The sequence below is a fragment of the Raphanus sativus genome, chromosome 8 (genome assembly GCF_000801105.2).
Source record: "Raphanus sativus cultivar WK10039 chromosome 8, ASM80110v3, whole genome shotgun sequence".
NCBI lineage: Eukaryota > Viridiplantae > Streptophyta > Magnoliopsida > Brassicales > Brassicaceae > Raphanus > Raphanus sativus.
In genome coordinates, this window is record NC_079518.1 from 18,504,016 (window position 1) to 18,648,194 (window position 144,179).

General features: G+C 36.7%; 6 protein-coding genes, 1 long non-coding RNA gene, 1 other non-coding gene and 2 pseudogenes across 11 annotated transcripts; 6 read left to right on the forward strand and 4 right to left on the reverse strand.

Moving 5' to 3' along the window:
* The first annotated feature begins 971 nt into the window (after window positions 1-971).
* On the forward strand, window positions 972-2,040 carry LOC108820412 (B3 domain-containing protein REM9-like; annotated as a pseudogene).
* A 24,026-nt stretch (window positions 2,041-26,066) lies between these two features.
* Window positions 26,067-79,819, forward strand: LOC108823150 (alkaline/neutral invertase CINV1). 3 transcript variants are annotated; one of them, XM_056992408.1, is made up of 6 exons: window positions 26,067-26,192; window positions 77,287-77,694; window positions 77,928-78,359; window positions 78,465-78,655; window positions 78,730-79,097; window positions 79,328-79,819. In XM_056992408.1, the coding sequence occupies exons 1-6, from the start codon at window positions 26,160-26,162 to the stop codon at window positions 79,624-79,626; spliced, it is 1,731 nt and encodes a 576-aa protein (XP_056848388.1). In that variant the 5' UTR covers window positions 26,067-26,159; the 3' UTR covers window positions 79,627-79,819. The 3 variants fall into 3 exon arrangements, with proteins under 3 accessions (XP_056848388.1, XP_056848389.1, XP_018451925.1); XM_056992409.1 differs by lacking the exon at window positions 26,067-26,192 and adding an exon at window positions 67,496-67,519; XM_018596423.2 differs by lacking the exon at window positions 26,067-26,192 and adding an exon at window positions 76,612-76,764.
* On the forward strand, window positions 55,117-56,452 carry LOC108832901 (uncharacterized). Its single transcript, XR_008937713.1, has 4 exons — window positions 55,117-55,342; window positions 55,527-55,602; window positions 55,791-55,871; window positions 56,152-56,452. It is a non-coding gene; the product is annotated as an uncharacterized LOC108832901 (long non-coding RNA).
* Window positions 62,207-63,533, reverse strand: LOC130498799 (uncharacterized). 2 transcript variants are annotated; one of them, XM_056992411.1, is made up of 3 exons: window positions 63,257-63,533; window positions 62,848-63,161; window positions 62,207-62,459 (listed from the first exon to the last, which is right to left on the reverse strand). In XM_056992411.1, the coding sequence occupies exons 2-3, from the start codon at window positions 63,141-63,143 to the stop codon at window positions 62,342-62,344; spliced, it is 414 nt and encodes a 137-aa protein (XP_056848391.1). In that variant the 5' UTR covers window positions 63,144-63,161; window positions 63,257-63,533; the 3' UTR covers window positions 62,207-62,341. The 2 variants fall into 2 exon arrangements, with proteins under 2 accessions (XP_056848391.1, XP_056848390.1); XM_056992410.1 differs by having other exon boundaries at window positions 62,839-63,161; window positions 63,257-63,532.
* A 4,690-nt stretch (window positions 79,820-84,509) lies between the features above and the next one.
* LOC108820839 (glycine-rich protein 2-like) lies at window positions 84,510-85,193 on the reverse strand. Its single transcript, XM_018593857.2, has one exon. The coding sequence runs from the start codon at window positions 85,191-85,193 to the stop codon at window positions 84,510-84,512; it is 684 nt and encodes a 227-aa protein (XP_018449359.2).
* Window positions 85,194-88,048: 2,855 nt separating this feature from the next.
* On the forward strand, window positions 88,049-88,528 carry LOC108820005 (uncharacterized). The gene has a single exon (XM_018593004.1). The coding sequence runs from the start codon at window positions 88,049-88,051 to the stop codon at window positions 88,526-88,528; it is 480 nt and encodes a 159-aa protein (XP_018448506.1).
* An 8,260-nt stretch (window positions 88,529-96,788) lies between these two features.
* Window positions 96,789-99,550, reverse strand: LOC108820004 (la protein 1-like). Its single transcript, XM_056992917.1, has 6 exons — window positions 99,544-99,550; window positions 97,904-98,049; window positions 97,669-97,817; window positions 97,471-97,593; window positions 97,090-97,393; window positions 96,789-96,949 (listed from the first exon to the last, which is right to left on the reverse strand). Exons 1-6 carry the CDS (start codon window positions 99,548-99,550, stop codon window positions 96,890-96,892), a joined length of 789 nt encoding a protein of 262 aa, XP_056848897.1. The 3' UTR covers window positions 96,789-96,889.
* A 24,897-nt stretch (window positions 99,551-124,447) lies between these two features.
* The window catches only part of LOC130499028 (uncharacterized), a 127,445-nt pseudogene continuing 107,713 nt past the window's right edge, over window positions 124,448-144,179 (reverse strand).
* On the forward strand, window positions 128,075-128,181 carry LOC130499260 (small nucleolar RNA R71). Its single transcript, XR_008938141.1, has one exon. It is a non-coding gene; the product is annotated as a small nucleolar RNA R71 (small nucleolar RNA).
* Window positions 137,411-139,913, forward strand: LOC130498917 (uncharacterized). The gene is made up of 2 exons (XM_056992753.1): window positions 137,411-137,864; window positions 139,073-139,913. Exon 2 carries the CDS (start codon window positions 139,073-139,075, stop codon window positions 139,748-139,750), a length of 678 nt encoding a protein of 225 aa, XP_056848733.1. The 5' UTR covers window positions 137,411-137,864; the 3' UTR covers window positions 139,751-139,913.

Genomic DNA, 144,179 nt, shown 5'->3' on the forward strand with positions numbered 1-144,179 from the left:
ATATAATAATAATTGTTTGTTTAATAAAGCGAAGGATTGGTCTGTAAATAGCAGGTTTAAGGACTTGATCCTTAGAGTACGTGGCTGCATCTGAGTGGTGGTGTTTGGTTTGTGTCGTATGGGTTAAAACATTTCGGTCATTCTCAACCGAAGCAGAAAAAAAAACCTCTGGAGGCGAAAGGTGATTCTCTCGACGACTCCACGGTGATTTATCTCCCTCGGATGAACAAGGTAAATCGAAGGCTTCTCTTGTAGATTAATCGATTTAGAATAGTTCTCATCTTGATTTCCTCTCAAACTAGGGTTCGGTGTTGTTTTTGTGTCGATTTGGGGATATTTTCGTTTGAATTAGGGTCTGAAAACGAGTTGGGTATAAAACGATTTGGGGCTTTTTCTCGTTTGTTCTTATACTCAATTGTTCTCGCTTGTTTGAAAACAAAACTGGTTAGACTCGATTTGGGCTTCTTCTATTCTGTTTATATACTCGATTGTTCTTACACTCGATTGTTCTCGTTTGTTCTTATACTCGAGTGGTAGGTTCTTCTCGTTTGTTCTGGTTGTACTCGATTAACGGTTGCAAAATCCATTTTGGTTCCATTAGATTTACGTTATCTGATCATAGATAGCTGTTGTGATAGAATCCTTACTGGTTGTCTTCTTCTATTGATACTTGTCGGATAGCTAGTTTATTGGAACTTTATGCTTAAAGAAGACAAGTTTGATGATTGTTGAGTCCCTTTCATAGTTGTTGAGGCTTATATAGATACATTGCTGTAGTGTGACCTTGTCTTGAAATTTGTTCGATTTAGTTTGCTCGGAAACTCATTCGTTTCTTATTTGCAGATGGCGAATCCGCATGAACCTCATTTCTTGAAGCCTCTGCTTCCTGGTTTCCACAGTGGCGTCATAAACACACTCTCTCTATTTGTTTACATTCGTATGTTATTTACAATTGTTTATTGTTTGCTTAACTTTGCCTTTTCTTGCAGACAATACTACTTGGCTTCTTCTCAAAGCACATAGAAGGGAAGACGAACCAGAAAACATGGAAACTAAGATCGGACGCTTCAGATCAAACTTGGGAAGTTATACAAGAAGGCAGGACACTCACCGGAGGTTGGAAAGATTTCACCACAGCACATGACCTTACAATCGGTGACATTGTCATCTTCAAACACGAAGGAGACATGGTGTTTCATGCCACTCCTTTTGGTCCTAGCTGTCGGGAGATTCAGTATACACATCCTCACATCATCAAGGAAGAAGCCGAGGTGGATGATGCTGCGATGATACATGGTCAATGTCTTCTTTCTCCTATAACTACTGTTTCTTGGCTGAGGTCACTGCTTCAAATCTAAAAGAAGACAAACTTGTGAGTCAATTTTCATACATATTTATTAGTCAAATATATGGTTTGATCTTTATGTTATGTGTTTGCAGTATCTTCCTGTGGGAGCTACGAGCTCTACTGCTTTGAACAAACAATGCCAAGAGATGATACTAGTGAACAAAGAGGGAAATTCATGGACTGTAAGTTTTCGATTTAGCGAGTCAGGCGGCAAGTATTACATCACAAGAGGCTGGAAAAAGTTCTGTGTTGATAACAGAAGCGACATAGGAGACTTATTTGTGTTCAATCTGGTTGGAGATGGGAAAACTACTCCATTGTTGTGTGTATGTCCGGAAAGTAAAGAGTGTGCTGAACTACTGAGCAAACACTTGAGCAGAAAGCGTGGTGAGTCTTCTCCATTGCTTGTTCTTTCTTTGCTTCTGGTTTAACTTGCTTGTTTTGTTTTGTTCTGCAGGTGACACTGCTTCTGGCTCACGGGTGAATTAGGAGAATGGTCAAGTAGTCTTGCGTCTCTTTAGCTATGTATCTCGGAGTTGTTTAACTTGTATCCTCTTCTATCCTCTTGTTTCCTTGCTACAATGTACTGGTATGATCAGTTCAGCTTAGACTCGAGTTCGTGTGTATGTTCCTTGCTACAATGTATGCTTTTATTTGCTTCAATAGCTCGTGTGTATATTGCTTTGATCAAAGATTAAACCTTTAGCTCCATCTATATGCTTTGATTTTTGAAATGACACTGCTTTTGCATTCATGTTATATTCGATTCACTTGTTGCAGAAATATTAACAACTGTATCTCTGAAATATTAACAAAGTGAGGCTCACCATTGTACATACCATTTCGTTTAGGGTCCTTAACTATTCAGAAAAATTTTTTTTTTTTAAAATAGTATTATAAGGCTACGGATTCCATGGTGAACCTCACCACTGCAGATGCTCTTATATGTTCTAAGTGTTAGATGATAATGATTATTCATATGTTTACATCTGTAAAATTAGTGTCCTTCTCATCAGACATGTGTCTGTTTGTCCTTAAGATATAGAAAATATCTAATATGTAAGCCGACTTTACTCCCCTATATAAAGGGCACGAGACTAAGAGATGAATCAATAAGACAACTTCATATTTCTCTTCTCTTAATGTTTGAAAACAACATACATATATATATTTAATCCATCATCACCTTTATATATTATATTATTCACAATACGTTATCAGTACGACGAGCTCTCTTATACCGATCGTTCTTAGACTAAACAAGCGAGTTGATGTTTAAATTTATGTCTTTCAATATATTAATTTGTTTAAATTTTATTTATTATTCTGGAGTGAGAGACTAGGCTTTCTCCGTTTATTTTCCGGGATGATAGGCGTCGCTTTTTCCGACTGATCGTTATGGTAGGCTAGGCCTTCATGATCAGAGAAACACGTGGTATGTTTACCTCCGTGAATAAAAAAATGTCAAAAATAGTAGGCTAGGTCTCCTAGACGTTGAAATAAAAAAAAGATCAAAATGGTAGGTTAGACCTCCTGGATCTTGAAAATAAAGTAAACATGGTAGGCTTGGCCTCCTCTGATTTGAAAAATGATCGCTATGGTAGTCCATGACTCCTCAGATCATATGGTGGGCTGGGCCCCCAATTTTGTTTATGCTATTTAAATTTTTGCAATTTAAGTTTACACAATTTAAATTCTTGCCTTTATTTTTTGCCTTTAATTTCTGCATTTAAATTATGCATTTAAATTCCCGTCTATATTTATATTATTATTTTATGAATACAGTAATCATGTCGAATTTGACAAAGCTCAAAAATTATGCCCTAGCTATTACGAAAAATAATTATATGATCTGGGCACTGGGTGCAAATATGCACTTGAGAGAAAATGAGTTTTGAGAAATCATCGATAAATTAATCAGATGAGAAAAGAAAAGCCATGATATCTTACACCAATTTGATGATGGTTTATAAGATGAGGTGTATCATGAGAAAAGATCTATAAGATCTTTGAGTAACTAAATCCTTGAAAGAAAGAATTCATTGGAGTTAATGTAAATCCTCCATGAAAACTGAAAAGTTAGAAATCATGATACTAAACCATCAAGTCGGTCCTACTAGAAAAGGACCAAGATGTAGATGCGGTTGAACCGCTATCGTGGACGTGGAAGAGGCGAGGAAGAATATACCGTCCCAATGAAATAATAAGAACTTCCACGTAAATGAAAATGGTCGGGTGATAAAAGGCAAACAGAAAAGGTTTGCTACAGATATGGCAAGAAAGAACGTTGGGTACGTATTTGTTGTACGCCAAAATATTAGCCTATCTGAATTGATAGTCAAAAAAAGAAAAGAGAAAGGAAGTGAAATAAACTTCATCTCTTATGGACTCGGACCATCCTTTCATGGTTTAAATTAGGCCTGGACATTTTACCTGGATCCGAAGATCCGACCTGGAACCGACCCGAAAATACCCGAACCTGGAACTGACCCGAAAGTTTATAAGTACCTGTTGGGTCCAAGAAATTTCTACCCGAATAGACCCGGACCTAAAAAGAACCGACCCGAATAGACCCGGACCCGAAAAGAACCAACCCGAATAGATCCGATCCGACAAGAACCGATTGATACCCGACTTAAAAACATGAATATCCAAAATTAGGTTTTATTATGTTCTATTTTCTATATTTTATTTTATGATTTAATTGAATTATTTTTTGTTAACAATCTTTGTTATTATTTTTAAAGTAATATGAAGTTTTAAATATACAATTTAGAATTCAAAATTTTGTTTTTTTTTTATTTTTAATAGTTTATTTTAAGTTATTTTGAAAAAAAATAGATATACATGATATATTTGACTAATTTGATGAAATTTGTGTAGTTATTTTGTCTTTTTAGATCCTAAATACCGAACCCGACCCGGACCCGATACGGACCCGAAAAATTATGGGTATTTAACAAGTATTTTAATTATAGACCCGAACCAACCTGGACCCGAGAAGACCCGAACCTGGACCCGGACCGAAAATTTAAAAGTACCTGTTGTGTCCAAATATTTAGGACCCGAAAGAACGTGGACCTGAAAGGAACCGACCTGAACCCGACCCGAAGACCCGAACGCCCAGGCCTAGTTTAAATGATGATACTCATCTCGATGTATCAGACTTTCTGGTTGAACCAGAGAATATCGATGAATGAAATAATATCGATGTGACATGAAAATTATTTTTCTGAACAATATTTTTAGATTCAGGATGGAGATAGATATGCTTGGCAGATATTAGATCATCATACATGGCTATTATAGGTAACAAATATCTATCATCTCTCAAAATAAATTAGTATAGTATCTAGTAATATAAAAATTACTATTGGCTCTATAAGAGCTTATGATGAAAAAAACATGCATAAGAGAAAGATGGCAAAAAAAAAAATTATAAATGAGTAGTAAACCTGAAGTTTACTGATATATAGCCATCCTCAATAATGTTATCGACATTATTGTGAAATGTTGAAAATTATAGGTTTTTCACATATAGCATGTCTTAAGAAAACAAAGAAACCATCATGGGTGTTGAATCATCAAACAAGTTCAATAGATGTGATTTCTTTAAACAGTCCCAGATCAGGATCTCACTCTACAGGATTTGAAACATAATTCATCCCAAATGGGAAATCTGAATATGTTATTGGTTCTAGAGTGGGATTCAGTACGAGATTTTAGACATGGAGTGTCATCATCTCGAGGGGGAGAGTTAAAGAATCCTATTGAGTGGAACAATGAGAATATTATGTTCACTCAAAAAATAACTTGATAAAATATATTCAAGTAAGATGATTCCCATTATCGGGTTTAAACATGCAGTTGTGCATGTAATAGAGTCATATAGAATCCAAAAGGGATAAAGTATATGGACTAATCAGAAATATGCTCGAAAGGTTGATGGAAGCATATAAGCAGCTGATGGAATGAGATATGAGTAATGGATTATCATGAACATTATATAGGACAATCCATTTATAAAATGCCTGCCAGACATTTTGATAAAATAATGATTTCATATTCCAGCTGAAAAGGCGCCAATAAAAAAATGTGTCCTAAAAGGACGATATATGAGTCTATGGCACGCTAGAGACGTGATAGACCACTTTGGTTCCAAAGAGTCCTCGAAATGGAGCAAATATATGAATAGAGGACGAATCTCTTAAAAAGACCGTTGATATGGGTTAATGTGTAGTCAAGTACCTGAGTAAATCATCGATGATGATAAAGAGATCTCGATTAACCATATCAGTACGGGTAAAAAGATGGAACCAAAGAGAAAATAGATTGTCGACAATAAATAAATAAATAAATGAAAAAGCGCTATATAAATGAGGATCCTGAATCTACCTCTATATATGAGGATAAAGTAAATTGATTAGCCAAAGAGTGAATAAGGCAATCAAATTGATATAAAGCTCGTTAGAAAAAACGAGAAGGCTTTGGACTAGAAGTCCAAGCATATTTCTCCAGAGAATGAAAAGAAAGATAACCTGAGGAATGAAAAACGGCTTGTTCCAAAGTCACTGGAGAAAATTTAAAATAGATACAGTATATTAATATGTCTGGCAGGATATAAACGACTTAAGTTGCATCTTGATATTTATTGCCGGCGCTACGCGCCGATTTTCTGATATTATTTGATTACTTTGATACATAATTTATGTAGTTTTATAAATTTTAGAAAACTTAAATATTTTTACATAGTATTCCCTGGAGAATTAAAGATATTCTCGGGAACAAAAAAACTCTGAAAGAGTTAGAACAAGCCGTAAATAAGATATCTGGAACTAGTAGCTGGTGATATGTTAACGGCACGGTTTGTTGATTGCCATTTTAATTAAGAATGAATTCCAGCGTTAGAGGGATGAATTAGAGGAATTCGTAAAAGAGATTACATGGTGTACATAGTTGTTGTTACACCTTGATCCCCCTACAAATTAAAGAAAACTGGTAGTTCAGAAAATTGTGCATTTGCATAATTTTGCAAACCAGTTACCAGATGCTTTCACAGATACGAAAAGGGTGATGAAATCATATATACCCTTTGAAATTGTTTCCATCAAGAGTGGTTGTTCCTGGGGAACAAACTGATGGAAACAAAATGAATGAACCTAGGGTTCAGTTAAAGAGAGGGAGACCAGCTGGTTTCGAATATAAAAATTTCCGAAAATGTCTGAAAGAAAACATAAATAGAAAGGTTCCAGAAGAATTTGTATCGAAAGATATATTGTTTAAAAGATCCTGGTAAGATCTTATATAAATAAGTACTTTGGAGATGCTAATGGTAATAAAGCATATGTGAGCTTATATATCTTGCGAATTGTATTTGATTAAATTTACTTTTAGACACTAATGTCTTTGCAAGATATAGCTCGTTTTCTATTAAAACGGCGTCGAGAACAAATATGTTCTCTCCAAGGTACGTATCGATTTAGGGTTAATGTATTTTAGAAAACCCGAGTTTGGTATGGTTGGTTTTGGAGATGCAGGATTCTTATCAGATCCTCATAAGGCTCGATCGCAAACCGGGTATTTTTTTACAATTGATGGAACTGCGATCTCTTGGTGGTCCTAGAAACAAACTCTGGTTGCAACTTATTCAAACCATGCAGAGATTATTGCGCTTCACGAAGCATGTCGAGAATGTGTGTGGCTAAGGTCAATAAGTCACCACATACAAAATTCAAGTGGAATAGTTAACAAGAAAGAGTCGACGAAAGTTTTTGAAGATAACTCGGCTTGCGTCGCTCAACTCAAAGAAGGCTATATTAAGAGCGATAGAACAAAGCACATCCCTCCGAGATTTTTCTCGTATATTCGAGAACTCGAGAAAAATAAAGAAGTGGACATCGAATATGTACGGTCATACGACAATCCGGTCGATTTGTTCACCAAAGCTCTTCCGACTACAATATTCCGAAAACACGTCAATGATATCGGGATGCGGCGTTTGCTGACTTATGAAGAAAGAGCTATGTCCATTATTCTCAGGGAAGATTACGTTAGTGTACTCTTTTTCCTTTATCATAGTTTTTATCCCATTAAGTTTTTTTTACGATTAGGTTTTTAACGAAAGACTACGTAATACATAATGAATAATCAAGAGGAGTGTTAGATGATAATGATTATTCATATGTTTGCATCTGTAAAATTAGTGTCCTTCTCATCAGACATGTGTCTATTTGTCCTTAAGATATAGAAAATATCTAATATGTAAGCCGACTTTACTCCCCTATATAAAGGGCACGAGACTAAGAGATGAATTAATAAGACAACTTCATATTTCTCTTCTCTTTACGTTTGCAAACAACATTCATATATATATTTAATCCATCATCACTTTTATATATTATATTATTCACAACACTAAGAATTTATTTTACTGAATAACATAAGAGTTATTTATCATGGTTGTACTACAAATAAAAACTGTTTATTTATGGATATGAGTTTTATCGTCAAAGTAATATTCGTCAATATTTTCATTACAATAACATATACTGAAAGTTATTAAATTCAACAGATTGATTGTCATTTATAATAAAATTAAACTAAAGTACTTTAATAGTGATGTAAAAATAACAAAAAAGAACCATTTGATTATTAGAAATTAAGGTCGTACTGGAAGGAAATTTTTATTCGGAAGCACAAATTCATCTGTGCGCATGCATTTTTAAAACAAACTAGATTTTTACCCGTGTTAAAACCCGTCTATGACTTATAATTGTTTTATATTACAAAATAATAAATAAAATTATTTTAAATTTAAAAATATGAGATTAGATGTTCAGTTTGTTTGGATTTGTGGTACTGCTATGGGTGATTTTATCTGTTATTAAAACCATATTTTATCTATAGATTAACGTTTATTTAGCTATATAAGTAAATTTCCATTTTGGAGGTAACTAAAATATGAAATCCATTCTATAAATTTAGGTTTTAAAACCTTTTATAAATATGCTTGTACACAATATTCGATACAAACTTTTGTATTTTAAAAATGAATTACTAAGTACTCAATATTTAAAATATAGTAGATTAATATTGATTTAAAATTATTGTAATATCTAAGAAATTCATTATTTTTTATAGGCAATTTATGTGTGGAATGTTAATATTCAAATTTTAAGAATATCACTTATTGTTATTGACTATAACAGCTAGATTTAAAATCACACACTTTTCATTGTTCAAGTGTTTATGTTTTTAAAAACCAAATTTTGAAGTGGAGGACTAAATACAAATTATAGGGAAAAACATTTTCGAAGTTTTATAATAAATATTGTAAAAATCATTAAAAGTTCTTGTTTTGAATCTATACTATTAAAGCATGATCCTATTCTAAAAAATTTAGGATTCTGCCCCTGCATTTAAATATATTTATATTGACATTTAATTTAAACTAAAAATAGAATATTTTCTATAATTATGGTAACTAATACTTTCCATATTTTGTGAATGATAATAATTTTAATTTTTATGTAGTATATACTTTCCATTTAATTTGAATATCATTTTTTCATCTATAATATTATTTAAAGATCATATATAAATATATACATGCAAATTAAAAAATACTATCATGCCATTTTTTACATAATAATGATATGCCAATTTTAAATGTTTAATGCTTTTCAAACTTATCTTAAAATTAAGTTTTAGATCTAAATATAAATAAAAATACAAACTTATCATAGTAACCAAAAAATAAAAATAATATTTTATATCAATAATAAAGTTTCCTATTACCACTGTTTCATTTTCTTCAAATGACATAAAACAAATCTCATTAAAGTGTAAATAATTACTTTTCAGTTTTATATAATATTAAGAAAGATGAATTATTTAATAAACATTTCAAAAATATTATTATTTTTTTTGGTTTTCAGCGGGTCATCCCGGATCTTAAGTTAATTGCAGATTTTTAGTTTTTTACAGGTTTTATAAGATTATAATTACAATTCTTTTTATTAAATTGAATTGAATTATACACATATCAGTGAATTTATCGGTTCAATCATAAGTTTGAGTTGGATATGAAAACACCGTTTGAAAATAAATTATTATAATAGAACAATTTTTTTGAAAACACAAATAAAAAACTTTAAAATTATTTATTTTCTAATCAAAATTACAAATTCAATTAAATTTTATTAAAATAAAAATATATCTGCGCTTTTAAAGTGCGGATCAAAATCTAATATATTGTTAAGATCTGGAAATCCAAACAGCTAGATTAATAGGTATTGAATATCTAATTATGAATAACATGTACGTGTCATGTGCAATACATTTTCTATAGGTATAATACATTAATTTATGAAAACCTGTTTTATTGCAGAATGGTTTGTAAAATTATTTTTGTGTTAATATTTCTTTTATGGTTTACAGTTGATGTGTTAACAGTAAATTGATTATATTATTTGTATAATGAGCCGGTTTGTAAGTGTTGATTAATTTTTTTATTGTTGATTAATATAGTTTTCAAACGATGAGTTATGCGAGTGTAAACATATTCATTGTATACTGTAATCAAAAACTATGAAAATACTCAATTATATATGTTTCTGTGTCTGTATTGTTCTTCTTGATCCTCTGTTCTGCCACGGGTCATGTTTGTGTGTTCGTTTAGTTCTTTTGATTCTCTGGTTATTCTTCTTGATCTGTTTCTGTCTTTTAGTTATTCTTTATCATCCTAAAAGTCAAAATTGATCTCACTGATTAGAAGTAATTTATGTATGAAAATGCCAAAACCCAAAATTATTTACAGCTTTTGAAAATGTTACATGTGATACTAATCATAACTAACAGTCCATGTTCTTTATCTTCTTTTTATTACTCTGGGTTAAAAGGAACATTAAAAAGCTCTCTACGATCACTATACACTAAAATTCCTAGGGAAGTTTTGTTTGTGTAAGGTCTATTTACTATAGGTTCAGTTTGAAATTCAAACAAAACTTAAGTCTAAATATTGTTAGAATATTTAGTATGATAAATGATGGACAAATATGAATTGATTTGATTATTGTATGTTGCAGGTGAAGTTTCGTAAACTAAAGATGAACAAATATGAGGTGTATATTAATCTGATGTCCGAACAATACTTAGGTTCACCCCTAGGGTGAACTTATAAATTCACTTCTTTCCTTATTTCAATCAAATTGCCATAAACATTAATATCACATTATAAATAAATTATAAATTATAAAAAAGTAAATTTTAAATCATAAACTCTAAATTCAAATTTTAAATCCAAATTTTAAATTTTAAATTTTAAACCAAACCCTAAACCCTAAATCCAAACCTATACCCTAAACCCAAACTATATACCCTAAATCATAAATCTAAATTTAAATCCTAGACCCTAAACCCAAACCATAAACCTTAAACCCAAACTCTAAACTCTAAACCCAAACTCTAAACCCTAAATCCTAAACCTTAAACCCAAACTGTAAACCATAAACCCGAACTCTATACACTAAAATGTATTTGAAAATACATTTGATGATCATTAACCCAAAAGTATTTGAAAAATTTGGGTTTATGATTTACGTATTTGAGTTTAAGGTTTATGATTTAGCGTTTAGAGTTTGGGTTTAGGGTTTAGAGTTTGAGTTTAGGGTTTATGGTTTGAGTTTAGGGTTTATGATTTAAATTTAGATTTAAGATTTAGGGTATAGGTTTGGATTTAGGGTATAGGTTTGGGTTTAGAGTATGATTTAAAATTAAAAATCTAAGATTTGGGTTTAGGGTTCGAATTTAGAGTTTGTGATTTAAAGTTTACTTCTTTTGTAATTTATAATTTATTTATTTATGTGACATTAATATTTATGGCAATATAATTGAAATAAGGAAAGAGGTGAATTCATAAGTTCACCTCAGGGGTGAACCCAAGTATTGTTCCTCATGTCCACTTTCAGATTTGTTTGTGAAAGGACGGTCTGCTATTGGTTCGGTTAAAAATATATATTGTTAATGTATCAGTAGATAACCGAAGTCTGGTTTGTCTAATATCGGTTCAAATTAAGTGAGTCAGATATGAGGAATATTTTGTATGGTGAGCGTCAATAATAAAATGTAGAATCTAGAATAGGTCCAAAAGTTAATGACAATATTTTAAAGTAGATAAAAAATAGGACTCTATTTTAATAGATTAGACTAGAGTTTGATCCGCCCTTTCAAAGGACGGATAAGATTTTTTTTTGTCATCATCCTATGTATTGATCTTCTTCATTAGTTAAATGTTTGAGATTGGTTTAGTCAATAAATTTATTAACCCAACTTTTTATTCATCAATATGTTTAAATATAATGTTTGGTTTTTGATTTTGGTTTTAGGTTGTTTTTCTTTTTGAATTTCGGTTTTAGTTTGATTATAATTTTTTTCTTTTTTGGTTCAACAGATATATAAACCGTTCAGTTATTTATGAAAATAACTTAATATAATTATACTTGTGTTTACCAGACCCGGATCTATGGGCTTAGTTTTTTTCCCAAAAATTTATTTACTGAAAATTAGAAATTTCATACATGTATTTTTATTTAAATTTTTTTTATAGATACATAAATTAAAATTAATAAATAGAATTTGTTTAAAATAAGATAAATCATTTATAAACCCTGTCATTATTATTTTTACTTATATTTAAAACTGTAAATTATAGTAAAAATATTTTTAATTTTTATATTTGTAAAAAATTATTTTATTATTATATACATAAAATATACTTCATTCAACCTGTATCATACTTTATCGAATTATTTTTTAATACTCAAATTTAAATATGTAATTATTTCTTATTTTATATATCTTACTTTAATATTTTATTTTAATACATTGAAGTATGTGGTAAACTTCATGAATGTGTGTTATTCTTTAATTTTATGATTTATAAAAAATTTAATAAATTAATTAAGTTACTTTATATTTATCAGTTTATGTATTAATTTAATTATGAATATAAACGGGACTATTATTTTTATTCTATAATGAAAGAATTAATAATTGTTTATAATTTATTTAATATTAATTACGATTTTTTATTATTTAAAAATAAATATTAAAAAGAAATTTTGTTTAATATAACGCATATGCTTTTTAGTTGTATGACTTTTTATTTTTTTATGAAATAAGACTATACAATCTTGTGGATTATGAAACTATTAACAAAGTTAATTGTTGTGATTTGGCATTATTTTATTTTGTTATCAATTATCTATTATAATATTTATGTTTTATATTTAGATTATTTAGATTTAAAATTTAATTTTCTTATTCACATTAGACATTAATAATAATACTTAAAGATTTTCAGTTTAGGATATAACTCGTAACTAAAATTTTATACTGCTAGATTTTGATTCGCGCTTTCAAAGCGCATGATTATTTTCGAAACATTTCAAAGTTTATTTTATATAAATATGTATTCTTATACATTTAGATTTATAAATGAAACTTTATATTTTAAAATCCGACCCGACCGGCAGTTAAATAGACAAATTGTGTGGTCTCATATGTAGTTTGGTTTAGTTTTTAAAAAATATTATTTAAAAATCCTATAAACCCGTAAAAACAACTAAAACCGGGGATCTGGCTACCGGTTGAACTGATAGATGATCCAATATCAAATTCGGTTTGACTTAAATTATTATAGTCAAATTAAATTTTCATTTTGTTGTAAGGGTAATAGATCAATATTCGAGAGGATGCATACTAAAAATGAAATATATGTGAGCATCAATAATTTGTATATATTTTTATTATAATTTAATGATTTATTTTAGTAAATATAATTTTCATTTATTTAATTAGTTTACTTTTATTATTCACATGTTATTAGATTTGTTTTTATCTTTTGTTTATGACTTATTTTAATTTAAATTTAATTTCATTATTCGAATTAGAAATGTAAATATTTAGTAATTTTAATCTTTATATATATTTTTTATTATATATATATATATAATTATGTTTTACAGCTAATTAAACCATTGATCCACACTCTCTTGCATCAATTTATGTTAATGTTATGTTTTATGATATAATTGTGTTAATATATTTTTTGAATTAGTTAATATTTAATAAATATATTTTTTGTGTTTGAATAACCCGTAAAAATATATTCATAAAAATATCAAGTAACATGTTTCATCTTGTTTTAAATATTAATAGTATCGAACTATTAATATTTTTATCATATATATATATATATAGGATTATGTATATGTATATCAAATTTAATAAGAATTATATTTTTATGTATTTAGTGAGTGTTTTGAAGAAATTTTTTTTTGTTTGCACTTGGATTAATATATAGTTGTATATATACGAATTAATAGACATATATAATTATTTATTACATTAATAAATAAGAAAAATGATTGCTGGCTATGTGAAGTATTAGCCATCACATGGCTAACCATGCAGAGTACAGTAATGTATACCTAGCTACACGAAGTATATGTTATGCATGACTACATCCCTCAACTTAATGATGTTATGTAATTAACATCACGAGTTTAAATTCATTAATTCAAAGAGTTATATAGATGTCAGAAACCGTTTAAATCTACCGTTTCATCAATTAAAATATGGTGTAATTGATGGTAATTGAACAAAATATAATTTATAAAATCAATATGTTTTATAAAATTTTGATAAGTAGTGTTTTGACATTTTTTATTTTAGTGTATTTGAAAACTATACTAATTATATCATTTTATTTATATTAAATATGAAAGTTATATAAGTTATTATTTAGTTTTGTTTTTAATTAGTTTAGTCTGTTTTGTTATTAAATTTCAATAAACAGATTTAATTCTTTTGATTAATTGTGTGATATATATATATATATATATATATATATATATATATATATATATATATATATATATGATCTATTTTTATTATAATAATTATTTGATGTCGATTTACTAACTCTAATATCTTATTTGTTTAATATAAAAATAATTAACTTAGTTAAATTAATGAATTACTTTATTTATATTTTCATAAGAAATTGCATTCATTAACTTACTAAACCATATTATATTCTTATATTATTTTATTCTTAAAATTCAATAATTAATAATTACACAATATCTTATATTACTTTCATATCTAATATAAATAAAATATTATAAATATATAGTTTCAAATACACTAAAATAAAAATGTTAAAACACTACATATCAGAAGTGTTAAAACATATTAAACTTTTTATATTGGATATGTATAAAATAATTCTTACGCTTTTAATACATTGGGTTAAAATCTAATTTTAGTTAAATTATTGTCGGATTGGTCATATTTTAATTAATGAAACGAAATATTTAAATGGTCTCTGACATCTACATTTGTTTTTCGATGAATAAAATTAAACTTGTGATGTTAGGTACATAGTATCATTAAGTTGAGGGATGTTGTCATGCATAACATATACTTCGTGTAGGTAGATATACATTGGTATACTTTGCATGGTTAGCCATGTGATAGCCAATACTTCAAGTAGCCAACAATTATTTTTCCTAATAAATATAATATAATTTATTTTTATTGAAATTTCGTATCTACATAAATTAAATTCATTAATTTAAAAAAATAATAGATTAGTTAGTTAGTTCCTTAATTTTAGGCATGGTGTATATTTAATTTGAATTAAATTAGATATATGAATATAAGAATAGAAATAATATGAAAGATAATTAAATTATATATATAAATATATAAAAAGAAATAATAGGACCAACCTAGACTTTTTTAATAGTCCAAAAAGTAGTCGATAAATATTGTTTCTGTTTTAATAGTATTGATATGAAACCTCCACCAAATCTTAACTTACAAATAAAAAAAAAAGGAATAGTAACTTCCCACAGTTAGTCCGATCTAGTAAAGTCACGAGAGAATATGGAAGGCATGAAACATTGGAGTGGGGAGCTCACTTTATAAAGTGAAAGTCCATAACTTTATGTTCAATATATGGTATTGGGACAATGTAGTAGATTATTTATTCCATATTTCCAATTTTCCCATAACTTTTAGATCATTTTCAAAAAAATTAAAGTTTGTAAGAATTTATATTGAAAATTTAAAAATGTTTTCTCAAAAATAAAATTTCAAAATTATTCTGGAAATATTTATATTTAACAATATGGTCCTCATATTTTTCATAATGAATTTAAACACATAAATTTTCAAAATAGCTAACACATATATAAAAATACTACATCAATATTAATTGATCAAATGTTACACTAAAGTATAGAATTTACGTAGAAATACATAATTAAATATTAGATTACGAGTAAAATCCCCTATATATTATTTGGAAATCTTTTAAAAAATATGAACCTCAATTTTGTAAGAATTATAAAATGACCCCATCCTATGTGGCGATTTTTTAAGAGGGGTGTATTCAACCGAGAGTTTTAGTCTTTGAGGTGATTTGTATTAAAATGACAAATCCACTGTTATTGAAACATAAATTTTAAAAACTCATTTAAAATCCACTGTTATTGAACTTAACATTTTGTAAAGTACTCTGAAATCCACTGTTATTGAAAATATTGTAAGTTGTGGAATTTTAAAGTTTTCAGGTGATTCTAGGGTGTTTGGGTGGAGATTCTTAATTAAAAAAATAAAACTCAAAATCCCATGGTTTTATGTGATATTCTCGAGTAGTTTAACAAAAATCACATAAATCTCTGCAACTTATTAAAATCATCTAAAACTTTATTAAAAACAAATCACATCAAATGTTAAATTGGATACACCCCCAAGAGTTCAAAAATCCTACGTGGCAGCCTTAGAGAAGATTTAAGCTAACCATAGTGTAAAAAAAATAATTATAATCGAATATATTATATGTGTCGCATATGATCACATGGTTAACGCTATGGTTTGAAATCATAAGTTAATTACTTCTATATTGCTTGCTTCACTTGGCATAATTAAACGAAACTTTTAAATTGTTCTGTCTAAATTGCAATGTCATTTACAAGTAATCACGTGTACTGGTATCAAACACAACATCTTTGTATTTGAATTGATTACGCTTAGCTTCTTCCATTTAGAAACAGTTTTTTTTTTGTGAACTTTATGAACAAAATAAAATTCTGGTTATTTGTGAGAGATGTATGTGTTGTAAAGATGTTAATAAATTATTTAATCATTGTTAAACCGGACCAGGTCATTAAATACTTTGGCCGGTTTTCTTGGTACCAAATACCAACTCAGTTAGTAGTTAGCTTCGTACGAAAGTTTATGTGAAGTAACAAAATAATATACGTGATATACAAGTTCTTAAAAATAAATATTTGACGATATTCAATTCATTTATGTTCAATGACAAATATCTTACTTTGATATTTCATCCCCAAGTATATATGATTTGTTTTATATACCGTCATAAATCCATCCTAAAATTTAGGGGATGTCGATATCCTTTTACCAAATATGCAAAAGATGACAAGACGTTGTAGCCCAATGGTTAGGACGGGTCCCCGCCTGCATCCAGGTAGGGGGTTCGATCCACGCCGGAGGGAACTACCTTGCAACGCTCTTGTCACCCACACGGATATGGGCCATGCTTTCGGCCCATTTGAAAAACTGGGAGGGGCGTCTATCCGTGGGCATTCCTTCCCCTTGGGGATTAGTCTGGGCCTTCTGGGCCTGGGATACCCCCAGGTTAAACAAAAAAAAAAAAAATATGCAAAAGATTTGTTAGTGGATATTATTTTTTGAAAGAAACAATATACTGTATAGTGTATTTAATATGACATGCTAATATGTATAATTTTTTTTTTTTTGAAACTGGCCTTCATATATATTAAAATGCAAAGAAGAGAAACTGTTTTACAAAAGCATAATAGCTCTAGTTAGAGAGCAAAGCCCAATTGAAACTCATAATTTAGAACCCAAGCCCATAATAGTGATATAGCCCATAGTTGAAGCCCATAGTTGAAACGTTTGATTGAGAGAGATGGAGAAACTGCGTGACGGAGTAGTCGATAGAGAGGGGAGATGGGAGACGAACAGATGATCAAGAGGTGAATCAGCGAGGATCGATCTGCTGTTGAGTTGGGTTGATGGCGGTGTAGTAGTTCAGCGAACCCATAGTTGCATCATCTCTGAGGATCGCCTAGGGTTAGTTTCTCTGAAACTCTGTAATTTATTCCTAACCTGATGATCAATCAGTGAGAAAAGAGTATCTGCTGATCGAAATCGGTTGGAATGCAGGCGGGTATTCCTTTCGTTCCAGATCCAATAGGTGGTGGCTTGCCATCCTAGGAGAGTCAGACTTCGTGCACTCGCTGGAGGAGGTAAAGTAGACATCTGTGTGATCGAGTTCTCCCAGTTACGAATAGGGTTGGTTCTGCATCTAGAGGCCACTAAAACCCACAAGTCATAGGAGTAGTTGCATTCCCAGTAGAGATGGTCCCTTGATTCAGCAGCAGCGTTACAAAGGAGACATAGTGGAGGGACCTGCAGCCCCCAATGGAGGAGACGGTCCCGCGTGGGAAGTCTGTTTTGCGCCACCAACCACGCATGGAAACTCTGTCTTGGAATCATCCGAGAGTTCCATATCGCCTTTGTCCACGGTTGAATTGCCATGTCTCCTCTTAGGTACTGATAAACCTCCCCCGTTGAGTATCTTTTCGAAATCTTACCCAGGATCTGCCATTCATAGTAATCCAAGTCATCAGTGAAAATGATTGTAGTGATAAAAGAGAGGACCTGAAGTTGTTGTTCTGTTCTAGCAGAAGGCAGGCTCCAGGATCCATTGCAGTGCAGCGAGGCCACTGTGGCGTTCTTTGCAATCCCCAATCGGGACCTTTCCCCATCCAAGTAGTCCTGAAGCTTCCCGAAAGGGCTCCAGTTATCGATCCAAAATCTGCAGCCTTCTCCATTCTGAATGCGCATCTTGATCAGCGGGTAAGCCACATCCTTCAGTTTCAGTATTTTGTTTGTCATCCATGAAAAGCTTTGCGAAGGTTTTGTAGTCCAGTAGTTAGAAAGAGATCCTTTGAGAATGACTTCTTTGAACCAGGAAACCCACACCGAGTCAGGTCTGAAGAAGAGTAACCAGACCAATCGCAAGCAGCAGGCTTTGTTCCATAGCAAGAGATCCTTGACTCCTAGTCCTCCTTCTTCCTGTGTCCTCGTTATCTTGTCCCAGGCTACCCTAGCAGTGTTAGAGGCTTCAATATTCCCTCTCCATAGAAATACACTACAGAGCGAGTTTATCTTAGCCACACATGCCTTCGGGAGCACAAACGAGGAACACCAAAAGTTAGTAATGCCCGATATCACTGTTTTTATGAGTAATAACCGGCCTGAGAATGAAAGTGTCTTTGTTGTCCAGGAGGAGAACCGAGCCTTTATCTGATGCAGGAGAGGTTCACAGCTTGCAAGCGACAGCTTCCTTGAATTCATAGGCACTCCAAGATATCTAAACGGTAAGCTTCCACACGCCATTCCCGTAGACACTTGAATTCTGTTGATCTCATCATCCGTTAAACCTGAAGCAAAAAAACTTGTCTTCTGCATGCTTACAGCTAATCCCGACCGCGCCTCAAACTCCTTCAGTACCTGGAGCACACACTGCACTGATTCTATATTTCCTTCTGTGAAGATTAGCAAGTCATCCGCAAAAGAAAGGTGCGTCAGTTTTATCTTTTTGCATTTAGAGTGATACTTGAGTTTAGACTGAGACGCTACTTCATTTAGCATATGAGACAAGCAGTTCATGGCAATAACAAAGAGATATGGGGATAAAGGATCCCCTTGCCTCAAGCCCCTAGTTCCTTTGAAATAACCGTTGACTGTACCATTGTAACCCACCATAAAGTTTGCTGTGCAGATACAGGAGCTCAACCAGTGCAGAAACTGCTGCGGCACACCTAATCCCTTGAGGCACGAGAAGAGAAAATCCCATGAGAGAGTGTCAAAAGCCTTAGCTATATCCACTTTTATGGTAATTTTCTTAGCCCCTTTGTTTTTGTGATACCCATTGATTAGCTCACTAGCTAGGACTGTGTTCTCAAGTATAAGCCTCCCTTGAACAAATGCAGTTTGACTCGGTAGGATTAGGCTAGGAAGAATGTGCTTCAGTCTCTTAACCAATAATCTTGAGATGACTTTGTAGACAGTGTTCAAACAAGAGATAGGTCTAAACTCCGTGATTTTTGATGCACCAGGAAACTTTGGAACCAAGGAGAGTATCGTAGCATTTGCTGAAGAGGGGAGGAAACTGGAGGTGAAGAAATGAGTTACTGCACGGATCACATCATCACCAACCGTCTCCCATGCTGCCTTGAAGAACCCAGAGGTGAGACCATCAGGCCCCGGGGCCTTATTTGCATTGAGCTTGAACATCATCCTTTTTATCTCTGCAGGAGTAGGAATCATGAGCATTTGAGTACTTTGAATTGACGTGACAGTATGATTCAGCAATCCTGCAAACCATTGAGGAGAGGAATACACAGTTGGAGGCGCATACAGAGGTCCCAAGACCGAACGGAAGTGGGCAACAGCATGTTCACTCATTGCAATAGGGTCTGTAATCCATACTCCTGTGTAAGTAAGAAATGCCCGAATAGCATTATAGCTTGATCTTACTTGACAGATCCTGAAGAAGTAGGTAGTATTTAGGTCACCCTCCCTTAGCCAATTAATTCTCGACCTCTGCCTAAAATACATTTCTTCAATCTCTCTAAGGAAATTCCATTTCTGGTGTAGTTCTCTCTCCGCTTGGAAGTTGTTGGAGTTAGGGTCTTGTATGGCCTGTACCTGCACAAGTAGCAACAAACTGTGAGTTTCTGAGACTCTCTCTTGTATTTTTGAGTAGTTCTCTCTGTTTATTGTCTTTAAATCACTCTTTATTTGTTTCAGCTTCCAGCACAGCTGTGCCAAAGTTTGACAGTCGCTTCCAGTTTGGATCCAGGCGTTGTTTATCATCTGAGCAAACCCCGGGTGTTTAGTGAGGTAATTTTGAAACTTGTAGGGAAAGGTACCAGCTTTAGGTAGGGATAGGGCTAGGTTTAGAAGACAGGGAGAGTGGTCAGAGATCTCAGGGGGTAGGAATGAGGCTACAGCATGAGGGTAGGCAGAGAGGGCATTGTTATTGACCAGTAGACGATCAAGCTTCTTTGCTATGGGGCCATCAGGTTGCTTGTTTGACCAGGTGTGACAAGGCCCAAGATAGCGCAAATCGAATAGACCCACTTGCAAGAAGCAGTCTTGAGCTTGATACATGAGACTATCTGTGAAGTTAACATTTGGGCTCGAGTGTTCAACTGGGAACAAGATCTGGTTCAGGTCGCCACCTACTACCCAGTTCTCATTTTCTAGCTGAAGCGTAGTGTAGAGTTGAATGAGCTCGTTCCATAGGTCTACTCGTTCATCATTGAGATTAGAAGCATAAATGGCAGTGTAGTAGATAGGAGGAAGGTGTGGCAGAGTGATCAGACAGGTTAAGTGCTGTCTAGATTGGGTTAGGAGCTGAACAACAAGAGGCTGCTTCCAAATAATGACAATCCGCCCATCAGGATCAGAGAGGTGGTTCGAAATGAAACTCCAACCGGGGCAAATCTTAGTAAGGGTAGGGACTAGAAGGGGTTCTTTTATATGAGTTTCTAATAAGGCACCAAAAGTAGGCTTTTGAATATATAGCCAATCTACAAAAGGTTTATGCTTTGCCGGGTCATTTAGACCACGGACATTCCAAAAAAAGAGTTTGACACTCATTGGGAAGGGAGAGGAGGGTCCTCGGAAGGAGGAACACCTAGGGAGCCAAAAGAAAAAAGAGGAACAGATGATTTAGGGTCAGTAGGTAAATGGGGAGGTTTAGGGCGAACAAAAGGGGTACTATCTAGAAAGGCTAAGGTTTGGTTGACAGAGAATGGATTGGCCGAAGAGGAATGAGGAGGGGACAAAATAGGGGAAGAACGAGAGCGCTTAAGTGATGGTCTGGGAGGATGGTCAAGTGAGGAGAAAAGATTTGAGATGACAGGTGGGGGAGGGGGATCAGGAGGGGAGGAAAGGGAGGCAGCGGGAGTTAACAAAGAGGTTGAAGGGGGTTTCGGGTCAGAAGTGGAGGCTTTATCCAAAGGGTTTTTTTGGACAGGTTGATATTTAGTTTGGTTCTTTCTAGAGGCTTTAGATGGGGTAAAGGAAGATTTAGAAGTTGAAACTGGCTTTGGGTTTAAGGAAGGGCTGGATGATGAGGCTTTCTCTTTTTCTTTTCCTTTTTCAGGTGCAGGAGGAGTATAAGTGAGACAGTTCCTCAGGATGTGCCCAAGTTCACCACAGTGAACACAAGTTGGTGGAGTCCAAGGGTAGTGTACAAGCACCTCTACAACTTCTCCATTTTCCCTCTCGAACTCAACAACAGGAGGTAATGGTAGGGTTAAATCTACTTCAACCTTCACATGTGACACCGATAAGCTTACCATGTTTTTTGTGAATTCATCAGTCTCCTTTGGTTCACCTATCAGGCCCGCTACCAAGCTCAGCCCTTCATCATAGCGAAGATCTAGAGGAACCCCAGTCAGGTGTGCCCAAATCTTGATCGCTTTTAGAGGTGGCGTCGACATGGAGTGTTGAGAGTTCCATTGTGCAGTATGAAACATCGACTCACCCACATACCAAATATTTTTATCAAGTATCTTCTGCCTAAGGTAAGAGCTCTGAATCCTCACAATAACAGAATGGTTCAGGGGGTTATTGTGAATTTCCAGTCTCTTTCCCTTCCCCCACATGTAATTAAATACACTTTGTATTTGATTAAATGGAGGAGACTTCCCATTGAAGTAGCAAATGATGAAGTCTTGATGTATTTCTGCCCCTTTTTTGAACACAGTGTCAGGGATAACAATGCGTGGGCGCCCATTGGGAGCTATGGTTGCAGGAGCAAGACGACGTAGAGACATGTCAGCAGCCGCACGGAGGTTCTCTACTAAGGTACGAGGTTTGGAAGTGGTTTTTCCTAGTTCAGGGTTAGTTGTTTTAGGAGAAGTGTTTGAGGGAAGGGTTATTTGGGGGTGAGTTTGAGCTACTGAACTGGCATTAAATGTCTGGGAGGGTTGGTTGACTGCAAGGGAGGGGATAGGGGGGATAAGGTTTGGATTTTCCACTGAAACTACCACTTGCACTGTAGCATTTTCAGATCTAGTTTCTTGTACAGTAACTGACGCAGGTAAAGGGTTGTTTTTTTGCTCTATTTCCATTGAAATAGCGTCTGAGCTTTGAGTAGTTTGTTGCTTCTTCTCTGCAGTAGAAGCAGTAGTCAGGAAGAGGTTTGAATTCTTCCTGGTTCCTTTGCGAGAACCAGAGAGAATAGTTGAGGTGGAGGCTTCAGTTAGGGAAGGGAAGTTACCAGGGGAGAGAGGGGAGGATGGGTCAGGAGGGTCAGGGGGAAGGATGGGTGGGGGTTCACCAGAAGCAAACGCCGCCGGATCCAGGCCGGAAGAGGAGTCAGGGACTTTCCAAGCACTTTTCATTGGGAGCTGTGTCAGAGAGAGTCTGAACTTTTTTTTTGGATCTAATATGTATAATTTACCAAAAGATAATCACATTAAGTCACAGACAAATTTCTTTTATGGCTTATACAATTTCAACATTTATTATAGGGTCCCTTTATATACTACTAATATTTTTTTGGGTACAAATACTCTATATAAAGCTACTGTATACGTCCTATGCATGAAACAAATAATACAAAGTAGATCCCAGAGACTTTGTTTCTCCCTCGCATAAATTATCTCAAATATGGAGAAAGATCAATGGATCTTCGGTTTCGCAAACAGATTTATTTTGGTAGAGACAGCATTAGAGATAAATTTATAATCCATAGGTCGAAATGAGTAAAGAAGTGTTGGGTTCAAAGAATCTGGTAAATGGAGTTATGATAATCGAATCGATCGTTTTGAGTCAGGGAAAACCTAATTTCCTTTTCATTGCCTTAATGTTTGAGTGATGGAAAATGAACGGAATGTCATGGTAAGAAAATCGTCTTTTAAAAGTTTGGTTCAATACTTCTAAAAAAAAAAAAATTGGTCTGGCTTATCACTAATCACATTTTATGCTCTTTAAACAACTATTGCAACACTTTCAATTTAGTATTGACCGATCAAATATAACGTATGTTTTATATAATTAACAATATACTCCGTCTATTTCATAATACATGATGTTTTGTCTTAATCTAAAAAGATTCATAAATTTATTTTTCTTTACTAAAAACTTTAAAAATAGAATTTAAAAATCATTCAACCAATTAGAGAAATGACTGAAAAATCAATTGGATTACACATTTTTAATAAAATTAAAGATAATAACAAAATATTAAAACAACTTTTATTTTGTAACAACAAAAATCTTCTAAAACATATATATTATGGACAAATATAGTATATTGCTCACAATGTTTCACCATGGGCAAAACACGGGTTTTTATTGGTATAAACATGATGATAAAAGTTTTAAGCCCAAATCGATCATGTTCATCATAAATTCAAAATAGGTTTTGGTCCATAATTACAATTATAAATTCTCGGCCCAAAGTTTTGGTCCACAATTACAATTACAAATTCTCAGTCCAGCGTATAGATGATTATATAAATAAAACATAATTGTATACATATAAAAAAATTCGAATACACACAGACATATACATATATAGTTTGTATATATTATATAGTTTTAATTTAATTATACAAATTTATCCTGCACAACCCGCATGTCTTATCCTAGTACCATATTATTCCATATAAATGTTTTATAATATTTTCATATATGATCAATTAATGTATTTGTTAAGTTTCTTTTGTAATATTTTTATTATCGTAATATAGTTTTAAAATATTTAAAATATTATTTTAATGTTTTTTATTTTATGTATAAAACTTATATTTACAAACAATGTAAGGATAAAATGCAGATAAAAATATAAAATTTCATATTTGAAGTTTTGAATAGTGACATTAAATTATCAAATCTTATTAAACTGTTTGATTTGCTATTGATTTTTTTTAAAATAATAGTTTTTGTTGATTATAAAAATACCCACTCCATTTCGCATGAAGTTTCTTTTTATACTCGAACACACAGATTAAGAAATCGTTTGATTTTACATATTTTGTTATAAAACATTATTATCTATAAATCTACTCATATTTCAACCAATAAAAAAATAAACTGAAAAATAAAGTTAATAAATTTTGCATTGAAATGTTAAAACGACATTTATTTTACAACGAAATTTTTTTAAAATGACATCTAATCTATTAATTTAGGGATTATCTACTATTTGAAGTTTTCATTTAAATTTTGGACTCTTTCATAGTTGTTCCTAGAATATATCATGCCTCCTATACAATGCAACCTACCAACTTAAATTAAACCAAATCTTAACCAACATAGATTAGTTAAACCTAACCAGTATCACTTTTATAATATTTTTGGTTAATCTCTTAGTATAATTAGATCATATAAAACTGAACTACTCTTAAATCAACGAGTTCCATATCATTCCAGACATAAGAGAAAAAATATCCGACTCATTTACAATGTAAGCATACAAAGACCGTGTATGCTTATACTCATTGATCTTCCAAAAACCAAATAATTGTGGCATAGACCAATATAGGCTCATGTTCGTATCACTAACTGTACTTCCATATATTTACTCTTCACCTACATCATATCACAATATACACAGTTATGCAAGAACATGATTTTTTGTTCAAACAACCAAATAATGGTGGCATATGGTCAGTAGATTTTTTAAATATGTTTTTTATATATTACATTTTACGAGACTATGTGTGTAAGTTTTTTTTTTGAAAAAAGGCATAACTATGTGTATAAGTTAAAAGATAAAAGATATGATAAGACAAATTATTATACTAAAAATGAAAGAATATTAAATACAAACTAATAACAAGTACAACACAAATTATAACAGTATTAAATTCTATATATATTTAATAAAATATTATATATATATGTCTAATATGTATATATTATATAAATGTTACACAAAATATATATAATATTATATACACATATTATATATACCATATATTATTAATTGAAATTTGACAAATCAATTTCCACCCTTTAAGGCGGGTCCTAATCTAGTTTAATATAAAACAGAGGGAGCATATTACATCAGTTTTTGACGATTATTTGATTTCTTTTATCAACTATAAGATATCTTTTTTGTCGAGCTCTATAAGATATCTTTTACCTTAGAGTATTAAGTTTAGTCATTGGATAGTACAAAAAAAGGTTTTGACATTGGAACTTGTGAGTTGTGACACCTCCAATCCAATAACCTATACAAGTTGGAGATATAAAATTATATCTAAATTTTAGAGGTTGTCAATTTCCCTAACCTAATTAATATGTTAATGCCTAGTAAATGTACTGTCCACCAAACTTTGTTTGGTGTATCGGTCAGAAAAAGTGACACGGGAAACCGATAAACCAAGTTTCCCAAGAGAAAAGTAGAAAGGCCAAATCAGACAAAGCAGGTGTAACCGGTAATAACCAGTAAACTAAATTCCCCTTTTTCCAGACCCGTTGAAAAACTCCGTCTAAAGTGACGTTACGTTCCGTTCAATATATAAGCAGCTTCTGCACTCAACATCCTCTTTTTTTCCCTTCTTCACTCTTTCTAAGTCTCCTATAAATCTCCCCCTCTTCTCCTTTTTCACGGTGAGGCTTCGTCGGAGAATTATCAAACTTACTCGCCCCTCCGATGATTTTTTCAGTTTATCATCGCCCGCCGGAGGTTCGGTTCCTTTCTCCCTCACAAACAAACTCACTTTGTTTTTCTTTTAATCTGCTTGTTGTTCCTTTTTTTCTTTAATTCCGATTTCCTTTTTTTTTTGTTTCTGTCGCAATGTGCAGTTTTGCTGTGGCAGCTAACGGCAACGTGCATCAAAACAGGAAGACCGCAGATCGCAAGACGTGCGGTTGACCTCATAGAATCGCGTCTTCACAGAGACTGTTGGCCAGAGTATTACGACGGCAAGCTCGGGAGGTACGTAGGGAAGCAGGCTAGGAAGTACCAGACCTGGTCAATAGCTGGTTACTTAGTGGCTAAAATGCTGCTAGAAGACCCCTCACACATCGGTATGATATCTCTCGAAGAAGACAAACTCATGAAACCAGTTATTAAGCGATCTGCGTCTTGGCCGCAACTATGAAAAACCTATCTCGGTCGTCATTCTATTCTGTATTTGGTACGATATTATTTTTGTTCACTTTTTTGGTTGTTGTTGTCTAATAATGTCATTGAAAACTTCTGCCGGAGAAGGGGACAAGAACTTTATTGATTGCTTATTTCTTGCTTTGCAAGTTTAGAAGAGAAAAATGGGGAAAGCTCATTTGCCGTTTTTTATCGACGTTACAATTAGGATTGATCATAATATCTTGACCCGAAATTTAAACCGATCCCGATTCAGAAAATCATAATATGAACTACTGTATATAGAAGTATTCTAACGGGTATGAATGTATATTTGAACCCAATTGAAAAAGTTATTAGAACATAACGGAAACTAAATAAAGTGCTGCTAAAAACAGTATTTCTATAAATCCAAACACATAGAATAGGAGATAAATTGCATCCTTCCATGAGATTCGAGAATCCGGCCCAAAAGCCAATCCATGACATCAGTTTAGCCAAGCGATCTTTTCAAAAAAAAAAACAAGCTTAGCCAAACGTCTCTGGATCAAATGATATAGGCTTTTCTGAAGACTGCTTTATTCGACTTTGTGAGGTAAGTACGTTAGCTCGGTTCAAAAGCCCACCTCTCTCGACCCGAGAAGTAGGACTAGGCCCATTGGGAAGTATCGACAACCTATGGCGAACTGAAGGAGAATTCATCTATAAAAGGGAGAGAGTGAACCGATAAGAAGGGGATCCAAACATTTCACACACACTTGGCAGTTAGAATGACTTACTCTTTCAAATAAGAGGTTCAATTGTACTATTTGAATATCAAATCCACAAGAAACGTGGACACACAATAAACTCAACCATTCACGATTAAGTAGGTAAGTAAGTAAGAAAGCAATAAATAAAGTAAAAAATGGTGAACAAGATAGTTGTTCAGTTAGTTGATTGGGGTCGTAAACAATAAGAATAAATATGCTAGATCTAGGGTTTAGACAATCATGATTATAGAGATTAAAAAGTTAAATTTGCGTGTATGATATTCTAGAACTCGAACTCTAATGTATAGATATCCAACTGTCGCATGTGAGTCTAATAATTATCTAAGTCCACTATTCCAATCTCCTCTATGAAGACGGAGTGACTGTCAATCATTGCTACCTTTCTAGTGTCAATCGACGGTACCTTAGATCGGGTTAATGGTCATATCCGATAAGTTAACTAAATTTCCTAGACCAGCTATAGCATGTATCTAGCAACCTAGCTCAAAAGAATCAATTCAGGTGAAGAACCTACCTTCGTAGTTGTCTACAATCCTAATATCAGAGTTCTAGTTAGCTACACTAGAACAGAAGCAGTAAAAATAATTCTATTGATTGATATATTTATCGCCATAGCAATACTATAGTTTTGGTTAATCTTTCATAACCCTAAATAACCATAAATCTAACAAGGTGAATCTACTCAGACATGACTAACTAGAAAATGATAAATAACTGAATAGAATGCATAAAATAAGAATAAAGTAGAAAAACTGGAGTTCTAATACAAGCTCCGAAGGAGTCTTGGATCTTCTCTCCAAACTATTAAAAACCCTAAAATATTTGCTGCGTATGAAAGAAAGAAGTGTGTGTTGCCTAATACATTCGCAAATCACTTAAATATTAAGTTAAAGACGACAAGGGTAGTCTTGTAAATATGTGGATCTTTAGGCTTAAGTCGGCTAGGAATCAAGTTGGGGGTTTCGCACTTTGTTGTCGATCGACGACGAGAGATGTTTGATGATCGACGATTGTCTCTGGATGTCGACTATGGCTGGTTCCTTGAACAATTACGAGTTTCTTCTATCTTTAGCTCCAAAATGCTCTATTATCACAATATTGCTCCAAAATATACCTGAACCTGTAAAAACTCTAAAAGACTCCAATACATAATAAATAGATTCTAAAGCAACTATATGTCATGGCTGAAAAATGGCTAAATTCATGGGGTATATCACAAGAGTTTACTCATTGTATTCTTGCTGACTTACTTTGCCGGCCAGCTCTCCGAGCAACAACTTCCTTTTCTGTTTATTTCCTTATTTATAAACCGAACACTTTCCAGATCAATAGTAAAATGCCTTTTAACTAACCGACCGACGAGTTAGGTCTTACCATATGAGCTAGGTCTTACCATATGAGCTAGCCCTCAAATTCGAGCAAGATCTAATCTTGCCGAGCAAAAACTGGTTTATGCACTTCGAGGGTTCTTCAACGAATAAGGGTTCAGGATAATTGCAGTCATTGATAGTGTTAATCTTTTACCAACCGCTTGTGTTACACAAAGATCACAGTGTGTTACACACGAGTTCGGAATAAGAAATAAGATAGACGCTTTAGACTTATTCAACAAGTTACGAAAATTGTATACTTGTCTGGAAATACTTTGTCTTTATTGAGATTATGTGATAATGTTTACAACAAATGATTGATCTTTATATAGAGATCGAATCAATACTAAGAAGAGACACACCTCTTCATGAAGAGTTACAACTCTTGTAATAACCGACTAATAACTAACTTATGTAAATGTATTAAGGATAGATTAGATTATATAGTTTAACACTCCTCCTTAATCATATCTCGACTTGACTCCAAGCTGCTTCCTGAGATCTTCAAACCTTGAACCGCCCAATGCCTTTGTGAGAATGTCTGCGAGTTGATCATCCCCTTTGCAATACTCGAGTTCAATAATTCCTTTCTGCTAAACTTCCCTCACGAAATGATACTTGATCTCTATGTGCTTTGTCCTTCTGTGTTGCACTGGATTCTTCCCAATTGCTATTGCTGATTTGTTGTCACATAAGATCGGAATGCCTCCTTCAAACTTCTGACCAAAGTCTTCAAATGGCCTTTGTAACCACACGGCTTGATTTGCTGCTGCACACACGGCTATGTACTCCGCCTCAGCCGTTGATTGTGCCACTGTTTGTTGCTTGCTTGACTGCCAACAGAACATGGCTGAACCAAGAGTAAACACATAACCTGAAGTGCTTTTCTTGTCTTCCTTAGAACCACCCAAGTCGCTGTCCGAGTAGCCTACAAGTCTTGGTTCTTCCACACTTGTAAAGTACACTCCAAAGTCTGAAGTTCCTTTGACATACCTTAACACCCTTTTGGCTTCTTGGTAGTGCTTCATGCGAGGTGATGACATGTACCTTGAGAGATAGGCGCTTGCATACATCACGTCCGGTCTTGATGCACACAAGTACAAAAGCCCTCCAACAATGCTTCTATACTTAGTCGGATCTCCATACTCCTTGTCATCTTCAACTTTTCCTCCTTTCCCTTGTGGTGTAAGTGGATTGCTTACACTCTTGCTGTCTCGCATCCCAAACTTGTCTACAAGTTTGTTTGCATATTTTTCTTGTGAAAGAAATATGCCTCCATCGTCTTGAGTAACTTCCATTCCAAGGAAGTAGTTCAACAATCCAAGATCCACCATCTCGAACTCCTTCTTCATGTTCTCCTTGAATGTGTTGATGATCTGAGTATTGTTTCCTGTGATGATTATATCATCCACATACAAACTCACGATCAACACATCTCCTCCTTGCTTCATGATGTATAAGGCTGCATCATTCATACTCCTCTTGAAACCGTTGTGGAGAAAGTATGAATCTATCCTTCCATACCATGCCCTTGGAGCTTGCTTTAAACCATATAAAGCCTTGTGTAGCCTTAACACCTTGTGTTCCTTCCCATGCGTCACATACCCAGGCGGTTGTGTGACATACACTTCTTCTCTTAACTCCCCATTGAGAAAAGCTGACTTCACATCCATTTGATACAAACGCCACTTCATCTGAGCTGCATATGCGAGTATGGCTCTTATTATATCATGTCTTGAGACAGGGGCAAACGTCTCAAGGTAGTCAACACCATATTCTTGAGAGAATCCTCTAGCAACTAGCCGCGCCTTGTGCTTGATGTGATTGCCATTTGCATCGGTCTTGATCTTGTAGATCCACTTCACACTTATCACATTCTTCTTCTCTGGCTTGTCTACTAGTTCCCATGTCTTGTTCTTCTCTATCATGGCGATTTCCTCATCCATTGCCTTTCTCCATTCCTTCTTACCACACGCTTCATCATAAGTGTATGGTTCTTCCTGTGCATGAAGACAAGCTTCTATTGCTTGAGCCGCCTCATAGAGGTCCACTCTCGGTGCCTTTTCCATGATTTCAATCATGGACTTGAACTTCTTTGGTGGCTCAGACGTTTCTCCATCTTCATCACTAGTATCATGATCATCATTTTGAATGAAAACATGGCTAGAAGTACCTTCGGTTTGTTGAGTAGGCGTTTGAGTGTCTTCCATAGACAATTCCAGTGTCTTCCTGACTTCTTCTTCTTGCCTTTTCCAATCCCACTTCTTGTTTTCTTCAAACTCTACATCTCTTGATACTTCAATCTTCTCATTCTCCAGAATGAAAACTCTATAGCCTTTGGATTGATTGCTATATCCAACAAAGACTCCACGCTTTGCCTTGACGTCTAGCTTCCTCCTCTTTTGATCCGGAATATGTATGTAGCATAAGCTACCAAACATCCTCATGTGTGACACATCTGGCTTGTGTCCACACCACTTCTCTATAGGAGTGACATCATCTTCTATTGCCTTTGATGGTAGACGGTTTTGAAGGTATGAAGCAGTGTATACCGCCTCTGCCCATAACTTGAGAGGTAAATCTTGCTCTGCCAACATCGATCTAGCCATCTCTACCAAGGTCCTATTCATCCTCTCTGCTGCACCATTTTTTGTGGTGAATAAGGCAAGGTAACTTGCTTGTTGATTCCTTCTTCTTCATAGAACCGGTTGAATTCTTGTGAAGTGAACTCACCACCTCCATCTGATCTCAACGTCTTGATGGAACAATCCGATTGCTTCTCTACCATTGCCTTGAACTTCTTGAACAGTGAGAAGGCTTCTGACTTTTGCTTCATGAAGTATACCCAACACATGTGAGTATAATCATCTAAGAATAGCAAAAAGTACATGCTTCCATCAATAGATTGGTGCTGCATCGGCCCACATACATCAGTATGCACAATCTCAAGCTTTTCTCTTGTCTTAGTTTGAGATTCCTTTGGGAAGCTCTTGCGTGATTGCTTTCCAAGCCTACACGCTTCACATGCTTCCTTCTTGACTTTAAACTTTGGTAACCCCTTTACCAAGTCTTTGTCTTGCATTTGTTGCAACCTTTTGTCGCCTACATGACCAAGTCTCTTGTGCCATGTCTCCATCTTGGCTTGCTCACTTGCGCTCATGGCTCCTTCTTCTTGAGCCGATCTCATCCTGATCTTGTAGCTTTTGTGAGTCATTGGGATATCCATTATCCTCCTGCCTTTTGCATCATCTATGATGTATCTCTTCTCTTGGAAGTTCACTCGGTATCCGCTTGAAACAATTTGTGGAACACTCAACAAATTTTTCGCCATACCAGGAACCAAGAACACATTTCTGATGGTCCTCTTGCCACCTTTGGTTATGACAGTGATATCTCCTTTACCGGCTGTCATGACCATACTTCCATTTCCAATTTGTATTGGAACCTTGATACTCCTATCAAGTTTTGAGAAATAATTCTCCTCCTTTGTCATATGATTAGTTGCTCCACTGTCAACTATCCAGACATCTTCCATCACTGTTGTTGCTGCTTCACTCGCACTGAACAACGTGTGGTCTTCATTCAAGTCTTCTTCTTCAAGACTTAGATGTGCTTTCTCCTTTTTCTTTGAGTAGCACTGATTCGCAAAGTGGCCTAACTTACCACAGTTGTAACACTTCTTGTTACTCTTGTGATCCTTCTCTGAATCATCCTTCTTCTGTTTCTTCAGACACTCACTCTCATTGTGGTTGTTCTTCTTGCAGAAACCGCACCACTTCTTGCCTCCACGGCGCTTTGAGTTGTCGTGTGTGACACCAGAATTTTTCTGTTTAGCACGAGCATCGAATGCTTCTTCACTTGTGCTTTCTTCTCTTACAGCCAGCCTTGCTTCATGAGCCTTCAAGATCCCGATCAACTCTGCCATCCTTGTTGAAGTCAAATCGCTTGTTTTCTCCAATACACTGACTATGCTATCGAACTTGGCTGGGAGAGAGATGAGTATCTTTTGTATGAGTTGAACATCGGTCTTCTGCTCTCCATGATAAGTTAATTGATTTGACAAAGCAACCAACTTATCTGTGAAGGTCTTGACGTCTTCATCCTCATTCATCTTCAGATTCTCATACTCCCTTCGCAACGTTTGAAGCCGAATCAAACGAACCTGAGGAGAGCCTTCATACTCTGCCTTCAATGCATCCCACGCCTCTTTGGATGTTGATGCTGCTGCAATCCGTGAGAAGATCTCATCTGATACGGCAGTTTGCAAAATTTGCAAAGCCATCGTATCATTCGTCATCGCTTCTTCTCTAAGCGATCTCTCCTTCGTTGTCTCAGGGGTATCATTCACTTGTGCTGGTGGCACTGCCACGCCTTCTTCAACCACAGACCATAACTTTCTGGTCTTGAGAATGGTTGTCATCTTAATGCTCCAGAAGTTATACTTCTCCCATCGAATATGGGTATAACTTGATTGTGATTTTGCATCGTCATCCTTCTTGATAAATCGTATGCAAAAATCCTCTATTCTCCACGCAAAGTGTTTCTCTCAATAGTGCTTTCTTCTTCGTCCTCTCAAACGTAAAGCTCTGATACCATGTTAATCTTTTACCAACCGCTTGTGTTACACAAAGATCACAGTGTGTTACACACGAGTTCGGAATAAGAAATAAGATAGACGCTTTAGACTTATTCAACAAGTTATGAAAATTGTATACTTGTCTGGAAATACTTTGTCTTTATTGAGATTCTGTGATAATGTTTACAACAAATGATTTATCTTTATATAGAGATCGAATCAATACTAAGAAGAGACACACCTCTTCATGAAGAGTTATGTAAATGTATTAAGGAGAGATTAGATTATATAGTTTAACAGATAGGAAAACCTGTTCAACAATCTTTCAGCTTCGGGTTCATCGCTTCCATTAAAGAATCCGAGTACGAGTCTCTCATCTCGGGCCTCCGTTTGGCAAAGACTCTTAAAGCCAAATGGTTCAGCACCTACTGCGACTCGCATCTCGTCACGAGCCAGACCAATGGAGAAAAATTATGCATATATTATAATTTTCCAGGACCTCGCAAAGCACTTTGAATTCTTCGAACTCATTGAAGTCCCTAGAGGAGAGAAATTATGTGCCGATGCTCTAAGATCAATTCAGACTGTTCCTATCCACCGAGTCGAGAAATCCATTATAAACTTAACTTTGGAGAAGAACCCGATGGTGGCACCCAGTTCCGGGACAGCCAACATGGAGTTAGAATCTCCAGCGTGAGATTTTAGAGATTAGAGAAGGTATTGAGAGATTAAATGAGATTATGAGGAGATTTGTAAAAAGATTATACTAGAATCATGTTTAGGAGATGTTTAAGAGACTTTGAGTTTCATGGTGAACAAGAGAGAGACTAGAGAGAGAATTATTCAATCTCGTTAATTATCATTAAGAGGTGAGGTTACAATTTATATAAGAGGAGACAAGGGCTTTCATAAATCAAAGACACTATACAAAGCATATGAAGTCAAAGGAGTGGAGCGCTTGGTTTGAAATGCTTGGACTTGAGTGGCTACACGCTTTGGCATCTTGACCAGATGCCTTTCTTCACTCCAGCTTGATCCAGCTGTAAACACACATGCCATCTTATCCTCTCAACAGTCATAAGCTAAAGCGGACCAAACCCTCTCTTCCCTTTAGTAACTTTGACCATTCTCTTTTACTTCATTTCCACGGGTGAGTTACCACAGTAACAATAGTGTACAGACTAAGGTAAATCCGTACACTTCACCTTAACTTGCACATCACTGAAATGTGCCCAATGGTCGATCCAAAGTGAAGATGGTCGAGTGGTCCGTACAGCCGTCCGTACTGTCTGTACAGTCAGTACCACTTGCCCTATTTCTGCACCAGCTTCTCATTAGCTCTTCTCTTCATCTAAGACCTCCTAAGCTTACTCTTTACTTATTCACCTCAACTCCTCTTAACTTGTACACCCATTTTAACACTCCCCTCAAGCTTGACCATGTGAAATAAGTCAAGCTTGGAAAGACCATGAGATTTTCCTCATTAAAAGCCTCATCAAAGAAAACCCATTTGGGACAAAACTTTGATGAGGAAAAAAGAGTAAATACCTCATGATCAGGGGAATATTTAATGTGTGAATGATCAATGAGTCCTAACCTGATGTGTATGGACTCCATTGTCTTTTGCCTTGCCGCCTTGGTGAATACATCTGCCAACTGATCTTCACTCCTTGTGTAACATGGCAAGATTACCCCCAAGATTATCATTTCCCTCACCTTGTGGCAGTCTACTTCTATATGTTTCATCCTCTCATGAAACACTGATTTGGTAGCTCTGTGAATGGCCGCTTGATTGTCACAATGCATGGTCATTGGTGTTGCTTGCTCTATCTCCAAGTGCTTTAGATCCCTTTGATCCATACCAACTCGGTTCAAAAGCCCACCTCTCTCGACCCGAGAAGTAGGACTATGCCCATTGGGAAGTATCGACAACCTAGGGCGAACTGAAGGAGGATTCATCTATAAAAGGGAGAGAGTGAACCGATAAGAGGGGATCCAAACATTTCACACACACTTGGCAGTTAGAATGACTTACTCTTTCAAATAAGAGATTCAATTGTAGTATTTGAATATCAAATCCACAAGAAACGTGGACACACAATAAACTCAAGCATTCACGATTAAGTAGGTAAGTAAGTAAGAAAGCAATAAATAAAGTAAAAATGGTGAAAAAGATAGTTGTTCAGTTGGTTGATTGGGGTCGTAAACAATAAGAATTAATATGCTAGATCTAGGGTTTAGACAATCATGATTATAGAGATTAAAAAGCTAAATGTGAGTGTATGATATTCTAGAACTCGAACTCTAATGTATAGATATCCAACTGTCGCATGTGAGTCTAATAATTATCTAAGTCCACTATTCCAATCTCGTCTATGAAGACGGAGTGACTGTCAATCATTGCTACCTTTCTAGTGTAATCGACGGTACCTTAGATCGGGTTAATGGTCATATCCGATAAGTTAACTAAATTTCCTAGACCAGCTATAGCATGTATCTAGCAACCTAGCTCAAAATAATCAATTCAGGTGAAGAACCTACCTTCGTAGTTATCTACAATCCTAATATCAGAGTTCTAGTTAGCTACACTAGAACAGAAGCAGTAAAAACAATTCTATTGATTGATATATTTATCGCCATAGCAATTCTATAGTTTTGGTTAATCCTTCATAACCCTAAATAACCATAAATCTAAAAAGGTGAATCTACTCAGACATGGCTAACTAGAAAATGATAAATAACTGAATAGAATGCATAAAATAAGAATAAAGTAGAAAAACTGGAGTTCTAATACAAGCTCCGAAGGAGTCTTGGATCTTCTCTCCAAACTATTAAAAACCCTAAAATATTTGCTGCGTATGAAAGAAAGAAGTGTGTGTTGCCTAATACATTCGCAAATCACTTAAATATTAAGTTAAAGACGACACGGGTAGTCTTGTAAATATGTGGATCTTTGGGCTTAAGTCGGCTAGGAATCAAGTTGGGGGTTTCGCACTTTGTTGTCGATCGACGACGAGAGATGTTTGACGATCGACGATTGTCTCTGTCTGTCGACTATGGCTGGTTCCTTGAACAATTACGAGTTTCTTCTATCTTTAGCTCCAAAATGCTTTATAATCACAATATTGCTCCAAAATATACATGGACCTGTAAAAACTCTAAAAGACTCCAATACATAATAAATAGATTCTAAAGCAACTATATATCATGGCTGAAAAATGGCTAAATTCATGGGGTATATCACAAGAGTTTACTCATTGTATTCTTTCTGACTTACTTTGCCGGCCAGCTCTCTGAGCAACAACTTCCTTTTCTGTTTATTTCCTTATTTATAAACCGAACACTTTCCAGATCAATAGTAAAATGCCTTTTAACTAACCGACCGACGAGTTAGGTCTTACCATACGAGCTAGCCCTCGAATTCGAGCAAGATCTAATCTTGCCGAGCAAAAAACTGGTTTATGCACTTCGAGGGTTCTTCAACGAATAAGGGTTCAGGATAATTGCAGTCATTGATAGGAGAACCTATTCAGCAATCTTTCAGCTTCGGGTTCATCACTTCCATTAAAGATTCCGAGTACGAGTCTCTCATCTCGGGCCTCCGTTTGGCAAAGACTCTTAAAGCCAAATGGCTCAGCACCTACTGCGACTCGCAGCTCGTCACGAGCCAGACCAATGGAGAAAAATTATGCATATATTATAATTTTCCAGGACCTCGCAAAGCACTTTGAATTCTTCGAACTCACTAAAGTCCCTAGAGGAGAGAAATTATGTGTCGATGCTCTAAGATCAATTCAGTCTGTTCCTATCCACCGAGTCGAGAAATCCATTATAAACTTAACTTTGGAGAAGAACCCGATGGTGGCACCCAGTTCCGGGACAGCCAACATGGAGTTAGAATCTCCAGCGTGAGATTTTAGAGATTAGAGAAGGTATTGAGAGATTAAAGGGGATTATGAGGAGATTTGTAAAAAGATTATACTAGAATCATGTTTAGGAGATGTTTAAGAGACTTTGAGTTTCATGGTGAACAAGAGAGAGACTAGAGAGAGAATTATTCAATCTCGTTAATTATCATTAAGAGGTGAGGTTACAATTTATATAAGAGGAGATAAGGGCTTTCATAAATCAAAGACACTATACAAAGCATATGAAGTCAAAGGAGTGGAGCGCTTGGTTTGAAATGCTTGGACTTGAGTGGCTACACGCTTTGGCATCTTGACCAGATGTCTTTCTTCACTCCAGCTTGATCCAGCTGTAAACACACATGCCATCTTATCCTCTCACCAGTCATAAGCAAAAGCGGACTAAACCCTCTCTTCCCTTTAGTAACTTCGACCATTCTCTTTTACTTCCTTCCCACGGGTGAGTTACCACAGTAACAATAGTGTACAGACTAAGGTAAATCCGTACATTTCACCTTAACTTGCACATCACTGAAATGTGCCCAATGGTCGATCCAAAGTGAAGATGGTCGAGTGGTCCGTACAGCCGTCCGTACTGTCCGTACAGCCGTCCGTACTGTCCGTACAGTCAGTACCACTTGCCCTATTTCTGCACCAGCTTCTCATTAGCTCTTCTCTTCATCTAAGACCTCCTAAGCTTACTCTTTACTTATTCACTTTAATTCCTCTTAACTTGTACACCCATTTTAACACTCCCCTCAAGCTTGACCATGTGAAATAAGTCAAGCTTGGAAGGACCATGAGATCTTCCTCATTAAAAGCCTCATCAAAGAAAACCCATTTGGGCCAAAACCTTGATGAGGAAAAAAGAGTAAATACCTCATGATCAGGGGAATATTTAATGGGTGAAAGATCAATGAGTCCTAACCTGATGTGTATGGACTCCATTGTCTTTTGCCTTGCCGCCTTGATGAATACATCTGCCAACTGATCTTCACTCCTTGTGTAACATGGCAAGATTACCCCCAAGATTATCATTTGCCTCACCTTGTGGCAGTCTACTTCTATATGTTTCATCCTCTCATGAAACACTGATTTGGTAGCTCTGTGAATGACCGCTTGATTGTCACAATGCATGGTCATTGGTGTTGCTTGCTCTATCTCCAAGTGCTTTAGATCCCTTTGATCCATACCAACTCGTTGGTGAGCTTTAGCATAGCTCTATACTCAGCTTCAGCACTAGAGCATGAAACCACATTTTGCTTCTTGCTCTTCCAAGTAACCATGTTTCCTCCAATGAATGTGCAATAGCCGGTTGTAGATCTTCTTTCTGCTCTATCACCAGCCCAATCAGCATCACAATACCCCACAACTTTAGTGCTTCCATTACAGCCCATCCATATACCAAGACCTTGAGTTCCATTCCGATACATGAGAACTCTTTCCACCATCTGCCAGTTATGCTCCTTTGGCACTTGCATATGCTGGATCACTTGATTCACAGCAAAGCATATATCTGGCCGAGTGATAGTAAGGTAGATTAGCTTCCCTACTAGCTTCCTATACAGCTTGGGATCATGGAATGGTTTGCTGTCTTCTATCTCCCTCTCACGTGGAACCTTGTACCTATCCTCCATGGATATATTGGCTGTTCTTCCTCTATATGCACCAGCATCCTTCAAAAGATCCAATGCATACTTCCTTCGTGAGATAAACAACCCCTCCTTGGATCTACACAGCTCAATCCCAAGGAAGTACTTCATCTCTCCCAAGTCCTTTATGTCAAACACAGATTTCAGAAACTCTTTGGCGGTTTGAATCCCCTCCTTATCACTGCCCGTGATGATGATATCATCCACATACACAAAAAGAACAATGATGCCTGATGGTGTAGTGAGAGTGAAGAGAGTTTGATCAAGCTCGGACTTCCTAAACCCTCTCCCATTCAAGGCTGTGCTCAGCTTGTTCTACCATGCTCTCTGAGATTGCTTCAATACATAGATAGATTTCTTCAGCCTAAGAATATTTCCTGGTTTCACCATCCCTTCAAGACCCGGAGGTGGAAGCATATAGACTTCATCTTCTAGCTCTCCTTGAAGGAAAGCATTCTTCACATCAATTTGCCATAGATTCCACCCAAAGTTAGTTGCAACTGATAAGACAATCCGGATAGTATGGAGCTTTACAACTAGAGCAGAAGTATCAATGTAGTCCTCTCCATAGGTTTGTGTGAAGCCCCTAGCAACCAGCCTTGTCTTAAGCCTATCTATCTTCCCATTTGGAAGATACTTGATGGTGAATATCCACTTGCATGACACAACTCTCTTTCCCTTTGGAAGTTCACTCTCATACCACGTATCATTTCTAATCATAGCATCAGCCTCATCATTGACTGAATCTCTCCACTAGTGAATCAGCATTACCTCTTCATAACTTCTAGGCACATAGCTCTCATCAAGTCTGACCATAAATGCATAGTGTTCTTCCGGATACTCAGCAAATGAGCACACAGCTTGAGAAGGATGCTCCACAGCATGGGCATTGTAGTACACTCTCGTGTTACCCAGTTGGAAGCATCCTTCTTCACCCGTATGCTTCTTCTCAAGGGAACCACCACAGCTTCCTCAACAGCTTCATCTTGTATCTGACTCTCTTCACTAGCTTCCTGACATTCATTCTGATCTCTTCTTCTTGAATCATCTCCCCTTTGGACAGGAGAATCTAAGCTTTGATCTCCTTGACTTCCAGCCTCATCCGAGCCTTGATCTTCAAGATCTTCAGCTTCTGATTCACTTCCCACCTCATGTTCAAAGTGGGATGGTTCTTCAGCTTCAACACGAGTAGCCTCTTGATGCATGCTCTGATCTTGGGAAACTCCAATCCCAAGCCCTTGTAGAATGTTTATCAAACTAGCAGCCTTATCAGATGGTTGAGATAGATCCTCAAGTTCTTCCCAATTCTTTCCATCATAATACCCCTTATCTTCAAAGAATCTCACATCCCGAGACACCAAGACTCTTCTAGTATCAGGATCAAAGCATTTGTATCCTTTTTGAGATGTAGAGTACCCACTGAGCATAGCCTTGGTGCTCTTTGCTTCTAGCTTGTTTCTCATCTCTCCTGGTACCAGGACATAGCAAACACATCCAAATATCCTCAAATGCCCCAGAACCGGCTTATTCTTGTTTAGAACCTCAAATGGAGACTGATCAGCCAGTATCTTGGTTGGTATCCTGTTGATCAGGTAACAAGCAGACATCACAACATCACTCCAATATCTTTTAGGCACGCTCGTATGGAACATCATCGACCTTGCCACCTCCGTGAGGTGTCTGTTCTTCCTTTCAGCCACTCCATTCTGCTGAGGAGTGTAAAGACAGCTCATCTGATGAAGAATCCCATGTCTAGCAAGATGATCCTTGAATGCATGACCCGTATACTCTCCACCATTATCAGACCTGAAAATCTTAATCTTGGCATGATAGTGGTTAGTAACCTAGCTTTGATTTTTTTTAAATGCATCAAGAACTCTATCCTTTGTTTTAATGAGTGTTAACCAGGTGTATGTAGATTTTTCATCAATGAATATAATACTTGTAATTATCCCTAGATAAGCATGAAGCAGTCTACACATCAGAATGAATCAAACCAAAAAAATTCTCATAAACAGTAGAAAATCTTTGAAACACTCTCACAATGTTTACCCAAAATACAAGCCTCACAATCATTATTTTTAAACATGACACCTGGTAACATTATGCTTAAAGCCCTAACATGTGGATGTCCTAGCGTAGAATGCCACAAAGCATCCTTACAATAAGAAACAGAGCTAAACGAGAAACAAGAATTAGAAATAGGAGCAAGATCTTCAAGCATGTAAATATCTCCCTTAATTGCTCTTTGTCCAATCAACTTACTGCTTTTAATATCCTGAAACTTCACATCATTAGGACTAAAGATAACATTGCATTGAAGATCAGTAGTGCATTTCTTAACAAATAAGAGATTAGAAGTAAACTCAGTCTTGAAAAATGCTTTAGCTCTTCTCTTCATCTAAGACCTCTTAAGCTTCCTCTTTACTTATTCACCTCAAATCCTCTTAACTTGTACATACATTTAAACACAGCGGACAACCATGAACAGCCAGACACCGAGCAATCAATTCCGGATGGGAGAATACAGTTCATCATGTATATTGACTGATATTGCTGATGGAAAGCTACCTCCCAAGAAGTGGGAAGCTCACCGACTAAAAACGTGATGTGCACATTACGTTGTAATGGATGCAGATCTTTACCAATGGACTTCAAAAAGTCATTCTCAAATGTATCCACGGCGACAAAACCAAACTGTTATGACAGAAACACACGAAAGTGCAGCAGACAATCACTCGGGCAGCCGAGAACTGGCCCCAAAAGTCAAAAGTCTTGGATTTTATTGGTCAATCTTCATTGTAGACTATGAATCCTACGCTCCCGATGCAACATGTGTCAGCGACATGAGTCAAATATCCATTGTCCGTTCGATCTAATGCAAAAAATGACATCACCGTACCCGTTCATGCGTTGTTCATAGATATTATCGGTCATATGCCAAGTTCTCGGCAACGACGCTTTGTGCTAGGTATGACTGATTTCATCACAAGTGGGTGGAGGCAGAGGCATTCACTCAAGTCACCGACAAAGAGGTTCAAAGATTCGTTTGGAAAAATACAATAGGTCAGAACGAGCTTCCTTACGATATCGTAACCGACGATGGGTCGCAGTTCACCTCTAACAATTTTTGGGGGTTCTGCGACAAATGAAGAACCAGACTCAGAACATCAACCCCAAGATATCCGCAATGCAACAGACAGGCCGAGGCAACGAACAAAATAATCATCGATGGTATGAAGTAATGCCCCGACCTTAAGAAATGTTGATGATCTGAGGTGCGACCAAAACAACCCCTTTCTCGCTGGCTTATGGAGTCAAAGTAATGACACATTCCAAAGTCAATGTGACGATCCTACACCGAGATACAATTCCAAACAATATCGACGCTCTCGACGAAATACAGGAACAATGCAACCAAGATTTACCGCGAATCCAAAACTACCAGCACCAAATCGAGAGTTACTACAACAAAAATGTCAGATCAAAATCACTCAAGCTCGGCAACCTTGTGCTGCAAGGTGTTCGAAAACACCAAGGAATGGAAAGCATGCAATATCGGAACCAACTTGGAATGTCCCTACAAGATCATCCAAGTCATCAAACCGGGCATCTACTAACCCGAAACATCGAACAGCCAGACCATCATGAGGTCATGGAACTCCATGAACCTCAAGCGATACTATGTCGAAAGGAAATTCTGCACACGAGTAATTGGCTCATCTTCACTTTTACTTGGGTCGATAAGTGAGTAAATGATTTACGATCACTTTTACTTGGTAAAAAAAACCAAGTAGATGAGCCCCAAGCCTCTAGTCGACTAAAAGGAACTACGAATGGCTTAATCCTCCTCGAGGGTCCATCTATGAGAAAAAAAAACAAACACTCAGAAATTTTCTGAGTATATTATCCGCCGAACAACAGATTAACAAGCAACTAACTTGTTACATTCGTTCCAACAAATGCTGAACAGTCAAATTCAGTGATTGTAAAGTTAGCACGGCTTGCCGATATCTACACCCCTCTGAAACGGAAAAACCCTGGCAGCGGATAGTCTACAGATACTCGTGTCCAAACAGCGACTGTCCTGATCAGACATGTAATTATGGAATTCCATGAGTCACAGACTTCAAGTAGCCTTGTCAGGCACTATCGGCAGACTAACGTAGCGATGAATTTGAACTTTTTGGCAATATCAAGGAATAGTTTGGCCGAAAAAAACTTATCAATATTACATTTAAACTAAGAAATGTTATCTCGCTTAACACCCAATTGAATGAAATTCTAGTTATGTAGCCTTACTTGTCAATTGCTTCTAAGTATAGCTCTCGACCAACAGCTTACGAGACAATTTCAAACTAAACCACAACATTTCAGACCTTTAATATTCTTTGGCACTTCGATTAATTCAGAATCTAAAAGTCTACTGAATACCAGCTCTCCAAATTACTTCAAGCCGAACAAATCAATATTTCAACGCTTAAATGATTTTCGCGAAACCTATCATGCAAAGATAAGGTAATACAAAAATAAAGTCACGTTTAAAGCCGAGAAATGTTAAACATTACAACAGTTGAAAGGATCACGGGCCCTGAAAGAAAAAAAAAAGACAAAAAGAACAAAAGCCCTTTCGAAAATCTCCACAACCTGATCTTGGCCAGCCGCCGAAGGATCTTCAGCCTCTTCGGTTTTCTCCTTGGGCTGACCTTCAGTCTCCGCCGTTCCCATCTCAAATTTTTCAACTTGGTCCCCAACTTCACCATTAAGAACCGCATGATGTTTCCCGATCACCTTCCTCTACCTCCATACGCTCTCCTATTGACCCATCGATCTGTGGCTATGACGGACCTTGCATCCGAGTCTCACTATCAGTATCGAGCCTTGGCTCCTCTACCCGGTTTTCTAGATGGACCAGATCTCAAATATGGAAGCTGCCTTTTTGAATCCCTAACCCTAAACGAGCTTTTAAACCCTAAACGAGCTTTTAAACCCTAAACCCTAAACCCGAACATGGAAGTACCTCTCTCTCTCTGATTTTTTTTTTTGATTTTGGTACATGAAGGTGGGTTGTGAGCATAGTTGGTGGTTGTCGTGAGCTTGAAGACAGAGGAGTTACGTCCTGGTGGTGTTGCTAATTGCCTCTGCTGATCGGAGAGTGAAGACCAAGAAGATACGACATTATGCAGCGGATGATGATGATGACGTGATGCGGCAGATATGATGAAGATATTTAGGTTTGTATTTAGGTTTTTCTGCTTTGGTTTAGTGTTTTTCTTACCTCTGTTTAGTTTTTTTTTGCTTTAGTTTAGTTTGGATTTATTTTTTCTTTTAATTTATTAATAATTTTTTTCTATTTTTTATAAAGAATATATTTTTAAAAATTTACATTTATTTAATTGTAATTATAATATTAAAAATAACAATTAACATATGTATCTATAATTATGTAAATAATAGCACAAATAAACGCTACTATAGAATATTTAATTGCATGCAAAAAACGTTATTGTATATCGCAATACAACAACAGTGCAAAAACTGCTATTTAAAGTATATGTTTAGATAGCGTTATCCGGCCGCTAAAAAGTAATTTTTAGTGCCAGATGGGCTATATGCAACTTCGATGCCCAAAAAATTGCGAATGATACCCAAATCTTTCATCCAAAAATAGGAACACAAGTACTCCTTAAAGTGATCAATGACCGGCTTTGAATTTCCAGTGATGATTTGATCATCATTGTATACTAGGACATGTCTACGATCAGTACCATGTTCGTAGATAAATAGCAAGAAATGCTTTCCATTCTTCTGAAAATCATAGTTGCCTAAGGTTGTTTCAAGTTTTGCACACCAGCGTCGAGGTGCTTGTTTAATCCATATAAAGATTTGCGAAGGCGACATACCTTTATCTTATCATCAGTACAAAAGTCTGGAGGGAACTGCATATTACACCTCTTCATCAAGATCACCATGAAGAAAAGCATTGTGAACATCATTTGGAAAAACCACCCAATCAAGTGAGACTGTTTATTGAAGGAATGTTCTAACAGTGACCATTTTGGCTATCAGTGCAAACGTTCCAGTATAGTCAATGATTTCTATTTGATGGTACAAGTTGCGCTTTGTGGCTCTCTAGTGTGCCGTCTGCATTGTATTCAATCTAAACACCTAATGACAGTCTGCATTGTATTCAATCTAAACACCTAATGACAGCTAAGGCTTTCTTTCATGGTGGTAAAGTCTCATATGTCCAAGTTTCTCTGTCTTCTAGAAGTATGATTTAATCTGTAACAGCATCCCTCCAAAGCTTATTTTCAGTGGCATCCTTATTGTGGAGTGTCTAGGTTCGACTCTAGAAGTGATGGCCATAAGATAATACAGATACTTATAAAAAAATTGAGCACTTATGTAATTATCAATTGGATATGTTGTTGAGGAAGGATATGGCTGATGGAGCAGTGTAGTGATGTAGTTAGCAAAGAACATTATCTTAGAGGGATATAATAAATTGTATCGAGACTAATGGTTATACACACCATTATTTCAAAGGAGAGTGTTGCAGAGAAGATCTCACATTGGAGTATAAAAAAGACTTAAGTCATATATAAGAGACATGGACAATTTACTTACCACAAATTAGTTTTAAGTTGGAAGTTTAGAAAACTTATCAGATGCAAAGCTATACAAACAAAAACATGTACGAACATTGAAATTTGCTTGACTAAAAATCTAGGGTGTTTTTCAAGACTAACCTAAGAATTCAAGTCAATTGCAAAACCAACCCTTTTTTCTCATTACTATTAATCAATGAATTTTCCAAACCATCCTTATGTTTTCGAAATATTTACAAAACTGCCATTATTATTTATTTTTTAATATTTTCGAAAATGAGGAAAAACCTATTACACCCTAAGCATTTCTTCTTATTTACAACAATACCATCATCATCAATTTTGCAACCACCATTAAACCACCATGTTTGAGCTCATAAAATCTTAATAACTCAATTTTAACCACTTTTTCTCTTCTCTAACTCAACAAATCTTTCATTTCCTCTACATTTCTATCTAAAAAACTCTCACAACTTTCATTTTCATTTCACAAATTTCACATTTTCGAGTTTCTTCATTAGTAAATCGTCAAAGATGCTTCCTTTTGCTCAGTTTATGAGTTTGGAAGGTTGAAAAGGTCGGAATCGAGGTTCACACCGGAAAAAGGTAACTGTTTACATGGTTTTCACCACTTTTTTAGTCTGTGTCGCGATGGTAGACTGCTTTATATGTCTACACCAATGTGTAGACGTACGATTCAGTCATTTGTCAACGAACAAGTCAGTTTCGCAATTGACTTCTTTAACTTTTTTTTGTAACGCAGACTTCCCCAGCAGTCTACATCCTTACCTTTGACTACAAGAACAAAAATCTACGTAGACCTACCAAGACGGCTACGTAAAAGAGGTTAGTTTTACATTTGACCAAACTTTTGACTTTCTTAAGTAGACTTCAAAGGAAGTCTACGAAATGTAGGTTGCCAAAGAAGTCTACTTAAGGTCAGTTTTGCATTTGACCAAAACATTGACTTCGTTGAATATGTTAGTTTTGTATTTGACTAAAATGTTTTTAAATAAAATAAATATTTTTTAAAATGTAGACTTCCAATGCAGTCTTCGCATTTTTCACAAAAAGATATAGACTGTTCGTGAAGTCTACATATTTATTTTAGTCAAATGCAAAACCAACCCATGGGTTTTGAAGTTAGACCTTATGCGAAGTCTACGAATCTGTAGACGTGCATTTTAATCTACACATAGAAAGTCAAACAATGGTCAATTGCAAAACTAACCTTTTTCAAAAAAATTGAAACATGTAGACTACATATGAAATCTACCTTCAAAAGTCAAAACTTGGGTGAATTCTGGTCAATAATAAAAACTAACCTTTTTAATGTGGTAGACTAAAACGGAAGTCTAAATGTATAAAGTCAAAACTTGGATGAGTTTCTGGTCAAATAAAAAAAGTAACCCGTAAAATTTTCAATTGCAAAAACTAACCCAAAAATTAGACCTATTTGACCGTCTACAAATGTAAACTGACACAAACGTCTACATTGTCGTAGACTGATTGAAAAGTCTACGTAGGAAAATGAATTAAAACTGAATTTATGTATTATTCATAAAGTTTATTCTAGATTTTTTTGTTTGAAAGTGTGTGTTAGTTAATCCTAATAGGTTTGAGTGATTTTGAAAAGAAAAATTATTGTAGTTATGAAATTATAATACTTTTGATTTCACAATGTTGTTAGGTGTTAACTGTAGACATAATTGTAAGTCTACATTAATATTTATTCGCTAATTGTGTGAATTTATATTTTTTTGCAGGAAATGACTCAATTACCAGCCGTATACGGAGAATGGGTGGAGAAAAGCTCATTATGGGAGTTTGTGGTCAATAAAGAAAAGGGAGGGAGAATGTTCCCTTTGAAAGATGGTTGTACACATGTTGAACTTCTTCAAATGGTACAAGAAGATTATGATCCAGACAAGAAAATCGAGAAGGTGGTGCTAACTTATTCTTTACCAGACGTCATTTTACAGCAAATGGCTCTGGATACTTCTCCTATGCATGTCATGAATGATAGACAAGTGCAGAATTTGATCGAGTTGTCTAATACACACTTTGTAGCCTTTGTGTATCAAGCCAGAGCCAAAGAGAAGCTGGAGATGGTGACGATGCTGATGTGTCTGACTATGAAGATGCTGATGAAGATAGTGATGCTGCTGACTATGTTCAAGAAACTGGTGATGTTGCTGTTGATGTTGACGATGGTGTAAACCCGCGGTTTCAAACCGCAGAATAATTTTTCGAAACAATCTAAATTTATTTGATATAAATTTGTATTTTTTTATTGTATCTACATTTGGATGTTATAAATGAAACATAATATTGAGTTCCATAGCTAATTATGGAACGTATTATTGCTGAAGATAAGTATCAACGTATTGTTGCTGAAGCCTTACCGGGTTGGAGTTCCATAGCTAATTATGAGCATCATCGGCTTGGAAGGATTTGGTTCTGTTGGTCTGATCAGGTGACAGTCACTCTACTCAACAAAAGTAGTCAGATTATTTCCTGTGCCGTTCAAAACCCTGTCACTGGGGAGCAGTTTATTTGTTCGGCAATCTATGCATCTAATTATATTGGGGATAGGCAATCACTTTGGACTGAAACTCGTGCAACCCAAGGGGCTTATAGCCATCTAAGCATGCCATGGATTTTGATTGGAGATTATAATGTCACCCTTTCGTCTCAGGAGCATTCTCGCGCTGCAGATTATTTAGCTGACCAAACAGGAATGAGGCATTTTCAGGATCTGGTGGCAGATTGTGGCTTATCTGATCTTTCAGCAACGGGTGCACTTTTTACCTGGTGGAATAAGCAGGAGGGGGACCCAATAGGTAAAAAACTGGACTGTGCTCTGGTTAATGGAGATTGGCTACGGTGTTTCCCACATTCTCACGCTCATTTTGAGGCTGGTGGTATCTCGGATCATGCGAGGTGTTATGTTCGTATAGCTGAGCGGTCTTCTGGAAATAGAAAGCCATTCCGGTTTTTTAATTACCTTGCAGATCATAATCAGTTCCTTCCAACGGTGCAGAAGGTATGGGACCAGAGTCCTCCTTTGTTCTATTCTCGTACTGCCCTCCAGATGTTCCATAAGAAGCTCAAGCTTCTAAAGTATGATCTCTGGGCCTTGAACCGAACCCAGTATGGCGATATATCTACAAAAACTCGAGAAGCCTATGCAGTATTGTGTGACAAACAGAATGAGGCACTTCTAAATCCCTGAGATGAGGCTTTCAGAGGTGCAGCTGAAGTATTAGATCGATGGAATCACCTGGCAGTAATAGAGGAGAAGCTGTACAAGAAAAAATAGTATTATAATTAATGTTAATTAAAAATTTATCATAAAAATAGAAAATAAAAAATGTTATGTTAAATTTTATCATTATAGCCTATGTTATATTAGAATAGAGGTGCTCTATGAATTAAGTATGAAAAATATAATAAATTGCTAGATTTACCTATTTTTAAAAACTTCATTATAGCCTATGTTATATTAGAATAGAGGTGCTCTATGAATTAAGTATGAAAAACATATAATAAATTGCTAGATTAACCTATTTAGAAAAATCATTTAAATAAATTACCATATACTCTATTAGTTTAGAGTCCATTTAATTTTTACCGTGATATGTTTTTAATTTGGACTTAAACATGTTGTGACTAAATATAAAAATACACTAGATGTACAACTTTATATGGTAACTGATATATTTAAATTAAACCAATTATTGTTTGAATTAATATTTTAATAACAAACAAATTTTTAAATCTGAACCAAACCGTTAATATGAGAGAAATTGAACTTATTAAAATACCATCAAATAAACAGATCGGTTGTTGTTGCATCCACATTTTGAGACCTATATGTTAAGACTGATTAATATGGTCAACTTCCATGGATTGATTATGAACTCAAAAATCAAGATCTATAAATTGTTGCGACCAATTATAGGAGCGTTTGACTTGTGGTCTATTTTTTATGAACACCATATGATATGTAGTAGTTTTAGATTACAAGATAACATCGAATTCTTCTTATCAAACATGTTGTATATTTTATACCCAAATCTCTATTATATTCCTAAACACAACATCAGCGGAACACTAGATCATATGTTCATAAGAAGATATCACATGCTATAAAATACGGATTTCAAAAAAATCATGCTATATAGTTTTAGATCAATTTCATGTATTTGAAATTCAAAATCTATTACATAAAATATATAATATATCTTTGAAACACATATATCCCTAAATCTGTGAATTTTTTAATTTTAAATTATCAGCTTCCATTGATACTCAATATTTGATGTTAGTAACAATATCAAAGATAGTATATTGCAATATTTCAAATTTATGCTATAATCACGGGTTGTAATGAATATTAAATAATTTGGATAATATCTTATATTTTTGAAATTTTGTGGTTCTACCAAACTAAGACTACTATTATGTACTTAATACATAACAAACAGTATATACTTTTTAATATAAATTTATAACTATAAATAAAAGTAATCCGCGCAAGCACACAGATCACTATAAATAAAATATAATTACAAAATTAGATGACCTAAACCAAATCAAAATAATAAAAAATCAAATCATACTCAAATTCATAAATAACTAAACTATTATTATATTTCTTGAACTAAAAGCCAAAACCCATAACTAAACCGCAACCAAATCCAAAAATACAATCTAAGGAACCAAATTTTATAAAATATCATCAAACTATAAAACTTTAATTTAACAGTTATAAAATACAAGTATAAATAAGCCCGCACAACTGTGCGGGTCAGAATCTAGTAATATTATTAATTCTCTCTCTTTAGAGGACATCAGAAAAAAAAATCGTTGCGGAGAATCCAAGACCAGCTGAAAACATAGTTAGATACAGCGTAACTCCAGCGTCGTCGGAGGTGTCCCGTGTTGAGACCAGAAGTCTGCAAATAAATGTGTTCAACGTTTCTTTATGGTTGCACAAGTCACAAGGTGTTATGACATGGCGTCATCTTATTGGTTGGAAATATTAATTACGATTTGACAAGAGATAATGATTGAAGCTTAGAGATAATGATGAATCAGAAGATTTGGACTTATCAAGATTAAAACAAGATTGGTTTGAAGGGTAAAAGGGATGGAGCTTTGCAAGTTTGTCTTCTGCAGTTTTTGGGAGTGCAGAGAGAAAACAGTACTGTGTCGAAGTTGAACAAGGTTTTGGGTGTTGAACAAGTCGGGCGACTTGGCTGTTAGAGTAAGGTTGGGTAGATTAGAAATTGGTCAGTGTCGATTCACAGGTGTGAAGTCGAATAAACCTGATTAAACAAATAGTGTAATTTGTTTAAAAGATTTCTAATAAAAAATAACCTTATTTGGAGAATTTTGTTCATTATTTATGTGTTTCTGTGTTCCTAGTCCTTTCATTTGGTATCAGAGCAGGTCACCTACCTAGATCTAGATATCTATAACAGGTTGAGGTCATGCGAGGAAAATGGAAACAACAGAGTTTGTGGCAGCTCACAAATCACTCATGTTGGATGAATACAACTTTAGACACTGGAAGGTGCGCATGAAACAACAACTCAAAAAGATTGAGGAGGATGTTTGGACTGCAGTTGAAATAGGATGGACAGATCCAACGATCTGTACTGAAGATGATGAAGAGATAGCTAAACCCAAAAATAAGTGGACAAAAGCAGAAAAGACTGCATCGAGACTCAACGCAAAGGCGCTATCAGAAATCTTCAATGCAATCAGTTCAGATCAGTTTAAACTTGTGCAAGGATGTTGTTCAGCCAAGGATGCATGGGACACGCTTGTAGAATATTATGAGGGAACATCCACTGTTAAAAGAGCAAGACTAGACTATTTAGCCTCTCAGTTTGAGAATTTGAGAATGGCGGATGAAGAATCTATCACGAGTTTTAGCTCAAAGCTGAGTTCTATTGCAAACGAGGCAATTGTCCTTGGTAAGAACTTCAAGGATAAGAAGCTGGTCAAGAAGCTGATACGATGTCTTCCAGAGAAGTTTGCCTCCTATAAAGCATTGTTCAAGGTTGGGATGAATATTGATGAGATGAAGTTTTCACAGTTGGTTGGTATTCTTAAAGCTGAAGAGATGGAAGCACCTACCTGTCCAACCAAGATAGGAAAAGAAACAGTTTTTGCTGCTGGGAAGGAAATTGATAGATTTCAGTCACTTCATGAAAGTCTAAATCAAAAACTGGACGAATGTGTTGAATTGCTGACACAAAACTTCAAGGAGGCTTTAAAGCAATTTGAGAAAGAGCAGAGAAGGAACTCTAACTCAAGTGAGGTTTGTGCTAGTAAAGGTTGTCAGACATGTGATTGTCACTGCCATGATGTGTGCAAGAGACAATCTGAGGTTGAACGTCCATATCATCAGAAGAGAAGTGATGAAAAGCTTAGTCTTGTAGCTCTTATTGGAAAAGAAAATGATGAAGAACTTAAGGTGGATTCTGATTCAGATAGTGATGGAGAGATAGATGTGAAAGCTGAATATCGTAAGCTCTATGATAGTTGGGTTGAATTGAGTAACGAGAATCTGAACCTGCTGAAGAATAAGGCGTTACTAGAAGCTCAGATTAATATAATAGAGATGGAAAAGCCTACCGCATTGAAGCTAGAGACGCCAACATGTTCAACGAAGGATAACGGATTGACCAAGCAGACATAAGCTGGACACGAAAATACATGTGTATTGGAATCAAAGATAAATAGGTTATCAGACCTTTTGTCAGAAGAAAAGGAGAAAAACATAAATCTTGAGCATAATCTGAACGAAAACAACAAGAAGATCAGGATGTTAAGCAAAGGAACAAAGGATTTGGATACTCTTCTTGCCATGGGACAGCCTGCAAAACAGAATTGGGGTCTTGGATACATAGGAAATCGTGTGTCAAGCTCTAGTAGTGGAACAGATCAAGCATGTCTCACCAGTTTTGTTCGTGCTAAACCAGTTTCTGATATTAAATCAAAGGAAATTGAATCGCATCAAACCTGTTCAAGCAAAGAAGTACTCGTTGAACAGACAAATCAGAAGTTCAAACAAGGTTGTTACTTCTGTGGGAAACCTGGACATGTACAAAGATACTGTTATGCTTTGGAAAGCAAGATGAAGACAAGGAAGGCTGGAGAATGTAGTCTCAACTATGGATGTTATTCTTGTGGGAAACTTGGGCATACTCATCGATTTTGCTATGAGAGAATCAACAATATCAAGAAGGCTTGGAGTGAAAGCAAATGTTATATTGAGTCAAAAAGCTATGGTAAGGTATGAATTGCAAAATCAGATTTGTATTCCAAATGCAAGGAGACTGTTCAAGGGCTTGTGTGCAATGTAGCATGTTCAGAAAAAATAAGATGTTCGAATGTCAATAGGAGATGGGTTAACACTGAGGTTGTTCGAGGTATACTCAGACATGTTAATGAAGCCAATGATGTATGCCAGGCATAAGTCGGATGGGGCTCCAAGAGATGTGACAAAGGCATTATTTGTTATGAAAATTTTCAAAGAGTTTTGTCACTCAAGCAGGGGGAGATTGAAGAGTTGTTTCAGCTTGATGGTACTTAGTTGAGGGGGAGTTTCTTGCAAGTGTTCGCTAGTAAGCTTGAGTTGTAAAACTCAGTGAAAAAGGGGGAGATTGTTGAGACCAGGGGTCTGCAAATAAATGTGTTCAACGTTTCTTTATGGTTGCACAAGTCACAAGGTGTTATGACATGGCGTCATCTTATTGGTTGGAAATATTAATTACGATTTGACAAGAGATAATGATTGAAGCTTAGAGATAATGATGAATCAGAAGATTTGGACTTATCAAGATTAAAACGAGATTGGTTTGAAGGGTAAAAAGGATGGAGCTTTGCAAGTTTGTCTTCTGCAGTTTTTGGGAGTGCAGAGAGAAAACAGTATTGTGTCGAAGTTGAACAAGGTTTTGGGTGTTGAACAAGTCGGGCGACTTGGCTGTTAGAGTAAGGTTGGGTAGATTAGAAATTGGTCAGTGTCGATTCACAGGTGTGAAGTCGAATAAACCTGATTAAACAAAGAGTGTAATTTGTTTAAAAGATTTCTAATAAAAGATAACGTTATTTGGAGAATTTTGTTCATTATTTATGTGTTTCTGTGTTCCTAGTTCTTTCATCCCGCAACCGCCAACACCAGATCCCAAAAAAGGGGATCCAGATTCCAACAAACCCTAGCCGCCGCGGTCGTGATTGGAGCTGCCTTCTCGCAAGTCCGAGGATCTACGCGCCTCATATCAATCCACCGGTCATGAGCGTAGGTCGCACTAGAGGATGCAGGTCCCGGAGAATCGCCATCGACAAACTAAGATCTCACATCAATCAGGAGAAACCCTAACATCCTGATGGTTAACCAGCAAAGTCCAACGGCGTCAACATCTCCCTTTAACAATGACGAAACAGGTGCGACTCAGTATTGTTGGTGGCGTTTCTCTCGATCTTCGTCTGTTGATGGGAACTTTGGTGTGGTAGTTCCTTATGAGAGCTTTGGCGCTCTAGTGGCACCAGTTTCAGGGCCTCTTGTTATCTACCAATAGACAGAATAGTTAAAATTAATCAAGGATCCAATATTGGTTGAGGCTATAAAAAAAATAGAGCATGCCTTCTTTGAATGAAACAGAAAAATTAAAGACAGTGAGAAAAATCTGGGAAAAGAAAAAAAAATATAAAGAAAAGTTTAGTTTGATTGTAATTATAGTGCTTCTTGACAGACAAAGAAGAGCGTCTGCAAAAAAAAATATTAATTATATTAGATAGCTAGAATAAGATGCATGTTGACACATGGCTAACGTAGGTATATTTAAAATGGAAACAGTACAAATACTATATAGGTAATTAAATTTTATTTTGTGTATATAGGATGCAATTACTCTTTTCTCTTTATATAACAGAGTAAATACTTAACCGGAATACGCCAAGTAATAAACCAAACTAAACCAATACTCTAATATTCGATCAGATATAAACAGAAACTCAATTCAACCCTAAAGACAGAAACTTTGAGCCTAAAAAATGAAAAAAATGAAATTGAAATTGGAGGGAATTTTGGATAATAACCAGATTGATACTAAGCAGCTGTCGTTGCTGAATCAAGTATATTCAAAGGGTCAGACTCAACTTGGCTATGATCCTCGAGAAGGTTGTTGGCCTGAACAGCCGCCATTGAGAACTCACCGAGTAGGTGGTGGCCAGAGTCTTTGTACCAGAGGAGTCCATCTTGTTTTTTTGTTTAAGAATCAGAGGACTTGCCCGGGAGGAGGAAGAAGAAGAAGGCCAGAGACAAGGACTCAAAAGAACTCAGACATAAGCAAGGGAATTCAAAAGTCTGAAGCTTTACAGGAGCAAGAACACGATTTGGAAGTGACGAGAGGGCAAAAGAGAGAGAAGAGAGAAGGGGCTCTCACGCTGCCAGCTGTCCTAAGGATCAAATCGTTAAATCCCTTATTTACGGATTGATTCTTAGGTTATTTAGTTTAAATAATATTATTCTAATCTAATTTGCCTAGGTTAATACACTAAGAGCATGATTATCGCGGGTATCTAAAGCCCATATCTTGTTCTTTCTCCGTTTCTAAGAACCACGTGTCATTGTTTCTCGCTCTCCTTCTTGTCGCCTCCCTCCTCTCCTTCTCTTCGTCTTCTCCTTCTCTACTTCTCTCTCGACGGCCACTACACCAGAGGACACGACCGTGTCAGGAGCTTCACCACAAGAACGAAGAATCTATTTAAAACGCATCCACTGCCCAAACTTTCTCTCATCTACGAACCAACCAGCCAAGCCAGCCTCTTGAGGTTTCCGAAGAGGTTGTCTCTGTTTGATTAAAAACAGTACCTTTACTTTAATAATCTATCTGATCTGCTTGTTCATGTCTTTTGATTGGAAAAGGAAGCTCCTTAATTTTAATCTCTGTTGTGTATTGCTTGTAGACATGTAATATAGTGTGGAGATGTCGTTCATTGATTAGGCTTTATTTTTTGTGGCTAGCAGCAGCTTATGGCTTCGAGAAGAATTAACAAGGAGCTTAGGGACCTGCAAAAGAACCCTCCTGTGTCTTGCAGTGCCGGTGAGTATCAACTATATATTTTCTGGATATGCACTTAGCTCTGTTGAAGAGAGGATTTCAATGGAGTTTTTCGATCTATCAGAGGCTGCTCAAGCTAAAAAGTGTGTTCATAATGCTTTTCATGTTACCTCTCTATGTCGAACCTTACTCTTTGTGTATCTGACAAATATGTTTCAATCTCTTCTCAGATATGCTTTCAAGTGTCACCGGAAATCCGAGGATGGAAGGGACATTGTCTACCCCGTAAATGCGATCGCCTTCCATCCGATGTAAGTGTTGATCTTAGAAGGAATCTGATTGTACCCTTTCATATACACGGTTGCCTTTATTCTTAACTAACTTTTCACAAAAATAAATGTGTAATTTCTAGTTTGCAACATATTGTGTAGAGTGATAGTTCAGAGTATTGTATATGCCAAATTTTACTTAGCAAGTAGACACTATAGATGTTTTCATTGAGTCCACTAGTTATATGGAATGTTAAGTTATAGGTCTCAGTACAGCTTCTCTGTCGCTTCTAATAATGATCTAATGGTTTTGAAATTGTAGTTATGGAACTTTTGCTACGGGAGGTTGTGACGGTTTCATCAACGTTTGGGATGGTAACAACAAGAAGAGTATATCAGGTTTAGCAGTGACAACAACTTGCGTTGTTTCTTCTGATTATAGCTCAAGCTAATGTGTCTAGTTAGTGAAAACTGAATCTTTTTGATGCATATCCACACTTAAGTATTTATCAACATTATACTAAGAAACAACATAAAAGTTTCTACCAATATTCTGTATATTTGCTTGTGTTTCTTAGTATTGTCTCTTAATAATCAAAATATAATAATAAAAAATGCTAAGATACATTAATATTGTCCCTGCAATAAGTATATTCTAAGGACTCTCGGACTCCCATTGTAGACGGTTTGTGTATTAAATATACTTAACACTTATACCAAAAAAAAATTATAATAAATAACTTAATGTAAAAATAACTTAATGTACAAATTAAAACTAATGGGCCACGTGGCAAATGAACTAGCCAGAAGTACTGGTTACGGATCCTATATAAACCTTGCGCCGTCGCTCCGACTGTGTTATTTTCTTTTTTTATGCTTCTCTCTCGGGAGTATCAGATTTGATAGTAAAAGAGGTGGGTGGTTTAGATTTATCCGTGTCTCTAAGGATTCTCTCATCTGATTGAGATTTGTTTTACCCAATTTTGGATCTGATTGATATACATATTTGTGTTAGGTTGAAAGTCATGGATGAGGCAGTAACGTTGGTGTTCTGGGACATCAACAGCTGTCCGGTTCCCAATGATGTGGATGCTCGTCTGGTCAGTTCGTGTATAGAATCTGTTGGGGATGGATTGTCACCACCCACAAGACCCAGCAAACAGGAGGTCCATTACCATTGATTGAGAGACTATCGGCTCGGAAGCCGGCTCCCGATGAGCTACGACTCGGCTCGTGACTACTTTGGCTAGATGACGAGTAGCCAAAGATGGCGACCAAACGGCTCGGGCCGAACAGTCATTTCGACTAAGCCTACAGGCTTAAAGGCCCATAAGCAAAGGAAACAAGTTAGGTCTAAGACAACCGACCTGAGAGACTATATAAGGAGTTGAGGACAAGAAGAAAGGGCATCAGCACTTTGACACACAGACTTGCGGCTAGATTAGGGTTTCCATTACTCTCTTTGTATCTCGCCGCTCTCTCTTGTACTTCCGGCTAGGAGCTTTCCGAGCATCGAATAGCCAGCTTTCTTACTCTTGTACCCTCGTTATTCCGACTCTAATAAAACGTCTATGTTCGTCCCCCTCTTGAGTTCTTTTACTTTCTGTTGACCAAACTCACCTCAAACAGAATCGCGCCCACCGTGGGGCCTGATCAGAGTAACGTTTCTTAGACCGATATGACGACTGGCGACTCGAACCCCGGCACTTCCGGCGAAGCGCCCGAGCTTACGCCTCCGCCTCCTCCTCCTTTTCTCTCGTCGGACTTTATGAGCTCCGTGATGGCTCGTCTCGCACATCAAGAAGAAGTCCAGAAAGCGACGAATGAGCAGCTCGCAGCCCTGGTAGCTGCTCTCACCGCTCCTGCTGGGCCGAGAAGTCGTTCCGAGCCTGTCTGCCGCCATCTTTTCCCTCCGACATCGGCGGAAGACCACGCAGTCGACGGATCTGACCCTAACGGGCCTCCCGCCGCCTACCCTACTCCGGCGACAGCAGACCCGACGACAATTCGCGAGATCACCGAGCTCAAACTCAGCTTTCAACAGATGAGCTCGCAGATCCATCAAGCAACGAGCGCAGCCCCTCAGATTGACAGCGTCATTGCCTCCACTTCGCGCTCGCCCTTTGCTAGCGAGTTAACCAGAGTCCAGCTCTGCAAAATAGAAAAGCTTCGTCTCCCCGAGTACAAACCCGGTGGCGACCCTGTCGAGCATCTAACAGCCTTCAATATAGCGATGGCCAGAGCTCGTCTTTCCGACGAAGAGAAGGACGCAGGATACTGTCAGCTCTTCGTCGAAACACTAAACGAGCAAGCGCTAACCTGGTTCTCACAACTCAGCGAGAACTCGATTCGAAGCTTCCGAGATCTCTCGGCCGTGTTTCTCAAGACTTACATCATGTTCACTAAGCAAGCAGCAACCGCTTCTAGCCTGTGGAATATGGCTCAAACAAAGGACCAAAGCCTTAAAGACTACATGGAAAAGTTCAAGACGATCGTTTCCAGAGTCGATGTTCCTGATCACATCGCTATCGACGCCTTGATGAACACTCTTCTCGTCAACTCGAAGTTTCGCAAGGACTTGTATTCCAACCCTACGACTTCACTCCCTGACGCTATCGCCAGATCTCACAACTTCATCCGAATGGAAGAAGACACCAAGGCGATAATCCGAAAGCAGAACGCAGCCAAGCCTGCAGCAGTCAAGACTGCGGGCGCTCGGACCGAGCCGCGCCAGCACTCACCAAATGATACTGGCAGTAAAAAGGGCGGCCTCCTCTACGTCGTAGATGAGAACAACGCTCCTGTTTCGACCATGGTAATGCACGACAAAAAATGGAATGTCTATTAGCGAGAAACCGACTCTCCAGATGCGTCTCCCAGTACCCCGAGTGCTGGAACCGTAGCTAAAGTCGATTCGGCGACATGACCGACCAGAACGCCCATCGATCTCACAAAGCATTGCAAGTATCACGACGTCAAGGGGCACGATACGACTGAGTGCAAATCCCTTTACGCCTAGTTCCTCTCCTCGATCGAAAGTGGGGATTACAAGGTCCAGCCTCCGAAACCCAAGCCAAAGGGCGAGAACAGCTGGAGCAGGAACAAAGACAAGAAAACTCAGTGAAAATAGCAGGACAAAAACCGTAAAAGTGACAAACAGGCAAAGGACGCAGACAAGGCTGCCCGAGAGACCGACGATGACGACGATTCGGCCAATGACGATCAGCCGGCCAATCGCCAGCGCATCGAAGTAATCCGCGTCCAACCACAAGGAGAGACCGAACCAGGATCCTCGTCCGACGAGGAGGACGGCATGAAAACTTCCCAAAATACCAAGGACCTTCGGTCCCTCCTCGAACGAAAGCTCCAATCTAGTGCTGAGGAAACGCCAATTTCAACCGATCTCCGCCTACGGATCGACTCGAACCGAACCGCGAAAGCTTCAGCGCAAGAACTCTCTCACCAGTAGTCTGCCGAAAAGCCGAACTGTGATTTACAAGAAAAACTCAACGCGAAAATTGGTGATCTGCGAACAACCCTCAACCGCAGGGTAATTCGGTGCTGTTATTAGGCCACAAAAGAAAAAATCTAGTTTCAAACAAATGTGGGTAATTCGGTGCTCAAGGCCATAACCAAACAAAATGCACTATTTCATTTGAATCTGGTGAATACTATAACAACAAATAATATTTATCCCTTTTAGAATAACAAATTTAGCAATTTTCATCACACACTATTTATGTTTTTTATATTTTTTTTTTTGCTACAGGTATGTAATGCGTTCAATTTGTTTTTGATATAATATTATATTTTAGTGTTAATTTGTTGCTCGTATATTAATTTTTCAAACATATGTACGCCCAAATAGCATATACATTGATTGACATTCATTTCATACTATCTACATGTACATCATTTTCACTTATATGTTCACTCCAACAAGGTGTTAACCAATCAATTTTCCTCTGTTTCGGCTAAATCAATGTCATCAAAACAAAAACAAACAAATCTCATTTTAAACAAATGATTTCACTGTGGAGCTAAATGTCACAACCTAACAACATATACACAAATCATGTTGAATATCGTGGATAGTGTATCAACAAATGCTACTTCATCATTTAAGCTACTTATGTTTTTCTACTCTTTCTTTGATATAGTCATGTAATGCGTTCAACAACATATTTACCAATATTTTGATATTCGAGGAAACAAAACACCATTCAACATCCAATAAGTTTGGTGTAATAACAATGTCCTATAGATTAGTATATAGTGTACAATACAATTGCAGTTTTGCTTGTTTTTTGTGTACATGTGTATAATATCTCATTGTAAATATTTGAGATTTTGATAAGGAATGCAGTTTGGATAAAAATGTTTTCTTTTTCTGGGTTGGAAAGAAAATATATTTTGTGGTTTTAACGGAAATAAACAATTTTGAGGTCTGAGATAAAATATATTTTTGTACAATAACATCACAATATGATTTTGCAATTTTAGTGAAAACAAATTTTACATTTTCCAGGATAATATGATTATGGTTTTGGTGAAAATATTAATTTTTGTTAGAGTTTCCAAATTTTGACAAAAATATAATTTTTATTTTCGGCGGAAATTGTTTATTCTACTATTTTGACGGAGAAGTTTACTTTTTATAATCTTGACCGAATGTTTTTAGAGGTTTTTGCAGAAAAATTATTTGGCAAGAAAATGTAACTTTTTGTAGTTTTATTATTTTGACAAGTGCAAGTTTTTTTTTTCAACAACCTACACATATTCATTTAAGACTCTGTCATATAGGTTGGGAACTCCGTGTGTATGTGGACAATATAAGACGGCTGTCTCCGAGCATCTCATGCAAGTTTGTGTACCACTTTATTATGAGTTCTAGGAACATGCAATATCTCGAACATGCTGAAGCTTTCCTTAAGTCCTTGTATTTCTGTGAGGTCTACTGCAAAAGCCAGTCGTTCTTCTGGATCTGAAACCATCATAACCCATTGAGAAAAATATATTGCAAAAATCAAATAAACTGTGTAAATATTATTATTTTTTCCATCGCCTATTTAAATACTTCAATTTACGCATGGAGAGGTGAGAGGCTAGGCCTTGTATTTCGTGCAAATATAGTTTATGATGCATGTTTATGATTCTGAAAATATAGTTTTGGGGTTTCAGAGGTAAATGGAAATTTTCAGTTTTGATATAATGATATGATATGTGATTTTGGCTGAAAATGTGATTTTTGTTTTTGTTAGGAAAATGGAATTTTGTGATTTGTGGAAAATGTTATTTTTTGGTTTTCATGAAAATGTGTTTTTTTCTTGTGATTTTGGTGGATTAAGTGATTTTGGGATTTAAAGGAAAAAGTGATCACAGTTTGCCAATAAAAAAGTGGCCACAGTAATGTGATTTTGTAAGTTTATGGTTTTCTCAAAAGAAAGTGATTTCCGCCTAGCGGAAAAATAAACTAGGATTTTGGTGGAAAATGAGAATTTTTGGGTATTAGTAAGAAAATGTGTTTTTCCTTTTTAACAGAAAATACAAATTTATATTTCAAAGGAAATTTAAATTTATAATCTTGAAAAAGTATTTTTAATATTTTGTGAAAAATATGAATCTAAAAATAAATTTATTTTTCTTTTTCAGCATATTATGTAATTTTGGGTGAGAAAAGAAATGATGATTTGTGTTCTCATGGAAAAATATGAATTGGGATTTTAGCTTCAAAATGTTATATTTATTGTTTGATATATAAATATGATTTGAGGTTTGGATGGATAGTATTTTTATTTGATTATGTCGGACCTGTTATCTGAGATTTTGGCAAAATATATACTTTTGAAATTTGAAGAAAAAATGATTTTGAAATTTGAGGAAAAATGCAATTTTGTAGTTTTACTAAAAAAAATATAATTTGCGTGATTTTCTGGTTTTGGTGAAAATATGAAATTACAATTTTCGTCAAAAAATGCGATTTTGTAGGTTTTCGTAAGAAAATGTGTTTTTTTTTTCAAATTAAAAAATTCCAATATTTACAATCAGCAGAATAATATAAATTCATAGTCATGAAAATGAAGTTTTCTGTTAGTTTGTGGGAAATGTTAATTTATACTTTTAACGGAACAATGAGATCTGTTATGTAGACAGACAAATTGATTTTGCGATGTTTGAACAAAATATCCCAAGACATAGCTTCGTCCACCTAATAAACAGCACATTCTGCTAGTACGTTTTTAAGAATCTTAGAGCATCATTATTGGTAGGACCAAAAATTTGGTCCTTAGGTTATTTTAGTATTATTGTGATGTTAAGGACAATGGTTAAGGACAATCACAAAAGTTTTGATTATTGGTAGGACTTATAGAGGTCTCTTAGTAAAAAAATTTACAAACATCATAGAATATGTATGAACATTGTACCATGAACTTATTACAATCTGAACCAAAGAATCTATATACATGAAGAATGACCTGCTTAGGTATTATTCACACGGTTTTATGATGTGTCTAAGAAAAGAGAGTAAAAGTTTTGTGAACAAAGGGGACTTTGACAGGTTTCCCCAGGTCACGGCTCAATGTACAAAGACATTCACACGGTTTCATCTTGGTACAGCCGATACAGAACCTGTGGAAAAGAAATGAAAAAGGCCTCTATCAAAAGATATGTTTTTGGAATGGAGGAGAGAATGGATCAATGAAGAACATATCAGGAAACAGACATCAAAAAGGCTATAATGGTTTGAATATAGATACTTGGGGAATAAACCACTGCGGAAAGAGTACTCATTGACACTAAACCTAACTTGATTATAGTTAGAAGGATAGAGACACAAACACATACTATATATGCTTAAGCTCAGGATATAGCTTAAGGTGAAACGTGAGCTAGATGATCTAAAACTGGACTGACCTAATTTTTCTTAAGACCTAAAGTTATTCTCAACATGTTCAACCAACATAAAACGCAGCAGATAAGATAAAAGCAAAGATAAGTAGAGGGTTACCGAGAATACCGATGCCACTCGACTTTGATGCCTCCCTCCGGCTTATTTAGTGCTTCCTTATCATCACTGTGTGCAGCTCCCGACCTCTTGGGATGATGATCTTTGCCTTTCTTGCAGAAAGGAACAACGTTGAGCAACGCAGTGTCATCAACCACATCGATCTTCACAGACCTCCCAACGAAAGCGTTGTCCTTGACTCTCACTCTCTCCACCTTCTGATGCTGCTCTTTGGATCTCAGACAAGAGTCTCCTCTTCTCAGAGATACAAACAACGGACCCATCAGTCTCCATCTTGTGCACATCATCTTCGCGAAACAGGGTCACTATATACATAATTTAGAGAATCCACACAAGTTAAAATCAATGGAGATCAAACGTTGAACGCATGATCGAGAGAAAGAGTGAAACAATGTTTTACCTGTTCGCCGTTGTTACGAATGAGGAATCCCTTGCCGAAGAGAGAAGCGAGTGGAGATCCCTAGCGTTGCCGCTGCCGTTAACTTCCTTCGCGATTTCAGCCATGGATGGATTGTTTCGGAATCGAATTGGAGAATTAGCTATCAACGTGAAACCCAGTTCTAGAGAAGCAAATTCAATGTGAAAGCAAGAGAGAATTGGGGTGGAGAGGTTTGGTGAGGGAGACGATGATGAACCCAGAGAGAGAGAAACAAGGACGCGGCTTTTTTGTCCTTAATTAAGGAACGTCCTTCTTTTATTATGTGTTTTTTATTTATTTTTAAACCTAAATTGCTTTAAGGAACGCCTCAAGGACGCCGATAATCATGGCCTAATCGGGTTCCCGTTCTCAACCTTCAACATTGACAACAAGAAATAGAAGTTCTCCTCGTTTCCTTGGATACCGGGTCTTCTCATGATGTCTCTGGAATAGCTAGGTGGCGATGCACTCCTTAGAACTTATAACCATCACCACCAATGATACACGTACCCTATGAAAACTGCTATATAAGAAGGGATATAGAACACGTACACAATGAAAATCACCATATAAACTCCTATAATGCCAAATATCACTCAATGATCAAGAAACCTGAAGACCATCCAAGCCATGAACGAGATGCAGAAAGACGGGAACGAATATATCGCTGCACTTGAACCAGCGGCAGCTCTAGACCTGCAACAAGCAACGAGAGTCCAAAGTATTGGGATGTGCTCGACTGCCAAAGGGTGTCACCAAGAACAACAAAGACCCGCATACCAGGATAGCCTCGACATCCTTTCCTAATGCCGCCTCGAAAAACTAGAGAACGGATAAGTTAAGCGAAGAATGATTAGAGCCGGTAACAACAGCTCAACCCACTACAATAAAAACCGAGAGCTAAAATGTCAAGAAACCAAGCCGACAATGGCTCTGACGCCATGACTAGAGTAAGGACCGGGAAGAGGAATGATGAATGGAAAGAAGATCATGGTTTCACCTCAAAATACCATAGATGACCTCGCCGATATCGCAACAACGAGAAACTCCACGAACGAACACCGCAAGAGCTAACACACGCCAATACCACTGGCGAAGCTCACCTCCGAGATAGACCAAACCTCCGGAACACTCACGGCGAGAGCTTAGAGAAGTCACGCCCTTTCAAGACCTTGAGGAGAGGACAAAGAGCCACGACTAACACTGCTCAGCCAAAAACAATAAATATAACATTTTCCAGCTAAAATCACAAATCATATTGTTACATCAAACACAAATCCACATTTTTTTTCTTCTTAAACCACAAAACTATTTCTTCAAAATCATAAATTTACATTTTTCATCCACAATTACATTATCTTCTGAAAAGGAAAAATAAATTTCCTTTTAAATTCATATTTATACAAAATACTAAAGCTAAATTTTTTTAAAATTATAAATTTAAAATTTCCATTGAACATAAAGTCGTATTTTCTGTTTAAAAGGAAAAATTACGAAAAACACATTTTCTTGTTAATACAAAAAAACTCATTTTCTACCAAAACCCCAAATTTATTGTCCCACTGGCCGGAAATCATAGTTTTTGCAGAAAACCATAAACTTAAAAAATCACATTTTCTTGACAAACCATGGAGACTTTTTTTTTTTTGAAAAACTGTGACCACTTTTTCCTTCAAATCCTAAGATCACTTATTCCACCAAAATTGCAAGAAAGAAACATATTTCCATCAAAACCAAAAAAAAAAAATAACTTTTTCAACCCAAATCACAAAATTACATTTTCCTAGAAAAAAGCCAAAGTCACATATCATCTTGTTCTATCAAAACTAGAAATTTTCATTTCCTCTGAAATCCCAAAACTATATTTTCAGAATCATAAACCTACATTTTGTCAAAATAATAAAACTGCATTTTCCCTTCAAAGAAAAAATTGCATTTGCTTACCAAATACATTTTCTGCGAAAACCTCTAAAAACATTTGGTCAAAATTATAAACATTACACTTTCCCATCAAAATATTCAAATCAAAAGTTTCGCAAAAAAAACCTACTTTTTCCAAAATCTGCAAAATCGCATTTCTCACAAAACTACAAATTAAAAATTTTCACCAAAATCACAAATCATATTTTATTGTTAAAACTGTATGCTTCTCTAAAATTGCAAATCACATTGTCACGTCAATGTACAAAAATATATCTGAGGTGTCATGATAAGATCCTATATAAGTAAACAGAACATCATTTACTATGAACTTTTGAATCCACGGTTATAATGTTCTAAGAATTTATGTTACTGAATTCCAGCGCAGTAAGACTTTTTTCTCTACTTTAAAGATCCGACATATTTCGAGAGCACATAATCTAGTGGCGGACAAGCTGGCACGAGGTGTTAGGAGTTCCTCTTCTGCCATGTTTTATGTCGACTCGATGCTTCCGGTCTGGTTTTCTGGACATGATGTGCGTAGCTAACAGTTTAGTTTCACTAGGGATATAGCTCCGTGCAAGCGTGGGGTCGTGAATGTTTAAAAGAATTTTCGATTTGTCTTCATGAATTCGACATCTAACAACATTTTCCCAAGAATATTTCAGACATAGACCATATATCCACTGAGATTCAACATCTGATATGCTGACTAATTGACATCCTCTTAGCTATCCAGTAAATCTGCAAGCTGTGTAAATATAAGAAAATAATAATATCCCAATTTAGAGACCCCACACAATAGTAAAACCTTTTATTAAACATAGCGCAATAATATATACATACCCAGAAAAATAGTCAAGGCGAGATTTTTTAACAGAAATAAAAAATGAATCTCCATGAGCTCCTCTCAGGTTTATGCGAACTCTCTCGGTTCGTCCAAAAAGCTGTGTTTCTTTTTCATTGTTTTTTTCTGTAGTTATCAGATGTATAAACGATTTTGTTCGCCTCCTCCTTGAAACTATCAGTGTGTTCTAATTAAATTTTGAAGTATGAGAAATTAGTGAATCCCTCCATGGCGTACATGTATTAGCGGACAACTTCAGAAAGTAGAATAAAAAACATAGAAAAGTTATACTAATCAAGTTTCCAGTAGGACTATGAAATTCTATCAATTTAAAGAGTTTCAATGATATGTGACACTTAATATAGCGGTTTAGAGTGTAATGGTTTATCATCGGATGTGAAAGTTAAGCGACAAAGTGGGAGAATCCTAGGCCATATTCAGAGACGGTGCAAAAGAATAGACGATTAAGAAGCTTTTTTGGATATGTTTGACGCATCAGCCTCACCTTTTAAAAGTTATGTAGAAACTTAGTGCCATATGCCGAGAGTTAATTTAAAATGACCCAACAATCATTTAATCATTACATAATCACGTTCAAAAACTCATGCCGAGAGCCGTAAAATCACCGGAAAAACGTAATTCGGGCACCAACGATGACGATTTACTGACTCAGTCCAAAAATCGAAATTCTTAAAAACTTAATTTTAACTCATTTCAGCCTATAATCGAGTAGTATATATAAAGATTCATGAAGTTTTCATGAAAATGACAAAAAGTGAAGAAATTGATGTATAACTCTTGAACATGAGCAGTCAGAGTCCATATTGCAGAAAGTCTAAAAGTCTAAAGAGGAAGACGACTTGTAAAAATCATAATTGTTCTTCATTAAATTTAATCATAAAAAAATACAAAAAACACATGTTCTCTATTCGAACTCTGGTTGTGAGCCTATTTAATGATACATAAACCACTACACTAAGGGATATTTATTGAAATTCATACGAATACATACTATATTAAAAGAAAAAATATAAAGATGAGTCCCACAAACATTTAATAAAATCTGATGTGGACACTTTAAAAGAGAGGAAAGTGTCACATTATATATATATATATATATATATATATATATATATATATATATGATTGTTGTTAAGAAAAACATAAGAGACTTATTTATCATGGTTGTACTACAAAAAAACTGTTGTGATCCGAGAATATATGATCGACATATATCATTGTCATTATCTCTTATACATTGGTGTTTATCTCTTTATTAGGATAACTATAATATCATGTATATATATGATAGTTTCAACTTAATAAAGGACACGCTTTAGATCGTACAACACACGTTATCAGCTCGTTTGCTCTGTGAAACCCTAGCTACGAGAAGAAGCCGCTTGCGACAAGAAGAAGCTGCTTGCGATGAACCAGTCCTGCTCCAACGAGACCGATCAACCCTTCCGAGATCAAAGGTATCATCGGAAACCCCTATCCGCAAAATTAAAACCCTAACCGCATACATGTGGCTACACTTAGCCAACATGTCTTGCAAAGAAAACATAATAAAAACCGAAATTTATATCTGTTATAGCATGATTTCTCAATCGTTTCTTGTCTCTGTCTTGATTCAATGCTATCGTCATCATCGTTTATTTTTTTTAAGATAGCTTCACCATCATGTTATGCTCTGTTTCGCTCAAAGATATCATCTTGCTCGCTTGCTTTGGTTCGTATAAAACACATCGCTCTGTTCGTTTTGATTTTGAGTTTGTTTACTTTGTTCAAACCGTACGCCATCTCTCGTTCATATTGATCCGAACTGAATTCTTCTCCGATCGCATACTCTGTTTTGTATATCGTCTTGATCCCGCCTGCTTGAAATCCCGCCTGCTCGCTTGCTCTGTTTTTTCATACATCGCGTCCGCTTGCTCTGTTTTTCATGCATCGCTTGCTCGCTTGCTATGATCGCTTACTCTGTTTTTGTATATATATCGTTCTGTCCTTTTGTCATGTTCGTATATATATATCGTTTTGTTCATCTTGTTCGTTTTAATCTGTTAACGTGCTCTGTTTCTCATGCATAATTTATTCTGTTTCGTTTGATACGTACCGTACAACATATATATATTGCTCTGTTGTTTGCATTATATATATAAATATTGCTCTGATTCATTTATTCAAACCGACCGTTTAATATTCATGCATAGCACGTTTGTCTTATTTAATAATTAAGAATGCATAGCTCGTTTTGTTTTTAGTACAACTCGTTATCATGCATAACTCATTATATATATACATAACTGAATTTTTTATATATATATATATGTCGTATGATTATATCTAATGGGGGGAAATAAAATTTTCAGATGTCTAAATTGGCAAATCTCGACTTCCCTGCTTTGAATGGTGAAAATTATCTTGATTGGGCACTTGATGCAAGGATCATGCTACGATCAAAAGGACTTGGTGATACGATCATCAGTGACAATAAGTCCAGTGATAAAGATCGATACAGTGCTATTTATATAATACGCCATCATCTCCAAGAGACTTTGAAAACTCAGTACAGAACCATGGAAAATCCATTGGACCTTTGGAACGCTTTACAGCGACGTTATGACCACCAGAAAACGGTGATGCTCCCAAGGGCTCAATATGACTGGAAACACTTAAGGTTCCAGGACTATAAAACAGTAGACGAGTACAACTCGGTCATGTTCAAAATTGTTTCCATGATGGAATTATGTGGTGAAAAAGTTACTGAGCTCGAGATGCTTAATAAGACTTTCTCGACGATGCATTCCAGTAACATGGTATTGCAACAGCAATACAGAGAAAGAAAGTTCACCACATACACTGAGTTGATCGAATGTCTTTTGTTGGCTGAAGCCAATAATGAACTGTTAATGAAAAACAGTGAGATGAGACCTCCGGGAACGGCTCCATTACCTGACATCTCTAAACTTGCTATAGAGCAAAAGAAAGAGAGTAACCTTGTCCACCATAATAACCAACCCGGCTCATTCCGTGGTAGAGGTAGGGGACGAGGTGGCACGTTTAACGCACACAGGCGAGGACGTGGTCGCGGGAACACACCATACTTCAGCCGTGGTCGTGGTCGTGGCCGTAGTGTGTCGTTTAAACCACAGATCAAGACTGATCTATGCCATCGTTGTGGTATGGGAAACCATTGGACAAAGAACTGCCGTACTCCTAAGCACCTATGTGAACTTTATATCAAAAGTCTAACAGAGAAACCAGAAGCTCATATGGTTCGAGACTCAGGATACGAAGGAGATGATGACGAAGAGGACACAAAATATGTCCAGAACAAAGAGGAAGGATCAAACCAAGATACCGAGATGGAGTTTCAGACTTCAGACATTCTGAAATAAGGAATTAAAATTCCATAGTTTTTTTTATTTTCCCCCGGTTTTGGTGTTTTTCTTATTTTTTATGTTTGGTTTTTGGTGTTAAACATTATATTATGCATTAATAAATTTTTTTTTATTGATTATATATATTCATACGCCTAAAAAGAAAGAAAAAAAAAACCAAACATACATAAAAAATATATATAATCGTAAAAATAAAAGAAAAATATATATAATAATAAACCGATTATATACCAGACAATTATTCTTCAAAATTATAAATTCATAAAAGTATATACGAAATATATATATATATATATATATATATATATATATATATATATATATATATATATATATATAAATATATACCATACATAAAAATTATTATTAATTATATGTATTGTCTTTTGAAGAATGAAAAGTGGAATGCACTCATTTGTGGTAGACAGTGGTACCAGCCATACCATCCTGAGAGACAAATGATACTTCATAAACCTGATTAATAAAACAGCCGACATCACAACCATAGCTGGTACAGCTAATCTAATCGAAGGCTGCGGCCAAGCATGCATTTTATTGTCTAATGGTACACATCTAGAGATAGATGATGCATTGTACTCACCTAGCTCTAATAGGAACTTGTTAAGTTTCAAAGACATAAGACAATGGTTTTCATATTGAAACCAAGGGTGAAGGAAATAAAGAATTTCTTCAGATTTATAATATCACCCAAGGCAATAAAAGAGTCCTTGAGACTATACCAGCATGTGGGACTGGACTTTACAATGTTAAGACTAGTATGGTTGAGGCTAATGCCGTGATGAACAAAGAACTCAAAGAAGAGTTCACTCTTTGGCATGACAGGCTGGGTCACCGCGGATCAGTGATGATGAGGAAAATCATAACAAATTCAAATGGCCACAATTGGAAAAATAAAAGAGTTATCCCTAAATACCTCACATGTGAAGCATGTTCACAAGGAAAATTAATCACTAGGCCATCACCAGCCAAAGTGAATAAGGAAATGATAAATTTTCTGGAAAGAATACAAGTTGATATTTGTGGACCAATACACCCACCCTGTGGGACTTTCAGATATTTTATGGTTTTAATTGATGCATCTACAAGATGGTCACACGTTTGTCTCTTATCAACTCGTAATCTAGCACTTGCGAGGTTGCTGGCTCAGATTATAAGACTTAGAGCACACTTTCCAGATTTTCCTTTAAAGACTATACGTCTTGACAATGCTAGTGAATTCACTTCCCAAGCTTTTAATGACTACTGTATGTCCATGGGGGTAAGTGTGGAACATTCTGTAGCACATATCCATACTCAGAACGGTCTGGCTGAATCTTTTATAAAAAGAATTCAGTGGACTGCCCGACCACTCTTAATGAATACCAAACTCCCAATATCAGCTTGGGGACATGCTGTGCTACATGCAGCCGAGTTAATTAGTCTCAGGCCATCAAATGAACATAAATACTCGCCATCCCAACTAATTACGGGTCATGAACCAGATATTTCCCATCTAAGAGTTTTTGGATGTGCAGTCCAAGTGCCTATAGCACCACCACAGAGAACAAAGATGGGACCTCAAAGGAGGATGGGAGTATATGTTGGATACGATTCCCCCACTATTATTAAATACCTAGAGCCAACAACTGGTGATTTGTTTAAGGCCAGGTTTGCGGATTGTCATTTTGATGAATCTAAGTATCCAGCATTAGGGGGATATTTTGGTAAGCTGGAAAAAGATATAAAATGGAATCAAACATCCTTAACATGGCAGGATCCTCGGACTAGAGATTGTGATCTAGAAGTCCAGAAAATAATACATTTGCAAGAGCTAGCTAATAAATTGCCAGATTCCTTTGCTGACCCAAATAGAGTAACCAAGTCATATATACCAGCTGCCAATGCACCAATAAGACTTGATGTCCATGAGTGACATAATCAAGCTGCTACTACGTCTAAACCACAGTTAACACGTGGTAGACCATCAGGTTCCAAAGACAAAGAAGTTCGGAAAAGAAAATGTGCAAAAAAATCCGAATCCTTTGAAACCCTAGACATGGAAAAGGGAACTCATGTACCATCAAAAGAAACTTGGGACGCCAAGGATCAAGGTACTGAGGTTCCTGACAATAATGAGATCTCAATAAATTATGTCATGTCTGGAAGGGAATGGAACAGAAAACATGTCGACATGGATGATATATTTGCATACAATGTAGCACTTGAATTGATGGAAAATGAGGATCTAGAACCCACATCTATATATGAATGCATGCAACGACCAGATTGGTTAAAATGGAAATAAGCCATTAATGTGGAGTTAGAATCATTGAAAAAGAGAGGTGTATTTGGACTGATCATCCGGACACCCCATGATATAAAACCAGTGGGATACAAATGGGTTTTTGTGAGAAAAAGAAATGAGAAAGGTGAAGTTGTAAGATACAAAGCACGACTTGTTGCACAAGGATTCTCACAAAGACCAGGAATAGATTATGAGGAAACTTATTCCCCTGTGGTGGATGCTACGACCTTGAGATTTTTAATAAGTCTGGCTATAAGAGAAGGTCTAGATATGCGGTTAATGGATGTTGTAACTGCCTACTTGTATGGTCCACTGGATAATGAGATATACATGAAAATTCCAGATGGTATTGAAATGAAAAACAAAGAGAGTTCTCGAGAACAACATTGTATCAAATTGAACAAGTCTCTTTATGGATTAAAGCAATCAGGTCGAGTGTGGTATAATAGACTATCTGAGTATCTCCTGAAAGAAGGATACAAAAACGACCAGGTCTGCCCATGTATTTTCATAAAGAAGTTCAATAAGGGTTTTGTAATCATTGCAGTATATGTAGATGATTTAAATATCCTAGGAACATCTGGAGAAATTTCCCAAACTGTTGAATATCTCAAGAAAGAATTCGAGATGAAAGATCTCGGGAAAACAAAGTTTTGTTTGGGTTTACAATTTGAGTATGTAAAAGATGGAATCCTTGTGTATCAAGAAACATATACGGAAAAGATACTCAAGAAATTTAATATGGACAAATCTCACCCATTAAACAGTCCCATGGTTGTGAGAAGCCTTGGTCTGGACACGGATCCATTTGGTCCAAAGAGGGACGATGAAGAGATCCTTGGTCCAGAGGTGCCATATCTCAGTGCCATAGGAGCTCTGATGTACTTAGCTGGCCATACACGACCAGACATCAGTTTTGCTGTGAACTTACTATCTAGGTTCAGCTCATGTCTGACCCAAAGGCACTGGAATGGGATAAAACATGTACTTCGTTATCTACAAGGAACGAAGGATTTGGGTCTTATGTTTACTAACCAATCTAAGGAAGGTTTAGTTGGTTTTGCTGATGCAGGTTACCTATCTGATCCACATTTTGGTAGATCTCAGACTGGATATGTTTTTACACATGGAGGGACAGCAATATCTTGGCGGTCCATGAAACAGACCATGGCAGCTACTTCCTCAAATCATGCAGAAATATTGGCGATGCATGAGGCTAGTCGAGAGTGTGTATGGTTGAGATCCATGACACAGCACATCAGTACCACCTGTGGTATAATCAAAGGAAAATATCCACCTACCATCCTATACGAAGATAACACAGCCTGCATTGCTTAGCTTAAAGATGGATACATCAAAGGAGACCGGACGAAGCACATTCTTCCAAAGTTCTTCTTTACCCACGAGCTCCAGAAGGCAGGAGAGGTCCAAGTGTTACAAGTCAGTTCAAGTGAGAATTCAGCCGATCTCTTCACCAAGTCCTTAGCCACATCAGTGTTCAAGAAGCTCGTGCATCAGATAGGCATGTGTCGACTGAAAGATCTTCAGTGATGCATTCATCAGGGGGAGTTCATGTGTTGTACTCTTTTTTCTTATCCACGGTTTTGTCCCACTGGATTTTCCTGGAAAGGTTTTAATGAGGCAACATCAAAAGCATGAATGAACCCTAAACCAGAAGTGTCGATCAAGGGAGAGTGTTGTGATCCGAGAATATATGATCGACATATATCATTGTCATTATCTCTTATACATTGGTGTTTATCTCTTTATTAGGATAACTATAATATCATGTATATATATGATAGTTTCAACTTAATAAAGACACGCTTTAGATCGTACAACACAAAAACTGTTTATTTATGGATATGAGTTTTATCGTCAAAGTAATATTCGTCAATATTTTCATTACAATAACATATACTGAAAGTTACTAAATTAAATTAAACTAAAGTACTTTAATAGTGATGTAACAAATATATAACAAAAAAAAAACAATTTGATTATTAGAAATTAAGGTCGTACTGGAAGGAAATGTTTATTCGGAAGCACAAATTTATCTTTGCGGTCAACATTTATAAATTAATCACATTGTAGCATCTTATATATTAAAACATAAGTCATGACTTCTTTTATGTGTGATTTTTTTTTTAAAAATGGATCCTTAGAGATTCATGTTTCATTTATTTCATATTAATATTTTCTTACTTGCATAACTACTTACCTACAATAATGGGTTTAGGGTAATTTAATTTAAATGTTAACAACACATTGTTTTATAATTATGATCAACTTCAAAATTTTTAAATCAATCACAATTTACTATGCATTAATATATTTATATTAAATTAAATTTTATAAAACAAAAAAATTAAACTATATCTTATTTTTGTTTAAAATATTAAACTAAATTAATATTTATATTAATCATAATCACTCATGTTAAAATATAAATATTATATTAAACTAAATATGATTAAATTATATTAAATTGATAATTTGTAAGTTTTATTTTCATAAATATAAAAATCTTATTTATTAAATTTATTTTTTAAGTTGTATTATCTTTTAAATATTTACTTTAATGATTTTTTTTCTTTGGGCATAATAATATCATAACAATAATTATAGCTGTATATTAGTCTTTTCTTTTCTGAAACAACAAGACAATAATTGTCAAAAATTGTATATAAATATTTTCACTGATTTTGTAATTAGTAATGAAATTAATGTTATTTTAAATTTATATGTATTATATGTATATATATATATGTATGTATATATATATTACTCAGTTATTTTTTTATAAAATGAAAAAATTATATCATATTTTACTATTTTATATTAATATCTATCATCTTAAAATAAAATCATTGTATTTAACAAAATATGAAAAAAAATTTAAATTGATAAGTTAATATATTTTATTTTCATAAATATCAAAAATATATGCTAAAAATATAATATGTTGGTAGAACGGGTTAACATTAGTAAATTATATAATTCATGTATAAAGATTAACTTATCTTAATGTTTTATGTATTTATATATATATTTATTTAAATGGATTTACATAAAAATATTGATAAAGAAAATATAGCGCTTTAAATGACGCATCAGGATTATAATAAATTTAATACAAAATAATTTTAAAATATATATAATAAGAAGCAACATATATATGTGATGATTTAAATAAATTAATTAACTTACAATATGAAAACTATAGAATTATTTATTTAAAATAATTATATAAATATTTAAATATATAAGTGACCTTATAAATATATATTAATTATGTAAATCAAATATTTATGTATATAAACATGAAAATTAATACCGCACGGTTGTGCGGGTCCAAATCTAGTGCATTTTTGAAACAAATATGAAAACTCTACCAAGTCTTAACTTACAAATTAAAAAAAAATAATATTAACTTCCAACAGTTAGTCTGATCTAGTCAAGTCCTGAGAAAATATGGAAGGCATGAAACATTGGAGTAGGGAGCTCACTTTTTTTTAACCCAGTATATATTATGCTATTACAAACTATGAGAAATATTACAGACGATTCTTCAGCCGATAATTCTATATGTCTTATGAGGTTTCACGTCTGACTGCATCATCTGAGCCGCTCTATCGGATCCATGCTAGCTGATATTTTTTGCACCATGCTGCAGATCTCTTGTAAGCCGCTTTTCCGTTAATTCACATAATTTCGCCTTCTCTGGAACTGAAACCTAGGCCTTCTAGTGTAGAAGCATTAATGAACATTTGGTCAAACCACTAGACCAATGGAGTTTCCACAGGGAGCTCACTTTATAAAGTCCATGACTTTTAGATCATTTTCAAAAAAAAAAACTAAAGTTTGTAAGAATTTATATTGAAAATTTAAAAATGTTTTCTGCAAAATAAAATTCAAAATTATTTTAGAAATATTTATATTTAACAATATGGTCCTCATATTTTTCATAATGAATTTAAACACATAAAAATTTCAAAATAGCTAACACATATATAAAAATATTACAGCAATATTAATTGATCAAATGTTACATTAAAATATAGAATTTACATAGAAATACATAATTAAATATTAGATTACGATTAAAATACCATATTATTCCATAAAATATTTTATAATATTTCCAAAGTTCCTTTTGTAATATTGTATTATCTTAATATAGTTTTAAAATATTTTAAATCTTATTTTAATGTTTTTTATTTTATGTATAAAACTTATATTTACAAAAAAAAATGTAAGGATAAAATGCAAATAAAAATACAAAATTTCATATTTGAAGTTTTTAGTATGGACACTATATTATCAAATCTTATCAAACTTTTTGATTTCTTATTGATTTTTTTAAAAAAATAATAGTTTTTATTGATTATAAAAATACCCAATCCATTTCGTATGAATAATAAGTCTACGTAAAACTACTTATGTAATGAAAGTGAGAGTATAAGATATTTTTTTTCAAGCTGTATAAGATATCTTTATCCTTAGTACAAAAAAAAGATTGACATTGGAACTTGTGAGTTGTGACACCTCCAATCCAATAACCTATACAAGTTGGAGAGACAAAATTATATTTAAATTTTAGAGGTTGTCAATTTCCCTAACCTAATAATATGTTAATGCCTAGTAAATGTACTGTCCACCAAACTTTGTTTGGTGTATCGGTCAGAAAAAGTGACACGGGAAACCGATAAACCAAGTTTCCCAAGAGAAAAGTAGAAAGGCCAAATCAGACAAAGCAGGTGTAACCGGTAATAACCAGTAAACTAAATTCCCCTTTTTCCAGACCCGTTGAAAAACTCCGTCTAAAGTGACGTTACGTTCCGTTCAATATATAAGCAGCTTCTGCACTCAACATCCTCTTTTTTTTCCCTTCTTCACTCTTTCTAAGTCTCCTATAAATCTCCCCCTCTTCCACGGTGAGGCTTCGTCGGAGAATCATCAAACTTACTCGCCCCTCCTACGATTTTTTTCAGTTTATCATCCCTGGCCGGAGGTTCGGTTCCTTTGTCCCTCGCAAAATAACTCACTTTGTTTTTCTTTTAATCTGCTTGTTGTTCCTTTTTTTCTTTAATTTCGATCCCCTTATGTAGATTTAGATCTGATTTTTTAATCATTTCTAGAGCAAGCGCGAGTGATCTTGAAAATGTGTCTGTTATTGGATCTTGATCTATACTTCTTTCATTTTACAATTTGGATAGAGCAGTAAGAAGCACAGCTTCTCTCATTAAAAAAGAAGAAGTCAATGCTGTAGATGCAATATTTGTTTTTTTTTTGTTTTTCGAGAAAATATTTGTTTTATTTTTGTTTGATACTCAGTGAAAAGATCTTATTTGTTTACGGATTGAGATGTGAGGGTGTATATTGGGACAAGTTAATTTCGCGTGTCTCAACAACACTAGATGTCTTGGTTTTTTTTTCTCCCCCGTTAAAACAGCGTTTACATAAGATTCGAGTCAAATATATTTACAGTATCTTTGTAATAATCTCGTTATTATTTTTGGGTTTTGATTTTTAGATCTTTGGTCAAATTGATATTAAAGAGACTTTGAATCGATTGATGGAGCCACTTGGACTAAGAGCTGTTGGTTCACACTGTTCTCTATCGGAGATGGACGATCTTGATCTGACTCGAGCGTTAGACAAACCGAGGTTGAAGATCGAACGGAAGAGATCTTTCGATGAGAGGTCAATGAGTGAGCTATCGGCTGGTTACGGTAGACACGACGGTTTGTACGATTCTCCAAGAGGCAGGTCGGTGCTCGACACCCCTCTCTCTTCTGCTAGAAACTGCTTTGAGCCTCATCCTATGATGGCTGAGGCTTGGGAGGCCCTAAGGAGGTCAATGGTCTTCTTCCGTGGTCATCCTGTTGGTACTCTCGCAGCTGTCGATAATACTACCGACGAGGTCTTAAACTACGACCAGGTAACAATTGGCTGGCTCATACCTCTATATCATATGTATTTATTAGACTATATGGTTAAGTACGGTTTATACCGGTTTAGTATTGTATATAAATAGAAGAAACATTGATAACGGTTGTAACAGAATATGATGAATAAACAGATTCTTATCTTCATCTCTTTCGTCTATCACTGAGCTTAGCTCGATCTCTCTGGATCTAATATTATTGATTATGTTATGTTCGGTTAATGTAGGTGTTTGTGCGTGATTTCGTACCGAGTGCACTGGCGTTTCTGATGAATGGAGAATCGGACATAGTGAAACACTTCTTGCTCAAGACACTTCAGCTTCAAGACTCGGAGAAGCGTGTGGACCGGTTCAAGTTAGGGAAAGGTGTGATGCCTGCAAGCTTCAAGGTGCGTCACGATCCCGTCCGAGAAATGGACCACCTCGTTGCGGATTTTGGCGAAACCGCCATCGGACGAGTGGCCCCTGTTGATTCGGGGTTCTGGTGGATTATTCTTCTCCGTGCTTACACCAAGTCTACAGGAGATTTGACTCTCTCGGAGACACCTGAGTGTCAAAAGGGAATTAAACTCATCCTCTCTTTGTGCTTAGCTGAAGGGTTCGACACGTTCCCTACGCTTCTTTGTGCGGATGGATGTTCCATGATTGATCGAAGAATGGTAATTAATTGACATCTTTATTATACACACATTATTATTATTATTATTATTATTATTATTATTATTATTAAATACTAATGTTTGGTTTTTTTTTGTAAATTGAAGGGCGTTTATGGGTATCCAATTGAGATCCAAGCGTTGTTCTACATGGCTCTTAGATGTGCCTTGTCGATGCTAAAGCCTGACGGAGATGGCAGAGAGTGCATTGAGAAGATCACTAAGCGACTTCACGCTTTGAGCTTCCATATGCGCAATTACTTCTGGCTTGATCACCACCAGCTCAATGACATTTACAGGTATATACTGTTTTTCTTTAGATAATATATATAAACTAGAAACCAAAATAAAACCTTACATCTTTTATTTGAAGGTACAAGACTGAGGAGTACTCACACACTGCGGTGAATAAGTTCAATGTAATGCCGGACTCTATACCAGAATGGGTTTTTGACTTCATGCCTCTCCGTGGAGGCTACTTTGTGGGCAATGTAGGACCTGCCCATATGGACTTCCGGTGGTTTGCACTCGGCAACTGCGTCTCCATTCTCTCGTCCTTGGCCACTCCAGATCAGTCCATGGCCATTATGGACCTTCTTGAGCACAGGTGGGCTGAGCTTGTAGGCGAGATGCCCCTCAAGATTTGTTATCCTTGCCTCGAGGGTCACGAGTGGCGCATCATCACTGGCTGTGACCCCAAGAATACTCGGTGGAGCTACCACAACGGAGGTTCTTGGCCAGGTCTGTTTTCGTTCCCTTTGAACTGATTGCATTAAACATTTATTATATCTAGCTTGCATCACTTAGATTTTCTTATATGTTCTAAATTGAAAATTTGGATGGTCTGAATAACGAATAATCACATATTGTTGTTTTGTTTGCTGATAAATTTGTCAATGCATATCAAACAATCGATTTAATTCCGACTTCCTTTCTGTTTTTTCTTTTTTTTTTTCTGTTGCAATGTGCAGTTTTGCTGTGGCAGCTAACGGCAGCGTGCATCAAAACAGGAAGACCGCAGATCGCAAGACGTGCGGTTGACCTCATAGAATCGCGTCTTCACAGGGACTGTTGGCCAGAGTATTACGACGGCAAGCTCGGGAGGTACGTAGGGAAGCAGGCTAGGAAGTACCAGACCTGGTCAATAGCTGGTTACTTAGTGGCTAAAATGCTGCTAGAAGACCCTTCACACATCGGTATGATATCTCTCGAAGAAGACAAACTCATGAAACCAGTTATTAAGCGATCTGCGTCTTGGCCGCAACTTTGAAAAACCGATCTCGGTTTTCGGTCTGTTCTGTATTTGCCACTGTATTTTTTTTGTTCACTTTTTTGGTTGCTGCTGTATAATAATGTCACTGAAAACTTCTGCCGGAGAAGGGGACAAGAACTTTATTGATTGCTTATTTCTTGCTTTGCAAGATAGAAGAGAAAAATGGGCAAAGCTCATTTGCCATTTTTAATCGACGTTACAATTAGGACTGGTCATAATATCTCGACCTGAAATCTAAACCGATCCTGGTTCAAACAATCATAATTTGAACTATAGCCATGTTTGTCTACTGAACGCAGCGTCGATATCAAGAAATCAATAAATATAAAGAGATGTTATGTGACAGGTCAGCTTCAAGTCAAAATTCTGAATTTGAAGATGCAAAAACTGAACGCAAGCGGTACGTAATACATATGCCTCAGCCGCTGAAATTAACACCGGTGATAAAAATGGTGAAAAGGCTATCGATACCGGCAACAATCATATAACAACGATACATCAGTATTTCTCTCTCATGTTTGTTATTTATTTCTCGCTGCCGCCTGCCGCAGACGCTTATGTTTCTCAAACAAACATGGCTATATATAGAAATATTCAAGCGGATAATAAATGTATACTTGAACCCAATTGGATAATAATATCTAAAGTTAATAACTCAATAGAACATCTCCAAAATTAAGTAAAATGTTGGTAAGTGTTCTAATCCTAGTGTTCTTGCTTAAGAACTAATCGAACCAGAGAGAGAGAGAGATCGGATGCTTTGTTTGTGAAAGAATGAGATGTGTTGTCTTATTCCATGAGTAATGAGTTCCTTATATAGGATTACATAGCTTGAAGACCAAGTCTAAAAACTTGGAGTAGGGAACAAGAAACTTAGAGTAGGGAACAAGTAAATCTAGAACATTCCATACTAGACATCACACAATATTCATAACACTTCCCCTTGATGTCCATTATGTGTGTAAGATGCTATCTCGTTAAAAACCGAGATTGTAATGCCATAACCGTCTAGAGTTTGTAATGCGTTTGGAATACTGCCTCGTTAAAACCTTTCCATGGTAAACCCAAAAACCCAATGTGGTAAAAACGGGAAGCCATGGATAGGAAAAAGAGTACAGCCGCATTACTTCCCCTGAAGTGAACATCACTGAAGGCTTCTCAGTGATCGCATACCAATCTGCTGCATAAGCTTCCTGAGCGTGCATGTTGGTAATGCCTTAGTGAAGAGGTCGGCTGAGTTCTCGCTTGATCTGACTTGGAGTACCTTGACCTCTCCTTCCTTCTGTAGATCATGGGTGAAGAAGAACTTGGGGAGAACGTGCTTAGTCTTGTCACCCTTGATGTATCCATCCTTGAGCTGAGCTATGCAGGCCGCATTGTCTTCATAAAGAATGGTCGGCTCGTCTTTACCATCCGTGATTCCACATGCTGTCCGAATATGGTGTGTCATGAGTCTCAACCAGACACACTCTCTACTTGCTTCATGGATCGCCAATATCTCCGAGTGATTGGATGATGTGGCTGATATAGTCTGCTTGACTGATCTCCATGAAATGGCCGTGCCTCCATATGTGAAAACATAGCCGGTTTGGGACTTAGCACTGTGTGGGTCGGATTGGTAACCTGCATCAGCAAAACCAACCAAATCTTCTTTGTTTTGGTTAGCATAAAACAATCCTACATCCTTAGTTCCTTGTAGGTATCTTAGGATGTGTTTGATCCCATTCCAATGCCTCATGGTCGGACATGAACTGAATCTGGACAATAGGCTCACAGCAAAACATATGTCCGGCCTAGTATGTGTAGTTAAGTACATCAAGGCGCCAATGGCACTAAGGTAAGGATACTCTGGACCAAGTACCTCTTCATCCTTGGCCTTGGGTCTAAATGGATCAGTGTCTAGACCAAGGGATCTCACAACCATGGGACTACTAAGTGGATGACACTTATCCATATTGAACCTTTTAAGAAGCTTTTCTGTATAGGTCTTTTGGTGCACAAGGATTCCATCCTTAAGATGTTCAATCTGTAGTCCCAGACAAAACTTAGTCTTTCCCAAATCTTTCATCTCAAATTCTTTCTTGAGATACTCAACTGTTTGGGAAATCTCTTTGGCCGTTCCAAGTATGTTTAGGTCATCAACATACACGGCTATGATCACATAGCCTTGGCCGGATTTCTTAATGAATATACATGGGCTTACTTGATCATTCTTGTAGCCTTCTTTCAGTAAGTACTCACTCAATCTGTTGTACCACATTCGACCAGATTGTTTCAATCCATACAAAGCTTTGTTTAGCTTAATGCAATGTTGTTCTCGAGAACCTTTAGCATTCTTAGGTATTTCAATACCTTCTGGTACTTTCATGTATATGTCATTGTCCAGTGGTCCATAAAGATATGCGGTTACTACATCCATTAACCGTAAATCAAGATTTTCTCTTATGGCCAGACTTATAAGGAATCTGAATGTTGTTGCATCCACCACGGGAGAATAAGTCTCCTCATAATCGATTCCTGGTCTCTGTGAGAATCCTTGTGCAACAAGTCGGGCTTTATACCTCACGACTTCACCATTCTCATTTCTCTTTCTCACAAAGACCCATTTGTATCCCACTGGTTTTATATTATGTGGTGTTAGGAGTATTGATCCAAAAACACCTCTCTTCTTGAAAGAGTTTAACTCCACGTTTATGGCTTCTTTCCACTTAAGCCAATCTTTTCTTTGCATGCATTCATAAATAGACGTGGGTTCTAGATCCTCATCATCTTCAATGATCTCAAGTGCTACATGATATGCAAATAAATCACTTATGTCGACATGTTTTCTGTTCCATTGTTTTCCAGACATGATATAATTTATAGAGATCTCTTCATTGTCAGGAAGTTCAGGATCCTGAGTTTTGGCGTCCCAAATCTCATTAGATACCTTAGCAGCCGGACCAATGGTCATGTCTGTGGATTCTGGTACGTCTGGACCATGTCCGGACGTTGGTTCGTCCACGTCCCGGAGCCTTGGGACGGCCGGATCGACCACATCGACCAGATCCATCTTCCCCTCGACCACGGTTGGTCTTGCACCTTTCTTATTTATGCGAGGGTTCTTATCTTTGGAACCAATTGGTCTACCACGTTTCAGACGTGCCATAGACTCTATAGCAACTTGGTTTTGTCCCTTCTGGACATCAATTCTTATTGGTGCATTAGCAGCTGGTATGTATGACTTGGTCATTCTATTTGGGTCAGCAAAGGAATCTGGCAATTTATTAGCTAGCTCTTGCAGATGTATAATCTTTTGAACTTCAAGATCACATGCTTGAGTTCGAGGATCTTGCCATGCTTGGGATGTATGATTCCATGTAATTTCTTTTACCAGCTTGCTATTATTTCCTCCCAATGTTGGATACTCAGATTCCACAAAGTGGCAATCTGCATACCTGGCCTTAAACAAATCACCCGTGGTTGGCTCAAGGTATTTTATAATTGAAGGAGAATCATATCCAACATATATTCCCATCCTTCTCTGAGCTCCCATCTTTGTTCTTTGTGGTGGAGCTATTGGATAATAAACAGCACATCCAAAAGTCTTAAGATGGGAGATGTCTGGCTCTCGACCCATGAGGAGCTGGGATGGTGAATATCTATGCTCACTAGATGGTCTGATGCGTATTAATTCCGCAGCATGCAACACTGCATGTCCCCAAGCTGTGATTGGAAGATTACTTTTCATGAGTAAAGGTCTAGCAATCATCTGAATCCTTTTGATAAAGGACTCGGCTAGACCGTTCTGTGTATGGACATGTGCCACGGAGTGTTCAACTGCCACCCCCATGGACATACAGTACTCATAAAAGGCTTGGGAAGTGAATTCACCAGCATTATCAAGACGTATAGTCTTCAAAGGAAAGTCTGGAAAGTGTGCTTTCAATCTGATGATTTGAGCAAGTAGTCTAGCTAAGGCTAGATTTCGTGTGGATAATAAACACACATGGGACCATCTTGTGGATGCATCAACTAGTACCATGAAGTACCTAAACGTCCCACTAGGTGGGTGTATTGGTCCACAGATGTCACCTTGTATTCTTTCCAGAAAACCTATGGTTTCCTTTGTCACTTTGACTGGTGATGGTCGGACTATGAGTTTTCCTTGTGCACAAGGCACACATGTATGGATCTTAGGAACAACTCGTCTACATTTAAGGTTATGACCATTAGAATTTAGGATAAGTCTACGCATCATAGATGTTCCGGGATGCCCTAACCGGTCGTGCCACAAGTTGAAATTCTCTTTGAATTCCTTGCTTATCACAGCATTGGCTTCGACCACACTGATCTGAGCACAGTAAAGACCAGTGGATATAGCTGGTATTGTCTCCAAGACCTTCTTATGGTCTTGGACGAATTCATAAATATTTAAGAATTCTTTGGCTCCTTCTCCAACAGTTTCAATATGAAGACCATTCTTGCGAATGTCTTTAAAGCTCAACAGGCTTCTTTTAGAGTTTGGAGAATACAATGCCTCATCTATTTCTAGATGTGTTCCATTTGGTAATAGAACATAGGCTTGGCCGTGGCCTTTTATTAGTGGTGATACACCAGCTATTGTGTTCACATTGGCATCTTTCAATGTTAGATCAACAAAGAATTTCTTATCCTTAAAAATCGTGTGGCTTGATCCACTGTCAACCACAAGTGTGTCCATACTTCCTTTCATTCTAGACAATAAAAATATAATCTGAATCATTCATATTATTATTGAAAATGGAAGTAAACATAGTTTATTCTTAAAATAAAATATAGAATGCAAAAGCACTTAAAAAAAATTCTTAAAGCCTAAAAACACCAAAAGCATTCAAACACAAATCGTTTGATGCATCACATTATTCAACTGGGTCATCATTCAGCATAGTGAGTATGTCTGAAGTCTCAAAATCCATGAGGTCGTCCTTGTCATGATCAAAATCGTCCTCACCATCCTTGTACACCATGTGTGCTTCTGGATTCTTGCCCTTGAGACTCTCTTGATAGAGGTCGACCAGATGCTTGGCTGTGCGGCAATTCTTTGCCCAATGATTCATCATTCCGCATCTATGGCAAGGTGAGCTTGTAGGATTCTGTGGTTTTGAAGATGTCCCATTGCCTTTGCTTTTGCCATGCCCATTATTGGACTGGTTTGGACGGTCATAAGGGGTGTTACGCCCTTTGCCATAGCCACCACGTCCACGTCCTCGCCCTTGACCCCCACGACCGCGTCCTCTTCCATATGAGGAACTGCGGCCCTTTTGGTCATACCGGACATGGTTGGCTTCAGCACCGTCATTAGGCTCATGTGAGGCATGATGTGCCTCAGGGACAGGCTTAGATCCAGGTGGTCTAAGCTCACTATTCTTCAAGAGCAGCTCATTGTTCTGTTCTGCAAGCAATAGACATGAGATGAGCTCACTATAGGTCTGAAAACCTTTCTGTCTGTATTGTTGCTGAAGCAACATATTGCTTGAGGACATTGTCTGGAAAGTCTTTTCCAACAACTGCTTATCAGTTACAATCTCGCCACATAGCCTCATCTTTGAGACTATTTTAAACAAGGCTGAGTTGTAATCATTCACAGACTTAAAGTCTTGAATCCTGAGATGAGTCCACTCATAGGTGGCACCCGGAAGAATCAAAGTCTTCTGGTGGTCATACCTCATCTTAAGCTCTTTCCATAACTCGTATGGATCACTTACTGTGAGGTATTGAGCTTTTAAGCTCTCTTCAATGTGATGACGGATGATCATGAGGGTTTGAGAGTTCTCTTTCTTAGTAGCTTTGTTCTGGGGAACGATGCACTGCTCTAGGCCTTTGGCTCCAAGAGAGATCTCAACGTCTAATGCCCATTGGAGATAATTGTCACCCCTCACACTTAGAGGTGCAAAGTCCAAGTTTGTGATTTTGGCCATCTGAAAAATAAAAATCAGATTGTTTAGGTCTTTTAGAAAATTTTATTTTCTTATAATTCATCCATCAACTTGCTTTAAAAAATAAGATGGATGAGAGCATGGTCTTGGTCGTACCTAGGGTACACTTCATTGACTCATGCAGCCTGTGGGCTAGCTGTACCGGAAGGTATCTCATCGACCAATACGGCCTGTGGTCTAGTCGTACCGGAAGGTACACATCATCGACCATGGTCTATCATTGACCTTATTGTCTAGCCATACTAAGTAGTATGGATCATTGACTAAAAATTCAAGATCTAACCACACAATGGTGTGGATCATTGATAAAAAAATGTGGAAACATAAGACTAATTTTGTTTTAGACATATAGCGTATCATCCTTTAATAAGGGGTATCACTTGTTGTCTTATACAAAATGAAAGTCATGTTATTACATGCTTGAAATTTTCTTATGATTCAAATTTCCTTTTAATCTGATATTAACTTTAAGGATTAGATTTTAAAGATTCAAATCAGATTTTAAGTTTTGGTTAAACATATACTTATGTTTTGATTTAGACATATAGCGTGTCATCCTTAAAAAGGGGTATCGCTTGTTGTCTAATATACAAAACTAAAGTTATGAGGGATTTTAGGGTTTTGAGATCCAAAATTTTAGGGTTTAGGTTTAGAATTTCGGATCTGATCAAATATGATCTAATAGAGTTTATAAGATTTTATAAAATCGATTTATAAGTTTTTAAACAAGAACTAGATCAACTTTTAAAATCGGATTCAAAAATAAGAAAGATGAAACCGAAAAATAAAACTTAAGCTGTAAGTAAAAATTAGGGTTTTGAGATCTAACATTTTACTTTGCCGATTCTTCTCCTTGGTTCCTTTCTTAGAAACCTTAATCAATCAAACAAAGAAAGGATTCAAAGTATGATTAGTTTAAGATCTAAGAAACAACTGAATGTAAAAGATCTTAGAGATAGAAGTGGTTGGCGGCGGCTAGGGTTTATGATGGTCTCCGAGTTGGTTGATCTTGAGCAAGATCGTGCTGATAACGTGTTCTAATCCTAGTGTTCTTGCTTAAGAACTAATCGAACCAGAGAGAGAGAGAGAGAGATCGGATGCTTTGTTTGTGAAAGAATGAGATGTGTTGTCTTATTCCATGAGTAATGAGTTCCTTATATAGGATTACATAGCTTGAAGACCAAGTCTAAAAACTTGGAGTAGGGAACAAGAAACTTAGAGTAGGGAACAAGTAAATCTAGAACATTCCATACTAGACATCACACAATATTCATAACAGTAAGAACATTATTTCCATAAACCCAAACACATAGTGTATTTTGTTGATATATATGTGTTTTGATTATTAGAAGTTTATTTTATTTTCATATAGTAGCATTATTTTAGTACAATATAAATTTGTATGAAAACACTATAGTATATATGTATATTGAATATTTAATACAAAATCCAGACATTATATTTGTACATCACCGCGAAATTTAAAAAAACTATCAAAAAGCAGATGATAGATCGCTAAATTAAAATATCTAAAAAATTAAAATATTCTATCCGAATCTAAATGGATATCTAAATGCTCAAACCTAATTATAAGTTTTGTTTGCCTCAATTGAGATAATCAATTAGTCATAATGTGATAATGTGCATTGATTCAGAAAGTTCTTGAACCAGATAGGACAATTTTTTTTGAAGAACTTGACGGTTGCAACTCAACAAATACACTTTTGAGTGTTGAAGACATACTTCAAGTTAAAGCCGATTCAGAAATACATTTTAGTAAGCTTTTTGATTTGCAAATAGTTTCTTCAAAAAGGTTGATATCTTCTGTACCATTCATTTTCTGTTTGCGTAGGTTCGTGTCATGTTTTCAATCCCAGATGAAGGTGAAGATCCGAAATGGGAGGACAAAGTGGATGACCCTCGAGTTGCTCACTTGAGTTGTTCACTTAGTTGTGGTTCTAGTATCTTTCTTCTCTTTCAAATTTTTTGTATTGCCATGTTAGTCACTAAATGGTCGTAAAGGGTTTAGTCTCTCATTGGTCGTACATTAACAACTCCTTTACGATCCCTAGTCTCTCATTGGTCGTAAAATTACATCTCATTTACGACCAAACATGTATTAGTCGTAAATTGGTCGTACATGTACGACCATTGTACGACCAATTTACGTCGAACCATAAAATCTTATATATACCCATCGCCTAGCCATTTGGTTGCACACTCACATCTCACTTCCCTCTCCTTTACAACCAATCGACTTCTCTCTCTAGGTAATTTTTTTTTTAGTTCTAGGTGGTTAGTTAGGTGATTAGATTAGGTTTGGAATTAGTTTAGGTTTGGAATTAGTTTAGGATGTAGTTAGTTTAGGATGAAATTAGATTATTTGTTTTAGATTATTTTTAATTAATTATTTGAATTATTTATAACCATCCATATTTTTTTTTCAGATTGACGATATTGTTATGGCTAGCAGTAGAAAGAGACTTAGAAACCGTGGCGGAGGGACCTCATACGGGAGTACCTTTCTCGGTCAGACGTCGGATCCATCAGCTTCTACCTCCCGCTCTTCAGACAATGTCCCCGAGAGCCAAACTCCTAGCGTACCTTATGTGCGTCCGCAGGCGTACGATCCTGCTGCAGTACCTCCATACTATCCGCAGTATGATACTTCGTACTTTCCTTATGAGGAACCTGAGCGTGATCAGCAGCCGCAGCAGCAGTCTCAGGATCAGTATCACCCACAGCCTGTTCCACAACAGCCTCAACAACAGCCTCAACAGCAGCCTCCACAGCCTGCTCCACACCCTGCCCCACAGCCTGGTGCATACCAGATTCCAGAGCAGGTTCCTATAGCTCCAGGTCTTCATCCAGATTTGTTGGTGCCACCGAATGCACCATATGCAAGATATTCGGTTGAAGACATTCTCCAGATGCCGGGATGAGAACGTTTGGACTAACTTGAAAGCTTATTGGAGTTTGCCTGAGTCAGTCCAATGGTCTCTCACTTGCTCTGCGGCCCGGATGACCCGAGATGCTGAGGGTAATCTGCCAATACCTCATACTTCCGGACAGACTCCACACGCCAAAAGGGCACTAGATATTGTAAGTTTTTGATATTTCTTATTTTTTATGACATATATATTAATTAAGTATTTATTAAATGCTATAGTTTAATTCATTTTTTTTAATATAGGCTGCCGCAGAAGGAGCACCACCGACTCTGGCCCGACTTTACAAGTTGACCCACCAGTATGCTGATGGCACTTTCTCTCATCCTCGAGCAGAGCAGCTCTGCAACGATGTAGAGGCTCGGATTCAAGAGGTCAAGACTCAGCTGACGCAAGAAAATCCGGATGGTGCACCGTTCCAGCTTTCTGCCATCGAACAAGACAAAATTTTTGAGCAGGTAAAATATTCGATATTCGATATTTTTAATTAATTTTTACATATTTTTTAAATATGTACTAATTAATATCTATTTATAAATTGAAGGTCGCTCCGAAGAAAAGGGGACGTATACCAGGAATCGGGAGTGTGAACGATGTCCTGAGGGCAAGAGTTGAACACGCTGCTAGACGGGAAGAAGATTCCTCGTTCCGGAGGGATTTGGAAACTGCAAACCAAACCATAGCCGACCACAACGACAAATTTAAGGTTATGGCAAACATCTTCGATATGCTGTTAGGTTCAACCCCACACGTCGACCTGTCGGTTGCGTCAGCGTGGCAGAACATGCGTTCGAGCTTTGCTGGTCCCGACCCTACTCCAGAAAAGCAGGCAAATTTGGAACGGCAAGCGGATGAGAGGACTTCTGATCTCTTCAATGATATAAACCTTAATGTTTAGTTTTTCGGTTTTAATTATTTTGTATTTTGAATATTTTAATTTTATGAAATGTTATATATTATGTTTTATGGAATTTATCAAATTCGTATTTTTTATTTTATGAATTTTAATTATTTAATTATTTTTTTTTATTTTATTTAAAGAATTTTGTAATTAATATTGTGCGTTGTAAATTGGTCTTAAAGTAACGACTAAGGTACATCTAGACGAGATGCAAGGTAGTCGTTAAGTTACGACCAATTTACATCCGCATCGATGTACTTTAGTCGTAAATTCATGACTCATTTACATCTAATATACGTCCACCCTTTACGACTCATTTACGACCAATTGTGTACATCTGTTTTAAGACCAATCTACATAGTCGTAAATGTACGACTGCTTTACGACCAATCCTCCTAGTCGTACATTTACGACTGATTTACGACCAATTATATTAGTCGTACATTTACGACCAATGTACGATCAATTGGTGATTACGACCAGTGATTACGACCAGTGATTAACGACCAATCGCAATTGGTCGTAACTTGGTCGTAATTCACCTTTAACGACCAATTTACTACCAATTCTATAGTCGTTAACGTCATGTTTTCTTGTAGTGATAAAGGAAAATTAACATTATTTAATATTTCTTTACAGTTGTTTTTTATTTATTTCATAGTTATTTTTTACTTTTATTTACTTTACTTTTTTAAATCATTTTTATATGTAAATAAATTTTTTGGTTTAATCTTTAAAAAGATAAGATTGATTTTATTTACTTATATGTATTTTAACACATGTCACAATCTTAAAATTATAACTGCCATGTGTCGCGATCGTGTTAATTAATAACTTTGAAGAACCAAGCTTTATATAATAAGATATTTAAAATAATATTTTTGTTTCGTTTTATATGTTTATGTCTTTATATTTCTATGTATATTAATTTTTTTAAAAAAATTATTATGAGTATCTAGTTTAAAGTTTTTATAAAACAATTATGGTACTATTGTTAATTTAAATTAATATATAAAATGTGTATATATTTTTCTTTATAATATTTCAATTTTTTAATTTTAGGTTAAAAGTTTGAAATATTTTAAAATTAATTTTATATTTATTTATCCAACCGTAACCGCCTACAACCGCAAACGTTAGATGTAACTTGCTTTTGATTTTAAAAAGTTCAAAGCTGTTTAAAGCGATTTGTAATGGTTTATATAATTGATTTGAAACGCTGTCAACCGCTACCAACCGCAAAAACTACGTTTCCGGGTGGTAGCGGAGAAACCAGTCAAATGCTTAATCTACAAAACGACATGACAATAATTAACTGTACTATTCTCTTTATAAAAATTTATATTCTTTGGTAAATTCTTTTAAATATAATAATGACTATTAACTCATATATCATCCCATATAAATAGTTACTTTTGGTAAGACCATTAAAATACATCAATAACTCATATTTCACTATTAAATTAATCTATATATACATATATCACATTAATAAAAATAATCTAAATATAATTGTGTACATCAACTTGTATATCACGTTTGTAAAAAATATATACATTGTACAAAACTAATTGTAAGTGCGCCTCAACAAATAAGAAACTAAAACAACAATGAACGAATAATTTTTAATTTTTAAATAAATAAAATTTTATTTAAATTTATTTCTTCATCATGTTAATTAGCAAACTGATTTTTTTAGTTTAATATATTTTAAATACAACAAACAAAATCTAAAAAATTATTAATATATATATATTATTAATATATATATATACAAGCAAACTGATATATAAATTTTAGATTAATATATATATATATACATATATATATATATATATATAACTAGATGATAAGAAATATATTTAAATAAATTAGCACTAAAAAATATAATATTATATAAATAAATTAGAAGATAAAAAATATATTTAAATAAATTAGCACTAAAAAATACAATATAATATTACATAGTTAAAATTTATTTGTAATTTTATTTTATTAAAATATAAATAAAATTAAATTGAAACATTTAAACCAAATTAAAAGAAATAAGACTACAAAATAAGGTTATATATTTTTTTTCAAATCCTTGAAGTTAAAATATAAAAATAATAATATCCAAATGTGAAATATTTTTTTAAAAAATACTTCATTTAAATTTTTGCGTAGGAAAACTCCTAGTTACATTGAAAACAATAGGGTTTCTATTTTGCATTGAACACAACTTAATAGTTTCATGAGCTTAACGTTTTTTTTTTTTTTTGAATGAATGTTAAATTTATTCATCAAAAAAGCCTTAATACAATCTAGTACTTACTGTTTACTTGAGCAACAAGCAAATAAAGAAACCATAAAACATAATCAATCTCTACTCCAAACTTCCATTCCCCCTCAAACTATACCATGTGAAACAAGTATAGTTTGGAAAATGCTATGGGAATTCTCCTCATTAAAACTCACATTAGAGAAAACCCAATTGAGACAAAACTCTAATGGGAGAAAAAGAGTAAGAAACCCATAGCTATAGCTTAACGTTTTTGATACAATAGAAAAAAAGAGAATTATATGTCATTTTTAATACAAGAATAGAATGCAATAGCAAAAAAAGAAAATTTAGATGTCTTTTGTTGTCCATATAGATGACGAGCTTCTGGTTTGGTTTACAGAGTCTACAAGCTTCCGATTTGGTTTACAGAGTCTACATGAGTCGGTTCTTGTTGATGACAAAAAAAAAAGGAAAATTAAGATCTTTATAAGTAGATGACAAAAAATTCTGGACAAAGCTTAAATGTGTCGATAAATCCTTTACAACAAAATTAGGAACTAAAATTTAGTCAATCTTATTCGTGAATTTTAAATTTAACCTCACCTATAAACAACATATGAAGTAAACTCAATAGCATCTTTTAGCCATGTACAAACAGTTAGACAAGATGAAAACTGGCATATAAGCTGTAATTTTTGCTCGTCAAAGATTTTGAGAGAATTTTATCTTTCATAGAAATAAGTAAGTTGAACCGGTTCTCCCCAAAAGAGAACAAGGATGAAAATAATCTCTCCTAGGCCAAGAAGAAAAGCTTTTGATTGATCATCATGATATATACCATGGATTTTACCATTTTTCAATGATGATATATAATTTTTTTAGAATCTATTTATTATGTTTGGATTTTTTTTGAGTTTTTTTTAGGTTCAATAATGTTTTGGAGTAACTTGAAAATTATAAAATATTTTGGAGCTAAAAACTAGAAAAACTCGTAGTTGTTCAATAAATCATCCATAGTCGATATTCAGATAGAGTGTCGATCAACACTAACCCTTTGGTGTCGCTTGACACTGACGTGAGAAGACGGATCGACTTGTTCGTGAACGACTTGTTCGTGGCCGACTTGAGCCTAGAAAATCTACATAATAACAAAATTATCCATTGTCGACTTTAACCTAATATTTATAGTGTTTGCCATTGTTTCAGAAATACACCACGTTCTTTTACATTCTTTATTCACAGCATACAAATTCAGGATTTTTCAGTTTGGAAAGAAAGATCTAAGACTCCTTCGAAGATTTGTTTGAAACTCCATTGTTTTCTTATTCTATATATGCTTTATATTCAGATTATTGCTATGATTTATTTTACTATGTCTAAGTAGTTAGATTTAGGATTTATAAAAGTCGGAGTGCGGGCTGGTAAATGAGAGGTAGCTGCTACGGGGTTACTATGAGCTGGTGTAGATATCGGAACCCCCAAAGAAGTCCTACTACCACTCCAAGATTTGAAACGACGCCGAAGTGTAGTAGTTTCATCCCTTGAAAAAAACGTGGTTAGTTATTTCTAAAAAAAATTAAATTATTTAAAAAATAATAAACCAAAAATAAATTAAAATGAAAAGTATTTGTAAGTATATGATAAAACTGTGTATATGGATAGTTTCTAATTAAAAATGTTTGAACAAAATTTAATAAATAGGAAAACATTTTTAGAAGCGTTTTAGTTTTAGCTGTTCAATATATAAACATTTTTATAGTTATTTACTAATTAAAAAGTCTTATAAATATTTAATAAATATGAAAACATTTTAGAAAAATTGAGAACGTTTTTTTGAAAATAGGAAATTCAATTGAAAAAAACAACAGACCTAACTATTTTCACGAATCCAAAATTTAATCTGTAATTCTAACATCAATCCCGGCCCTAATCTATCTTAAATCCCTAATCTAACTTCCAAATCCCTAATCTAACTTCCGATCATAGAAACTAACTTCCCAACATCTACAAACCCTAATCAATCAATAATAAATTGAAAAACTTACATGACTGAGCAAGGATTGGGAGAGAAGAGGCGATTTCGCCGAGGATTCACGAGAGACAGAGAGAGATTGACGGTAGAGAGAGAGAAGAGTGGAGAAGAATGGAGAAGAACTAGGGTTTTTGGTTTAAGAAATTAATGAGATGGTAATCCCGCGAAAAATAATCGTCGGTATTTAGTCGAGATTGTGGTTTTAGCGGTGAACTGAGACTTTGGCGGTTCTTTTGCAGTTAATTTTTTTGCAAACCGATGGAATATTTCGTCGGTATTCCTTCGGTATCTTTATCTGTTGCTATTTCGTCAAGAACTACCCCAGATTAAAGCCGGCGAAATCGGTGCTATGAAAGCCATCTTTTTTCAGAGACGAGAAACCGGAGTATACAGTTCACCGGAAACCACAATATCATGGTTGTCTCTTTTGATTTTTTTTTTGTTGGTTATCCTCAACATATATTGGCTGATGGAATAGACCTTTGTTTCTAAGAGTTTCACCATAATATTCTAAAGAGATAGAGTTTTGGGAATTTCATGATTTTCTTAGTTTGAAAAATTGTTTTAGTAATGACTATCTCCAAATTAAATGAAGCTACTTATAGTTTATCACATCTAGAAAAGAGATCAAAGATGTTTGAAGACAAAAATACTTAGAGAGTAAAGCAATCAAATGAAATCGAGCTTCTACAGTTGGTCGTCAGATTTGGGATCAGTTTGTTCGGGTCATTGGAGATTAAAGTCGGTGGCTTTTCCGGCGATTTCACAATCCTTACCCTTCGATTTACATGTATCAGACATCATGCCTAAGGGTTCGACTAGTTTCCCGCAAACGTAGTTTTTGCAGTTGTTAGCGGTTATTGGTGTTCTAAAATTAATATATACACATATATAAATATATAAAAATATAAAAGAAGAAAAAAATTTCTTTGAAAGTTCTCATATAAATCTTCAAAACAAATACTTAGGAGAGTAAACCAGTCAAATGAAATCAAGCTTCTAAGTTGGTCGACAGATTTGGGATCAGTATGTTCGGGTCATTGGAGAGTAAAGTAGGTGGCTTTTCGGGCGATTGCACAATCTTTACCCTTCGATTGACATGTATCAGACATCATGCCTAAGGGTTCGACTAGTTTCCCGCAAACGCAACTTTTACGGTTATTAGCGTTTATTGGTGTTCTAAAATTAACATATATACATATATAAATATATAAAAGAAGCAAAATATTGCTTTGAAAGTTCTAATATAAATCTTCAAAACAAATATTGAAATTATAACTTTCATCTAGTTTTTTTTCAAAAATAAAAAATAGTATTTTTATTAGTTATATCATATTTAATAATTACATTTTCATCATAATATTATTTTATTATATTATTATATTGTGATAGTGGGTTATATTGGTAATCTTTTATTAAATCTCTGCAGTATTTTATAATTAAACAGTCGTAAATATTCAGCAACGTTTCTAGTTATTTATTACAAACTATGTCACTTTCTTCTGCGAGGACACTTTCCTTAGAAATAAAGTTGATTCTTAACTCATTCAGTTCTAACCAAACATGTAGTTTCCTACCTTTCTCTTAACACTAAATCTAAATGGCAGTGTGCTTTTGAGAGAAGCTTGAAAGAGTATATTTTGATCCTCTTCTCGTTCAAAAATAAAATAATAAAAAAAAGACCTTAAGAAGAAGAAGAAGAAGACGGAGAAAGGGTGGTCATATCATATGGATCAATCCAGAATACGGGGGAGCGTGTGTATGGCTCACTGTAGCAGATCCACTATTTCCAGAAAGCTGAATCAAGAAGTAGAAGATGAATCGAAATAGAGAGAGAGAGAGGTATTCAAACATGGAGAGGAGGCGGAAATGTAAGTGAGAGAGAGAGATCAAACGAAAGGGAAAAGATGATCTCAGCCGTTCATCAAAGTTCCTACGCCTATCTAATTTCACTATTTTATTCCTTTTCTTTAATTTCCTTTTCTTTAAACGCTACTAACAAACAACTAACAACATTCAAATAGCATTAGGCATTCATTAGCATATATTTTTTTTCAATTCAAAGAACAGTTAAAATGGAAGTTGTTTTCTAATTTCAATCTCTTATGTGGACACAGTCAAACATGAAGTAAATCAAAATATATTTAGCTTTTCAAAATTAATTTTAAACACTTCGAGTAGTAATCAGTGAGTTAATGACTTGTACTAATAGAAAAACTAGAAAAACTTAAAGTAATTAACAATAGTTTTAGATTCTCACTTTCTTAATAACTTTAGCAAACTTTCCAAAAAAAGAAGAAGATAATTAAGGTAAACTTACAATAGGAAATGAGATTTGTGCATAATAAGCAAAGCGTAAGTAAACAAGAACAGTAAAAAATTAACAGAGCTAAAAATTCTTTCCAAAATTGGCCAAGTCACAACTACAAACGAAACCAGATAGGATCTTTATGTAAAATTGGCCAAAAAAAAAAATACTACAAAATTTGCCTTGCTGATTTCTAGTCATAGCATTACGCCACGCCAACAAGTCACAACTCACAAGTAGATAATAAAGGTTTCTGACTGCCAAGTAGATAAAAGTGGCAACCACAAAATATATTAAAAGCAGAGAAGCAAGTAGTCACTAGAAAAGAGTTGTCAGTCATCATCATGCTTCCACCTTCTGAGCTTTGTTCCAGCGACCACCAGGCGAATCAGATCCCCTCTTTCTCCCGGATCTCCCTCCTCCTCGTTTTCCTCCCCTGCACACACCAACCCCCACAACTTTTAAGCAAGCAAACCAAAGTAAATATTATTAGATCATAGTTTGGATTGGACCTAGTTGTCACAAAACTAAATTTAATGTACTCTCACCTTCCTCCACGGCCACCCTTGTCTTTGCTACGAAGGAGACCCCAGTACTCCTTTTCAGCTTCGCCTGCCACCAAAAAAAATATACACATTTTAATTCAAACAGAAAAAGTATAGAGTTACAAATAATATGAAAGTGAAAGAGCAGAACAAGTATTAGTTAAAGATAAGATGGAAGTTCAGAAAGTGCTTTTTTGTTTTTTACCGGCAAGAGGTTCTAGGACAGCTATGAAATTCTTCACGGCTAGTCCACCTTCTTTAGCTAATACTGCTGCTGCACGTGCTTTCTGGGATGCTTCTGGTTCATCAAACCTCAGGTAACCTCAGATAATAACCCGTCTCTGCTCCCATTTTGAAATCCACAAACTTCACAGCGGTGAAAAAAACAAAACAATTGAGTAATAAGACAAAATATATATATATATATATATATATATATATTTAAACGGAATGACAAAATGCTAACATGAACAAAGGTGTGTTAGCAGAGTATGTTATGTTGTTACCTTGACATCACCGAATTTACCAAAAACGGCCTTGAGATCTTCACGCAAGACAACATCTTTATTATCTTTATGGGTTGCTAAAGCACCTTTTTCTTCTCTCTCCCCATTTTTAGTCTCTGAATATTCCTCTTCATCTTCGCCCTCTGCTCCTTGGCCCTGAACCTGATCAGTGTTCTCTTTGTCCGTTGTTGAGTCATTTTCATCCATTGTCTTAGCAGTTGGCTCTTCAGAACTCTTCTCTTCTGTGGTACCTTCTTCAGCTGAGCGCTTTAGAGTGAATGAAATGATCAAACCCTTGGGATAGCTACAGGTGTAACAAAACAGCCATAGTCAGTTCGAAGAACATTAATAGCAACAAAAAGACAAGAAGAAAACTCCTACTTTGCCTCATGGTCAGAACCGCTCTTATGATCAGAGCCGTTCTTCTGATTTGAAGAACCCTTTTGAGGACGGTAGTCAGCAAACTTCTCTTCATCTTTCTTCCTTTCATCATCAAACTCTTTCCTGTAAAGAAAAATATCATCGTTTTAAGTAAAACGCATCCAAACAAACAGTATGAAATTGAGAAAGAAGGATTACTTTGGTTTCATCTCTAACTCGTGGCCAGCAAAGACCAACTGTTGCTTCATAACATTCTGAGCTTCCTCTTCTGTAGGGAACTCTACCAAGGCAACGCCACAAAACACTCTCGTCTCTGCAACATGGCGAGGCAACCTCACACTATTAACCTGCAAAAAGAACACACATACATATATCAAAAATTTGTATAAACAGTAACTATTAGTATTTTTCTCCAAATTTATAATTAAATTACCTTTGCATACTGACTGAAAAAGGCTTCCACATCATCCCTTTTAAGATCAAAGGAGAATGGTGAAGCAGCAACAGTCCTAGCATTAAGCTGGGAAAAAGTGCCTATTTCAATATGAACTTTACGCGTCGTGCCTATTCCTTCACGAACTTTGTAGTAGTGCGTATTCCACACTGAACTAAACAAATTTTTAAAAATACTATATGAACTTTATGCGTCGTGTCTATTCCTTCACGAACTTTATAGTAGTGCGTATTTCACATTGAACAAAACCAAAATCAAAAAATACTACATAGACTCTCAAAATCGTGCTTATTTCAATATTGAGTGTTAAATGTGTTAGTCATCCGTTAATGTATCAAAACAACGTCATTTTGTATAAATTTGTGAAATAAAAAATTAAAAATTAAAAATAAAATACACTCTCAAAATTGTGCTTATATATATTGACTGTCAAAAGTAATAGTCATCATTGATTTTATCAAAAGACTATTTTGGATAAATTCTATGAAATTGTCCGTCGTTTTTTAATTTTTTCATCTTACAAAAAAATAATCCAAAATGATGTTGTTTTAATAAATTAATGTATGACTTGACTAACACATTTCACTTACTGACAAAGAAAGACTAACATCTTTGGCGGTCAATATATATATATATAATCACGATTTTGAGCGTCAAAGGTGTTCGTCTTTTTTCTGTCAGCAAATCAAAAGTGTAGTCATATATATATGTACATTAACCGTCAAAAGTGTTAGTATTTTTCTGTTTAGGAAATCAAAAGTGTTAGTCATACGTTAATTTATCAAAATAACGTCATTTTTGATAGATTTTATAAAAAATAAAAAATTACAAATTGACGGATAATTTCATAGAATTTATCCAAAATAAAATCTTTTGATAAATTAAAACATGACTAACACATTTGACAGTCAATATATAAGTACAATTTTGAGAGGTTTTTGGTAAATTAAAGGATGACTATTACATTTGACAGTCAATATATATAAGCACAATTTTATGAGTCTATATTTTATTTTGATTTTTAATTTCACAAAATTTATTCAAAATGACGTTGTTTTGATAAATTAACGGATGACTAACACATTTAACGCTCAATATTGAAATAAGCACTATTTTGAGAGTCTATGCAGTATTTTTTTTTATTTTTGTTTAGTTCAATGTGAAATACGCACTACTATAAAGTTCGTGAAAGAATAGACACGACGCATAAAGTTCATATAGTATTTAAAAAAAAAAATTTAGTTCAGTGTGGAATACGCACTGCTACAAAGTTCGTGCAGGAATAGGCACGACACGTAAAGTTTATGTTGAAATAGGCACTTTTTCCCATTAAGCTGTTCAATCAAATCTTCTAGCTTCAACAACTCTGTACTCCTACCAACTTTTTTTCCCTTTGTAACCAAAAACAAAACTGATCAATACAATGTTTAAAGATACTTCTCTAAACTGGGCACAATCATGTTAACAAGGCTATATTAGAATCAAATTCCCTGGTGACCCAAATGGATGTCGAAGTATTCTCTCGTGACCCTGTTTTAATTTGTTTTTATTTTGCATTAAAATTATAATACATAACAAGGGGAAATAGCTAAAAGCCCAAACGATTTTGATTTATTTACAGTCCATGTCCTTACTATCCCCACCCATAAACCCGACCCATCTAAAATCAGGACCCGTCCTATTTCCCTAAATCCCTAAATTGTAACACAACTTCCCCACTTTCTTCATTTCACGATCTCTGAACATTTCGATCTTCACTCATCAATTCTACCAGCGAAAATGACATCTAAACTAAGATTCACCAAGAAAAAGAAAGAATCCCCACCAAAGAAGAAGAAGGAATCTTCTCCAGCAAAGAAGAAAAAGGTTGAACCGGCTAAGAAGACGACGAAAATGCCGACGGGAAAGAAGAAGCGGAGCAAATCGTCTCCGGCAGAGGAACACGAAGCAGACGACGGTGGGTCATCGTCTCAACCCACGAAGCGGCCGCATCTCACTTCAAACTGTAACCCTAAAAAACTTCAACCAAATCCGGTTGCTGCCTCCGCTTCTCCTACTCTAGCCGCTTCTCCTACTCAACCCGACAATGAGGAGGCACCCTTAGGACCACCAGTCACATCAGAAGATCCTCCACCAACGAAGACACAAAATCCGACCCACCAAGAAGATCCTCCGGATGCATCTCTCTCTGGGCCTTCCACTAAGGGCGGGACACCTTCTTCAGAACAAGGAGACAATGAGGAAATGGGATCGCATGGTGAGCCTCCCACATCACGAGAACCTAACGCTACAGAAGAGCAAATTATGGTAAGAAGTCATTTTGAAATAAGTTTTTGTAATATGTTACAACTATTGTAAACCTAGTAGTACTTAAGATAAGTGTGACTTGTACAAATGAAGAAGTTTAAATTATTTTACTAATACAACTATGAATGAAAAAGTTGTATAACTGGTACAACTTCTTAGAAATCTAACTAGAAGATGACAGTTTTGTATTACTCGTTTCACTTATACAACTGTAATATGTAAAACAAGTATCACTTGTACATCTTGTAATTATCTAACTAGTGAAACTTGTACAAGTGTTATTTGTATAACTAGTATTACTCGTAAAACTGTTATTTGTATAACTAGTATTACTCGTACAACTATAACCTATCTAATAAGTAATATTTGTACAACTATTATATGCATAACATGTAGAACATATGTAACTCATATAACTCGTACAACTATCCTACATATTATTTTTATAACTCGTACAACTAGAACATATGTAGCTCCAAGTAAAACAAATCTAAGTAGTATAACTTGTACTACTGCTTTTTGTATTACTTGTATAACTCGTTCAACTTAAACAAACTTAAGTATGCAACTTGTAATACTCGTAAAACTACGACTGTAGCAGAACTTGTGTATTACTAGTATAACTCGTATATGTATAACTTATGTTACTCGTACAACTAGCACTTGCGTAACTAGTGTAACTTGTATTACCAGTACAACTCTTTAGATTTCAGTTGTATTAATGTTATATTTTTGTAGGGTTGGCTGGAGGAGCAATCAAACCACACAGGTTTTACTTCCAACCAGCCGAATATGGGAAACACTGTAAGCTCTCTTCAAGGTGTCATCAAACGCATTTCATCAAGTTGATTGACAATTTTCATGCAACCGAGAAGAAGTGGTTTTACCAGCACCCACAGTTCAAGCATATTTTCCATATGGAGTGCTCCTCAAGGAGAAAGGTGATGGGATTGTGGATGTTATTAATTCGCACCATAAAAGTCGACAAGAAGAGACAGGCTTGGTTTGTGGTAAATGGGGTTCCCATTCGTTACTCCATCAGAGAACATGGCCTTATATCAGGACTATACTGCCACACATATCCAGAAAACTATGAGAGCATAGGGAGTTTGATGTTTGCTAAGAAGTACTTTCAGAAACCACCAAAGAAGAAGGGTGACGATCCTCCTGTACTAAAAGTGACACCGGCTGATGTCCTAAAGAAGCTAAAGGCGATGAAATATGATGGTAGTCATGAACGGTTGAGGATGGCTGTGCTTTATTTCTTGGCCACAGTCATTTTTCAAAGATCAAGGTATGAAACCCCTATAGACCATTTTCTTCTCCGAATGGTTAATGATCTTCGGGTGTGCCACACGTTTCCATGGGGGCGTTTCACCTTTGACGACTCCTTGAATGAGATAAAACATATGGTGAAGCATTTTCGAGGAAAGATTCCAACTGTAAAGCGTACTTGGACATTTCCTGGGTTTATCAACCCACTAGAGGTAATAATTGTTAACTGAATGGCATATAACATGTATAATTTGTTACTAATATGTTAGTTTAATATGGTGTGCAGATATTGGCGTTTGAAAGTATCCAAGTGCTGAAGGAAAATTTTAGAGAAGATGTTGAAGAATTTGATGATAGCTGTCCAAGAATGTGCAAGTCGAGATTCCTAGGGAATGGGTCGTCAGGATATGCGTTGAGCGAGATATATGATAAGCTAGGAGAAACAAAGGTGATATACTTGAAGTGTATTTCTGTGTCATTTTTTCAAGTCTTCATATTTTTACCTTAATGTGTGATATTTTCATTATTTTTTCAGGAAATTTCTAGTATTTTGAAACCAATTGGAAATGAGACAGATCTATCAGTTGAGATCTTTGATGATGGGTTATGGGATGATGTTGAGCTGGAAGATGATGGGGATAAGGATGACCTAATTGTCGATGGTTGGAACAAGATTATTATTCGTGACCAAGTAAAGATTCTTTGGGAGGATCTGTACAAGATGGATGTCAATACTCGAAAGAGAGAACATGAGCCTGAGAGGATTTGTGAAGATCTTGAGGGTCCGAGGGTATGTGAGGAAACTGAGGCAGGATGTGAGAGTTTGGAAACAAGAGTTGCTCAGTTGGAAGCAGACATGAAGGTGAGAGATGACATAATTTTTAAGTTGGAAGCAAGAATAAAGAGTATGGAAGATTACCGCAATCTGAGGGACGGATTTGGAAACATGGAGGACTTGTTTGATCATGATCGTTTTGACACTGGTGGAGGCCGAGAAAATGGTATAAATTATGATGTTATTTATTAGGGTCAGTTTTTAAGACATATGATTTACCTTATATATTGTTATTTTAGTTGATACTGATAAAGATATCACAAATGGCAGAAGATGATGCTGATAAGGAGGCAACAAAGGATGGAGAGGATGAGCCTGAGAAAGAAAGCCAGGTTGATGCTGATAAGAATGCCGCAAAGGAAGGTGAGAATGAACCCAAGCAGATGGCAGAAGATGATGCTGATAAGGAAGCCACCAAGGATGTTGGGAATGAGCCCGAGCACGCACTGCAAGGTAAGTATTTTGTCGTAATTTTTATTGTAACTTAGCTGTGATTTGATTTTATTTTATTTTGTAGAGGATCTTGAAGTGATGGCAGCAGCTGCCGAGAAGTTTGAGAAAGAAATTTCGGAGAAGGAAGTTGCAGAGAAAGAAGCTGTGGAGAAAGCTTCGGAGAAAGAATCTACGGATGAAATGGATGGAGATGCTGAAGAAGATTCACCGAAGAAGACGAAAAGGGTGCCAAAGCCTTCTCGTATGAAGCAGTCTCCATATGTTGAGAAGTAGTAATTTAGGTGTTTCTTGTATTTTGAACTTAAAACTTTATGCTGCTTTTGGATGTTGGTGTTGCTTTTGCCAAACATAAAACTTGTGTTGTTGTAAAACTTAAGAATTAGTGTTGCTTTTGTGAAACATAGAGCTTGTGTGTTCTGATTTAGTAGTGAACTTGTGTTTGTCATATTGTTGTTGAACTTGACAGATTTTGGTATAACTAATACTACCAACTAAACTATGGCAAAATTACTCTGACGTATACAACTGGTACAACTACATCAAAGAAGGTACAACTAATGTTTTTAAAACATGTCACACATTTAAAACGTGAAAAACAACTAAAACATAACAAAATTATTAACAAGTAGTTGTACTAGTATTTTAGTTGTACAATCTAATACATAGTTGTACCAGATTTTGAGTTGTACAGGTTTGTTCATAGTCGTATTTTGGTAGAAAATTTGTAATGTGTAGTTGTACGACATTAAAAATATATATAACTCAGTTGTACAACCTTTCAATTCTTATACGCATAGAACCACATACAAAGGAATACTTAGTTTTGTTAAAATATATTATGTGTAAGTTTTCTAAAAATATAATGAACAAACTAGTAAACAAACCTTTAATGTACAAGGTAGATCATGGAAAGTTATTTGATTGTGTAATAATTTGAAAAAAAAATGGTAAAACTTCAAATAATTAGGGTGGACCACTCTAAGGACATTCCAACTTGTATAGTATGTTGTTGTTTAATTATAAAAAGCCAAATGGAGTTTTAAAATGTTATATTTGAAGAAGTTTTACCAGTTGTACCAGTATTTCCTTCCTCGTATATATAATGTAGTTGTACTAGTTGTCCTAGTATTACATCAAATAGTTATACTAGTTGTACCGGTATGACAACACAGAAACATGACTTTTATATTATATGAAGTTTTATCAGTTGTACCTGTCGTACCTATCAGAAACAACACATTACATAAATAAGTTCTACATCATCTAAATAAGTTTCACAACACATAAATAAGTCCTACAACACATAAATAAGTTTGATTACACATACATAAGACTCAAAACACATAAGAAATTTTCATAACACATAAGTAAGACTCATTCATCAATTCCTTCGTTGCCACCTCTCTCGTCGCCATTTCCTTCGCTGCCACTTTCCTCGCTGCCACTTCCCTCACTGTCACTTCCCTCACTGTTGCTTTCTTCGTAGTCGATGTCATCGTTATCGCTGTCATCTTTGTCGCTACTGTCACCAAGCCACTCCGAGAATGGTGGATATGTTTTCTTTCTCTTCCTCCGGTATTCTCCCGCAGATGGGAATCTCGTAGTTTGTAGTCTTCCTTTCTTTTTGTCCACATACGGCGGGAAAACAACCTGAGATTGTATTTCTTGAGGAACTTGCCAGGATGAATGATGAGGCACTGGATATATTGTTCTACAATATGCTAATGTCCACTGCTCCATCCAATAATACTTAGAACAATAATTTTCAACCAACTGCTCCAGTGTATCATCTGTTGTAGTTTTGCAATACTTCATGATAGCAGCAAGTGCATGCACACAAGGATATCGATCAATTTCAAAATGCCGACAATGACATCTTTTGTTAATCAAATCAACCAAATAACCTTTCCCGTCCGTACCAGTAACATTGTACGTGCGTTCAAATGTGTCTAGCACCTCCACACGAAGTGTTCTTGCAATCGGACAGTTCGCATGCAATTCCGCATGCACACGTGGGACAAGTAGCTGCCTCTGTGGAACCCCTACAGAAATTTGTCGGTATTTGTTAAACCATTCTATGATCTTCCCCACGATCTGATCAATCATTGGCAGCAATGCATATTTCCTTTCTTCCTTGAAAACACCATTCATAGATTCAACAGTGTTGGTTGTATCTATATTGTACCTTGCTCCTGGAAATTGACATCTTGCCCATTTGGTCTCATCAACACTCTCATCCAGATACTTGGCAGCTTGAGGATACATTCTTCTGAAATCAGTATATTTTCTTCTAAACTCTTTTTCTGTGTAAATACCAGCAATTTTTTTGAACTTATGAGCAACCACATCTTTCCTAACATTGCTGCATGCTCCTTTCACATTATTAGCCAAGTGATATATGCAATATCCATGGATCGCCAATGGGTAGACCTCGTGTACTGTCTTGATGATGCTTTGGTTTCTATCAGTACAGAATACAAGCTGAGGATCATCTGGTATCAAGGTTTTCAATGTAGACAAAAACCATCTCCAACTTGCATTTTTCTCACCATCTACTACAGCAAAAGCGAGAGGATAATGATGATGATCTGGATCCTGAGCAGTGGCAATAAGAAGCACTCCTTTATACACACCCTTCAGATGAGTTCCATCCATAATTATCACTTTCCTCATGGAATTAAACCCTTCAATGCAATCTCCGAGTGCAAAGAACACATACTTAAACTCGTTCTTCTCATCCACTAGTAAGTGCGTAACAGTACCAGGATTCAACATTTTCAACATGTGCAAGTAAGACGGCAGTCTAGCAAAACTCTCTGTTGGATTACCACGCATATCATTGATAGCTTTGTATTTTCCCCTCCAAGCCGTAGCATACGAAACCGTAACACCCAGTTTGTTCTTAACCAAATCTATGAGATCCTTTGGTGCTGGAGTCTTGTATTTTCCTGGATAATCAGCTTGCAGCACAGATGCGACCAAGCTTGGTGTGCCACTTTTCCCCTTCTTAGTTGCACTTTCCTCTATCCTGACGCAAGTATGCATCTTCCGATATGTCCTTATAGTGAAAAAATCCGACTTTGCCAGCTTTGCAGCTCGTACATACCATTTGCAACCAACCCCACGACACTTTAATACGTAAAGGCGAGGCGCCGACTTCACTATATGAACCTCAAAACAATTTTTATGCACAGCTTTGTCCACTAAATCTCTCACTTCATCCTTAGTTTCAAATTCTTGGTGCAAAGCCATGTCAATACCGTCATCCCACTCGAAATGTACAACTGGTGTTCCAATTGGTGTAACAACCGCCAAATTCTCCATATAATCTCTTCCAATACTCACTTCATCGCCTTTCTCATTCTCATCCTCTTGAATATGAGGAATAGTCGCCAACTCCTTAAGACCGGCCATATCATCAATAGCTCTTGCATCACTAAGAATTCCCTCATCTCTAGAAAACATCTCGTTACTTTGGTTTTGTAAGACAAATTCTATGAGCTCCACGTGCAAGACACTACGCCTCTGATTTTTTTTGACTTCCAATAAATATCCTAAAACATCTTCATCATCGAAGATGTAACATGGCCTCTTATCATCCATTCCAAAGGGAAAGTAACTCAGCTGAATCCTGGACGAAGCTACATCAATTTTCATTTTCCTGCATATTCTATCAACCAACTGAGAGTAAGTCACCTCCTCGTCACTTCTCATCGTAAACACTAAAGTAGAAATATGTCGGTCTTTCCGTTTCCATCGAACTTCATCTCCCACATCTGAATAACTACCTCCGTGATCAAAATATATCACCACACGTCTGTTGTTATCCATAGTTACCTGAAAAATTATAATGAACAACATTATCACTTAATAGTTGTACCGGTTATTTTAGTTATACACGGAGTAATGATGACAGTTGTACTAGTTGTACCAGTATCATATTGTATACGTTATTAATAGTTATACCAGTTTAACTAATTCTATGTTTCGTGTGAACCATCACAGTAGCACTAGTTGTACCAGTATATATGTTGTACATGTTTAAGTAGTCGTACGGTTCGGATGAACAACCACTGTAACACTTGTTATACCAGTTATAGCATCTTATATAAACAATTTTCCTTCCACAATTTCATGATTCTAATTAGATTTACATTATATTAAACTTCAGATCACTCTTACTACTGTAATGTATTTTGTTCAAACATGATTCAACCAAATCTAATTTAGAGAGAGAGAGAGAGAGAGAGAGAGAGAGAGAGAGAGAGAGAGAGAGAGAGAGAGGAGAGAGAGAGAGAGAGAGAGAGAGAGAGAGAGAGAGAGAGAGAGAGAGAGAGAGAGAGAGAGAGAGAGAGAGAGAGAGAGAGCATTACCCAAGTTCATCTATGGAAGAAGATACACAATTTGTTGTGGATGTTTATGCTTCTCTTTTCTGTTTTTCGTCCAATCTCGCAACAGAAAAAAAGTTTGATGAAAGATATTGGTTGGTGTAAGAATTGAAGAGAGAATTGATGTGAGGAAGGTTGTTACGTTTAATTGAAGAGAGGAGGAGAGGAAGAAGAAAGGTGGGTCCCAACAAAGAGGAGAGAAGGGAAGAATAAATCGTTTGGCTTTTTTTTTATTTTGACCCAATGGTGTAGATCATCTATTCATTAAGGTTTTTATGGTAATTTTCTTTTATTGGGTTAGTGTAGAATTTGTTAGGTTGTGAGAGAATAGGAAATATGGGTTATGTCCTATAAGAGAATAATGTCCGCTATATTAAAAACAGGTCTCAATAAAAAAAAAAGAAAAAAAGAAACTTTACCATCTTCTGAAACCTTGAGAGCCTTAGAGGTACGAAGGGTATCAGCAACAGCTTTGATGGTATCTTCAGGGATGTCATCTCCTTTAGAATCACCCAACTTCAAGTATGCTCTCATTTTACTGAATGAACATATCAACGCCAAACTAACCACTGTTCTCCAAAAAACCAAACATCAACACTTAGCAATAACAAACAAAAAACACAACGAATGCAATTGAACTGTTCAAAAAGATGGAAACTTTACATCCATCTTCACTCTGTGTAACCGTCTTCTTCAAGAAATCATCAATGGGAAGGTTACTATCACTGAAGTAGAACTCCACCTAAAGAATCGAATATCAAATATTAAAAAAGTCATGGAGAAATAGAAGAGGAGAAGGAGAGGTTTGAACCTGACGGAGAACAGTTTTGGCGGTTTCTTCTGCGAGACAAGGGATCGACATCATTGTTCACTACTGGTTCGAGAGGCAGAGAAGAAGAATAGAGAGAGTACTAGGTTTAGTCAAATTACAGTTTATATTTTACTTCAGGTTTCTCCATTTGATCCTCTCTCTCTAGAGCTCAGGACTCTCTCTTTTGAGCTTTAGGTCTTTTCCTCCGATCAAATCTCTCTGTTATACTCTGTCTTCTCAGTCTCTCCTTCTTTTCAAGATGTCTTCTGAAATGGATAAAGCTATGTTAGCTCTCTCTCTGAAGGATAACGATGATATACCCTTCGATATGCCCGATCTCCCACAATACTACTCATCTGATCGAAACGCTAAAAGCCTCATCAGTCGCCTTCTTAATCCTCGCCATCAAAATATGGCTAGTCCAATTCTCGATATGCCCCGCAAATGGCAGAAGCAAAACAGGGTCCGAGGAATCGCATTATCAGCTGAGCGCTTCCAATTTATCTTTGATCATGCGCATGACCTCGAAGATGTTCTCGGCAAGGGCATGCAAACCTATCAGGAGTGGGGTCTAGCAATAGATCGTTGGTTCGACTCTCCCCCAGATGATTACCTCCAATATGTTCCGATTTGGGTGCAAATCAAAAACATTCCAGTTAATCACTATACTACGGAAGCTATCACTGCAATTTGAGGTTTGTGATAAGCTAGCTGTACCTTTGGCTTACATACATAAGAAGCAGAGGTCGCAGAGGAGAGCTAGAGATGACTGAAGTGTGGAAGTGAAGTGGAGATGAGAGACTCTAGCTAAGGCAGAGGTTTAGTAGAGTCTTAGATATATATAAATAAGAGTACGATGTCGTTTTACTATTTGAGACTTGTAGTATTTATTCTCGAGTTGTTGGACGTTTGGGGATATCAAATGATCAATTAACAAAAAGCAATTCTTATCTTCTCTCCCTTTCTTCTACTTTCCCATACCCTTTCTGTTACAGATAAACCCTAGTTTATCTTTGGTATCAGAGCACAGCCATGCCTCCTAAGCAGGATTCCAACTCTGATCGGATCACTGCGTTGGAAGGACAGTTCGGCGGTCTTACCAGTGTGATTGAGAAGTTGTGCGTGGATCTGAAGGCGAATCACCAACTCGTTATCGAGATGGAGAAACGTGCTGAGGAGCGCCATCGACAGGCTCAAGAGGAGAAGCAGTCGAGGGTGGAGACGGCGGCAACGTCGAAACCAGATATCCCTAGATCTGCGAAGAACAGCGCCGAGGAGACGCCATCACCGATCTCTGACGGACCTCAGCCTCAAACCCAAGGGCTGCAGTTGCGACCAGAGAAAGGAGTTTTGAGTGCTCCTGCGAACGTTATTCCCTTGAGATCCGCTGAGACCCACACAACACCCTTTTCAGCGGGGTCGTCGGGATACTCACCACAGCAGAAGAGCTCACCAGTCAAGAAGCAGCTGGAGTTACCGGAGTTCACCGGGAAGAACCCAGATGATTGGATTTTTAGAGTGGAAAAGTGTTTTTCAGTGAACCAAACCGAAGAAGATGAAAAACTAACACTCGCAATGGCTTGTTTGGAGGGTTGTGCGGTGACGTGGTTGAGGATGATTCAGGTGAGAGATGAGCTGTTGGATTGGAGGGACTTTAAGATGAAAGTCAGGAAGAGATTCAAGCCTTCACGGGGAGGTACTATACTGAGCTAGATGTTGAAGTTGAAACAAACAGGTACCATCTCAGAGTATCGTGAGGCGTTTGAAGAGTTATCAGCAGAAGTTCCCCACGTTCCTGATGATGTGTTGGAAGAAATCTTCTTACATGGGATGAAGCGAGTCTTGAGGGAGCAGGTAGTAAGGTTGAGACCAGTGGGGATGGACGAGATAGTTGATATGGCGAAGATTATTGAGGAGCAGGAGAATGAGAAGAGTGCTTTTCATTCAAGAAACTTCCAGAGAACCAACTCAGCGCCCACTCTCAACAACCAACACAGACAGTACAACAATGGTTCGAGTCGATCGAGTGAAACTACACCAGCAAGGAAATCAGCTGATTCGCCGTGTGATAGTAAGCAAGGAGACATTAAGAAAGCTGTGCAAAACCCATGTCGACACTGTGGCGAGAGGTTCTTCGCTGGTCACCGTTGTAAAGCCTTCCAGAGGTTTAAATGTTTGGATGTGGAGGAAGGAAGTGAACCCGATGGAAACGAGACAGAGGACTCTGAAGGTCCAGTGGGTCAACAAAACCAGCAGGCCCCGGAACTACAGGTTCTCTCCTTGCAGTCCATGGTTGGCATTACCTCTAAGAAGACGCTAAAAGTGGTAGGAACGATTGGTAAGAAGGAAGTGTTGGTGCTGATTGATTCGGGAGCTTCTTGCAACTTCATCTCAAAGGGGTTGGCAGAAGAACTGGGGCTACCGATACAATCAACTCAGGAGTTTGGTGTTTCTATTGGAGATGGTAGAATCTTAACGGGGCAAGGCAAGTGCTCAGATGTAGAAATGGACATCCAAGGTGTCAAGATTAAGGAGGAGTACTTGCTGTTTGAATTGGGGAAGATTGATGTAGTGCTGGGATACTCTTGGCTGGCAACTCTGGGGGAGACGAATTAATTGGGGACTACATATCATGAAGTTCAAAGTTAATGAGCAGTGGGTTTCTATAAGTGGAGATCCGTCGCTGTTGAGGTCACAGGTGTCACTGAACTCAATGGAGAAACTGGCAGAAAAGGAAGAAGTGGTGTTCTTGCTAGAACTTCAAACCCTGTTTGAAGCAAGTTCAGGTGACCATAAACTCAAGAGCCCTAGTTTGGGGGTTAAGCGGCTATTGAAGGAGTTTGAATCAGTGTTCAACCTGCCACAAGGGTTACCTCCGAAGCGCAACAGAGAGCACGCAATCACCTTGCAGTCTGGTACTTCTCCGATCAACATCAGGCCATATAGATACTCGCATGTCCAGAAAGATGAGATAGAGAAGTTGGTTAAGGAGATGTTGCAAGCTGGTATCATCAGGCCAAACATTAGTCCGTTTTCAAGCCCGGTATTTCTGGTTAAGAAAAAGGATGGAGGTTTTCGTTTCTGTGTAGACTACAGAGCAGTGAATAAAAGCACCATTCAAGACCGATACCCGATACCAGTGATTGAGGAATTGCTTGATGAGCTAGCAGGGGCGTCTGTCTTCTCGAAGCTGGATCTCAAATCTGGCTACCACCAGATTAGAGTCAAGGAGGATGATGTGGGCAAGACAGCTTTCAAGACTCACGAAGGGCATTATGAGTTCCTGGTTATGCCCTTCGGCCTCACCAACGCGCCTGCGACGTTCCAATCAGTGATGAATGAGATTTTCAGGCCGTATTTAAGGACGTTCGTCCTGGTGTTTTTTGATGATATATTGGTGTACAGCAAAAACGAAGCAGAACATCAGGAACACTTGAAGATTGTTCTCAGGCTGCTGAAGAAGCATCAGTTCTATGCTAATGAGAAGAAGTGTGTGTTTGGGCAATCGAGTGTCTCGTACTTAGGACACGTGCTTTCTTCTAAAGGTGTAGCAGCAGACCCGGAGAAGATTGAAGCAATGAAAGCGTGGCCTCTGCCTAAGAATGTCACTGCTCTTCGAGGCTTCTTGGGATTAACTGGGTATTACAGACGTTTTGTGGCCAATTATGGGAGAATAGCGCGCCCTCTCACTGGTCTCTTGAAGAAAGAAGGGTTTAAGTGGTCAGATGAAGCTGGTAAGGCGTTCTGTTGGCTGAAGGAGGCGATGACTATGGTACCGGTGCTGCGATTACCAGATTTCTCTAAGCCTTTCGTGGTTGAAACAGATGCTTCAGGGACTGGTATTGGTGCCGTGTAATCTCAGGAGAGTCAACCAGTAGCTTATATCAGTAAGGCGTTTTCTAGCTCTGGCAGGGTGAAGTCGCTGTATGAAGGCGAGCTGCTGGCAATAGTCTACGCGGTAACCAAATGGAGACACTACCTCACTGGTCACCCGTTCACTATAAGAACTGATCAAAAGAGTTTGAAGCACCTCTTGGAGCAGCGTGCTGTATCTGCTGAACAACAGAAATGGGCCTCTAAGCTGCTTGGACTAAATTATACCATTGAGTACCGCCCAGGGAAAGATAATCGAGTTGCAGACGCGTTGTCAAGGAAGCACGGGTTGGCTAAGGAGGCAGTAGAGTTTCAGGAGTTCCAATTGACGGCTCCCCTGTCTATTGATCTTGATGAGTTAGCCCTGCAGGTAGAAAAAGATGAAGGTTTGCAAGCAATAATTCAAGCGTTGAAAGATGAGGATAACGCGCCTGCAGGCTACTATCTTAAAGAGGGGCACTTGTTCCATGAAGGCAGGCTAGTAATTCCAACAAAGTCGCCCTTTATTCCATCACTGATGAAACAGTTCCATGATAGTGCCATTGGAGGGCACGAGGGGGTTCTTAAGTCTTTCAAGAGAATGGCTCGTGAAGTTTTTTGGCGGGGCATGAGACAAGATGTCACAGAGTTCATCAAAGCTTGTGAGGTATGTCAGAAGAACAAGTATTCTACTCTCTCTCCTGCTGGGCTGTTGTCCCCTCTTCCCATTCCACTGCAAGTTTGGTCTGACATCAGTTTAGACTTCGTGGAGGGGTTGCCGATTTCAAAAGGATTGGATGTGATAATGGTGGTGGTGGATAGGTTGACAAAATATGCGCACTTCATTCCCCTGCGCCACGCCATCCATTCACTGCTAAAGGAGTAGCTACAGCCTTTGTAAAAGAAGTGATCCGACTTCATGGGTTTCCTGAGACAATGGTTTCGGATAGGGACAAGATTTTCTTGAGTCGATTTTGGGAAGAACTGTTCAAGACTCAAGGGACTTCACTACATAAGAGCACAGCCTATCACCCCCAATCAGATGGGCAAACAGAGGTTGTGAACCGTTGTCTAGAGGCTTATCTGAGATGTTTTGCTGGCAGGAAACCGACGTCTTGGTCACAGTGGCTACCATGGGCAGAATACTGGTACAACACTTCTTATCACTCCTCTATGAAGTCGACACCTTTCAAAGCTTTTTATGGGCGTGATCCTCCCAAACTGTTGCGATTTGGTGACATCCCTACAGCAAATGCAGAAGTTGAGACGATGATCTAGGATAGAGATTTGCTGTTACAGGAGTTGCGAGACAACTTAGCCACAGCTCAGACGAGAATGAAAGCTTAAGCTAATAAGAAGAGGAGGGATGTTGAGTTTCAGGAGGGTGATTGGGTATTTCTGAAATTGAGACCATACAGACAGACTTCGGTTGCAACTAGAAGGGCTGAGAAACTTGCGCCGAGGTACTTTGGGCCATATCAGATTGAGAAGAGGATTGGTCCAGTTGCTTACAAGCTTCTCTTACCTGCGCATAGTCTGGTTCACCCTGTCTTCCATGTGTCACAGTTGAAGAAGGCTGTGGAGCCACATGTCAGAGTTCAAGAGATTCCTCTAATTCTATCATCTTCTCTTGAATGGAACACAGAACCAGAGGAGATCTTGGGCATACGGAAGTCAGCAGAGGACAGTCAACCTGAAGTGTTAGTGAAGTGGGTTTGTCTGCCAGAGTTCGAGTGCACTTGGGAACCGGTTACGAGATTGGCGGAGCAGTTCCCTCGGTTCCAGCTTGAGGACAAGCTGAGTCTTCTTCGGGGGGGTATTGATAAGCTAGCTGTACCTTTGGCTTACATACAGAAGAAGCAGAGGTCGCAGAGGAGAGCTAGAGATGACTGAAGTGTGGAAGTGAAGTGGAGATGAGAGACTCTAGCTAAGGCAGAGGCTTAGTAGAGTCTTAGATATATATAAATAAGAGTACGATGTCGTTTTACTATTTGAGAAGAAGCAGAGGTCGCAGAGGAGAGCTAGAGATGACTGAAGTGTGGAAGTGAAGTGGAGATGAGAGACTCTAGCTAAGGCAGAGGCTTAGTAGAGTCTTAGATATATATAAATAAGAGTACGATGTCGTTTTACTATTTGAGACTTGTAGTATTTATTCTCGAGTTGTTGAACGTTTGGGGATATCAAATGATCAATTAACAAAAAGCAATTCTTATCTTCTCTCCCTTTCTTCTACTTTCCCATACCCTTTCTGTTACAGATAAACCCTAGTTTATCAGTTTGATTGGTCATGTCGATACCGTTGCTTTCGATCCGACCAAACCGCAAAGATATGATTTTGTCAGGGTCAAAATCATCTTGCATGTCTCCAAACCTTTAAGTAAATTTCGAACCCTCAACCTCCGCGGTGGTATACAACATACTGTATATTTCTTCTATGAGAAAGTTCAGAAATGCTGCTATCTCTGTCAAAGACTCACGCATGCTCAAGATCAATGTCCTTTTGTGAATCGTGATCAGCCGTACGTTGATGTTCAAGCACCAGTCAATCCCTTCACCTCCAGCTCCTCTGACAAAGGTGGCTCTCTCTCTGAAACTGATCCGCTCTTTGGTGTCCTTAAGGATCATCAAGTTGGCATTCATCCTAGCTCTGGAAGGCCTAAAATCGCTCCAGAAGTTCTTCAAGAAATGCACAACTACTTGCTCTCAGCTAATGGAGAAGACCGGAGTGTTAAAGAACAGCGCATTATCTCCTCCGTTCAAGAAGTGGAGCGTGACCCGATTGCTCAGCAAACATTTCTTCAATTGATACCTCCTCCTTCTGTCATTACTGCTTTGACTGAAGGTAAAGGTATAGTCTTTGACTATGAAAAGGTCGTGACATCTAGTGCTCCTCAAGGTCCTAAGTTGATGTCTGCTGCAATCTCTGCTGCTCGGCTTCCACCAATCGCACCTCAATAATTGGAGTTTTCCCCTATTCAACCTTCCTCAGCTCCTCAAAGAGGTATGGACCCAACGGTTTCTCAGTTACAGTTTACTCTAACTGATATTACCGGGGTCTCTACTGCTAAAGGCTCTGTAAGAAAAAGGCCAGGGAAATACAAGAGGAGAGCTCAAGCTTAGGGTGGTACTAAAACTTCTACTCAACAAGGTGAGACTCAACACTCCAGAGACACTACGGTTACAAAACGGAAAGCAGAAGAAGAACTGGCGGATGCTCCGAAGCTTCACAAGCATAAAGCATCAGAGATGGTCCCAAATGAGGGACCGTCGACTGCGTGATGAGCCTTATTAGTTGGAACTGTCAGGGAGTGGGGCGGCCTCAGGACCTGACAGTTCAACGTCTCACGGAGCTACGGCGTACGTACTTCCCTGAGATTTTTTTTCTGATGGAAACTATGAACGGCAGTAATGTTTTGGAAGACCTTAGGGTCTAGTTAGGTTATGACTCTGTTTTTACCATTAATCCTGTAAATACTTGGGGTGGATTAGCTTTGTTTTGGAAGGGTAGTGTCAAAGTAGAAATCCTGTATTATGATCAAAATCTTTTGGATGTTAATATAAAGATGGGTGATCATCAGTATTTTCTCTCTTGTATATACGGCCACCCTCACACTCAATATCGCCATTTAGTTTGGGAACGTCTATTGAGGCTTGGTATCTACAGAAGAACCAGTTGGTGTATGGTCGGATACTTCAACGAAATTTTAAACAACTCGGAGAAGATTGGCGGCCCTCTGAGAAGTGACTCTACTTTTCAAGCCTTCACCGATATGCTTTCTATCTGTAACATGACGGAGTTGCCAAGCACGGGTAACAGCTTCACTTGGGGTGGACACAGGAAGAATTTATGAATTCAAAGTAAACTTGATCGTACTTTTGGCAACTCGGATTGGTTTAAAATGTTTCCTGCATCAAATCAACGCTTCCTTGCTAAGAGAGGTTCCGATCACAGACCTGTTCTCATCAAATTCACAGCCTCTCAAGATAGCTACCGAGGATCTTTCCGCTTTGATAAAAGGTTCCTCCACCAGCCATTAGTACAAGAAACAGTTCATCATGCTTGGAACTTGCTAAAGCCTCATCAAGATCACTCGGTATCATCTCGTATAAGCAATTGTCGAAGGGCTCTTAGCCAATGGAAGAAAACCACTCAAGCTAATTCTCAAGTCAGAATTACTCAGCTTCAGAATGACCTTGAGTTGGAACAATCTTCTATGGACCCATCTACATCTAGAGTAGCTTTGCTTAGTCGTGAATTGGTGAAAGCATACAGAGATGAACAAAATTACTGGAAAATGAAGAGCAAAGATAACTGGATCCTTCATGGAGATGGCAACAAAAAGGTCTTCCATGCTGCGGTCAAAACTTCCAGAGCAAGAACCATGGTCACGAAATTGATGGATGCTAATGGTGTCGCACATAGATCAGAGGCCACCAAAGCTCAAGTGGCTATTCATTATTTTCAAGACCTCTTCAAATCCTCTAACTCTGAGGATTACCGAGACATGCTTCAAGGCTTTTCGGCAAAAGTTACTGATAGGATGAATCAAAGCTTAACTCAAACGGTAACGGCTGATGAAGTTAAACATGCTGTATTCTCCATTAAGGGTGAAAGTGCACCAGGCGTTGACGGTATGTCTGGTTTTTTCTTTCAAACTTATTGGGATACAGTTGGTGAGCAGTTAACCAAGGAGGTCATTGGCTTCTTTGAATCTGGACGCATGCCAACTGGTTGGAACTACACTCATATTTGCCTCATCCCTAAGAAGCTGAACGCATCTCTGATGTCTGATCTCAGGCCGATAAATCTTTGTACTGTTATGTACAAGACAATCTCTAAAATTCTAGCTTCCAGACTTCAAAAATTCCTGCCACTCATTGTCTCCTACAATCAATCGGCCTTTGTCTCTAAGCGTTTGATATCTGATAACATCATATTAGCACATGAAGCAGTCCACAGCCTCAACACCAAACCGGAGATCTCAGAGAATTTTATGGCTGCAAAAACCGACATGTCAAAGGCGTTTGACCGTGTGGAGTGGAATTACCTCCGAGCTCTTCTTTCTGCCTTGGGTTTTGATGCTGTTTGGGTTAGATGGATCATGTCCTGCGTGTCTACTGTTACCTACTCGGTGCTTATCAATGGGCAATCCCATGGCTATATAACTCCACAACGCGGTCTGAGACAAGGTGACCCCTTGTCACCTTTTCTTTTTGTTCTATGCTCCGAGGGTCTCTCCTTTCTTCTTAACCAAAGTGCAGAGAAAGGTCTCATCAGAGGTATCCAATTCTCACCGTCTGGCCCGGAAGTTCACCATCTGTTTTTTGCTGATGACAGCCTCTTTCTCTTCCAAGCTGATACATGTCAGTGTCAGTCTTTCAAAGAGATTCTACAGATATATGGTAAAGCTACCGGCCAGGTGATAAATCTCAATAAATCTTCTCTTACTTTTGGAAAGAAAGTGAACAATGACCTCAAGCTTCAGATTCAATCATCTCTTGGGATCTTTGCTGAAGGCGGCTCTTGGACTTATCTCGGGTTACCAGAATGCTTCAGTGGTTCTAAAGTCAAGATGCTTGCATATATTCAGGAACGACTGAAAGGACGAATGTCCGGATGGTACTCTCGTTTCCTCTCTCAAGCTGGCAAAGAAGTCATCCTTCAATCTGTTGCCATGGCTATGCCTATCTATGCAATGATCTGCTTTAAACTTCCCAAAACAACCTGTAAGAACCTCACTTCTGCAATGGCTTCTTTCTGGTGGAATTCCTCAGAAGATAAGGGTAAGATCTATTGGCTTAGCTGGGATAAGCTCTGTATCCCGAAGCGACTTGGTGGCATGGGCTTCAAGGATATTGGCATCTTTAATCAAGCCTTGCTGGCTAAGCAAGCTTGGCGCATCCTCCAAGACAAATCTTCTTTGTTTGGGAGGTTTTTTAAAAGTAGATACTTTCCAACAGGCGATTTCCTTACAGATAAACTAGGTTCCCGTCCATCCTACGCCTGGAGAAGTATCTTATATGGTCGCGATCTCCTCCTCAAAGGTCTGCGACATATGGTTGGTAATGGAAGTTCTATCTTTGTATGGACGACTCCTTGACTTGCGGATGGAGATCGTATGCGTTTGCCTCTGATGAAGAACTCTTTGGTTGATCTTAATCTTAGAGTCAGCGATCTCATGCTCCCCCAATCTCACTTGTGGAATATGGAAGTGCTGGAGCAGCTTTTTTATCCTCAAGATATTAAGATCATTGATATCACTCAAATTTCCCTAAAAGTGAATTACTCTCTCAAATAAGAGGTTCAGATGTAGTACTTAGGGATCGAATCCACAAGGACTCTAGGATTACTTGAAGGTTCAATTAATTAGAAATAAAGATAGACTTAAGGTTTTATATGTTTTAAAGCAGTAAATATTAATGTGAACAAGGAAGTTGTTCAGTAACTGAAATGAAGGTTGTTTCTTAATGAGGAAAATAGCTAGATCCAGGTATTTCTCAGGTATGAATTTATGCAGTTTGAAGGTGACATTAGGGCTTTAGTCCTTTGAACTCAAACAATTGGTACAACCAGTATGGTCTCCTTTGACTAGATCCCGGATCTCAACTGTCGTTTGTTGATCTCGGAAAAGAGTCGATCGATACGACTTCCGTCTAATCGATCGATACACCTTTCAAACAATCGATCGCTACAACGATGGTTGTATCGATCGATGGTAATTCTAGCAAGCATTATCGATTTGGTTGAATACGTTCTCTAATGATCTAAACCACCTTTCGCATGTGTCTAGTCAGTTAGATCACTTTAGTTTGTTTCAGGGTATTGAGAGTATACAATTGGTTATCTCTTCAATCCTAAGATCTAGATTTAAGGGTGATCAATCCTAAATCTAGTATTAAAAATAACTAAAGTGAAAGAACTAATTTAATCACCCTAACAATTGTCACAATCTCATCACATGATTCACCCTTATGAGAAACCTAAATCTAACAATTAGGTTTACTCAGACATATTCATGAGAGACAAAGTCATGATGGTTTGAATAAAACTTAATATGAAATAAGGAACACAAAGAGTAATGAGTAAGATAAAAAGGGAGTTCAAGATCTTCTCTGTTTTGCAGTCTCAGATCTATCTCTCCAACTCTAACTCTTCTCCTAAGGTAGCCAAATTGCTTCTCTTCTCCACTAGGTCTCTAGGCAAGTCTGCCTCTAAAATGATACAAAACCCTAGTATATAAAGCCTAACAGGCGGCCAGGGACTAATTGTGTAAATAGCACACTTTATGATACTTGAAAATCTTCTAAATTGTAATCCATCGAATGGCTTAATGTCGATCGACACTCTTCGATATCTGTCGATCGATTGTAATTGACTCTAATCGTCTGATCTCGCATGATTCCTATCGGTCGATTCTTCATTCGTGAGAATACTCCAAAAATGCCTTAAAAGTATTGCTTTCTTCAATTAAGTACCTGTGCCTGAAAATACTCTAAAATACTTTGAAAATGTAGTAAATATGATTGAAAACTCTCATATACCATGGCTAAAAACGGGTAAAATTCATGGTATATCAACTCCCCCAGACTTACTTTTTTGCTTGTCCTCAAGCAAAACAATCGGTAGTCTCTCTGAAGGAGGTTTGAAAACAACATGACTCTTATTTTTGAAAACTTAAAAATCCTCACTTCCTTGTCAAAAGAATCTAAACGGTCTCAACCACAAACGCACGTTTATACCTTATCCTAGTCTAGCAACCAAATTCATCTATCCAACAACTTAGCAGATCTTGTCTAAAATTCTCCTTTACTAACCTCATTTCTTAACATAAAATAAAAGTGCGTGCTTTACCTTGGGAGTATCGATCAAAAGACATATGGATTCAACTCAAACAAGTTTCCTGAGCAGGTAGTCTTTTCTGATACTTTTCTCCCCTCATCTCTCTTCTCTGAATCTCTTGTTAGTTTCAATTTCAACAGGTTTCGATGCCACATAGGTCATCTAGTCCATCTCATTGACATTTGCATTGTAACTCATACATTTTTGGCAAAGTGTAGCGAATAATGGGGTTTGGTACTCAACCTATCCCTCGTTTCAACAATGTGTGATCATTCTTGAGATTTAGAATACTGGGGTCGCAGGAGACACTCCTACCCCTCTGCCTCTCAAGAAATCATATCAATCTTTTCTTTATAAACTTAGATCTTTGAGATGCCGAAGAGAGAAGGAAGGAAACCAGAATTGCACAGACTTGTACCTTTTCAGATTTGTAGGAGGATTCCGATCCGATGTATACCAAGCCCCAAAGACAAGCTAGGATAGTCAGTATTAGGTTGGAGGTTAGCTTCGGTTCCTTTAAACAATCTGGGCAAGTGTGGCTAACTGACAGGTTGATCCACTTTGGTATCTCTAGTGCAATCTGTGGTTAATAGGTCTAAGTAGTGCCAAAGAGTGGTTTAGAAAATCATTAATAAAAATTTATATTTTCCTTTTTGACTCGAAAAACAATTTATTTTTGAAAAATAGAGGATAAAAGATAAATGTTAGTAACACCCTCCCCCAGACTTAAATTACACCGTCCCGGTGTAATAATAAGTAGGAGAAGTATAAATAGAAAATGTTAGAAGTATAGATATTGAAGCAAAGTGTCGTACCTTTCTGTCTTTCCCGTCGACCGATGTACCATAGACGGTATCGATCGACAGTATCAGACAGAATGTGTGATAATGTGTTTAGCACGGAACTCACTCACTCGTCTAGCTTGGCTCTCAAGTTAGCTCAGTTGTCAGTCCAAACACAAAGAAAATTAAACATACGAAATAGTGCAAAAGCATAAAACATAGATAAGTTTAAAAAACATAAATCCTGCAAATCCGAAACATAAAATAAAATAAAAAAATCTGAAAGATAAAGAGAAGAGATAAGAAGGCTAGTCGGTGGCCTCCTCGTCCTCCTCCTGCTGGTACTGGTGAGATGGTCCTGGGTCTGCCGCTCTGACACTCCTCCTGCTCGCACATTGGGGTCGCGTGACTCTAGCCCAGATGGCTCGAAGAGCACTCACGACCGTCCTCTGAAAGTCTGCCTCAGGCATCGGGACGTCTGGAATGTCCGGGAAGTCAGGAAGGGTAGCTGCGGGTGCTGCCTGCGATCCTCCAACACCACGCTCCATCGGTTCCTGACGAGACTCGGTGGTGAGATCCAATAGGAACTCGTCGTCGGGTTTGAACCGGATCCTGTCGACCTGATGGTCGAAGTCAGTGAGTGATGCATGCGGGAGCTGAAACAAACGGAAGCGGCGGTCAATCCTGAAAAACCAGAGAAGGCTCTCCTTGAGCCAGCCGCAGTTCATCAGGTGCTGCTCGTCCATGAAGAGATGGCGACGGTCCGCGGTACTCCTGTCCAGACGGACACCACAGAACTCAAAGATCGGTGTGAGAAGACTACCCACACTCTCCTTCTTCCTACCCGAACCCGAGAAGGGTTTCTTCTTCAGTGAGATCAGATGCTCGGCGAAGAGAGCTCCAAGGTTGGGGACTACCAATCCCGCAGTGTCGAGGTGAGAGAGATCGACCAGTCCGTTCACCGCTGGGAAGAGCAGTGAGAGATCATGTAGGCGCACCTTGTTGGGCTCCATCTTGCACAACAGAGTGTTGGCAATAGCCCATAGGAAGTAGCGGAGCGACGGGTGACGAACGTCGGACTGAGTCGCTGAGCCGCTCCAGCTGCCCGTGCCTATGATCTTCCAGAAGTCACTCGCACCTGGGAGAGGCGAGAATCTGCAAGATGTAGCATCCTCCTCAAAACCGAAGATGCCGCAGAGCTGGGGGATGGTGATAGAGTATCTCTTCCCTCTAGCAAAGAAAGAGAGAACGCCGTCGCCCGCTATCTTAGGACCGTCGTGGCGGTAGGTGAGACGGACAGAGGCCATGAACTGGCGCACCAACGGGACGTGGAGGTGTAGGTGTGTGTGGCTATGGTGCCCAGGCCGAGCTGAGCAATCATCGCGTACAGATCATCCTGGATCCGCATCTTGTGTATGACCTCCGGGTCAATGAAGCGTGTGGGCTCGATGTCGACATCGATCCAGGTGTTGTTGTGCAAGCTATTGTAGTCGTCCCATTGCTCTGTGAGCTCTCTATCGAGACACTCGCTGCTGGAGATTATCTTCTTCGGGTCTGAGAAGTCGCGACCCTCTCTGTAAGCGATGGGGGTCTTATCCTCATGTGGCCATGGAGGCCTCTCATCGTCCCTCGGGACTCGTGGTTGCCGGCGGTTTGAAGGGCCAGCGGGATCACTCCTCCTCTTCGTCCTCCTCTCTCTCTCAGTGTCCGAATCTGTGCTCATCTGAAAAGAAAAGTAAAACGAGTAAGTTAGCGTTGGTTCGCGGAAAAGAGTCATATCGACCGATGCACACTCGTGTGTGTCGATCGATAGATCAAATTAGTGTTCATCAGAAAATCGGGAATCGATCGACAGGACAAAGTCTATGTCGATCGATAGCGACTCGCGAAACCTGTAAATCAACAGTTCACACGAAAAACGAATCGAAAGAGAGGATTTGAGCAAAACAAAATATCCTACCACTTAGATAAACAGTTCAAACATCTAAAACAACCTAGAATTGCACCAAATCAACCCGATTTCACCCAATTCAAAACCCAAACCCTAGGGTTTCAATCCAAAGAGAATTTCGGACCAATACCTTGGAGAATGTGAGAAATGCTAATGGAAACAGATGGAGAACTTGAAATCGAGTGGTTTTGGGCAAAGAATTAATGGAAATCGTCAAGAAACGAGAGAGAAAAAGGAGTTTTAGGATTCGGCTAGGGTTTGCGAAATAAGAGAAGAAGAGGCGTATGTTTAGTTAAATGAGAAGTTGCCTCGACATCCCCGTGTCGATCGATACAACTTGGTTGATATCGATCGATTTTTATGCATTTGTGAAAGTGAGCGCTTTGAAAATAATTTAAATGTCACTAACTAATAATTTAAATTTCTAACTAAAATGAGAAAAAAAAAATTCTAACTAAAAGAATTAAGTAAAAATAAATCCAAATAAAAATGAAAATAAAATTGAAAATAAGAGTTAAAATAAGGATGAAAATATTAAATGAAAAATGTATTAAAAATAAAGAAATAAAAAAGAAAAATGAGTTGCCTCCCATTCAGCGCTTAGTTTAAAGTCTTTAGCACGACTTAGGATAACTGTATTTAGTTATCACGGGGTGGTAGCAGCGGAATGGGCTTTTTATCTGGTGGTTTGGCCCAATAATGCTTTACGCGCTGCCCATTTACTGTGAACTCGTCGCTTTCTTCACTAACGATCATTAGTGCTCCAGAAGATTTTACTTCCTTAATGGTAAAAGGTCCTGACCAAGGAGATCTTAGTTTTCCAGGGAAAAGGTTTAATCTGGAGTTATATAGGAGAACTTGATTGTTCGGCTCAAAATGTCTAGATACGATTTTCTTATCGTCATAAGCTTTTGTTCTTTCCTTATATAACTTCGAATTCTCATATGCCAAATGTCGTATTTCATCGAGCTCGTTGAACTGAATTAGAAGTCTCTCGGCAGCTGGCTTGATATCAAAATTTAGAAATTTGGTTGCCCAGGCTGCCTTGTGCTCCAGTTCAACTGGTAAATGGCATGATTTCCCATAAAGTAAGTCAAAGGGTGTCGTTCCCAGTGGTGTTTTGTAAGCGGTCCGATATGCCCATAAGGCATTGTCTAATTTGCGACCAATCTTTCCTATCTATTCGAACGGTCTTCTCCAATATTTCCTGAATTTGTTAGTTCGAAACTTCCACTTGTCCACTGGTTTGTGGGTGATAAGGTGTAGCCACTCGAAGATGGACACCATTTTTCTCAAGTAATCGGTCGAAAAATTTGTTGATGAAGTGTGATCCACCGTCACTAATGACTATTCTGGGAACTCCAAATCTTGGGAAGATAATGCTCTTGAAAAGTTTGACAACGACAGATGCATCATTTGTTGGAGAAGCAACTGCCTCGACCCATTTTGAAACGTAATCTACAGCGACCAGGATATATTTGTTGCCATAAGAAGATGGGAAAGGACCCATAAAATCTATTCCCCAACAGTCGAAGACTTCTACTTCCAAGATAAAGTTTTGTTCCATCTCATGTCTCTTGCTTATTTTTCCTCTCCTCTGACATCTGTCGCATTGTGCTATATGAGCATGAACATCGCGAAATGTTGTTGGCCACCAAAATCCTGTTTGGAGAATTTTGGAAACTGTTTTAAAAGTGGCGAAATGTCCTGCGTAGTCAGAGCTATGACATTGGTAAATAATGTTCGGAATTTCAGCTTCAGAGACGCATCTTCTATATATGCCGTCAGAACAGTGCTTGTAGAGATAGGGCTCATCCCAATGGTATCTCCGAACTTCATGAAAGAGTTTCTTTCTTTCATAACCTTTTAAATTTTCTGGTTCAAAATCAGCGGCTAAATAGTTGACTATATCGGCATACCAGGGTCGATCTTTGATGTTCCGTCCAATCGCATTTGCTTCTTGTAGAGAGACATCAGATATATTATGATTCAAAGCATTACAAGCAACCTTAACTGGTATGTCAATAAGTTATGTTGATGTTCTGTTGCTGATGGATACGATTGATCTTGCATCAGTAATGTCGGTTGTCAATTCGTCATTTGATTCGTCCAGTAATCCGTCAGATATGAGCGATATGTGACCTATGAATGACGTGTCCAAAAGAGCTATATTCTCTGTAGGGAAGAAATCGTCTATAGGAACTTTATCCTCAATTCGAATCCTGGAAAGATGATCAGCGACACCGTTGTCTACTCCTCTTTTATCTTTGATCTCAATATCGAATTCTTGGAGTAGTAAGATCCATCTTATGAGTCTTGGTTTAGCATCTTTCTTCTGCATTAAATATTTGATAGCAGCATGATCAGTGTGGACTATAACATGTGCTCCAACTAAGTACTGGCGGAATTTTTCGAAAGCATAAACTACTGCTAGTAGCTCTTTTTCTGTGGTAGAGTAATTTTGTTGCGCTTCGTCGAGTGTGCGACTCGCATAGTAGATAGCCTGCAGCTTCTTATCTTTTCGTTGTCCTAGAACCGCTCCAACTGCGAAATCACTCACATCACACATAATCTCGAAAGGGAGATTCCAATCTGGGGGTTGTACGACTGGGGCAGTTATAAGAGACTTCTTCAGTGCTTCAAAAGCTTCCTTGCATTCTGGTGTAAAATCGAATTTAACTTCTTTGCACAAAAGATTATTCAGAGGTCTAGCAATTTTACTGAAATCTTGTATGAATCGTCTGTAAAATCCGGCATGTCCAAGGAAACTCCTTATGTCTCTAACGTTTGTGGGTGCTGGTAGACCAGCCATTACTTCAATTTTAGCTCTGTCTACTTCTATTCCAGCTGCGGAAACTTTATGTCCAAGGACTATACCATCGTTTACCATGAAATTGCATTTTTCCCAGTTTAGGACAAGATTATTTTCTTCGCATCTTTCCAATACCTTGCACAAGTTGTCTAGGCAATCCTTAAAACTTGATCCGTAAACCGAAAAATCGTCCATAAAGACTTCCATGAAATCTTCGATCATATCTGTGAATATTGACATCATGAAACGTTGGAAAGTGGCTGGTGCGTTACATAGTCCAAATGGCATTCTGAAAGATGCAAATGTTCCGTAAGGACAAGTAAAAGTTGTCTTTTCTTGATCTTCAGGATGTATCGGTATCTGGAAATCCGTCAAGAAAACAATAATATTTATGGTTGGCCAGTCTTTCGAGCATTTGATCGATGAAGGGTAAGGGAAAATGGTCTTTCCTAGTAGCAACATTCAGTTTCCTGTAATCAATACACATTCGATGTCCAGTGACAGTGCGTGTAGGGATGAGTTCATCTTTATCATTTTTAACCACTGTGATCCCACCTTTCTTTGGTACAACATGCACATGGCTTACCCATTTACTGTCTGAGATAGGATATATAACTCCAGCATCCAGAAGTTTAATTATTTCTTTTTTCACTACCTCTTTTAGGTTTGGATTTAGTCTCCTTTGCTGCTCTATAGATGTTTTTGCATCTTCTTCGAGGTGGATACGGTGCATACAAAGGTCAGGAGCTATCCCAGGAATATCATCGAGAGAATACCCGATCGCTCTCCGATACTTACGCAGTTTGTTTAAAAGAAGTGGAAGCTCTCCATTCGTGAGATTAGCATTAACAATGACGGGATATGATTTATCGCAAAGGAATGCATATTTCAGGCCAGCTGGAAGTGGTTTCAGTTCAACCTTGGGTGCTTTTTCTTTAGTCCAGTTGGTCGATGAAGAAGATGATCGATCAATAGTTTCCCTAAGGTATTGATCCGTAATGATTTTAGAATCATCATTTTCTTCATTTGCAATTCCGATGCTTGCGTCCATAAGATTCGCATAATCTTCTGTTCTGCTATCTATGTTCAGGATTTCTTGTTCATCAGGAGTGAATGTGTCTTCTGATGAACTATCAGCACATATATCCATAAGGTATTCTTTTTCTAGCTCAGAAACTTCTTCTGTGTAAAAGGCGTGATCGTCTATCAGAGGACGTTTGACTAGCTTTTCCATGTCGAAGTTCATTGATATATCTCCGACATTTAAATTAATATTTCCTCCTTTAACATCTATGATTGCTCCTGCTGTAGCCAAAAAGGGCCGACCTAAAATAAGGGGGTCTTTCGGCACTTGTTTATACTTTAGTACAACGAAATCTGTCGGTATGAAGCAATCATCAATTTTGACTGGTACATCTACGAGGATTCCCTCAGGCACCCTAATAGAACGATCAGCTAGAACTAACGTGATAGGCGTTGGAACGAATTCATTATAACCTAGTGAAACTGCCACAGAGTATGGCATGAGGTTTACACTAGAGCCAAGATACAAAGAGATCGAGGAAAAGGTGCGTTTTGTATCTTGCAATCTAGGACAAAACTACCAGGGTCAGTCCTTTTGATTGAAGTTTCTCCTTGTATCATCACACTTACTTCCTCTGACACCATCATAACGCTTTGTTCTCTACTCGAGGATATCATATCTTTTACGTACTTTTTCACCGACGGGGCTATCTTAAGGGCGTCACTGAGAGACATCTCGAGAATGATTTTGTCGAAGGCCTTTTTGCAGATTGCATGTTCCAATGCCTTCTTAGTTTGCGGTTTGTTTGGAGGAAATGGGGGAGGAGTTCTATAGACTCTTTCAGTTCCGGTAGATTGTATATTGCAATCGTTGGTGCCGCCAGACGGTCGATCGTTTTCCTTCCCAGAGGATCGATCGATATTTGGTTCGTCTAGATGATCGACTTCGATTTCGGCATCAGGATTCTCTTTTTCTAAGTCTATAGTTTTTCCCTGATCCTTTTTATTTGAAGAGTTTTTCCTTTGTTCTGATGTTCCTGAGTCGGAATCATTGTCAAGAAGCTCTATGGGGTTGGAATTTCTCTTTCCTGCCTTATCGATGATTTTTTATTGCTGGCATCTTCTCTGGCATTCGTTTCAAGGCGTTTTCCGCTTTGTAACATCACGGCATATGCCTGGCGTTTTGCCCCAGGGTTAGCATCGGTCCTTCCAGGAAGACGGCATGTCTCTCTTTTTAGAGTAGTTGCGAGGTTAGCAATTTGGTCTTCCAATCCCCGTAGGTGTTCAATTAATGAATCCATCTTCTGATTTAGTTCACTGTAAACGCTGTTTATTTTCCCATTGAATTCGGATTTCATTTTACGGTTTCCTGTAAGAGCTTATTTTAGATTGTACTTTTCTCTCCCAGTAAGAGACTGCATACAGATTTCATAGTCTCGTGTAAAGCTGTCGACGTTAAACACAGAATGATGATCAGTAGTATCTAATTCTTCTATAAAGTCGAGCTCATCTTCTGATATAGGAGGAGTTTTATTGTAGTACTGGCACAGGTTAGGTGGGTTTCGATCTGTCAGAAGGGAGTGAAGCAAATTTATAGAATTTTTTATCTCAGCTAACTCAGTATTTTCTATTGAGATTATAGCTTTTTCTTTTTCTTCATTCATCTCTTCATAGGATCTTCCTGTTGCCATGTTTTCGATTAGGCGTCTTGCCTCCATAGGATTTCTAGTAACGAAATTCCCTTCGCTTGCTGTATCAAGCGTTGTCTTATAGCTCAGACTAACACCTTTGTAAAAAATCTTAAGAAATTGTGGTTCTGAATAACCATGGTGGGGGCATTCGAGTTCGTAACTCTTGAATCTTCCCCATGCGTTTTTGAATGATTCCTGAGGATTTTGACGGAAGGTAGAGATTCGCCTCCTCACTTCCCAGTAACGAGTATCGTTGAAGAAATGCTTAAGGAAGACATTTCTAATCTCTTTCCAGCTAGTCAGGGATCCTTTTGGTAGACAGTTTAGCCATCTCAAGGCTTCCCCTTCTAGTGAAAATGGAAAAAGTCTGCAACGTATGTACTCGTCTGGAATTAATTTCTCTAGACCTTCGATGTGGTCTTGTGGATGTTCTAAAGAAGATCCTTTAAAAGGGTTTCGACGCACCATATTATAATAATCAACATTAAACTGGGTTTTCGAGGTGACGTCATCAGGTATTCTGATAGCGGACCTATTGGAATAGGTCCTATCGGGGTTTAAGTAGTCTTGCAAGGGTAATTTAATTTCTTTACCTATGTTTAAGGTAGAGTTTGACTTAACAGGGATTTCAGTCCCCTGTTTTTCATTAGTTTGGCTAGAAGTGTTGCTTGATTGACCTATTGGTTCAGTTTGGACTACTTTCTCATTATCAGCATCGGTAAGAGGGTACTTACCTGCTTCCGGCTGGGTGGTATCGATCGATAAGGTTTCGGATGAAACGATCGATTCTTCTGTATCTGCGTCGCTCGATTGACAATGTTCCGTGTCGATCGATGCTTGGCCGACATCTGTATTCTCCATCCTTTGTGTTGTAAAACAAAAGAATAGAAAAATTAGCAAAAGTAACAAAGTCTATGCTAAATCCTAAATTAAATCTAAAAGTAATAAGAAAGAGTCCCCGGCAACAGCGTCAAATTTGATATCACTCAAATTTCCCTAAAAGTGAATTACTCTCTCAAATAAGAGGTTCAGATGTAGTACTTAAGGATCGAATCCACAAGGACTCTAGGATTACTTGAAGGTTCAATTAATTAGAAATAAAGATAGACTTAAGGTTTTATATGTTTTAAAGCAGCAAATATTAATGTGAACAAGGAAGTTGTTCAGTAACTGAAATGAAGGTTGTTTCTTAATGAGGAAAATAGCTAGATCCAGGTATTTCTCAGGTATGAATTTATGCAGTTTGAACGTGACATTAGGGCTTTAGTCTTTTGAACTCAAACAATTGGTACGACCAGTAGGGTCTCCTTTGACTAGATCCCGGATCTCAACTGTCGTTTGTTGATCTCGGAAAAGAGTCGATCGATACGACTTCCGTCTAATCGATCGATACACCTTTTAAACAATCGATCGCTACAACGATGGTTGTATCGATCGATGGTAATTCTAGCAAGCATTATCGATTTGGTTGAATACGTTCTCTAATGATCTAGACCACCTTTCGCATGTGTCTAGTCAGTTAGATCACTTTAGTTTGTTTCAGGGTATTGAGAGTATACAGTTGGTTATCTCTTCAATCCTAAGATCTAGATTTAAGGGTGATCAATCATAAATCTAGTATTAAGAATAACTAAAGTGAAAGAACTAATTTAATCACCCTAACAATTGTCACAATCTCATCACATGATTCACCCTTATGAGAAACCTAAATCTAACAATTAGGTTTACTCAGACATATTCATGAGAGACAATGTCATGATGGTTTGAATAAAACTTAATATGAAATAAGGAACACAAAGAGTAATGAGTAAGATAAAAAGGGAGTTCAAGATCTTCTCTGTTTTGCAGTCTCAGATCTATCTCTCCAACTCTAACTCTTCTCCTAAGGTAGCCAAATTTCTTCTCTTCTCCACTAGGTCTCTAGGAAAGTCTGCCTCTAAAATGATACAAAACCCTAGTATATAAAGCCTAACAGGCGGCCAGGGACTAATTGTGTAAATAGCACACTTTGTGATACTTGAAAATCTTCTAAATCGTAATCCATCGAATGGCTTAATGTCGATCGACACTCTTCGATATCTGTCGATCGATTGTAATTGACTCCAATCGTCCGATCTCGCATGATTCCTATCGGTCGATTCTTCATTCGTGAGAATACTCCAAAAATGCCTTAAAAGTATTGCTTTCTTCAATTAAGTACATGTGCCTGAAAATACTCTAAAATACTTTGAAAACGTAGTAAATATGATTGAAAACTCTCATATACCATGGCTAAAAACGGGTGAAATTCATGGTATATCAATCATCAAGAAGATAAAGCCAGTTACTTCTTCTGAGGACTACTTCTGTTGGAATCACACGAGGTCAGGAGAGTACTCTGTTCGCTCTGGCTATTGGCTTGCTGAGAGGTTAGCAAGCTCTGATGCTTTTGTGGCAGGCGGAATGCTCCCCTCTCTTAATAGAATAAAGGACATTATCTGGTCCCTTGATACAGAGCCAAAGATCAGGATCTTTCTTTGGAAGGTGATGAGTGAAGCTCTTCCAGTTGCAGATAATCTCATCTCCAGAGGAATCAAAATAGATACCAGATGTCAGGTGTGTGGCCATGAAGGTGAATCCATCAACCATGTGCTCTTCACATGCACTCTTGCTAGACAGTACTGGGCAATTAGTAACTTCCCTCGTCCTCTGTCAGGGTTTTCTAATACATCAGTCTTTTCCAATATCTACTATGTTCTTCGAGATCGAGATCAACCTTCCATACCGGTTAATATAAGCAGAGCTGCTCCTTGGATTATTTGGAACATTTGGAAGAACCGGAATTCACATTTCTTTGAAAACAACATTACTCCTGCCCCGGTTTTCAACAGTCAAGTTTATGAGACAGTGAATCATTGGTTTCTCATCAAGGCTATTGACAAGTCTGAGCAGGCTATTGATTTAGAAAGGAAAAAGAAAATTCTATTTGGTTGGAAGCCTCCCCCTGCTGCTTGGTACAAATGTGATATTGGCTGTGCATGGAACAAACACAACTATAACAGTGGCGCTTCTTGGATCCTTAGGAATTCTGAGGGTCGTGTTCTCTTACATGGACGTCGATCCTTTTCAGGCATTTTTTGTGAAGCAGATGCAATGCTACAAAGTTGGTTATGGGCAATTGAAAGCCTTCATACTCTTCACTACGACTCAATTATTTTTGCTAGTCACGACAGGGATTTTGTCACTGCAGTCTCAAATCCCTCTTTCTGGCCTTCCCTAAAGTTCTACACTCAGAAGATCTGTTCTCAACTCCAACATTTTTTGTCTTGGCGTGTTCAGTTTCTAAAACGACGTGACATCAAAGGAGCAGCCCTTATTGCGGACAGTGTCATCAAAGAGGATCGCTTTCAATCATACATTGCTGTTGGATATCCATCATGGTTGCATCATGAATTCCACCATTCTTAGCTCCTTCAGTTCTTGAATGGTTCTTCTTGATCCTTCTTGTAATGCTGTGCTCTATTAAAAGTTGTATGCTATTCTTATATAATATTATCAAGCGTTTAAAAAAAGATCCTTTATTTTCAACTTTATACTTCGTAATCTATACTATTAAAGCAAAATTCATATTAGGATTCTGCTCTTAATATAATTTGTTAATTACAAGTTATGCCATTCCTTATTTTATGGTTAACCAACAACATTAACTTCCTAAATATTAATTACTAATTACACGTAAAGTAGTGTTAGTACATGGTAGGATAGTATATGATCGTCTATGTTAGTACATGTTAGCTATATTTCAACATTGCATGATTTTATTATAACACTGCATTCAAGTTTGTTTTGCATAGCAAAAACAATGTATTAGACATCACATATACATAAATTGTTTTTCTGGTCACGACACAAATACATATATGGTTGATGTTTAAAAATTGTGGTAATATCAAAACATAACAGTCTCTATTAAAACATAACTAAGGACCAATAAGGCATGTCAAGGAAAGTTTATGGCAATCAAAACGGATATGAGTAAAGCGTATGATAGAGTGGAATGTGACTTTATTCAGGCTCTTTGTCATAAAATGGGTTTTGATTCACATTGGATAAAATTGATGATGGGGTGTATATCATCAGTGCAGTACCAGGTATTGTTAAACGGCTAACCTTGAGGTCTAATAGTTCCCCATAGAGGTTTACGACAAGGGGATCCGTTATCACCCTATTTATTTATTATGTGTATTGAAGCTTTGATCACGAATATAAAAAAGGCTGAAAGGGGAAAACAACTTACGGGAATGAAGGTTGCTAGAGCTTGTCCATCCATATCTCATTTGCTTTCTGCAGATGATAGTCTTTTTTCTGTAAGGCGCATAAGGAGGAGTGTCAAACTATTCTCAAGATTCTAAAGGAGTATGAGGCGGTCTCAGGTCAACAAATAAATTTTCAGAAATCTTCTATACAATTTGGACACAAAATAAAAGAATCCAGCAGGCAGGAATTAAGAGATATTTTGGGAATTCAAAATCTAGGAGGAATGGGATCTTATCTGGGATTACCGGAGAATATTGATGGATCCAAAATACAAGTCTTTGGGTTCATACAAGAAAGGTTGAATAGTAGGGTAAATGGTTGGACTTTCAAATTTTTTACCAAAGGTGGGAAGGAGGTGATCATTAAATCAGTGATAACGGCATTGCCAAATCATGTGATGTCGTGTTATAGGTTACCAAAGGCGATTGCAAATAAATTAACGAGTGTGGTAGCACAATTTTGGTGGAGCCCAGACGGGAGTACAAAGGGCATGCATTGGAAATCTTGGGATAAACTAGTTTTAAGTAAGGAGGAAGGAGGCTTGGGCTTCAAAGACCTTACGAATTTTAATACGGCGATGCTTGGATAGCAGCTATGGCGCCTGATAGAGAAACCCAAGATTTTATTCTCACGGGTCTTTAAAGGACGGTACTTTAGGAATGCTTCACCCCTAGAACCGACCCGATCATACTCTCCGTCGTACGGCTGGAGGAGTATTATCTCTGCTATATCTCTGGTTAACAAAGGACTAATCAAAAGGGTGGGAACAGGATCTTCTATCTCAGTATGGAATGATCCCTGGATCCCATCCACCCGCCCGAGACCAGCAAACAAAAACCTTCATACTAATCACCCTGATCTTACAGTTGATTCTCTAATTGATTCAACTACAAGAACTTGGAATTCGCAGGCACTTCGGACTTTAGTGGATCCTCAGGATGTAAAAATCATCGAAAGTATACCGCTGAGTAGGAATCAGTTGGAGGATAGGGACGGATGGCATTTCACAAACAACGGAAAATATACAGTGAAATCAGGATACCAAGTGGAGAGAGTTTATCCTGATAAGGAGAAACCAATAATAGTATTTGGACCTACAGTTGATACTTTGAAATCATTTTGCTGGAAAGTAAGATGTCCACCAAAGCTCAAACATTTCCTATGGCAATTGGTATCAGGGTGCATAGCAGTTAAAAAGAATTTGCAAGCGAGAGGGATAAAAGGTGACATATGTTGTGATAGGTGCGGCGCTTCCGAGGAATCCATAAATCATGTGTTTTTTGAGTGTCCACCAGCGCGTCAGGTATGGGCTCTTTCACAGATCCCCTCCAGTCCAGCTATTTTTCCCTATCAAGGTTTTTTAAAAAATATGGATTATTTATTTTGGAGAATTGATCCGAAGATGGAAACTCATCAGTATGCTTGGATTCTATGGTACATTTGGAAAGGAAGGAACAACAAGGTTTTCAGTAATTTAGATGTTGATCCGAGAGATACTTTGAAATTGGCAGAGACAGAATCAGCACTATGGATTGATACACAAAATGCAGATACACAGACTCTGGTACGACAAGCTGAGATAGCACCACAAACGGTAATTCCAGGCCGTTGGTGTTTCACAGATGGTTCGTGGAAAGATAAAGACAGATTCTCGGGCCAAGGTTGGTATAGTACTTTAGAAGGTTTTGACAGTTTGATGGGAGCACGGAATGTCAGAGCGAGTCTCTCTCCCCTTCACTCGGAAGTAGAGGCTCTGATATGGGTAATGGAAAGTATGAGAAATTTGCGTCAGTTCAGGGTTACGTTTGCAACAGATTGTTCCCAATTGGTAAAGATGGTTCAGAACCAGAGGAATGGCCAGCTTTTACAAGTTATTTGGAAGATATAAAAACCCTCAAAGACGGCTTCATCAACTCAGAGATTATTCATGTACCAAGACAACAGAATATGCAGGCGGATCGACTAGCACGAAGTGTCAGGACACAACCGTCTTTTGTTGTTCACATGGATGCAGAGTTACTGGCATGGTTTTTAGAGACCGGATGAGAGTGTGTGTTTTTACGCTGATGACAAAAAAAAAAAAATCAAAACATAACAGTCTTGGTTTTGAAGACGTTTTAAAAAAACAGTCTTCATTTTGTTTTAGAAACTTTTTTGAAAAAAAAAGTATTTACAAAATTAAAGCAGTTTGAGAAATCGAATTTTAACAATAAAATCAAAATCAAAGTTTTCTAAATATTTTTGATAACCACGAAGACTTGGCAAGTAACTTGATACTAAATGCCATTTAACAAAAAAAAAAAAGTAACTTGATGCTATATATGATATTTCTGAATCTCCGATGACCACTAAAATCAAAACACAATAGTTTTCAATTAGTTATACCTCCATTTATATTATTTTTTTCCATTCATCTTGACCCAAAATTTAAAATTATATTGATACTATATATGATATTACAAGTACTGTCAGTGAGTTCACAAAAGAAAAAACTATAATTTTACAAATATGTTTAAAAATGTATATTATAAGAAAATATAAAAAACGTTTAGAACAATGTTTTTAAACCGACCTCGACACTGAACTAGACTGATTTTTTTCATTAGATCAGTGGATAGACTGTGGGTATGATATAGGTCAAGTACTCGTTTGTTAAAGACTTTCAAGTAATCGAAATGAACTTACAAATTTCATACAAAAAGAGCATACATCCCAAACTTTTAACATCCAAAAGTCACATGAATTTATAAAGAAGTAGACAAAAATAAAATAAAGCATTCAAAATGTTGAATGGCCACATAAAATTCATTTTTCATCCATATTTCAATAATATTTGAAACCAATGATAAAATAATATGATAAAGTATTATACGGTAGGAAATTTATTTTAATTTTATTTTGACTATAATCCAAGAAATTAAGCTCAAGGATATTTTAATGAAAATTTTATGTTGTGCAAATTAATGCTACTATATATATATATATATATATGTGTGTATATATGCATATACAATATAAATAAAAATAGAACACTAAAAATTAAGAAATTTCATAAAAAATGGGTATCTCCAATACATATTAATTGCATTTGTGATACACTAAAAATGAATCCTTACTACTGCCAAGTTAACAGTTGCAATTGTAGTACTTGAGATTCAAATCCAGAAGACCAGTCTACACTCTAATTCTATAAGTTCCGAAATCAAGCTAAGATGAAGATATGAATTTGGTTAGATATTATAATTTTTGTACTAGTGTCAAAACAAAATAAGTTATGTATGACATATTTGTCTTATGTTAACCTGAAAATGGTTATATGAAATTAAAACTAGAAATAAATACTCAAAATAAAATTCTCTATTAGTGATATTGCAAATTAATGCATTTATTATACAACATTAAAAATTAAAATTTCTAAGATTCTACTGAACTTAAATAATAACATACATGTATAAAAAACCTCAGATGCCAAGTTTATACTAAATAAACTATTGGATAATCCTAACATTAAATATATGTATATTAAAAATAAATAATAATAATAATACAAATTAATTAATTTTGACTGAAACTTAGGTAATATTCAATCATAATAATAATCTAAACCTATAACCAATTGACCTTGCAAAATCAGTAAGAAATAACAAACTGTATATTAACAAGATATTTTCTATAAAGAAAAGAGAATAATATTTGAAACCAATGATAAAATAATATGATAAAGTATTATACGGTAAGGAAATTATTTTAATTTTATTTTGACTGTAATCCAAGATATTAAGCTCAGGGATATTTTAATGAAATTTGTTTTGTGCAAATTAATGCTACTATATATATATGCGTATATATGTATATACAATATAAATAAAAATAGAACACTAAAAATTAAGAAATTTCATAAAAAATGGGTATCTCCAAAACATATTAATTGCATTTGTTTTTACTATCTTCTTCATAGTATCTAAGTGTAGTTTATGTTACTAATTAAATATTTATTACCTACTTTTTAATGTATATTTTAAATCTTATATTCATTATGAAATATGTGTTAATTAATTAAATGTTTTTTGTGTAGAACAAAACAACCATAAACATATTGTAATCTAAATATATTATGCATGATGTATTTGGCTTATGAAAAACCCCATATGCCAAGTTTTTATTAAATAAACTTTTGGATTCGTCTAAAACTAAATATATAATTTTTTAAAAAATATATAATTTATAATATTAAATATATAATATAAGTTAAATGTTTTGACTTAAACTAAGATAATAATCTATAACCGATAGAACTTGCAAAATCAGTAACAAATAACAAAACATATATTGACAAGATATTTTCTATAAAAAGAGAATAACATTTGAAACCAATGATGAAATATTATAAAGTAAGGAATTTATTTTAATATTATTTTGACTATAATCCAAGAAATTAAGCTCAAGGATATTTTGATGAAATTTTCCTTCTTCGTCAATGAAATATTCCTTTTATGAAAATTTATGTTATTATATATATAACAATATAAATCAAAATAGAACACTAAAAAAAATTAAGAAAAGTTCACACAAAATGGCTATCTCCAAAAACATATTGATCGCATTTGTTTTCAATATCTTCTTAATAGTATCTAATGTTCATTGCTACCCAAGTATTTAATTTCACTTTACTGCTTAATTTTATTTATACTTATATATTTATCTTTTTATAACTGTCAACATTGTAATCATTTGTTTTTAAACAGACTTTGAAGTAAAACAAAACTACAAAAAATGCTACGACAATATTCCGTGTAAACCAAATGACCAAGCATGTGAGAACTTTTGTGCAGCTATGACCATTCAGTTAGTTGGCGGTTGTAGTTCTGGAAAATGTTGTTGTAGGTCAAAAATGTCAAACTAACATTATTAGATATTATAATTTTTGTACTAGTGTCAAGAATACTGTAATAAAGATCCAAAACAATTAGCAACCTGAAATTACATGAAAAAAAAATCTTTGCTTAAGGAAATAAAAAATATTAATTCTGTTATGAATATTGTGTGATGTCTATTATGGAATGTTCTAGATTTACTTGTTCCCTACTCCAAGTTATTAGACTTTGTCTCCAAGTTATGTAATCCTATATAAGGAACTCATTACTCATGGAATAATAACAATTCATTCATCTCTAAGTCATACGATTCTCTCTCTCTCTTTAGTTCGATCTATTCTAAGACAAGAACACTAGGATTAGAACACGTTATCAGCACGAGACTCTAAACCCTAGCTAAAATTTAGCGACCACAAAAACCCTAATTTCAGCCGCAACTTCAAACCTCCATATCTCCCTAACCGTAAGGATCCAGACGGCGAGTAATATATCAAATTGAAGCTCTTGATGAGAAGAATCCATCGCCGCAGACCACGCATCAATCCGACTCCAGACGCGCCGTCACCTCCCAGTGCAAGCCGCGCCGTCAAAGATCATCCAAAACCCTAATAGCCGCCAACTCCTTATCTCTCTTAATTTCGATATCTATTGTTCTTTGATCTCATACTAATCCAACTTTGAAACTTTCATTGTTGATTATTCAAGGTTTCTAAAAGATGAACCAAGGAGAAAAGATCGGCAAAGATTAAGGTAAGATCTCAAGAACCCTAATCTTTACTTGTGGTTCAAGCAATTCGGGTTTCAAACTTCTCTTCATCTTAAATCCGATTTAAAAGTTTTTGCGATTTGATTTGGTTGATTTTAGTTCTTGTTTTATTTTAAAATCAAAACCATAAACCCTTAATAGTTTTACATGACTTTAGTTTTGTATGGACAACAAGTGATACCCCTTTAAGGATGACACGCTATATGTCCAAACAAAATTTAAGGTCAATGTTTAACCTTATCCTAAAAACAGATTTGAATTTTAAACCCTAATCCTTAAAGTTTAAATCTGATTTTAAGAAACCCTAAACCCTAAAATATAAAGCATGTGATTACATGACTTTCGTTTTGTATGGACAACAAGTGATACTACCCCTTTAAGGATGACACGCTATATGTCCAAACAAAACATAAGGTTAATGTTTTCCACATCTTTTGGTCGATGATGCACACCATAATGTGGCTAGACCATGATTTTCTTTTAAGTCAATGATGGATACCAATAGGTATGACTAGACCATATGAAGTAAAGGTCGATGATACGTACTTTTAAATACGATTAGACCATAAAACAAAATCAATGGTCGATGATGTTCACCCTCAGGTGCAACTAGATTTTTCACCTATGATTCACGGTGATCATCCACGATGATCCGCGTTGATCTATGATCCATGATGATCCTCGATGATCCGCGATGATCTACGATGATCAGTGATCCAAGGTGATCCACGGTGATTCCCGATGATCCACAGTGATCCACAATCACCGGTGATGGATGATGCGCACCACAGTGCAGCTAAATCACGATCCGTTTTATTTGGTCGAGGAAGTGTACCGAATGGTACTACTAGACCATTAAATCGCATGGGTCGATGTAGCATACCATATGGTATGGCTATACCATGCACTCGTCCATCCTACTATTTTCAAGGGATTTATAAATCAAACAAGTTGATTAAGAGATGGATAAGTTATGAGAAAGTAAATTTCTAAAGAGAATGCAAACTGGCCGTGTGGCCCTCTTATTTGTTTGATGGCCGTGTGATCTTAATTGTGTAATAGCCGAATGGCATTGGTCACACAAGCCATATGGCTTATTGTTTACATACTGGCCGAGTGCCTTTTATTTCTTGGATAGCCAATGGCATCAGAAATTGTATGTACTAACACAAATCATTTTGATATGATTCAGATGTCGAGACTCCATCACTCGGATTACCCAGCCCTTGATCTCAATGGAGACAATTACCTTGATTGGGCGATGAACACTTCAGCCGATTTAAAGTCTAAAGGACTTGGGAAGTGTATCAAATACGGCAATGATACCCTTGCATATGAAAGGCGTAGAGCTGTTTTGATGATGAGAAAGCATCTCGTGAAGGATCTGTATGATGAGTGCAGTTACATCAACGATCCTTACGATCTCTGGTCGAGATTGAACACCATGTTCTTCGAGCCATTACTAGATGAGTCCATGAAAAAATGGAAGGCTCTGAGGTTTCAGGATTATGAGTCCGTGGATGACTATCACTTTGATCTTATGAGAATCACCTATAGTCTTAAACTATGTGGTGAAGTGATAACAAACTATGACTTGTTAAGCAAGACTCGTGACACGATCCATTCAAAGGAAGTGTTGTTATCACAGAAGGCTAAAGGTTTCACAACCTATTACGACCTTCTCTCATACCTTTCAGCTCTTGAGGAAAAGAAGCAGAAAAGGAAAGTCAACCTCGACAAACTCGACTATGTTATGGAGATCAGTGCCGAGTATCAATGTGAGATGATATACGGTGATGCTGAAGAAGCTAAGAAAAGAAAATTCGGGTGGACTCATATAGATGATGAGATTGGTTTATTCATTGAATAGAGAACCAAATGTGAGCCACGTCCAAGATGTTATTATGGACTGGCCGGCTATTGTTTAAGCCTTTTGACATTCTGATTTCATACTTATGATTTGGTGTTTTGTTTTAAATATAATTTGTCATTCAAATTTCATAGCATTAATAAAAGTTTTTCTTTTATCTTGATTGATTTGCTTGAAAAATATTTTTTATTGACAAACGAGAATGAAAACTCGAGAAGAGTATGTCTAGATCACCACGCCTAAGGCATGGCCTTAAGAGGCAGGAAATTTATCACCTAAAACTCATTGAGAAAGACCCAAAATCCCCACTGGCCATGGACAAGGATACCACAATAACCGTGGTTGTAGATCCAATCATGGCCGAGGAGGGAGTAAAGGTTGAAGTGGCATTTTCAAGCCACCACAAAATGGTTTCAATAATAAACCAATGGGCAGAGCAAAGCAAAAGGAAATGTTTCTTTTAGCTTATGAAAATCGCCAAAGGCATACATATAAAAGAGGTCGAGACTACATTCTCCCTACTGATCTAATACTATGCTAAGGATCAGTGTGATAAGGCATAAAAGCCTAGGTAACCAGTAAGGTTCACCAACGAATTTATACACTTTATGGCATGACCGATTAGCCATCCTGGTCTGAACTTGATTAATAAGGCACAAAGAGTTATCCCATAAGATCTCACGTTGTGAAACATGTACACAAGGGAAACTCAGTAGGCTTCATTGTTCCAAGCAACACGAAAGTATAATCTGATCATGAGGATAGTGAGAACAAAACCCGTGATCATGACCAGACCACAAATTCGTGTATCATGGTCTAAAACCATGCTGACCGTCCAAGCATTACGTTTAAGTGAGGACAAACAAACGTACTTTATAGCATGTTCATTAAGGGGAGAATAAACACTCCGTGTGGTCCATGACCATACTATAAAACCCGAACATGATAAGCCTGGCTGAAGGCCATAAGGCATTATAGCTTGGCCGTATAAGGCATAACCTATAAGGTTGAGACTTCAAAAGTCTATAAGCTTGGGTACACCACAAGAATACATGTATGAAAGATAAGATACATCAGGCCATATAAAGTGAGCATAGATATTCCCGTCTAAAGATGATAAAGGGTCATAATCCAGATATAGACCATCCTAAGAGTCTATGAATAAACCACCACATACCTATGTGCCATCTAGGATGGAATACCTCATCTAAGGATGAGATGAAAATCGGGAATATATGTTGGATAAGAGAACATGATCTTTCTCCCACGAATTCAGAGAGACCATGAGCCAAACAAAGGTGATCATATTGTGGCCAAGGTACACGGATTACATACAAGATGAATCCGACTATCCAACATCATGGAGAAAGCTATAAGCTGGTAAATAGAAAGTGAAAGTGGAATGGTTTTAACCATCCAAGTCTTGGCAAAGATCCTCGGACCAGATATATATGTACTCGACGTCCATAAACAAAGAAAGAATGATAGCCAGACAGACCCGAAAAAATGACTAAGTCATACCAGCTTAGCACCACTATATAAATGTCCTAGTAGAGACATAATCAAGTTGCTGTAGAAGTCTATACAAGATAGACAAGTATGTTCCATATATAAGGAACCTCGGATAGAAAGAGATAAGGTGCTCATAATGATAGATCCGGGTTCATGAAAGAGAAACCATACTAGACAATGAGATAAGACCGGCCGGTCCTAAGGTACAGGTATCATACAATGTAGCCTTGCAAACTACAAAGTATTCAATGATCCTGATAATAATAAAATCTCAATCGATTGTATCATGTCTAGAACGCGATAGAACGCGATGGAACATTATATAAGGTGTCGACACATACACACACTAATAAGTGATAAAGAGAAAGCACTTGAGCATAAGAGATATGCGAGGATCACTAACCCACGTAAGAGTACTCATCATAGAGAAATGAATGGGACGTGGAGTTATAGTAAAGAATGTATATGATGGGCGTATTGGCCAAATACATAAGATAGACGCCATCTAACCAGTGAACAGATGAGTCTTGTGAGGAAAAGAAAATCGTGAGCTGTAGAACATGAAAGTACAGACAAGTGGTCGTACATGTTGCTACATAAAGCATTCAAAAGGAATAGCTTGATCACACAAGGATACTCACAGGGACTAAGGAACAAGGAAATAAATTCCTAGGTGGTGAATGCTACTACCCAATATCGAAATTAATAAAGATTTGGACATCTAAGGAAGATGTAGTAGACATTGGATATATCACTGGATATAAAGGTAACATAAGATACCTTGAGAAATAAGAAAGAAGTTCTCATAGAACAACATCGTTCCTGCGTTGTTCATGGACTGAAATGCAGCTGCATGCGTGTATGTACACACAATATGATAAGACTAAGTGATGCTTAGTAGAAAGTTCTATAAGAACGTTTCTGATCAGTCCATATAGTAGTCAATATATTCCTTGTGTTTATACTTAAAGAAAGGATGATTAAGATGATTGATTCTTGGAAAGGCTATGAAGAGACTACGATGATCTATAGTAGAGATCATTAGCCGTATATGAATGTTGGGATCTATGATCCAACGTACCAAGAATAGATTGATCAAATGGTCTGAGAATCCATCAGATTCACGACCAAAGGGAACCATACCGACTAGGATCATGTCCGACCTAGTTCGACCTTAATCATCATTGGTCCCGACCAATCCATCCCGTCCAGCTTGTTCCGACCAGTTCCTCTAGGTCTTAAATCCGACCTAAACCATCCAAGTGAGAGGAACGTCCTATTGACCAAAAAGTGGCTTAGTTTTGATTAAACTTCAAACTATAACACAATAGCCACTTCATGGACAGACCGTGGACATATACTAAAAGTTCATAAAGAGTTTTGGTCAAAGGATATGAATAAGATATATAGTGGACAAGAACATAATCCGGATGGATTATGGATGATGTCATGATCCGGACAGATCATGGACATACAAAGACATTCATGGTCGAATTTATCTAAGAGAGATAAACCATATGATCCGAATGGACCATGAATATCATGAAAGCATTTTGTTGATGCAGGTTACCAGTCCGATCCACACAGTGCTAAGTCCCAAACCGGCTATGTTTTCACATATGGAGGCACGGGCATTTCATGGAGATCAGTCAAGCAGACTATATCAGCCACATCATCCAATCACTCGGATATATTGGCGATCCATGAAGCAAGCAGAGAGTGTGTCTGGTTGAGACTCATGACACACCATATTCGGACAGCATGTGGGATCACGGATGGTAAAGACGAGCCGACCGTTCTTTACGAAGACAATGCGGCCTGCATAGCTCAGCTCAAAGATGGTTACATCAAGGGTGACAAGACTAAGCATGTTCTCCCCAAGTTCTTCTTCACCCACGATCTTCAGAAAGAAGGAGAGGTCAAGGTCCTCTAAGTCAGATCCAGCGAGAACTCAGCCGACCTCTTCACTTAGGCATTACCAACATGCACGCTCAGGAAGCTTATGCAGCAGATTGGTATGCGATCACTGAGAAGCCTTCAGTGATATTCACTTCAGGGGAAGTAATGCGGCTGTACTCTTTTTCCTATCCATGGCTTCCCGTTTTTACCACATTGGGTTTTTGGGTTTACCATGGAAAGGTTTTAACGAGGCAGTATTCCAAACGCATTACAAACTCTAGACGGTTATGGCATTACAATCTTGGTTTTTAACGAGATAGCATCTTACACGCATAATGGACATCAAGGGGAAGTGTTATGAATATTGTGTGATGTCTATTATGGAATGTTCTAGATTTACTTGTTCCCTACTCCAAGTTACTTGGTCCCTACTCCAAGTTATTAGACTTTGTCTCCAAGTTATGTAATCCTATATAAGGAACTCATTACTCATGGAATAATAACAATTCATTCATCTCTAAGTCATACGATTCTCTCTCTCTCTTTAGTTCGATCTATTCTAAGACAAGAACACTAGGATTAGAACAAATTCACCATATAAGATATATAAATTTAAAATATCAAGATTACTAATGAAGCAAGTCTTCATATACTAATGGTAAATTCGATAATTATTTGGATAGCTAGAATATCAAGTTTTGTTAATTTGACATTTTCAGTGGGAAACCTTTTGATTCTCTTGTTTTAACCGACTCAATACAATTGGATTTGATATGTTAGATTTTTTAAAAGATAACATTTGCGAGTTTGGTTTTGATGGTAAACTTTTCGTTGAAACACCATTTACTTTTCCTCAAAGAAACTATATACATTTTCTCTGTACTTCACATCAAAATATTAAATTGATTAGACAAACCATATAGTCAGCTTATTTTATTGTTAAAAGATATTTTTACTGCACCCATTTTTTTTTACTAATACATCTATCGCGTATAATTTTCAAAAATAAAATATGAAA

What these genes read in the sequence shown, in the direction of transcription:
- LOC108820004 (XM_056992917.1), bottom strand. An exon ending in GAGTTAGAGATGAAACCAAA is followed by an intron (nt 97,594 to 97,668) that starts GTAATCCTTCTT and finishes TTTTCTTTACAG; the next exon opens with GAAAGAGTTTGATGATGAAA. An exon ending in GTAAATTCGGTGATGTCAAG is followed by an intron (nt 96,950 to 97,089) that starts GTAACAACATAA and finishes ACCGCTGTGAAG; the next exon opens with TTTGTGGATTTCAAAATGGG.
- LOC130498917 (XM_056992753.1), top strand. Translation starts at nt 139,073, where the DNA reads ATGTCGAGACTCCATCACTCGGATTACCCAGCCCTTGATCTCAATGGA.
- LOC130498799 (XM_056992410.1), bottom strand. Translation starts at nt 63,143, where the DNA reads ATGATGTGCACAAGATGGAGACTGATGGGTCCGTTGTTTGTATCTCTG. An exon ending in GAGTGGCATCGGTATTCTCG is followed by an intron (nt 62,460 to 62,838) that starts GTAACCCTCTAC and finishes TCTTTTCCACAG; the next exon opens with GTTCTGTATCGGCTGTACCA.
- LOC108823150 (XM_056992408.1), top strand. Translation starts at nt 26,160, where the DNA reads ATGATTTTTTCAGTTTATCATCGCCCGCCGGAG. An exon ending in AGGTCTTAAACTACGACCAG is followed by an intron (nt 77,695 to 77,927) that starts GTAACAATTGGC and finishes CGGTTAATGTAG; the next exon opens with GTGTTTGTGCGTGATTTCGT. An exon ending in CAACGGAGGTTCTTGGCCAG is followed by an intron (nt 79,098 to 79,327) that starts GTCTGTTTTCGT and finishes TGCAATGTGCAG; the next exon opens with TTTTGCTGTGGCAGCTAACG.
- LOC108820005 (XM_018593004.1), top strand. Translation starts at nt 88,049, where the DNA reads ATGGCTAGCAGTAGAAAGAGACTTAGAAACCGTGGCGGAGGGACCTCA.
- LOC108820839 (XM_018593857.2), bottom strand. Translation starts at nt 85,193, where the DNA reads ATGAGGCTATGTGGCGAGATTGTAACTGATAAGCAGTTGTTGGAAAAG.